Consider the following 143155-nt stretch of genomic DNA (forward strand, 5'->3'; position numbering starts at 1 on the left):
TGCTAGCTAGCCACAGCAAGATGTAGACACTAGGTACTGGCTCCTGAAGCATTTGGAAGACTGTCCTGCTACATCGAGGCCTGGGCACTTAGCAACTACTTCCTGCTGGAGGCTAGAAGGGGCAACTCTAGCCTGGATGCTACTGCTGTAGGACGTGGGCATCAGCTCCTGCTGGAGGCTGGAAAGGGAGGGAAATTGCCCTGGATGCTACTGCAACAAGACGTGGGCATTGTACACTGTCTCCTGCTAGAGGCCTGGAGGCAAAGCACAGCTCTTGTATGCCCAGCAGATAGCTCCTCAACAGGAAATGAGCAAAGTGCTGAAAATTAAACAAGCCCAGACTGAGTAATGTGTGCATATTAGATTAACTCTCCCGAGGGTCGCGACCTTGAGGAATGAATCCTGCCAGTTTGGGAAAATAATAAACCTGATTAATGATGAGCAATGCGCAGTATCTACAGCAAACATCTTCCCCTCTCCCTCTGCCCAAAAGGCTCCCGTTCAGAGTTGCAGGGCATGCTTGCGATGAAACATCTCTGTTATGGCAGAATAAAGCAGGGCCTAGGGAGGCTTTTGGAATCCCTCCGCACCTTTCAAAGCTACACTATTAACAAGGGTCTGCACAAGAATTATATCTGAATTTCCAGGTAACCCTCTCTCAGGCTAGGTCTACACTACCCGCCTGAATCGGCGGGTAGAAATCGATCTCTCGGGGATCGAATTATCGCGTCTCGTCGGGACGCGACAATCGATCCCCGAATCGACGCGCTTACTCCACCAGCGGAGGTAGGAGTAAGCGCTGTCGACGGGGAGCCGTGGAGGTCGATTTTGCCGCCGTCCTCACAGCGGGGTAAGTCGGCTCCGATACGTCGAATTCAGCTACGCTATTCGCGTAGCTGAATTTGCGTATCTTAAATCGACCCCCCCCCCGTAGTGAAGACCTGCCCTCAGTCTCTCTCTCTCTCACACACACACACACACACACAATGAGGTATCCCAGATGAAAATCACGTTAGGACAAACTCGCCCCTGGTGTAACTCCATTGAATCCAGTGGAGTGACATTATGGATTGGTTTGACCCCATCTTCCTAACCCAAAGACCCTGGGAAAATAGCCATCTAAAGGTATTTATGAAAACGCCAATGACTGCAAGCTCCGGCCACTAAAATAGTTGGAAGTGGCTATCAGGCAAGCGTCCACTTCAGCCAGCTCTGCTCCTGTACTCTGTGAAACTACCACGCACTTCCCATGACATCAGGGAAGTGAAGTCATGTCCAGGTAAACCGTGGGAATTGGGCTTTGTGCTTTATTCCTGCTCTCTTTAGGTTTCAGCTTTGCTGAAGGCTGGGGTACAGAGCTCAGTTATTTACAACGCTTGATATGCTAAAGTATTGTGGCCACAAATAATCTGCCGCATAGGGCTGGTGGGAGAGTCCTTTGCAAGCACTAATAGATGATATAATGGATAACAACAATGTCGTAGGGAAGCTTTAATGCAATGGTACATTTCTGTTGGTTAAATCTTTTTAAAACAGTTTAGACTGTGAAGTCATTACGAGTCCACACAGGATGCCAGAGTCCTACGGGGCGGGAAGGAGAGCTCTCCTGGCCACCCTTTCTCCAGGAAATATAGATCGGGATATTTTCAGGAGCCCTGCTATGGAGACGGTGTCAGGAGGTGCCCCACTGCTCACAACCCCGAGGTCAGCCACAGAGAAAGGGTGGTTGCTTAGAGAAATAGATGCCATTTGAAAGACTCTTTATAAGTGTCCATGACTTTATAGCCAGCCATGCCATCCCTCCATCCATCTCTCCCTCACCCACCAGCTGCCATGCCTTCATCCCGTTCCTCCATCCACTACTCACTTCTCCAACCACGCCACCCACCACTACTGCATCTTCTTCTTCTCCTTCCAAAACTCCCTCCCATCCCCCCACCCCATCCTTGTCTCTTCCACCTATTCATCTCTCCCCCCACTCCACGCCCCCTTCATCCTTCACCCCCATCCCTCTCTAGAGCATCCTCCCAGCCCCGCCTCTCCCCCATAGCATCACTTCCCAGGGGGGTTATCTTGCACAGTATCTATTTTTATTAACAGGTAATTTTTTAAACATTTTTTTGATTCTCATTATGAAAGATCTGCTCGAAATCTGAGTCATTTCAAACAGTTCTGAGCCTGCTTTTCACCTCCCCAGCCATGGCACAGACAGCTCCTGCAGCCCAGCCTCTTCCAAAGAGGATCACAAAACTAGACCCAGCTGTCCCCTCCCCCCCAACACCCATCCTCTTCTCCCAGCTAATACAGGGACCCTGGAGTTGCTTTTTCATTTCTTAGCCACCATTCCCCTCCCGGGTAGATTCTGGTGCCTACTACCTCTCCCTCAGTTACCCTCCCCTCCTCCTCCTCCTCCCCCCCCCCCCCCCGCGATTGGGCCCCCGGGGATGGTCCTGAACCCCAGGGCAAAAGGTGGCCCCGATGCAGAGGGGACTGGGGATAAAGAGGGCGGGGGGGGGGGGACCGAGAGGAGGCGCTGGGAAGCACAGGAGTCCGGGTGGGCGAGGGCGTACGGCTCCAGCGGGGCCCCGGGCAGGACACAGGCTGGATGGGGCGCAAGGAGGCAAAGCCCCGTAGCGGGACCGGGCGGGGACGAAGCTGTCTCTCCCCGGGAAGAGGCTGCAGGAGCCCCCGAGCGCGGGGCAGCGGCGGTGCATTGGAGCCGGGGACCCCGCCGGGGGGGCGGCGAGGCGCGGGGCGGGCGGGCGTGCGGGGGGCCGGGGCTAGCACAGCCGAGCCGCAGCGGCGGCCGGTCTCCTACCTGAGCAGCTCCCCGGGGCTCCGGGCTGGACAGCGGGCGGGAGCCGGGGCTTTTCCCGCAGACTCGGCGGCGCTCTCCTCTCACGCCGATCCAGCAGCGGCAGCAGCGGAGAGACCGTGTCCGGCAGCACCGGGGAGGAGCGGAGGGAACAGGGGGGGCCCCCGGTGGAGACCGGGGGAACTGCACGGGGCTGGGGGTGCAGTGCCGGGGATCACGGCCCGGGGGGGCAGAAGCTGGGGAGAGGGGAGCACGGGGTGGGGGTGCGGTACCGGGGGGAAGGGGAATGGCAGGGGGTGCAGTGCCGGGGGGCACGGGCTGGGGGAGGGGAGACGGTGGGTGGGGGGAATTGCAGGGGTGCACTACCCGGGTGGAAGGGGCATGGCAGGAGGGGCAGTACCCGGAGGGAAAGGAGCACAGCACGGGTGTGTGTGCAGTACCCGGGGGGAAGCAGTACCGGGAGGAGGAGGTACTGCCGGAGGTGGGGGAGCACGGGGGGTGCACTACCCGGGAGGAGGGGGCATGGCGGGGGGGGCAGTACCCGGGGGGAGGGGAACACTGCCGGGTGGGGGCAATACCGGGAGAAGGAGGGGACAGTACCCGGGGGGAGAGAAGCACAGCACGGGGGTGTGTGCAGTACCGGGAGAAGGTGGTACTGCCGGGGGGGGCAGTACCCGGGGGGAGGGGAGCACGGGGGGGTGCAGTACCGGGAGGAGGAAGGGACAGTACCCGGGGGGAGAGGAGCACAGCACGGGGATGTGTGCAGTACCCGGGAGGGGGGCAGTACCGGGAGGAGGTGGTACTGCCGGGGGGGCAGTACCCGGGGGGAGGGGAGCACGGGGGGGGGGTGCAGTACCGGGAGGAGGAGGGGACAGTACCCGGGGGAAGGGGAGTACGGCGGGGGGCAGTACCTGGGGGGGACGGGGAGCACTGCCGGGGGGGGCAGTACCCGGGGGGAGGGGAACACTGCCGGGTGGGGGCAATACCGGGAGGAGGAGGGGACAGTACCCGGGGGGAGAGGAGCACAGCACGGGGGTGTGTGCAGTACCCGGGGGGGGGGGCAGTACCGGGAGGAGGTGGTACTGCCGGGGGGGCAGTACCCGGGTGGAGGGGAGCACGGGGGGGGTGCAGTACCGGGAGGAGGAGGGGACAGTACCCGGGGGGAGGGGAGTACGGCGGGGGGGCAGTACCTGGGGGGGGACGGGGAGCACTGCCGGGGGGGGCAGTACCCGGGGGCAGGGGAGCACTGCCGGGGGGGGGGGGGGGCGGCAGGAGTCACTGGAGAGGGGCGCTGGGGCCCCCTGCTGGAGCCAGGGGGAAAGGAGGGGATGAAGCCGAGGGGAGAGAGGAGCGGAGCGGAAGGGTCCCGGCCCCTAGCTCGGAAAGTGGAGCGGAGGCTGCGTCCCAAAGAGAAGCGAAGTGCGGCAGCCGGCTAGTGCCCCAGACAGCAGGGGCGAGCAGTGGCCCCCCGGCGGAAGGATGCGCGGGGGCCCGGGATGGTTCTCTAGGGATGTTGCCTTAGGGAAATGGCCACTGTCTCAATTTGCAAAAATGACCAGTGGTTTGGGAGGCCGGCTTGAGAGCGCTGGGAGGGGCAGGCACCCCCGCCAATCAGCACCCCCTGCACAGGTGTCTGGAGCGGGCCAGCCCCAATTAGTAACTGCTGTGAACCCCCCGGGCTAGCATATTGCAAAGGATCGGGGATTTCTTGACTGGACACTGTTTCCTTCCACGCTGCTGGCGAAGGGGGAGGGAGCTTTGGACACGATGGGGTTAAATGCCTTTGCTCACAGCTACCACAATCTTAACCTTCAAGGTTAACATCTCCCCCTTCCCCGGCCCACAGTGCTAGGAAGCCATGGGGCATTTCCACCCAAGGCAAAAACAATTCCTGCACCTATTGCATGTCAGATCAGATAGGAGGGGGCAGAACTGGGCCCTTCTCTTACTGTAAAACAACAACAAATACTTTGCATTAGCCCAGAGGGCTGTTGGAACACTGCTGTAAGCAGCAGGCCTAGGGCGCATTGCTGTCCAATACTGTAGTTTTGGTTTATGGGGTTTTTGAATGGCAAGAAAGATAAAGCGTTTACACCTTCAATTAACTTGACTTGTGCATTAACAGCAATGAGCTGCTATTTCAGACAAACTCATCTTTCCCTCCTGCTGGGAAGAAACAGCATTGAGAGAGAAGAGAAAAGGGAACAGCTTCACTGGGGGGGGGGGGGGGGGGGGGGGAATGCTTCTGCCACAGAGACAAGGGAACAGCTTCACTGGGGGGGAAAATGTCTCTGCCACAGAGACGAATTGCTCATAAGACCCACAGGTAAGAGCCCCCGGCTGCTTTGAACTCATCCCCTTCACACATGATTTCTCTTAGGACAATAGCTACAAGTCACTTACTCCTTGAATCATCCGTGAGCCTTTACAAGAATGGGCCAGCCCAATCATTTATTATTCTGTGTGTGTGAAAGCATTTCCCTAGGTCTGGGCTGCACTTGCTTTTCGATTATGTCTATGGCCCCCAAGCTCCTAGACTCGTGGCTGCCTGGGCTTCAACAGTGATGAAAGTGGGGGATTGCACCTCAGTTTGAATACAGGGGGGGACGGTGGCAGGATGGTACTGGGCAGAAAAGAAAATGAGTCTGGGTAAAAGGAGAGGCTGGATAATTTTGTGACCAATAACCGCTTCTGCACTTAAACAGGCTAAAACAGGGAAGAATCACCATGGCGTGCTTCAAGGCATAAGCTGGCCCTTGCAGGGGACAGGAGGGAATCCCTCTGTATGCTCATTGTAGGCCAGATCCGGATGAGTGCGGAGTTCCTGCCACCTATCTTGGCATTTTCTGTCTGTGGAGTGGTTTGCTTTGCAACCTGGGTGGTCTCTGACTGTTGTTCTTTTGTACTGAATACGATACAGTCTCTGCCTGGTGGAAAGTCCTTCAAGATGTTCTAGTGAGCTTCAGCCTTGTGGGTAGGGTTGTAAAAAGATGTCTACAGAGCTGGAAAGCTAACCCAAGGTCTTGACTTCAGAAACTTTCAGGGTCAAATTCCCAGCAGGTGTAAATGAGCATAGCTCCAGTGAAATCAATTAAGCTCTTTCACCTTACAGCAGCTGAGGATCTTTTCTTTAGCATTTAACAGAAGGGAGGTGGAGAGAGACCATTCCCCAGAAAGAAACATCAGAAAGACAAGTTCACAGTGGCAAACGCCCTCAAAATCCAGGAAGCAGAGGTGCTAACGCCCAAGAACTTGGCAAGGTGGGAAACTGAAACACAGGAATGCTGATATGAGCTTCTTGTTCTCCTATTTCCCCCCCAAAGTGCTCTAGCTCAACTGGCAGGAGCCTAGAGGTTGGCTTAGAACTAGGCTAGCTCATTGCCTTAGTTCTCACTTCTGGAGGTCAGATTGTTTCTGGGATCATTCAGTAGGGAAATTATTGGTAATAGGTGCTACCATCATATATTTACCGAGACCAGAAGTGGGGTTGGGGGCCTATTGCCAGTGGTGCTATATAAAGACAGCTGCCTGAGAGAAAGGTGAGCACATAGTTCCTGATTGAGGACACTGTCTATGGCCTGGTCCACCATGAAAAGTTTGATCTGCATAGCTAGAGCAGTTAAGGGTGTGAAAAACCTTCCCCTGACTGATGTCACTATACCAACAAACCCCTTCCCCCACCCTGCTGTAGACGCAGCAATGTTGATGGAGATGTTTTCTGGGCTTCTATCCCGTGTGGTTCAGAGAGAAGGTGTTCCTACACAGGCAGAGAAACCCCGGGCACCAGCATACACACAGCCTAGTGACAGCAGTATAGTCTCTGCAGTGTAGACAAGGCCTATGTTTAAGGTCACCAATCACTGTGCTCAAAAGCACCTACATTGTATGCACAGCCGTGACAGAGCTTGTGGGCTGTAGCATAGATACACTGACGGAAGGGGGGTTCTAGTGGCACGTACCTGAGAGCTGGTAGCAAGGTCAGTGACAGAATTCTTTTGTTGACTTAGCAATATCTGTACGGCATCTCTCAGGAGTGTGAATTTTTCACAACCCTGAGGAACGTAGCTAGTTCAACCTATGTTTTAGGTGTAGACCAAGCCTCGCAATCCCCCTTCAAGAGAGGTTATGAAGATACTGACTGAGGCCTATAAAGGCACAGAAAGAAAATCAGACAAATGCACGGAATGATCAGAATAGGGGACCAAAAGTGATGCTCATAGGAATAGCCCTACTGTACCAGACCAGTGCTCAATCTAGTGTAGTACCTGTCTCTGAGAGTAGCCAGCAGCAGTTACTTCAGGGAAAGGTGCAAAAAAACCTGCAGAGGCAGTTATGGGATAATTACTCCAATTTATAACTGACACTGAAATTTGCAAAACAGTTTGGCCCATCTAATAGTCTATCATCCATTAAACCCAACATCCTAGCCAAATTTCCCCCATCAATAATAACAGTGTTCATCTAGGTGTCTATTATATAGCTAAACAAATTACTCCTGCACTTTCAATAGCACAGAGGGTATTCTTCTCTTATCTTAACCGGGCATGTAGTTGAGCTCTGCACTCTGTAAACAGCTGCTACACTTAACTCCAGCGGTGGCTACATTTCAGTGGCAGAATAAATAAACTCACTGCATAGGAGTTAGTTAAATCTGTAAAGTGTTGTGAAATCCTTCAGGATGAAAGATATTACAGAAGCCAAGATACCTCATCTAACTGAAATATAGAGGCAAAAAAAAAAATCTGGTGTGTGTGTGTGTGTGTGTGTGTGTGTGTGTGTGTGTGTGTGTGTGTGTGTGTGACTTTTCCTTGTTAATGTTCAAAATGATTTTTTTGCCAATATGAGAACATGTCCAAATTATATAATTTTAGAGACAGGCTGAGTATTGAAAGGACAGCTCTAGTGTAGTTAGCACATAATGGTAGTTGCAAAAAACAAACAAAACCACCATACCCCCCCACCTAATTCTATATTTCCAACCAGAGACAGCTCCAATGAATTAATCAGACCAATTGTGTAAATAAGGAACATTTGTGAAAAATAAACTGGGTTGCTTTTATTTGAAAAAGTAAAAAAATCTGTTCTAATGTAAAAGGGGAGTACAGTCCAAAGCAACCCCAGTCTCACAAGCACTTACACACGCAGGTCATGTTATTCATGTGAGTAGCTCCATTGAAGACACAAGGACAGATTCTCGGCTGGTGTAGCCTCACTGAAATAAATGGAGCTCTGATGATTTACAGCAGCTGGGGATCTAGCTCCGTGAGACTACTCACACAGGTAAAATTAAACAGATGAGCATTGGCAGAATACACGTCTATAAGTAGGAAGAAAAAACAAAGCACTAACTAACCCTTGTAGACATCACTCATGCAACTACTTTTTATGAGGGGTTTTCTGAAGTGAATAGCTGTGTGCCAGGTCCTTTGCTGGTAAGCTGTTTGGGGAAGGAACTGTCTTTTCATTGCGTACAGAGCCTTGCACAATAGGGTTTAAAATCACCAGTAGGCTCTATCTTTATCCAAATAAAAACAGAGCCATCATTCCAGAGTGACAGCTTTCAGCCACTACTGCCTTGGACTACATTTAAATCATGGCCTACACCAAAACGACTCCATCTCCCCTTATCAGTTCCTGCATCGCTCCTCTTCTTCATTATGGGCCTACTGGCCAGAACTGTAGAGCAGCTGCCCCTCCTCCTGGCATTTCCTAACCTTTGAATGATTAACTTTGCAATCATGACAAAGATTTTTTTTTCCTCCCTTGGAACACAGCTCTGTTCTCTGACTCACACAAATTCATTCCTTGAATAGATGAACTTTTGCTACAACCAAGTCAAAATCCTACTCTTCCTTCATAGCCCCCCTGCCCCCAAGCTCTGATTTTTACCTTTCAAACCATGCATTGCCTGAACTCTCTCTTTTTACCTTCATTTTTATTCCAGTTTCTCCAAGAGGCCCTCACTGAGATTGGAGCTGCAGTGTAGGAGGTGCTGATTATACCACAGTGAGATTGTTTGTATGCAAACTAGCTTATAATATCAATAGACAAGTCAAGGGTAGGAGAATGGAAAGATTGCAACCCCCATATTTCAGATTGTGAACAGAGGCACAGAGACATTAACTGGCAAAGAGCCATTAAGCCCAGATCCTCAAAGCAAGCCAGGGACCCAGCTTGCACTGATTTCAAGTGGGAGTTAGGTGCCCAAATACCACTGTGGATCTGGGCTTACATAACATGCCCAGGGTCACCTAGGGAGTCTTGTGCAGAGCCAGGAATTGAACTCAGATCTCTAAAGGCCTAGTACAATACTGTAACCATAGGAGGGTGTTTTTTTTTGTTTTTTTGTTTTTTTTTAACACAAGAATAATAAAAACACCACATTGCTGTTTGCAAAGTGTTGTCCTTGATTCAGATCTGTCAGATTCTGTATTGTTCTGGTGTTCATTCCCTTGTAATTACAGCTATCAAAAGATGTTTTCTTCTGTAAGTTTCATTCATGTGCCAAAGAAAAATTAAAAGTAGTCATTAAAGAAAAACACTCCTCTTTGAAATGTGGTGAAAGCACAAGAATTAAGACTTTAAAATGAGAAAACACTCCAGCAACAGGACACACCCTGCATGAAGAATGAAATTTACTGCAGAGAGCCAAGCTGCAGTGTGGTTGAATAGAGCAGAGACTAGCTGGAAAGTCAGAACACCCAGGTTCTAGGCCCAGTTATGCCACATGACTTTGGTAAAAGCATTTCTGCTCTCTGTGCCCCCTCTGACCCTTTTACAGTCTAAATAGACAAGACAAGACAAATTTGTTGAACCCAAGCTCATCTCTTGCTATATTTGTACAATGCTAGCACAATAGGGCCCTCCAAGCAGTACTGTAGTATAAACACTAAATATCTGCTCAACAGAGTAACTGGACACCAAAGCTGTGACTGTACAAGAACACGATGCAGACTGAAGTCAGTAGATTTCAATTGGATCTGGCTGAAATGGGCAGAATTTTCCTTTCCCTGAAATACAAAGAATTTTAAACCCCTTTGAATTGAATGAAGCCGGAGAAGTGAAGAATCCAAACGAAGCAGCAGCTGCAAAAAAGCTGAAAGAAACTGGGTGGAATTTAGGAGCCAAAGTTCAAATCCAGAATTGTTCCTGAAAGGAAAGGGAGGGGTGCGTTGTTTCAACACAATCAAACAGCCATACGGCTAAGCTAGCAGCCTAAGCAGAAGGATGGCTTTCAGGAACTCATATTCTAGTCCCACATTGAACTATGATTCACTCTGGGACCACAGGCAAATTGCTTTGGTCTTACTTTTTGAAAAGTATCCACTAATATAAAAGGCCCTGATTTGTGGCCACCTTTTTGGGCTGATTTTCAGAGATGTGGAGCACCTGCATCTTGGTGCTTCGCAGTGGAAGCGTAAGTACATCAACTCCATGAAAAATCAGGCCTAAAGTATCTCAGAGTTGGGTCCTTACCCAGTGAGATGCCCCAAATCCATGGATGCTTTTGAAAATTTATCCTCTCTGCCTCTGAGGATCCTCACCTGTGAGATATCAGATAGTATTCCAAATCCCCATGAGATGGGTACATAAGTTTGATAAAGTGCTTCAAAAAGGAAAATATTCTAGACACAGGGCCAGATCCTCAGCTGATATAAAACTCAGCAGAGTCCACGGACATCAGTAGAAACACATTGATTGACAGCAGCTGTGGATCTGGCCCAGGTTAAAAACACACTATTATTTCAGTAAGGCCAACCCCCAATGTTCCACAATCATACACCCCTGCCAAAAAAAAAAAAAAAAGACTGGCTTAAAACTAATGAGATTTTTGTTTTATATATTTGCTTCCTCCCCCACCTTTTTATTCCAGTTTCGGAGCCTTTAGGGTGCTCTTGGGTCACATTTTCAAGCTTTTTTCTGTAAGCACAAGGACTACACATGCACTAAAGAAAAAAAAAGCTGAGTTTCTTACATTCACACAACTCTAACAGCTGAGGCTTTAAGAAAACCACCAAATATCGCAACAGTTGGCAATTTATTACTATGGAACCTGACCAGACACACAATCCTCGAGCATCTTCCTTTGAAGGAGGCCAAAGCTGAAAACATTTCAACTACCCGTTCAGCTATGGCAAGGGAGAGGGGGCTGCTGAAGTACCAGGTCCCCTGGAATAACTCTGGTTCTCGGTGTACAGAATTACATACAAAAGCATACAAGTATCAATATCTGTACGTAAAAGATGGGGCAAGGGCACCCATCGCTGAACAGGCAGTTTGATCAACACAGGAACCTGGCTGTAAATCAGAAGACACCAGGATACATGGTGAAAAGGTAGCAAAGCCCTCTGTTGTTCAGTACCATCTAATTAGACTTCAGAGCTGGACAGGCCGGGGGAGGTGCGCAGATACGATTTCAAAGCAAAATGAAAAAGAAAAAAGAAAAAAAACCACAGGAGGAGTGTTTAATCCCATCGTCCTCATAAGGGTCGCACTGAGGACAGATGGAAGTCCCTAAGTACGCCTTCGAAATGGCTAAAAGGCAATATTCCAAAGGGGAGGAGGCGATTGGAGAATACAGAGCTTTCCTTCTCATGTTAATTTAAGACACTGAGAGTTGTTTCAGGCTATGAAGCAGAATCGGTATTGAAATTTCAGTGGGAGGAGGCCAAAAAACCCCACACTGGTTAATATCCTAGTATAACAATAACTTCCCATAGTCTGAATTATTGCAAAACCTCCAGAGAGCAGATAGAAATGTAGATTTACTCTCCCATCCATGGAGCTCCATTTAATGCCATTTATTCAGCAGCTCTGAGTAAATATCAACAAGAAAGTTAAAACACTGATGAGGGGAAATGCTTCATGCTAAATAAGCCACAGACATCTGGAGACAAACCAGTTCAAGGAAGCAGTGGAGAGATTCAGGGTGTTTTATTCCACTGAAAGCCCAGCTGATGACTTGCAGCTGTAAGATAGCAGCTGGGGGAGTGGGCAACCAATAAAGGCTCTCACATTGGAGAAATACTGAGGGAGGCATGTTTCACAGTTTATTGCTTTTTCACAGCACAATTTAAAAACTATGCACATAGTCATGCCAGGAAGGACAGGGATGGTGCAGGACACACAGTTTCCAAAATTGCTTGCAAAGAGGAGGCCAAGGGGGACAGTGGGGTTGAAAACTTATTTGCCAAGCTCTCAGCCCCGACAGGGACTTACAGGCCACCCCAGGATCATTTGGATGGGGCTAGTGGTAGCCGAGGCTCTCACTGCTCCATCTACCCTCTCTCTCAGAAATCCCCTTAAATTTTCCAGTCTATGGCACATGTCTCCAGGGGGCCTAGTCTCTGTTCTCCAGTTGCCACAGTCACTGTGGTTCCCTCTTCGTGGCAGTTTATGGGCTGTGCTGGCAACAGGCCAGGAGTCTGAGAGCTGCCTATAAGGGGGACCCAAACATTTTTTGCCTGTACTTCAAGATTTCTTGATAAAAATTGATGGAAGTTCATCAGCAATGAAAACCTGCCACGCAGCTGATCAGCATTAAGCTCACCCTGTGGTTACAGAGAGAGACAGAGACAGATCAGCCATGGGTCCACATTGTAAGATACTGTAGCTCTCTTTGATCCTCAGCCTGCACTAAGAACTCCCCTGCTAACAAGCTACTGCAGCCTGAACCCCGCCCTGGATGGCTTCAGCCTTCGTTAAATTTCCCCCCCAATCTTCCCTATGCACAGGCAAAGAGACTTCTTCAGCTGCATGCACTGACCTGGCCCTTAAAATCCCTCCTGGCCTGCAGGGTATATTCTATTGAATAGCAAAGTTTGTCTTTTCAAAGAATCCCCCTCCTGTATAGCAGGGCAGGAGAAATCTTTAAAGGGCCATTGCTGTAGTACATTACCAAAGAGTCCAGAGGCAAACGATCAACACAAAAGGCACATGGCTCCCCAGCACTTTCCAGTGGGGACGAGGATTTTCCTCTCTCTCTCTCTTTAAAATCAAATGCATTTGGAAAGTTTTGAAGCCTGAGATTACCAACATCAAAATGCAGACACACACTGGATAACCCTCTCCAACCCCTCCCACTTCACTTGGGCAGTTACTGCCTGTAAATATTTGATCATGCCTAAACTGGAGATATGAGAGCTTCCTACTTCTGTGGGACATGTTCTCACTGGCTGAGCCTGTTTCTCTGATGATGCATTCACTCACAATAATCAGACCAGCTGGCTGGATCACATGCCAGAGACTAGACAGCTTTCATTTTAGTCCAACCTTCATAAATATTTGAGGAAAAATAACTGCATCCACTAGCTGATAAAAGGAAAAGGTCATCTAGAGACAGGCTGGGTGGGGGGGGAAGGAGGGGGAATGCACAGGCCTTCCAACCCCATGAAAGATCTTCACTGGAACAAGATAGCATTTAAATCTTGCCCTTGCTCTTTGGAAAGCAGCACTAGCCTGCTTGCCAGTTTACTGAGAACAAGGCAATACTTAGGATGCAAAGAAAGGTAGGGGAAAAAAACCCAAGAAGTGAAGGATAATTTTAATGCCCCATGCAAAGAGCTGGGAGTGGAGCACATTGCACTTCTATAGCAGAGAATCTCAAAGCCATTTGCAAACTTGAGATGGCAAGTTTGAGACACGGACAGTCTTTTTGTTGTGTCTGTACAGCATCAAGCCCACTGGTCCATGACTGAGGTTCCGAGGCATCACTGTTAGGTACAAATAAAATATTACCAAAGCCCCAACATCCCCATCGGGTAGGATACATCACTGTAACGCTACAAATAGAGCGCAAGAGAATTTATGCAGACTTGTCCAAAGTGTAACAAATCTGTGTTGGACTTTTGGAGTCCTGGCTCCCACTTCCCTACTCCAATAACCATGGCAGCCAGCCAGCAGGGCGAGGAGTCCCAGAGAGACTTGATCCTGCAGCCGAAAAAGCCCTGGAAGAGACAGCACCTTCTGATTTTTACAGTCCTCCTCCTCCCCCTAGCTGGGCTCAAGGGCACTGGCTGCTGGAGAAGTCACAGAGCAGCACTTGATTGGTTTATTTTGAATAAATTTATTTACAATGGTGCAGCATAGCGAATAGATAAAATAACATTTAAATAGGCAAAACACAAACAGCATCATTAGAAAGCACAACAGAGCTCATTTGTAATAAAGCAATTCTCAAGGAGCGGTAGAGATATATTGCAGAAGGGGAGAAACAGGACTCCCAAAGTTTGGGGAAAAAATACCAGAGACTCTGCTTTTCCAGATTCGTTATCTGGATCGGTGCCACGTCAAATGCCAGGGAAGCCAAAAGGTGGGGTGAGGGACAGCACTAAATAATGGGAATATATGTAGATGACTCTCTGCAGGTAACACAGTAAAATACAGGCCCAGGGACAATAATCTTAACAAGACGTTCACTATTAATCTCCAAGTACCCTCAATAGCAAGTTCAAATTTTGCTTCCCCTTCAAATTTCTATTTGATCTTGAGGAGGGGAAAAACTACTGCTGAATAACAATGAAAAAAAAATTCCGAGCTAAAAACACTCCCACACACAGAAATACAGTCTTCTGTAATGTGGCTTCCGCCACAGGAACGTCACTGTAGGTCTTCAGGGTTTGTCTACACTCCAATCCAATGAGGGATTAGAGCCCGGGGGGATATACCCACGCTAGCGCAGCTAAAAACAGCCATGTGGATGCAGGGGCATGAGGTTCAGTGCAGGTCACCAATACAAGTACATGATTATATAGCCCATGTTGAAGCATACGCAGCTATTTTTATCCATGCTAGCACAGGTCAAACTTGCCCTGCTATGTCCACCCGAGCTGCAATCAGCACCTTGGACTGCAGTGCTGACGTACCCTATGTCCCCTAACTTGTGAAGAATTAAGGACAATCAAACAGCAAGAGAAAACTTCAAACTCACGGGGAAGAGTCTAGGGAGGAAAACAAAGCAAAGGCTGGAGGGGAAAAATAAATGGCTCTCTTGTCACCCTAGGTTATTTCTACACCTCAGCTAGGAGCATGCCTCCCAGCCCGGGCAGACGGATTCATGCTAGTGCGCCTTGAGCCAACGTGCTAAAAAAATAGCAACGTGGACAGTACGGCTTGGTCAGGAGTTCAGGCTCTCAAGCCCACGCGATCGCCTGGCTCCGAGCTTGGGTGGCTAGCTCGAATCTCCACTGGAGCTGCACTACCATCCACACCGCTATTTTTAGCATGTTCGCTCGGGCCCCATTTGTGGGAGTCTGTCTACCCAGGAACACAACAGCTCTTGGTGTTGTTAGAGCTCCATTTTAAAAAGACCTCTGAACAAGAAGTCTGACTTCTTCCATGATGGGCTAAGTTTAAAAAAAGCAAAGATTCAACAGATGCTGAGTCACTTTGGGGGAAGCAAACAAGCAATAACGTACGGCCTAATGGAGTTTTATAGCCACCTGAGAAACCGTTTGACAGACACTTTGTATAAAGCTTCAGCCTTTCAGCACAACAGCTGAAGTGCTCATACGTATGTGCATAAGGGGGGGGGGGGAATAGTCCAAAAAAGCCTTTGATAATGAATATACTGCCAGATTCCTTAACTACCGCACCTTGTTAAAACGCCTCTCGCGGTCAGAATATTTTATGCCGAAACATTTAGATTTTGCTTAAAAAAAAATAAGAACGTTTTAAAATAAAACCCCAAAGCATTTAATTGCACTGGGGAATGCTTCTGGCTGGACTTACACATCCTGCTGTGGTGCTAGAAACATAAGGGCAACCTCATTGTGTGTTAAATGCATGAGTATCGGACAGTGTAACTGACTAGAAATAGGAAGTGAAACAGACTGGTCTAACTTCACTGTCAAAGCAGAACAAATGAACCAGAAAGTCCATGTGTCTGAAGTGTTATGAAGTTGCTATTTGTGACACAGGGAAGGAAATGGTGAAAAACAAGAACTTTCCAGTCAAGTAATACAATGGGGCTGCACTCGTATCCAAAATTCAGTGTGAAGGCTAAACTTCCACCGCAAGTATCTTGTGCCCATTCACTCCCGCAAACACAACTGATGATGATCACTGGCACCTTATAGATGTGAGTAGCAATACTAATAGATCACTTAGCATTGGGAACCTCCTGCATTATAATTCAGCGGTTCACAGATTGAGGTGCAGCGTTCTCATTTTTGTGTCTGAAAGTCCAATTGTTTGACTTCCACGACAAAGAATTCTGGCTTTGGGCTGAGCAAGACCACCACCATGTAGGGATATTCCTGGCCTTAACGCTGAAGAAAGCAAATGGAAGGGGGATGGCACCAAGGGTAGCCCTTTCTAGGGTAGCCAGGACAGTGTTACTTGCGTAGGAGAGAGTGGTTAATTTCCTATGTCAAATGCTTCCCTTTGCCTGGGCATCACTTTACTACTTCTGCTCCATTAGACCATAAGGGCAAGCGTGTGGACTTTGTATTGAGGCTGCCACACTCAGCCCACAGGAGCGAACAACCACAGACAAAGTTGCTTCTTATCAAACTGTCTGTACTGAGCCATCTTGATTATCACTTCAAAAGTTTTTTTTTCTCTTACTTAATTGGCCTCTCAGAGTTGGTAAGACAACTCCCACCTGTTCATGCTCTCTGTATGTGTGTGTATATATATCTCCTCAATATATGTTTCACTCTATATGCATCCGAAGAAGTGGGTTGTAGCCCACGAAAGCTTATGCTCTAATAAATTTGTTAGTCTCTAAGGTGCCACAAGTACTCCTGTTCTTTTTGCGGATACAGACTAACACGGCTGCTACTCTGAAACCAGACAAAGGACGGACAAGCACAAAAACATTAAATACACTTCCCGATCATGCGGTAACCAACATTGGGTGGGAGGGGTGCCACGACAGGTTTTAGGAAAAGCCTGAGCATTGCATAGACACTGCAAACAGTATTCAAAAAAAAAATCACTAGCATCTAGTACGTATTTAGAAAATGTTTCAGGGGAATCATAGAAAAGAAAGGAAAGACCTGTTAGATTATCTCGTCCATCCCCACCTGATACAGGATTGTTCTCAATGTCATCTCCATTGCTTTATCAAGACACATTGAGAAGAATGTTATACTCACTCCATTAAAGCTTCAGGCAATTTTAAAGGCTCCGAGATGGGAATTCACTGGAACGAACAGAAATATTTCACTTAACAGCAAGTTGGTGTTTAAGTCTTATCAGGAATTGTGTGGGGTACAGACACCCAGTCATAAAAGGCATACAAATGCAGAGTGGGGTCGGAATATCCGTCACTATCAGCAGGGGGTACTTGTATGGGGTCAGGGATTATGGGGCACTAAGCATCAAGTGAGAAAGGAGTGTTAAGGGTTAGGAAATGCCGAGAACAAAAAAAATGTGTTGCTAGTAAAAAGCTGTAGGGCATTCATACCAAACTGCGATTATCTAAAAGCAAAGTCGGACACAAGCAAAAAATCCCAATCTAACCGTATGCTCTGAAAAGGGGGAGAGAATCAATTGATCTTACTGGCATTGTGTAACATTTACAAAGTGAGGAGTGTGCTACACATACCAGAGACAGGTAATTGAGAACAGAAAAGTTTGCACCTTCATGTACACTACACCCTGTTTCTGTGATATCTGAATCTCTTACAAATTCTAAAAGTTATAGGGTCTGATTCAAAGCCCATGGGAATCAATGGAAAGATTCCTATACACTTCCAAAAGGGTTGGATCAGGCCCACGTTAATAAAGGATCTTTGACCACAGACATCAGGAGAAAACATGAAGTACACTGATGGCAGATGATGAGAAAAGATCTACTGGGAGAGAGATTTTGGTATCTGGAAATATTACTCACACTATATTGTTTACAAGTTTAGGGTGAAGGTGAGATAAAGGAGTCAGGTGAACGCACTGAACACGAGAAAGTAATTCACTTTTCTATGGAATTCACACTTATTTCTATGGAACCAGCAAGGGACACTTCCCACATGGAGCAGACATGCTGGCAACTCAGTGGGAGAGAAGGACTCTGTGTCTGGAACTAGAGAGCCAGGTCAGACTTTTTAGCATGACTAGGCTTTGAAAGCATTCTCTCTTACCAGAACAGTGGCATACCCGTCTCCAGATGACAAGGATGCACACCACGTCTAGGCGTAGGTTAGTTGGAGCAGGATGTCTAAACTGTCATGGATACCAACAGGGGGCTCTGCAGGGAAGAGCTACTAATCAGTAAGAACAATAGTGTTAACTGTGAGAAAGAATCCACTCCCCAAGCAATTGCATCAATGAACTCTGATAGGTTATTTGTACCAAATAAAAGCTTCCACTCTCCATCAAGTTTTCTCTTTGGAACAGTTTGTACTGCCAAGCACCAGGCAATAAAAAAACAAAACAAAAAGCAGCCAGTGATGGACTTGGTTCCTTTAAGCTTATTTAATGATATTTGAATGCTTAAATTTTCTATTTCCCAGCTCCTGAAAACAGAAATACTTTTAAAAATGACCAATATTTAATTCCAGAAACATACAACCTTATCCGCTAAGTCATAAAAGAGCTATTTTACAAACATACATCTGGATAATTAGAACAATAGAGTCTTTTCTTAGACATTCAAACATGATCAGTAAAAATACAAGATTATTAATAAAGCTATTTTTGTATTTTTTTTAAAGAATATTTCCAGATTTGTTTTCCTTCTTCTCTTTAAAGTAAATCTCTGTTAAGAGTACATGATTGTATGGTGTACAAAGAAAATAAAAATATTCTAGTAGGAAGAGAGTTCCAAAAGACCATTCAAAATAAAAACAGTGTGTTGGCTGTAGTATCCCTTTTGCAGTACATCTGCTTGTCAGTTGGCACCTGGAAAAGAAAAGGGATTTCTTGGGGGAGCCCAGGGGGCAAAGGAAATACCAATTACCATCAGCACTGAGACTCTAATCAAGGATCACCTACACAGGTAACTGAGACACCTTTTCTAGCCAAAGGGACACAGTTTCTATAACAGTCAGTGAGTATCTACGTTTTATAGAGGATGTGTTTCTATCGCAAACACCGGAACTAGGCAGAGGCTTGTGGTGTAAAAGCTGACCAGGGCATCTAGGCTACTCAGGCCATTGGGTTTTCACACCTGATCCTCCTTTCTGATCCTGCCCCTTGGATGTTAATCTCCTCTCTCTACAGAGAAAGCAAGACAGAGAAACCTGAGCAAATGTGGCCTAAATAGTATTGCCATCTGCATCACTCCCTTTTTTGTGGGACAAGACACTCGGTCTGTTCCAAACCCACACAACCCAATTCTTTCTAGCCCTACGAACTAGATCCCATAACACCAGATGAACACACTTCTCAGAAGGGACTGCAGGGTGCATTGTAGCAATCTTTCCTCACTCTCAAGATGAGAAACGCTGGGTCATCTTTTTATTTAGAAAGACACAATCATATCAGAGAACACCGTGCCCCGCTGTCCAATCTGAACAAGGGAACATACAATCACAGGCCAGGTCATCTCGCGCTTGACTGGAAACTGGAATTTACAGAAGGGATAACCCATGGCTATCGAAGCAAATAAAAATGAGAAAAAACTGAAGAGTGCATTTGAACGTCAGCCCCCCCACCCCACTTCAAAATGAACCATGCCTGGGATCTGTGATACAGTAGATGTGCTAGGGAGTGAAATGGAATCCCAGTGATTTCAGGTCACGGGGCTGGGGAAATGAAGGATCCCTTATCCCTCACCAAGGAATAATGCCCTTAACATGAGATTGATCAATATGGAAAAACAAGTAGGACCAAGCACAACACAGCACGTCATTTCACTTCCCATAAAGCTGGGTCTCTGTAGTGTACCTTGCTTTGCTAGCTCAAGAAGATCCCCATTATCTTTTCTATGCCACTCCTACCAGCCAAATCATCCCACAGATTCATGTGTCACCCCCACTACCACAGCTGAGAATGGGACAGTCAACATTTCCCCTTATACATCTGGAGAGGTTGCAGAGACAATATCCCATCCCACTTCCCGCTGGACTAAAGGCTATGGCTAAATTAACATTTTAGGGGAACTCTCCCACCCCTGCAGCCCCAGTAGTGGTAACCTGAGTGCAAGTCTAGATGACACACTAAGGTCAATCTCTATCTTCACTAGCCCTTCCACCACCGCCACCTCTGGTGGAACTGCACTGACGCTAATAGAGTGGTGCGGGATTTCCCCCCAAATGCTAGCGCACATAAGGCAGAGGAGTCAGACAAGCCAGGACATGGAACTGCAGACCATTCCCCACTAGGCCATCATTACACACTCATCTCTCCGCTACTTATGCAGCATGCTTCTCACCACGAACGTTAGGCTTCCTGCACCGAGTAAGGAGGCTGGAGACCTCAGGAGCCACAATGGCAAAGAGCTTGGCCATGATGCTCTCCTAGACCCCATCATCTTCACTGGGCTTTGAACCTGTGTTTGGACAACGGGTCTGAACTGTGTTTATTAAACGCAGCTCAAAGTAGGGAGGGATCTACGCTCAAACACAGCTTGGACAGCTCTGGAAACGGGTTATAAAGGCTAGTGCGGCAGGGCTATAGCAACTGCTCCAATTCATGCAGCGGGAAAATCAGCTCTTCCATCCATCCCTGTAAGAGAGACGCACCATGCTGATAAAGAGAAGAGGCTAAGGGGGAAGAAACAGTAGCTATAAAATGAAAAGGGCATCCAAAACTAAGCTTGGCCATGGACCAAGAGATCTTTGTGGCAGGATTGGGTAAAAGGGAGACTCCACACAGCGTCAGGCACCATTTGTTACAACAGTTTAATTTCTGGGTTTGTTAGAGCAAGTCTAGATGTTTAAAACTAATAGAACCATATGGCTGGGGCTGGGTGCAGAGGTCCTGCTTGTCTGACACTGGAAGCTCTTAACGGATGCTGATCGTATGTTCATACAGGCGTAACCCAGGAGCCCCTAGCTTGGCACCAGTGAGATGCCACTGCCAGTCTAGAAGGTAACATTTGGGCTTGTGTTGGGAACGTGGGGATCCTGCTGGGGAAGTGTTCCATGCACTTGGCTTCGACAAGAGAATCCTCCCTGCTCTCCAATGGTCCCAACTTGTAAAGTGGATCCAAAATCATCTCTGTTCAACCTATAACAACTGGGATAAGCTCTTTTTTTAAGGAAAAGGACAAGAACCGGCTTTTGCGTCACAGGAGTGGAAAAGCAATTTTGATCCTCTCATTAGTGACAGGGAAAATGGAGCCGGGAGAACGACCTTTCCACTGACTAAAGATATTCTCTGCACATCATGGTCCATGCAGTAATGCACACTTTTTTGTAATGGTTCTAAGAGGGGAAGAGGATTTACTGGTTTGGCACGTTATTCAGTTCCGTGGTAAAAGAGTCTAAAAAATCTTGGGTACCTGGTGCAGAAAGAATGTGTCACACACACTTTAAATTAGCAGTTTGTGATTCCAGAAATTTGAGAGACTAAGAATGTCCTGAACCAACTGTCCCATAGCCGGTAGTGCCCATCCTAGTACCAATTTCAGAGCAGGCACTATCAATAACCCGTCTGGAGTGTCCAGAGCTAGTTCTGTTATGAGCTTGCATTTTGCAGGGTCAGTCTGGAATGAAGTCCAACAGAAAACTGTTGGAACTGGCCTATGGGAAGTGCTAGAGAACTGGGTCTGGTTCCAGCAGTTCTGCCTTCTCTGCAATGCACCTATCTGAGAGCACTTTGGTACAATCAGTGCAAAAAACCCCCAAAACAACCCCCCTCCCCCCCAATAAAAATAAACACCCCTCACCCCCCATGAAACTCAGCAAGACATACCTCCAGGTACTAACATTTACTGGCCCTATAATCAGCAGTACCTGTGGCTAACTCAAATGGCAGCCAACGTTCATTCAGTAGTGATTTAGTGAGACCCCCCCACCTGCCCCACATTTCTGGGTTTGCATTTTTTCCTGCTTGATCCGGTGAACGGTTACACAAGTGCTGGAGCTCCAAACATTGTTGATCGCTTTAAATAGGAGACAATTATCAAGGCCAACAAAGTCAAGAAAAAAAAAATTAAACCCAGCTTTCTCCTCTCCCTGTCAGAGACCAAGTCAATGAAGGGGACCGTCAAGGGGAAAAATGGTTTGCTAATTTCAAGTGCCTGGCTATTTAGTGCATGGAGAATTCTCATTGCACATGAGCTACACAGAACAGGCAATCGCTCCAAATGGAGCCAGTTCACAGGCTGTTGAATGTAGCCCGTTCCCACCAAAGGTCATAAGAACACCTTTGCAAATAACTCTGTGTGTGGCAGTTGGGTTGCCAGCAGGGAGCATGGAGTCCAATCCAGTGAAATCAAGACACAAAATACACCCCTCCCTTCTCAGATCTGAACTTTGCTTCTGGAGCAGCGGGATCTAGAGTGCACTAGATTCCAAGGGCTAGAACTGTCACTACCCAATTAAAACAAAAGCAAATAAAAAAAAATTAAAATGTGCTTTTGATACATGGAATGAAGTCAAATAAATACATTGATTTTTTAAATGTCTAAATACATTTTTATATCCTACACCCAAAGCTCTGTACATTTGGTTTGGTTTTTTGTTGTTGTTCTGAATCAAACACAAAATTTCCGGTAGCAAGAGGAGGAGGAGAGAATGGAAGAGATTCCCTCACTGACAAACTAGTGCAGATGCCCCACAGGGAAAGCACCCCATCCCCACTCTGCTAGAGCATGGTTAGCACTTGGATGGTCCACAGACAGAACGCTCTCATCTCAGAGTCCGCATGGAAGCTAGTAGGCGCTGATGCTCTCATCCAATTTTCAGCCACTTCCAGAAAATGTGACTAACTTTTGTCTGAAAAGGAAAGAGATGGTAGGGGAAAAACAGGCCACAAGAGAAGTGAGCATCATGAACCCTACAAAACACACAGCCAATTCAGACAGCACTGTTTGTGGGGATAACTGTGTGCCACAGTTGACTTGGAGAACACACCTACAGGCATCACAGGAATCTGCTCAAACCAAATTTAAAAGGAGTTGTGATGGCTGCTTTACACCGTGTCAATGGTATACATGGTGCTTTACACACAAAAGTAAGAGGGGCCTAACCCAGAAGATCTTACAATCTAACTCATAAGAACGGCCACACTGGGTCAGACCAAAGGTCCATCTAGCCCAGTATCCTGTCTTCTGACAGTGGCCAATGTCAGGTGCCCCAGAGAGAATGAACAGAACAGGAAATCATCAAGTGATCCATCCCATTGCCCATTCACAGCTTCTGGCAAACAGAGGCTAGGGACACCATCCTGGCCAACAGCCATAACTCATCTGACTTCAGTCCCTAAACTGATCCGAACCCCTTTGAAAGACAAGCTGAACACCTTATTCATGGGCTTGCAGTGGGGAAAAGGAAAGTGGAGGAGAGATGCCTCCAACTTCACACATCCTCAGAGAAGGCAATACATGATCAGCAGACTTACGATGTTGTGGAACCAGCAGCTTTCAAAAGGCTGAAGCCATAATGACATCTCTCAAGGCTTTTGTTTGAAAGATTAATAACTGGCTTTGTTCATTGTCCTTGGTGCCAGAGTTCAATGATATTTTAACATACGTTACCATTTAGAAAGAAGCACCGGGAGAAGGGACGATGTGTTGTTCACATACCTGAATGCTCATCTGTGGGGGCTGAGCCAGCCAGCCTTTGGCGAAGCAGAGTGGTGTAATTTTCCTCAACTTCCTGAAAGACAAAACCCATGTGGCCCTTTATTTCTGTTCCTAATGAACCTCCAGAGAGCTCTTCTCTTAGAATAGGAAACGTTTTAGTGGAGCTGACTGGATTGTAATTACACGTTACTAAACACATTCCATCGTCAGCTCTCAAACCATCACTAGCACCGGTGAGAAGTTCCTCCATCAGGGAAAGTCTGTACAATTGTTTATTTCTTTTGGATCTTGGTTACATTAGAACTAAGCAAGAAAGTCCCCTGTTGCCACAACGAGCTGGCAGGTCTCTCAGCAAACAGTACTCCAGGCCCCATTTCTTTGGAATAACCCTCAAGATGGGACAGAGAATCCCCAGAATGCAAGGAAAGTGACTTGGAAATTAGTGGGTTTGAAATACTTACTATTGGCCCAATGGGGATTTTGACTCTGTTTTTACATTAGTGTCAATAAGTGATAATTGGGTAAGTATTTCCAGGTCAGTTATTCATATTCCCCAGGCGGTGGGTCCACCTCTCCACTCCCAATTTTTGCAGCCTTATTCTAACACCCACTAAATTAAATTTCCACTTCTCATAACTTTGGAGAATGTCTGCATCTCCAAATTGTCTGCAGCTACATACATTTAACATCTGCCCATATTTATATAGAGTTCCTGGTTTCTCCTGTCCCTTCCCTGGAGATCGTCCAAGGATACATACACATACACACACACAGGTCTTATCACACAAGCACTTGTATTCACAACCCTGTACTTTTCCTGGTTTGCTTTCTTCCCCCAAGCTTGCTCCTTTTAAAAACAGTGAAGGTGAAATCTGAATAATTCAAATAAAAAAATGTGTTGTACCTTTAAGTGTTCAAGGTCAGCCTCTATCTTCTGAATGTACTGCATCATTTGGATACGTGACTCTACGGAGAGGTGGGGGCTCAGTGCATCGGAGCACAATTCGTCCACTGGCCCCCAGCGCGAGGCCATAAATTCCTCAGCAAACGGGGAGCTCCCTTCATCTGACTGGGCATCTCGTGGGGAAATCGGCTGCTGGTGTGCTGAGTCCAAAGAGGAGAGGCCGGCAGTGCACTGTAGAACTAGAGAGGACACGTCCTCATCTGTAGAGCTCTCCTGCACAGTTCCATATCCATCAAGGATCAAATAATTTCCTGTTAAGAGAACAGTTTTGTACTAGCACCGCCAGGTCAATAAAATCGCAAAGAGTCACTGAACTAGAGAGACAATTTAATTGGACATTAAAAAAAAGATAACTGATGAAAGCTTCATCTCTTGTCATGTTTTAAAACCGACTAGATAAAGCATCGGAGGATACCCTGCAGAGTCCACTCTGAACTGGTTTGGACTAGACTGGTTCTGAATGGGGAACACTAGAGGTGTATATAGGGTCTGCTGTTTGAGAACCACAGGATTAGATAACCAAATAGGGTTTTTCTACCTCTTGTTCTGCGTTTCTCTCATGAGAAGGTATCTTAAAAATATTCATGTGCATGCTACTAATTACTACAATGGAATCCATGCTAGCCATCAATAATACTGCTGGGCGTCTAAATGGAATTCACTATTCAGTTTCAGAGATTTTTTTGCTAGGTTACACTCAAATTTAGATTTCTAATAAAAGGTTCTATAAAATATGCAGTATTATTAATAGAAATAATGGGCCACCAATTTTCAAAAAAGGCTCCAGAGTTGACTGTGGCAATTACAAGCCAGTAAGCCTGACTTCAGCATCAGGCAAATTGGTTGAAACTATAGTAAAGAACGGAATAATCAGACACAGATGAACACAATTTGCTGGGGAAGAGTCAACACACCTTTTGTAAAGGGAAATCATGCTGCACCAATCTGAGTTTTTAAGGGGGTCAACAAACATTGATCCACTGGATATAGTGTGCTTGGACTTTCAGAAAGCCTTTGATAAGATCCCTCACCAAGGCTCTTAAGCAAAGTAAGGAGCCATGGGATTAGAGGGAAGGTTCTCTCATGGACAAGTAACTGGTCAAAAGATAGGAAACAAAGCAGTTTTCACAATAGTGAGAGGTAAATAGCAGAGTCCACCAAGGATCTATACTGGGACCTGTGCTTTTCAACATATTCATCAACGATTCAGAAAAAGGGGTAAACAGTGAGGTGGCAAAGTTTGCAGATGATACAAAATTATTCAAGATACTTAAGTCCAAGGCTGCCTGTGAAGAGTTATCAAGGGATCTCAAAGAACTGGGTGACTGGCCAACAAAATGGCAGATGAAATTCAACACAGATACACACAAAGTAATGCACACTAGGAAATCCCAACTATCCATACAAAATGAGAGAGTCTAAATTAGCTGTTACCACTCAAGAGATCATGGAGCCATTGTGGATACTTCTCTGAAAACATCTGCTCAATATGCATTAGCAGTCAAAAAAGCTAACAGTGTTAGGAACCATTAGGAAAGAGATAGATAACAAGACAGTAAATATCATAATGCCACTACATAAAAACCCATGGTACGCCCACACTTGAATACTGCATGCAATTCTGGTTGCCCCATCTCAAAGAAGATCTATTAGATTTGGAAAAGATACAGAGAAGGGCTACAAAAAATACTGGGGTATGGAACAGCTTCCATAGGAGAAGAGGTTTAAAAGCCTGGGATAGTTCAGCTTGGAAAAGACAACTGACGGGGGTATGATAGAGGTCTATAAAATCATGAATGGTGGGGAGAAAGTGAGTAAGGACATGTTATTTACCCCTTCACATAACACAAACCAAGGGCCAGTCACCCAATGAAATTCAGAAGCAGCAGTTTAAAAACACAAAAAACAAAAAGAAGTCCTTCACACAACACAGTCAACTTGTGGAACTCGTTGCCAGGGGATGTTGTTAAAAAGGTCAAAAATATAACTTGGTTCAAAAAAGAATCAGAAGTTCATGGAGGATAGGTCCATCAATGGCTATTAGCCAAGATGGTCAGGGATACAGGGATGCATGCTCCAGGTGTTCCTAAACATCTGGCTGCTAAAAGCTGGGACTGGACAACAGGAGATGGATCACTGGATAAAATTGCCCTGTTCTGTTCACTTCCTCTGAAGCATCTGGCTCTGGCTGCTGCTGGAAGCCAGGCTACTGGGCTAGATGGACCATTGGTTTGATCCAGTATGGCCAATGTTCTTAATTATTTTCACGATTTGCATGTGCCACTGGAATTTTGTCCTTAATTTCTCTGCAGTGTTGCAGCTATGCTAGTGCATGAAAACCAGAAGTATAAATTGATCAGAATGGGTAGATCTAGTTTCAAAGTCCCTGCTGAGTTAAGCAAAAAGTGAACAGTACAAGAAGTGAAAAATAAATTCGATTTTTGAAGATGTTGGTTCACTTAATAATTTAAAGTGCTTTCACAACACAGAAAAGAAGGGACTAGGATTTTCAATGTATGACTGGATGGCACCATTCAGCCAGTCAGAAACAAGCTCATCATACAAAATCCAATTGTTAAATGAAGTATATTTATGGATAAGGTATTCCAAGTCTGACAGCTACTCGCACTGCAACAGGCACATGACAAATTAACTGCACCTTCATTCATAAAGTGCAGCACCACTATTTCAGATGCCCAGCAGGATCCCAGGGCCATCCATCACAGAACCTGCAAAGCTCCAGGAAAGCATGTGCAGCTGCCATCTTGGACTACCATTCTAGTGAGACCCAAACGCACACAACCTCTCCTCAGGGCTAAAAAAGATCTGTTTCAAGGTGCCGCTCAGGAAACCATTACTTTATATATTGATATATAAACAAGAAAAGCTTTTAAGAGCTTCAGACCTGGCGACAGGGAGTTTGTGGAGACTATTACCAAGCAAAGCCAAACTGGAGAAAGTTCCTTTTTGAAGCTCGAGCAAGAAAAACCAAAACAGTGGCCGTAGAGTGACACGTCTCACACGACTGTAAAATCGCCCCTGCACAGTTATCCCCAGGGGTCACACATTTAAAGTGACAACCCTGTATATGTTGCATTGTTGAGACTCATTGTAGAGCACCAAACCATCATTCCTATGTTCTTTGGAAACAAAATGTTTTGTGTCTGTATTTTTTCGTATCAAGAGGAGACAGATAATGAGACATTCTAGTCCACTGATGATTTCTGTAGGTGATCCAGAAGGATCTCTGTATACATGTAATCATGCCTCATAGGTTATTTCTATACTACCAGGGGTGTCATCTGCAGCTTGGGTAGACGTTCCTGTGATAGCTTTAAGCTACCTCACTATAAACAGCGGTGAAGACACAGCGGCATGGGCTTCAGGCGAGAGCTGTACAAGGCAGCCTGACCCCCTGGGTACATACACACTTTGCTAGCCTACGCTGACACCCGCACCTTTGTGTCCTCACTGCTATTTGTAGAGTTTTAGCTAGATTTCAAATTACATCCCCAGTTGCCATGTAGAATGTAGCAGAGTCAGTACTTTGGGCGTACGGTGGAAAAACATTTCAGGAGGGATATATTCAAGAAGGTTATTTTATAAGTTTGGGTATGCAGTCAAGTCCTCGTGGCGTTCTGGAGAGAGACAGAGGGTTGATAATGGGAAACAAGGATATATTGACAGACTTGGGAGAGGAGTTATGCACCACCACTTGATGGGAGTCTAAAGTGGGAGACTGGGAGGATACAGCTTTGGAGAGGTCCTTGGTACATGGATGCTGTATGCAGACTGTAATGGAACGCTCTCCCTTTTGATACACCTGGGCTAGAGCCAGGAATTCTTAATTTCTTCAGCTGTAGCCTATGCTAAGCTATTAATTTAGCAGTACCTCAGTTTCTCTTTTAATCAGCCACCCTTCAGGGTGTTGAGGTAATAATTTAGTTCATGTCTGTACATCACTTTTAAAGTGTAGAGGACTAAGTATTTTGATACGTCCAAAGCCAAAAGGACTTCTAAAGACCAGAAGCGCTATGTTTAAAGTGTCTTGTACTGAGTCAGCAACAGAGATTCCACCAGGAAAGCATAATTGTGCTTCTTTTTAATCACATATTTCCTATTCATTTCTGGTCTCTGAACACAATCAAGTCTCTGGCATTTGAGCTGAACTGGCCATAACTCAATGTACTGTGTAAAGTGGGATAAGCTCACCTGAGATCCGTAAGTGCACCTCCTCATCCTCCTTCCTCTCCATTACTTCACCTTCCAATGGATTCTCATCACTGTGGGCGTCACGAGCATCGAAGAAGTGCTCTCCACTGTCATCAGCACCCACCCCTTCCAGCTCCGGGGTAGGGGTCTCCAGGTTCATGTTCACATGGTCCATTACTAAATTGTTACTAAACCTGGTGTCTCTAGACCCCAGCTGCACAGCATCCTGTGGAGCTGGAAACTCGGTTGAAGTCCGGAGGCCATAACAAGCTGCAGATTCACTAGTTCCTGTTCCGGGAGGCATCTGGTCTGTTCCAGGCTGCTGCATCTTGTCGTCAGAATGCTGTAGTCCATGCTGGATACCACTCTCTGCCTGGGCCCCCCGGGAAACGGTCCTATACCTGGGAAAACATCGCCAGTCTTCAAGGGTCCCCTTCTCAGACATGCCCAGCTGCTGCACCAACAACTGCTTCAGCAAGCCCACTGAAAGGAAAGAAAACAAGGAACATTCACTGAACTGTATAAGCCATCTCCGTTGTACACTCAATGAGATGGATGTTATGATGCCTCTTTCTGAAAGAGTTTACTCTATGACCAGCTCTCTCACTGTTACTGTTGCAAAGGCGGGGAGAGAGATACAAAGAAATGGTTGGAGCTCTGTTATACTACTTTGCGCCTTACATCACAGGATCTCAAATCATTTCACAAAGGTGAATAAGTACCATAGTATTATCCCCAATTTACTGATGGGGAAACTAAGGCACAGACTGGTTAGTAGCTTAGCTAAATCATCCATCAAGTCAGTGGCAGTCATGAGGAGAACCCAAATCGCCTGATTTCCAGTCCCAACTGCTACATAATGCCGGTAATGCTGAGCGCGCCACCCCCACTCCCAATCTGAGGTTAAAGGTGTATTGGGAATGTTCAAGTTATCAGAACATTAACATCACAGGCTGAAGCAAAGATCCTACTGCAGATTCAAGGGAAATTACCTTTCCATGGCATAACCTTCTAGTCTAAATGCTAGGATGCAAACTCTCCCTACAAGTTCATACAAACATTCAGAATCTCTAAATTATATGGGAGATTCTTATTTGGTCTTTGTCCTATGATGCTTTAGTTCTCACTCAAACTACTTAAACACCACTACTTAAGAACTAGCAGGTATAATGCAGTCCAAGTGCTTCATGTAGCTATAAGTGGACACTCGCATAACACCCACAGCGTGAGAAATGCTATCAGTTCCTAAAAGAAAGCAGCCACACAGTTGAATGGAAGGCACTTGCAGAAACATGAAGTGACCCATTACTATTGCTAGAGGGCGTCTCATTAAATCTTAGCAGTCAGGACAGACATTAGATCACTGATGTTATCTAATGCGCCATCCACCCCCCCCTAGAATGAGCTTCCATTAACAACAATCTAAGAGTCCAAGCACTAGAAATACTTGAAAGCACCCAGCCCTAGAACAATGCTTTGAATTCTGTAAAAATTTGATATAATATGGATCAAAAGACCCAGGATAAACCTGTTAGACTGAAGAGACCTGTGTAGAGGCAAAACTCAGTCAAATCACCTATATGCCTTGAGCTAAGAGGGCCAATAAAGAAGTGATATAGACCACTCCCAGTAGCACAGTTCAGTTTTATTTAGAGGCACCACATCCATCTCAGAGTTACCAAGGAAGCATGTTTATGTGTCACCTGAACATCAGTAAGGTAGCTGGGAGATCATACTTAGGAACATACAAATGACCATACTGGATCAGATCAGTTGTCCGTATTAGTCCTGGCTCTGATACAGGCCAATATCAGACTTCTCAGAGGAAGGTGCAAGATATCTCAAAGTGAGAAAATATGGAATAACCTGCTCAAAGGGGAAGTTCTTCCTAAATCCCTCAGCTAGAGGTTGGTTTACAGCCTAAGGCATAAGGTTCTAGATCACTTCCACACTCTTCTTTTCCCCCGAACCTTACTAATTTTAACTCTGTGTTCTTGTTATCCAAATATACAATCCCTTTCTGAATACTGCTGAAAAATGGTGGCGTAGATAATATCTTGTGGCAATGAGTCCCACTGGTTAACTGTATGTTTATAAATAAATAAATAAAATAAATAAATAAAACCCTTTGTGCCTGAAACAATAATACTTTGCATATCATGCATAAAGCACCCAAGTGTTACTCCATCTCCCCAAAGCACTTCATGGACAAGAATGAAGAACTCCTCATAAATCAGTATTATTATTCCAGTCTGATAGATGGGCACACAAAGGCAGAGGAGGACTTGCTCACAGAAAGAGCCAGCATCTGCAATATAACTGAAGCTCAGGAATTCTTGATTTCTAGCCCATTCTGCCTTGCAGCCCAGATGGGAACATAAGAGCTTCTACTACAAACAGACAGAAAATACTATTTTAGCCCATGGGATCAAATTGTCCACCTGAAAATTCCCAGATCCAAATCAAGACTCATCAGGGCCACTTCTGTCCATAGCATCATAGTTACTTACAGTTTCTTAATGCATCCAATGCCCACCGCTCTTCTGAGATCTGGAAAGGGACTGGTGGTCCGTAGCGCGCAGAAGATTCTTCTACCCGTTGATCTTTCTCAAAATGTGTTTCAGTCCCAAGAAGATCTTCTACCTCGGACTTCTCAGCCATGATTGCTGAAGGAGACTGAGTCTTCAGCATCAAGGGAGACTCAAGTCCCAAATCTTTATCTAGCCAACAGAAAAAGACAATCAAGTTAGATGTCCCACTACATATTCTGAACTACCCACAGGGTGAAAAACTAAACCACATGGCACTCTCTTTCACAAGGACAAATTTGAGGATGTGTATCTGTTGCATGGGCTATTATTTTTAAGTATCTGAACCTCTGCAGAATCTCCTTTCCCTGCAGTTTAAGGGTAGCTGGGAAAGACTAGCAGGTATACCTCAATAGACTGGGTTTCACTCTCTCACAGGGCTTCTAGTGAAGGCTTTTCTGAGCCAAGAAAAACAAAAACAAAAAACCATACACCAACTTTCACTGCAGCAGGAAGATCCCTATAATGTGAAAGACAAAGCCTATCACTCTTATACTGCGTCCAGCACGCTGACTTATGCTGTTACCTGGACTCTGCATACCGCTGGCAGGGATATCACGCTGTTCTTCTTTCAGCTTCTGCTGCTCCTCTTCCTCACACTCCTCGCTGCAGGAAGGGGAAAAAGGACCAAATTCTGTGAATCCCATGCATTTCTACCACTCTAAAAGCATCAACGCTTTGGTGATCCCGTTCAGGAATGGACAAAAGCCACTGGAAAACCAAAGCCGAAGGTGATTTTTACTTACTCGCCAGGTCCTGATTGTGGTAATGGAATCGGCCTTTTAGATGCCTCGACTTTTACTGTCCCTGCCATCCGAGCTATCAGGTCCTGCCATCTGCGAGAGGCCAAAAATGAGAGACACAAGACACTTGAAGCATAAAAGGATGCTATCTCATGTAAGGTTTTTTAACCCAGCTAATATAACTGTGGATAGTCTTAAAGGAGTAGACATTTTTTAAAAATCCTGCTACATTGTTTGCCTCAACATCTTGTGGCAGTGAGTTGAATTCCACAGGTTTCTGGTGAGGTCACCATAGTTAACAAGGCAGATGCTCCAGCCCTGAGAAATGAATGCAACAACCTCAGCAGAAACCATACAGATGCAGAAGTGGGAGATTCAATCCAACAACAACAAATGAAGCCAGAAGTAGAGCATTGTATGCAATGGCCTGAAGCGAACCTATTCTGCAGTGAATGGCGGGTGCCTGGGATTTTGTCATTTTACACAAAACATCAGAAAAGAGATTTTATTTTTTTCCATAAAGTTCTCAAGGTAACAAAATACACTAAAGTTTTGGGGAGGGATTCCTGCAGTCTGAATGTGGTTCTTTACTACAGGATTTCTATTGGAATGAAACCAGTTCTATGAATATAGCCCTAGAAGCGTGCTTCGTCTCCAGACTTTTTTTTTAAAACTGAAAAGGCATTGAACGCAGACATTCCTGAAAGGCAGCTCTAATTTCTGCACTTCAGATTGAATATTCCACTCAATGAACAAAAGCTTGGTGACACCAAAGAAGTCTTTGTTATCCTAATTGCACCTCACTTGAAGGAAGGGCCCACAAATTTCTTTGTCCACATTGAACATTTAAAATTTCTAATTAATGTTTTACCTTTAAAGGGAATTGCAGTGCTCGTTAAGAGATGCCAGACTGAATCCTGGGAATTGAAATTCTCTCTATTGCCAAAGAGCAAGTACAGCACGGACAGCAGCAGTGAAAACTACCTCTCTACACGCACCATTTATAAACTCGGTTCTGGATGATTTTCTCTAGGGGGCAGGGGTGAGTTCACCCCAGGGCTCAATCAATCCTCTGGCCTCTGTGCAGAGACAGCAGATAACAGTGGCCAGTTACTGCCAAAATTGCTGGTAGTTCACATGTTGCAACACCTGTCCACAATGAACTTGGGTGAGACCCACCAACTAATCTCACATAACGCAGGCCACTCAGCCATTGTATGGCAAGTTTTGCTTACTGGAGATATGGGGGGTCAGTTTCAAATCCCTAACATAGCGACAGAAGGCACATAATCTCATTACCAACCACTAAGAAGCCATCAAGTCTCCCAGGGCAGTATTTTCCTGAACTACAATGGTTACAAGACATAATATGGGGGTACCAGAATGTTACTGATGCAGCTAGTTTCAAACTTTCACGCATGCGAGCAGTTTGTATCACCACCTTTGTACCAAAGCTAGCAATCCTGGATTTTACCACTGACTATGCATTTTATATTGCTGATGTACATGGTACTGTGCAATATGTACAAAATAACATATAAACAAATCCACACCCTGAGGTGTTCACAGTCCAGAGGCAAAGCACTCCTATCAAACAGTTCAGACAGGGACTTGAATTCATAAATTATAGTGCTTTTGAGTTTTCTGCCACTCTGTAACATGTCCCAGAATCCTGAGAGTACCCAGGACAGATGTTAGGTTCTAGGACTCTGCATAGAGATGCAGGACTATGTCATTGATTCATCTGACAGTTAAACCACGTGGGTCTCATTAGCCCCAACTCACAAGGATTTTTAAAAAAAGAAGCACTTGTAAGGCAAGAGAAGGGCTAGGAGTGAGAGATGAGACATAACCGGGAAAATCTCTAGAAACAGCCTGAGCTGGCAAAGTGTTATCGTTCTTTTTAAGAATTAAGGAAAATTCCCAATGGGGCGACAGGTGAGAGTTTTGCACATTAGCTCTGTGTTTGAGCTGAGCTCAAGATAATTCACAAGCCCCTCTAGAGTGAAACTACTACTCAGATGTAAGATTTCTCTCTCCACCACAGCAGAGATAACTGAGCCCATCACTTACACAGTCTTTTCAGAAACAGTCTGTGCCACCAATTCATAAATCTGGGCACCGTTTTCTGACATGGAGATGACGAAGAAAGCTTTGTTATCTGGAGAGACACAAGAGGAGAGTAATTTAATCTGATGCCTCGTCCTGAACAATTGTATCTCAAGTTCACTGAAACCAGGCAGATACCCATACGTTTTTATTACCCAATAAGGTATACTGCAGGAAGATTCTGTGAAGTAAACCAGCAGGCAAACTGCATAAATACAAAGAAGTTTCATTCTTGAACACAAATGGGACTCTGGCTTCCAGGCCTGACAAAAAATAGTTATTGCTCCTCACACCTCTTTAAAGTCGGTTTATTTCCCCTCCCTCTTCCCGGGTCACCTGGCATTTCTAAAGCACTTTTCTTCTGGGGATCTCAGAGTACTTTACTTTACAAACATTAACTAGAGCTCACACCACCTCTGTAAAGATACTACCCCACTTTACAGAGGGGTAACCGATGTAGGCAGGTTAAACAGCTCATCCAAGGTAACACTGCAAATCAAAAGTGCAGCCGAGAATTAAATCCAGGAGTCGCGACTCCCAGTGTCCTGCTCCAACTCCTAGACAAAACTTCCTTCCTCAAATGGCCTTGCCTTTGCATTCAGCTTACTCCTAAGTTTTGCCCATTGGTTGCACTGACCTGTCGCCACCTGGCGAACCAGCACAGTGTTCAGCTTGATAACAGGACTGAATGTGTGTTTGCTGTCAGAAGTGGATGCCAGGATCTTACTGTGACACCTCAGCACCAGTTTATCATCTTGCTTTTGCAACAGCACTAGAATATCCTCCAAGAGTAGCGTGTAGAGATCTGTAAAGGGCAAAAACAAGCCTGGAATGGGTTAACGAGTCACTCCCTCACATCACACCTCATGGCACATAGGGGAAAAAAAAAGGCTGTATTTTCTATTATATATGCAGAGGCTTTGCCAGCCTAAGCAAAGCTTGCAAATCTCTCTCACCAGAACCACAGCAGAGGGCTACAGATGGGACTGGCTCATCTCCCAACAGACTGCGGGGCCCCAGCATGGTCCTAATGATACTCAGACACATTTCAGATTTGATAAGGATAACTGAATCCGCTTGAGGAGCAGACATGAAGTCAGACAGGCAGCGGTACAACTCATAATTGGGAATCACAGCTATGCCACATCTTTCCCCCCCCTTGGTCACAAACCCAAGTTTAAGTTGGCTGGTGGGATAAGGCTCACCAATAGTCTTGTCCCGATTAACTTTCCAGGTCAGAGGTCCTTCGTGAATCATCTTCTTCTTGGTTAAATCCAAATTCTGTCAATATGGGGGGAGAAGAAAAAAAAGTAGCTTTCATATGGGGTTCACTGCATGGGAACTTTGGAGGTCAAGGTAAAAGGCACTCCTGTCAGAAGACCAGTAGCTGAATTCAAAGACAGGTAAAATGAGATTTAGAATCTGTGGTATTTGTGTGAACCTAGAACCTGTGGGTTGTTTCACTCTTCAGCACTCACTGACCTCGTGCCATACGAAAGAAACTTCTGTTTTCCCTGTTGTGAAAGGATAGGATTCTCCCACCCTGTATCAAGCACAGGGGGATGTCAGGACTGTAAAGGGTGAGGGAATGGAAGCTTTATGTGTAGGCACTGGAACCAGGGAGCCAGAAGGCCATGCCTCCTCCTACTTTTTAACATGGGCGTAGTTTGAAGGGTCAGCATGCCCCCCTGAAACTGCAAGCCTCAAGCAGGCATGGAGCAGCGCCAGCTGGGGCTGCGCTTCACAGCGGGGGAGCTTATCACTGTTATCAGCTCTCCAGCCTCAAAATGCAGCCCCAGCCAGCGCTGCTCCACGCCTGCCTGAGGCTTGCAGTTTGGGGGGTGGGGGAGCACACCGCCCCATCCCCTAAACTATGCCCACGTTAAAGAGTGAGGTGCATGGCCTCCAGTGCCAGTGCCCCCCTCCCGTCCTGTACCCTTGGTGAATGTGATAACATGGGATCTCCTGCTTGTGGCAAGAGGGCGCTGGGAAGGTGAATGGTGTTCCCAGGGATAAGTGGGGCAGTGAAAGCTTCTGGGTAGTCTAGGTAAAGGACAATAGGGGAGAGGCTGTGGTCACTAGCAAATGCCAGGGTATTTGATGACTGGAGTTAGCCTCTAAGTAGTGGGTGGATGTATAGGATTTTTAGTAGAGGGGACAGTTTCTAAGTCTATATGGAAAGTTGGGTTGGATCCTGTGGCCTATGGTTTTGAAAATTAGATACAGCATGAAAGTAAAAACGTGAGACTTTCTGACACGCAAGTATCTTCAAGCTATAATGTTCTAATGAGGTTTTGTCTGGACGAGAGATTTGTGTGTACAGCCTTACACAACCTTAGACATTTTCGGGGGAGGATTTTCTTTTAAATGAAGTTCTGAGGCATCATCATAACAATGATTGTTTCCAGCAGTATTTTGGCAACAATTCATACAAATGTTTGGAATTTATATTTTACTTCGTTAATGGTACATTAAGAGTGCCTGCAGCACACTCTGAAGAATGAATTGTTTTGATGATCTGCTGGACTTTATAACTTCACTGAGTTATTCACTCATGTCAGGTCTCCTGACAGATCTGCAGGCAAGCTAGTAGAGGTAGTAATTGTCATTAGCCATTCCTTCCAAGTTTCAGAGTTTATATCAAGATGGCAGATTTTATATTTCCATGATTCCTTTATTTCTTAAAGAGTTTGCAAGCCTTTTTTAGTAGGCTGGCAGACCATACAAAAGAACTTTAGAGTGAACTCCATGAGCCTTGAAACAAAAATACCTCTTTGGATATTGTAACATGTTATAACTTCCACATGGTCACTAACACTGCAAGAAACAGTATATATTACTATGAAAAGATGAACGTTGAGTGTATATCCTGACAATTTTTTGTACATTTATACCAAAAGGTGCAGCCCTGTCATAGAATCATAGAATATCAGGGTTGGAAGGGACCTCAGGAGGTCATCTAGTCCAACCCCCTGCTCAAAGCAGGACCAATCCCCAGACAGGTTTTTGCCCCAAATGGCCCTCTCAAGGATTGAACTCAGAACCCTGGGTTTAGCAGGCCAATGCTCAAATCACTAAGCTATCCCTCCCTCCCTAAATATCTGTGCCCCTTCCCCCTAAACAAAACTATATCAGTTACAAGCTCCACTCTGAGACCTGCTGGAATTTAAACAGGACATGAAGCATAGCACTCTAGCACTGGATTTAGAAGCTCGGCTACCTATACCATTGGATCTTCAATGTGAATCAGGCATAGCTACAAGTTCCATTTGTGAAGCCAACAGAATTTCTAAGCTTTGGTTCTCCCAAAGGACTTCCTTCTTGTTCTGTCAGCAGTAGTCTGAAGTAGGAGATAATGTAGAGCTACCCCACCACGAGGTGTACATACTCTATTGGTTGTTTCAGAAGGGGATATAAATGCTGTGAACCAGTTCTCTCTCATGTGACATACAAGTGAAAAACCTAGTATTCCATAGCAGTTTTGTTCCATGACATTTACAAGTTCCACAGACACTCTCCGTTTTGCAAGATCAAGTTATTAAATTCATGGAGACCTTCCAAGAGCAACCGGAGGTTCAGGTTTTCATATCTAATAAATGTTCCACTTAACCTTTATATAAAATAAATTCACCTCTCACCAGAGACTCTTCATGAGAAGTTTCAAGTGGACTGAGTTTTTTTGACTTTACAATAAAGTTATAGCAGGAAGCGTCACCAGCTTAACTACAGGGGGTCACGATCATGGCTCAATAATCACTTCCGCTCCGTCACTCACCCTGATCTCATCCAGCATAGGGTACTCGGACTGCTTCAAGTAGGACAGGTCAAGGCGACGCTGATAATCTTCCAAACGCTGGAAGACATGTGATGAAGTCATGGTTATACTGGTTTGGGACAACTTGGAAGAGTCCAAGTACATGCAGGTGACTCCAACCACAGTGCTAGCGATTCTGGATTGTTTCTCTTCATCTCCCCATCATCCACCCTTGTCCAGCCTTCTGATTCCCTCCTCCTACCTGCTTATTCTCGGATTCTTTGACCGCCTGGTTCACATAGTTAAGGATCTGACGGCAGTGATCCGCTGCTTTCTTCACTTTCTCCTTCTCCTCAGGCCGTTCTACAACAGGGCAAAGAAATAAAGACGAGGTGAGCTCCAGGGGAGGGGTAAAAGGAGAATTAATTAAGAACATAACATAAGAATGGCCATCCTGGGTCAGACCAATGGACCATTTAGTCCAGTATCTAATGCAACACATCGGCCCCCAAAGATCAAAGAGGGGAGCTGGACTTTGTAAAACATTCAATTAGCTTCATCGCTTCACAGATTAATGATGGAAATAGCTTCACGTCAGAGAGATCTAGGTTTGGATCACACTGGACACAGGTCCATACCGATCAAACGGTAGAGGCGGCATTCTATAACCTTCCCCGCCCAAAACAGGGACAAAGACTTTCCAGAAAGTTTCTCCACTTCATCAATTCCTGCCCAAAGGGAATTCTGAGCTGTGAGAGAAGTTTGCTAGAATTCCATTCTAGTTCCCAGAGAGGTTGGTCAGGGCAGACTGAGGGTTGAGGGAAGAAACAGGAAAGATGCATTTTTTTCCCCCCATGTGCTGTCTAATGTTTAAAGAGACGGAGGAGCTGGCTCAGTGGTGAATGCATAACATCTGATAAAACTACTCATACTTTGAAACCAATGTGAAAAAGCAATAAATTGTTAACGGCAAGTAAACATGACTAAATAATTAGAGAGAGTAAAAGAAAAACTGCAGCTTCTAAGCTGCAGCCTTTTCTATAAAGGACAAACATAGGGAGGGGGAAAAAAATTCTGTGCAAACATGAAAGTAATACTATGGCTCAGGTCTCACTGCAGCCAGCATCGGTTATTAAACCTTTGTTAAGAAGGGTGCACGTGGGATTACCACCAAGCTTTTGTGCAGTTTTCAGGCCGAGCTGGGTGAAAAAATGGATTTTTCTGTTTGCTGACAATCAAAAAAAATTGTTCTGGGTCAAATCCAAAATGGAATTTTTTGGAAATTCTCTCTGAATCAGAGAAATGCAGGACTGGAAGGGACACTCACGGCATCCTCTAGTCCATCCCCCCATGCTGAGACAGGACCAAAGTAAACCTAGACCATCCCAACAGGTGTTTGTTTAACCTGTTCTTAAAAACCTCCAATGACGGGGATTCCACAACCTCCCTTGGAAGCCTGCTCCAGCCCTTAACTACCTTTACAGTTAAAGTTTTTCCTAATATCTAACTTGAATCTCCCTTGCTGTACACTCAGCTTACTTCTTGTCCTACCTTCAGTGGACACGGAGAACAACTGATCAGTGTCTTCTTTATAGAAGTCCTCAACATATTTGGTGACTACTATGAGGTCCCCCCGTCAGTCTTATTTTCTCAAGACTAAACATGCCCAGTTTTTAACCTTTCCTCATAAGTCAGGTTTTCTAAACCTTTTATCATTTTTGTTGCTCTTCCATGGACTTTTTCCAATTTGTCCATATCTTCCCTAAAGTGTGGTGCCCAGAACTGGACAGTACTCCAGCGGAGATCTCACCAGTACTGATTAGAGGAGGACAATTACCTCATGTGTCTTACATATGACACTCCTGCTAATATACTCCAGAATATTAGCCTTTTTTGTAACTGCATCACACTGGGGACTCATTCAATTGGTCATCTACTATAACCAAGATCCTTTTCAGCAGTACTACCACCTAGCCAGTTATTCCCCATTTTGTAGTGCTGCATTTGATTTTTCTTTCTTAGGTGAAGTAATTTCCATTTGTCTTTATTGAATTTCTCCTTGCAGATTTCAGATCTCTAATTTGTCAAGGTCTTTTTGAATTCTAATCCTGTTCTTCAAAGTGCTAGGAACCCCTCCCAGTTTGATGGCATCTGCAAATTTTATAGGCATACTCTCCACACCACTCATTAATGAAAATATTGACTAGTACTGGACCCAGGATGGGACCCCAGTAGATACACCCTCCAGTTAGACAGCGAAACACTGATAACGACTCTGAATAGTCATAGAATCATAGGAGATTAGGGTTGGAAGAGACCTCAGGAGGTCATCTAGTCCAACCCCCTTCTCAAAGCAGGACCAATCCCCAACTAAATCATCCCAGCCAGGGCTTTGTCAAGCTGGGCCTTAAAAACCTCTAAGGATGGAGATTCCGCCACCTCCTAGGTAACCCATTCCAGTGCTTCACCACACTCCTAGTGAAATAGTTTTTCCTAATATCCAATCTAGACCTCCCCCACTGCAACTTGAGACCATTGCTTCTTGTTCTAGTCTTTCAACCAGCTGTGCACCCACCTTGCAGTCATTTCATCTAGACCAAATTTCCCTAGTTTGCTTATGAAAATATCATGTGGGACTGGGTCAAAAGCCTTACTAAAATCAAGATACATCATATCTACAGTTTTGCCTCTATCCACTAGGCCAGCAACCCTGTCAAAAAGGCAATTGGGTTGGTTTGGCATGACTTGTTCTTCACAAATCCATCTTTCCAGGTATTAAAGTTAGGCTAACTCCCCGGGTCCTCTTTGTTCCTCTTTTAAAAAAGAAAGCTAATATATTTGCCCTTCTCCCGTTCTCTGGAACCTTACCCATCTCCATGAATTCTTCCAGAGAATTGCTACAGTTCCAAGATTGAGACAGCTAGTTCCGTAAGTATCCTTGGATGAGTTTCATCTGCCCAGCTAACTTGCAAAAATCTAATTAATCTAAATACTCTTTAACCTGTTCTTTCCCTATTTTGGCTTACATTCCTCCCTCTTGCTAATATTAGCTGGATTAAGTATCTGATAACAATTTACCTTTTTAGTGGAGACAAGAGAAAGCGGTATTAGAACACCTCAGTCAATTCTTGCTGTCGTCCCCTATTACCTCTCCTTCCCCACTAAGTGGACAACCTACATTTGCCTTCATTTTCTCCTGCTCATAATGTACTTACAGAATCTCATTTTATTGCCTTCTATGTTCCTTGCTAAGTGTAACTCATTTTGTTTCTTAGCCTTGCTGATTTTGTCCCTACATGTTTCTTCTATTCTTTTGTACTCATCCGTAGCAATTTGTCCGTTTTTCTACTTTTGTAGGATTCATTTTTGATTTTCAGGTCATTAAAGAGCTATTGATGGAGCCTTTTTGGCCTCTTACTAGTCTTCCTATCTTTCCTTCGCATGGGGATAGTTTGCTGTTGTGCCTTTAATCTTCTCTCTAAGAGATTCTCCCCGAATTCATTTTTTCCCTTAGATTTTCTTCCCCTGGGACCTGATCTACCAGTTCTTTGAGTTTGTTAGTCTGCTTTTTTGAAGTCCATTGTCCTTATTCTGCTGCTCTCCCTCCTTCCTTTCCTTACCATGATGCAATCTATCATTTCATGATTACTAGAACCCAAAGCGCCTTCAACCTTCAGATTCACAACCAATTCCTCTCTGTTAGTCAGAATCAAATTTAAAGTGGTCGTCCCTTGGTTACTCCCTCCACCTTCTGAAACAAAAAGTTGTCCCCAATACATTCCAAGAACTTCCAGATTAATTTTCCAACATCTGTGTAGTTCAAGTTCCCCATTACTACCAGATCTTGTGTTTTGGATATTTATATTTGTTCCAATTTGAAAAAATTCATTTAAATTTCAGGCATTTTGACAAAAGCAAAGAGGACAAGATTCACAAAACAGGGGAGGAGCAACTCCCTTATAACTAAGCATATCACTAGTGTCAGGCTACTCTCCTGGGATGTGGGAAACCTGGGTTCTGTCTGATGTGGAGAAGGGACCTGAACTTGGATCTCTCACATCCTAGTCGAGTCCCTTAGCCACTGGGCTATGGGATATTCTGTATGAGTCTCTCTTAATTCCTCCCACTGAAGATGTTCTATGTTGTATAAAAGAAAACAATTGTCATTGGAGCAGAGATTCAAACTGGATTCTCCCACATCCTGACTAGAGTGCTACAGTTATCACGCTAGAGAGTCCACTGCCCAAAACCAGAATGAAATTTTTCTAATCAAGCAGAAAGAAAAAGGTTGTGTTTCGACACGACCATTTTGGTCACATTTTTTGGTTTGGTCGTAACTAGTTTCGGGTCAATCAAAACTGCATTTTAGTGATGTACAGGTGAGCAAGGTTCTGCTGTGTGTATCAACGTTACTACAACCCTTTGAAGATTTAAAGGGTGATAAGAGTAGCAATATTAGATTCAAAGTCTATCAACATCCAATGCGAAGAGAGAACCTCTAACATTCACACTATTTCCAGAACCTAGGTATTAACATGACAAATATATTAAAAATGCTTAAGACAGAATGTTTAAGCTCGCAGGCATCAAACCTTTTTTGAACCTTATTTCCCAAGTGCATGCGCTTTTCTCATAGGGAGTGGATATTAGAAAAGGCATGAGAAAGGGTGGAGGACACATGCTGAGAACAGTCACTGACCCATGGCACTGAACGATCCATTATGCATACATTGTTAAGAGTCAGATTTGTTTGGCAAAACCGCCAAGATGCACGCACAAAGATAATGGCTCCCTCGTGGAAATGCTCTACCTGAGTACTTAGCGATATTATCCAGCAGAAGGGGGTACTTAGTCAGCCTCTGCATCTCAGTGGGAATGATATCTTTCAGCTGCAACCGGCGACACAGTGGATTGCTCTCAGCATCCTAAAATTGAACAGCGTAATAATGGCATTTGTCATTTTTATTAAGACTATAATTACCTGAACATGTACCATCTATTCATCATATAAATGTCTATTACTTCACATTTCCGGTAATTAAATACAAGACAAGAAATGCCTAGATTTATCACTCAGACTACACAGCCCAGTTTCATTTGCAATTACATATAAGAAAGGCTCATCACAAAAGCAGTGGCTTCCTTCCCTCATTACTTCACACAGGCTGGTACCATCCATAATCAATCTCAGTCACTGCCATATAGGGAAGACATCAGCTTAGTCTTTCACACTACGTAGACACTACATTTTTCAAAATTACATCAGTCTTTGTATTACCAGAGTTCCCATCCAGCGGTAAGGCAGATAATGCTCTCCTCTTCAGATGGCACACATGCTGAGATCCTTCCCAGTGGGATAGGTATACCACATGTCTCTTGTGTTCAGGGCGCACACCCAACTGTTTACTGGGCCCTGCTGTGCTACACAGAACCCCTGTTCCCAATCGGATATGTGCACAGTGTAACAGGTATGGGTATCTAAGTCCTGTAACTGAACATGCTTCTCTCTACCAGCACATTATCTTTAATCCTCAACATTAAAGGTTCACCTGTCCAGAAGTGATTAACAGAGACAATCTGGTGTTGGAAATAATCCCAATCCAACAGCAATGTTAGATATAATCCTGCTAATTGCATTAACCTTACTTACAGCCCCCGGTTATCCTTCACTAACCATCATCCCAACTTGGGACCAGTTCCAATTTTTGAGTGAAACTCACCTGCACAAAGGTTTGGAAGCGAGAGTCTTTCTTCTGCCGTGATTTGATCACTTCTAGAGCAAAAGGCTGGTTACTACAAAAGGTGGCAGTTGCGTGTTTCAGGTTCTCCTCGCCTGCTCCACTGAACTGTGCCAAGAAACCCAGGAAGCCAAATTTAGACAGAGACAAACTGGGCACGTGAGCTCTGGCACACGCTGGAATTGCTCTCAGAAAGCAAAAAGCTGCCCATACCCCCAAAATAGCCATGTTTACACCTCCTTGTCTCTAATGGATACAGACTGCCTTTAAGGCTTCTTCACCCCAACCTGCCGAGGAACCCTTTGCAGCTGAGAAGATCTCTGGTTAGGCCTGCTTTTACACAACCCACTTTTCACAATCACTGTCTTTCTATCAATACCAAAGGCAGAAAGTACTGCAAGGCACTGAGGTCACTGCTGACTCAGAAGAGGACACAATGCCATTGCTTTGTCCATCAAGCCATGGAGTCAAAATCAGCCTTGGTGTAAGCAGGTACAACTACACCGATTTAAATAATGAGGGATGAATTGGGCCTATTTTACTTTGCCATTGGCCTGTACATACAAGTCCAGGGTTGTCTGTGAAACCAGGTGGTTGGGCCATCCACTACAAGCTCCCGGGATTCAACATGTGATCTTATTGCCTGCCCCAAACTTCTGCAGTGAGATGGCAGGTTGAGTTGGGGGAAAAAAAGAAATTAAAAAAAAAATGAGCAGGGCTGAGGACTGCAAGAGACTGCGCTGCAAACCCCTGTATCTGCTCTCCTTGGCACTCACCCTTGCGACAGCCGAGGGGTATGTCTTCACTAGCAACATTAAAGCGCTGTCGCGGCAGTGCTCTAACGTGGCTGTGTAGTGGCAGCACCAGCGCTGGGACAGCGCTTTCCCAGCGCTGTAAAAAACCACCCCACGAGGGGAGTAACTCCCAGTGCTGGTGCCCGGTCTACACGGCCACGTTCCAGCGCTGAAACTTGCAGCGCTCAGGGGGTGTTTTTTCACACCCCGAGCGAGAAAGTTGCCGCGCTATAAAGTGGCAGTGTAGAAAAGGCCACAGAGTCCCTGAAAATGCCTACTACACTTGGAATGAATTCCTGTTTTGGGTTTGACCATTCAGCTGAAAAATCTCAAGGGACTGCATTGGCATGAAAAATGCCCAGCCTGCTGACATTCCAAGCCTTCCATCCACACACTTTAAAAGGTGACCTGCAAAGGAAAGGAACATGTGCGCAATTTTTTGCTTCTTTACAATATACAGAGGAGACCCAAAAGGTTTGGGGCTTCCCTCCATCTGAAATATGAGGCCTACGTTGCCTTCTTTTGGCTAGAGGAATGGAGATCTGGTGGGATGAACACATCACAAGAGACAAAGCTGAACAACTGTAAAGGGAAGGAGTTTTAGCCAAACTCGGAAACTCTACATTAAATAGGTTTCACAAGACAGCAACAGAAAGTCTGACCCTCGGGATACAAGCATTTTTTGAAGGACTCAAACACTCCCAATTCCTTCCACTTGGGTCTGAGGAAACTCCCACTCCAATTGTCTAGTAGTTTTATGAATCCTCCAGCAGAAACACAGGGAATACAATACTTTATATTCTCAATATTTCCAAGGTAAAAATATAAGTAATCCAACTACCCAGCAAAAGCCAATCATTTTCTCTCTCTCACACACACACACACACACACACACACACCCTCCTTTCTGTCCTTCACACATCATAAAGAAGCAAAAAAGGCAGACAAGTTTTCCCCTCTAAGGAGGTCACCTTTAAAGAAATGACTCACGTATTTATCTTTAACTGAATAAAAGCACTCTACTAGATAAAGCACTCCACAAAAACTCCATGTTGAGCTCCCTCCACCTTCTCACCATCCTGTGTCCCCACCTCCATATCAGCTCCACAGAAATTACAGATTTCAGATATTACGTTCTTGGTGGGTGCGAATTACACTGGTTTCCCTGGGGCTTTATTTACTATGGTTATTGGACTCTCACTTTCAGGAATATTTACGTTTCTGAACAGGGAGAAAAAGAAATTCATTTTACCCAGGTTAGCAAGTCTTCCCCAATCTGATCAATAACAGAGGTCTCATTCCGTTTACGGACAGCTTTCATCTGATCATTCAAACCAGCTGGAGGGGGAAAAAGGCAAAAGAAGGGATAATTAATATGATCTAAATTGGTCATTTATTTCAAAATGCAAACAAACCAAAAAGGAGACTGGATTTGCAATAATCACCTGGCAAATTAAAGTGAAACAACAGAAGTGCTAGATGGTAGGCTAATATTGATAAACAGGAATCATTAATAAGAATGAACAATAACCACCCACTCCAAGAATTTTTCCAACATTACTTTGTCTACTTCGCAAGGAGGAGAGGGTTAATGCTATTCTAATTTTAAAATGTGGGGAAACAGACACAGTAAGGTTACAGCGAGTGGCTTGCCCAAAATCACAGTGATACAGCTGGAATCCTAAATAACAGTCCCTTGCTCTAACCACTAGGAAACCCTGCCTTTCAGAAGCATCAGCATCCAAATACATATTGCTCCCTTTAGTAGCCCTCTGCCTATTATCCTCCTGGGCAGCACCTGTCTGGGTAGTTTTTTCACACGTGCCTATGAGTATTCATCTCACTATTGCTCTGTTTATGAAAGAGGGAGCGTACATCGCCTCAAGACAGCTTGGGGATGTGGATGAGAACAAGAGTGTATCTGGCACCTTGGCAACAGATATGCTTGCAAACCAAGTGTGAAATGATTGCGTGCGTGTAATTCAAGTGCTGTGTGTGGATGCTCACTATGTGCGGATATACTTATGCATACTTGCATCAGCAAGCATGTATATCTCAGATGTGTGCATCCATCACTGCTGTCGTGAGGCTAGCAGAGCTGAAAGGTGCCTCATCTGCCCTTACTGTGGAGCAGAAGGATATCCTCCAGGTTTGAAAAGATTTTGCGCAGGTCAGAGGGGGTCAGGATGCCTTCACGGAGTACACGCTGGTAGAAGACCTGATGCAGCACCTTCAGCGTGCGGACGTGAGCTCGCTCAGTGTAGAACAGCTCTGAAGAGGAAGAAGAGAAATACGGGATTATTACTCATTTAACGCAGGAACAGTGTGGATTCCAACATGGTCCATAGCGGGAAGCCAGAATCTGCCAGCAATTGAGTTACTTAATAAATTAAGCAGTTTAGAGAGCACGTATTAACTCTGGGGTCAGGAACCTGAATCTGCGAAAATCTCTCCCCTCATCTGTGCCCTCCTTGCTGGCCCAGATTCTGGTGTACTAAGAAATCAGAAACCATGCTCCGTTACCCTAGATACAGGAACGTGCAGGGAAGCAAACTTGTTACTGAATTAACCTATCAGCTCACTCAGTCACACACACAGCTCTGTAGACTTGTATGATTTGAGATCAAGGTGAAGTCTCCATGAGTGTGCTGGGATAGGAGCCATTCCCTTAGATCCTGCTTTTTCCAACAAGCAGTATGTAGTCCTCCCTGCCTCTTTACTCCTCCAAGCATGCTGTAAGCTGGTCCTTGTTTTGCCATCTAAAATTGCTTGCTCTACTTTGGGACTGAGCCAGTCTAGCATCTCTGCATGTTACCTACTGATATATCAACTCTATACCAGCAGTTTGCACCTGCTTGAAGTTTGAAGGTTCCAGGAGTTGGTGGGTCAGCAAAGAGAAACACGTGAACTCACCATTAATCACTTCCTGGCGTTTGATTTCGTGGGGTTTCAGCCCCAGCAGCACCTCTTGGCTCACCAGCTGCTGCCAGTTGGGAGGATCAGTCTCAGTGTCAAAATCAAACAGCTCATCCTCACTCTGAATATCCCCAAAGCCCACACTGTCCATCCTGAAGAGAGAGAACACGCCAGTCAGACGCCTTCTGATTCAAGCACCGACACAGGGAAGAAAATGGCAAAGTGGAGGCAGAGGGGGGGAGAAACAGTTGTAAAATGTTAAGAAATACTCAGGGAAGCTGCCAGAAGCCTTCTGGTTACAGATGCAGTTTGGTACTTAGCCCTTTTACAGAGACCTTTATCTAAGGCTTAGCGTTCACTCTTACAACACCCTCTGCATTGAGTATTATAATCCCCATTTTACGACATGGCTACACAGAGGTGAAGTCATTTGCTCAAGGTCACATAGTAAGACAGCAGAATGGGGGTGGGGGGAGGAAAATCATCTCTTCCCTCCATCTGCAGATACTACCACAAAGATTTAGGGCTTGTCTACATTGGCAAGTTTCTGCACAGAAAAGCAGCTTTTTGCGCTCAAACTGCAGATGCGTACATGCTGCCGAGCCACTTTGTGCACAGAAACTTCCCAGTTGCAGCGCTGCAAAAAAAACCCCACCTCGACGAGAGTCATAAGGCTATTTGTGCAGAGGCTCCAGCATTCTATGGCCAGTGTAGACACTTGGTTGCTTTCTGTGCTGTAATTTGGCCTCCAGAGCTGTCCCATAATGCCTCAAGAGACCGCTCTGCTCATTGTTTTTAACTTGGCTGCCTGGAGACATGCGCCACTCCCCTTTCAATGTGGAATGCTCATGCTGTTGAACACAGAGGCAGGTGGGCGTGGGCGTGCACGAGAGAGAAAGACGGGGGCTGATGTCGGGGTTTCCCCCTCCCCCTGCCTCAGGACTGGTTGCTTCCTGCCGCTGTCTGAACTTACAAGACAGCATGCTGACAAACTGTCCCCCAAAACACAGTCTCTCCCCCCCATACACCCACACCCTCCCTGTCACACACTTTCCCCCACACACTGCAGTTGAAAAGCAGCTGGCAATGTAGTAGGCAGGGCCGGCTTTAGCTTTTTTTACCGCCCTAAGCAAAAAAAAAAAAAAGGGGGGGTGGGGCTGGAATGTGCCGCCCCTTTCAATGGGTCGCCCCAGGGACATTCTTCCTCGTCTGGTGCCTGGAGCCGGCCCTGGTAGGAGGATGCCCATGGAACAATTGGATTGGGAAACCTGCATCATGTGACGCTGTGCTTGCCCCATGGGGCATTGCAAACCCTTCCCAAAGCACCTGGCGGCCAGTTGCGCAATGGAACACCTACCACAATGCACTGCTTTCTTTGCCGTTGCAAGAGCTGCTAATGTTGATGCGCTCCAGCATCACAAGGAGCGCAGTGTGGACAGGCAACAGCGTTTTAATGAAAGTGGTATAACTTGTGGCGCAGAAACTTGCCAGTGTAGACATACCCGTAGGAACAGAACCCAGTATTCTTGACTCCCAATCCAACCATTATAAGCAGTGGTAATAATAATTAGTGCTTTTCATCCAGACATCACACAGCGCTTCACAACGTGGGTATTAATAATCCCACTACCCAGTACTATTATCTAGGATGGTCATTGAAGCTATTTTGAACAGGGACAGATTACAAATATCACTGAGCTCTACTTTATAAGAGTGTGGCCTGGTGGACAGCACACTTGACTGTCACTCAGGAGACCTGGGTTCAAAGCCCAGGTCTGCCACTGGCCTGCTAAGTGCACCTGGTCAAGTCACATCATTTCTCCATACTTCAGTCTCCACCCTGTGGGAAATGGGGATAACTATGCTGACCTCCTTTGTCAAGTGCTACATCAGGTATTACCATAAAGTAAAGTAACGTCTTTAGTTCCAACTAGTTCACAGCCATACTCACTTTCGGAAAGGTTTTGGTGTTCCCAAGTCAGCTAATCTAAACAACAAAAACACAACACATTACAGGATTAACTTGAGTAATGGGATTTCATTCCATTCAGCGGAGCTCCAGAGTGAAATCTTAAGGACTGGTTTGTGTCTCTAGCCAAACTTGACATTCTAGCCCTGATGCTGAAGAGAGAGTCTTCTACTACAATTATAGTGGGAGGAAACTCAAGTATCTTGGGGGCAGTGTCTCTATTCTCCCCCCTTCTCCCCTCACCCCGCCCCAAATAATGTTCAAAATAGGCCATGCTGCCAATGTTGTTCTATAGACCCAATATAATTGCTACACCCTTCCCAGCTCCAAATAACCTGTGCCCATAAATACCTATCAAGTTCCCCTTCCTCCTCTTGCAGCTGGTCCAGCGGAGGGGATGGGAAATCAAAGATGGTGTTAGGTGTGCGGGGTGCGCCATCCATAGAGTCACTAGGAGGTGGAGCATCTCCAGACAGCTTGGGGCCTGAAAAGAGAACGGTCAAGGGTTTCCAGGAGAGATCAAAACACAAAACTAGCTTTCAGAGCTCTCTTGGAGGCTGAGGGGGGACAAAAATAAAATAAACACAACAATTCCTGATCTTCGAAAGAAAGAAGCCTTAACAGAGAAGCATTTAACATTGCATTCATCTATTTTTGCAGGGCTGGGTACTTGAGCACTGAAGTTGGGGCTATTTCTTCCTCAGGATGATCAAACAATACAGAATTTGGAAGCCACATTCAAGGACCCAGTGACCTAACTCAGCACAGATCACTGAACACGAAGAATCAGTGTCTAAGGGCCTCAATGTTAGTAACATGCTCTTACAATGGGATGGCAATTTGCACATCCTGTCCGCAATACAGCCTTTAACCCTCCCCACTCCAGCATCCTCTCACCTGTCTCGCTGTCCTTGCTTCCTTCCGGGGAGGTAAAGGGCCCCATAGCTAAAGGAGACATAGGATTGGCAGGAGGGCATGTCGTGTCTGTACCATCGCTGGAGGACCCACTCTGGCGCATCTTGACAGAGTCTGGCGGCTCTGGACTAACTGAAGAGGCCGTGGATAAGTGCTTTGGATGGCGCTGCTTCTGAATTTCCATGGCCCTGCCAACTGAACAGAGACAGACCAGACAGAGATTGCTGGAGGCCTTCCTGTCTCCAGAAACCCTCAGAGAGATTTCAACAAATAATTTCATTAGCTTGCTTTGTTTTTTAAAAATCACATCTCAAACCCAATGAGTCTCCAGTTAACGAATGGCTACTCAAGCTCTGATACGAGGATGTTGTTCAGAGGGTTTCTTTAGCCGACATCTAAAGTACTCTGTGCATTGTGGAGGTTACCTAAACAGATTTTAAGTCTCATTGGGATATAGGGTGACGATGGGTGCAGAGACCAACCGAATTTTCAGACAGACAATTAGTAAGCAGAACGCACATTCCACAGTCCAACATACTTGCACTGCTGTCATGGCGACTCGGTCTCCGTGGTGGTCCCAGGATACTGGGGAAGCCTCTCCTCTTCACTTTTTCCTCCCCTTCTTTCTCTTTCTTTATACTTTGCTGTGGTTAATCCGCAACCAAAGAAAAACCAAATGAGGAACTCATTTCTCCAGGAGTCAGTTATAGCTATATCTGCTACTACCTCAGAATCCTAGAAGTTCAAGATGGTCGAGACCCATTCACACCAGTTGGTCTATCCCTATCCCTCTTTGTCAGCGCAGGACAGTTCACAACAGTATTTCGATTTCCAGGAGAGAGGAGTGGGTTCTAAGGGTCATTTCCTTACCCAGAGCTTTTATAGGACTCGAAGTATGAGAAGAGGGTGACCAGGAGTCAGGCAGCCAAATGAGAGAGGAACAAAGCTAACGTGTCAAAACATAGGCTCTTAAATCCATCTTTAGACACCTGACACACTGGAGTGTGGAGCAGCCCCAGCTCCCACTGAAGTCAATGGAGGCTGCAGACACTCAGCACCACTGGAAGTCATGGCCACTTATATTTAGGCGCTTAAGTATGGAGTCTTACTTGAGGCACTCACGTTTGAGAAGGTTGGCCACAGACTCCGGATGTGCCGCTCTTACCTTTATCTTTGGCAGGAAACCAATACGTCCACGCTTCTGCTCCAGGCTCCGGGGCTCCTTGACTTTCACACCCAAATATTTCATGTAGGTGAGAATCACATACTGCATGGTTGAACTGCAAGACAAATGAAAGAGAGGGGGAAACTGGTAAAAACTGAGTTTGGCAAGCCTCTTAATTAAGAAGTTGGCATACAGAGATGAACAACTGATTTTCTAATTAAAATCCTTCTCTGGCATTGGGGCACCAATTCCTTTTGATGTGACAGTCACAAGAGACCAGAAAACACCTTGCCCATCATAGAACCTGTCCTCTTGCAAGTGCAAAATGTAGTCCCTGATACCTGCTGACTGATACATCCTCTGTAGCAGTGGTTCTCAACCAGGGGTACCTGTACCCCTGGGTGTACTTAGACATCTTCCAGGGGGTACATCAGCTCATCTAGATATTTGCCTAGTTTTACAACAGGCTACAGAAAAAGCTCTAGTGAAGTCAGTACAAACTAAAATTTCACACAGACAATGACTTGTTTGTATTATACACCAAAATGTAAGTACAATATTTATATTCCAATTGATCTATTTTATAAATATATGGTAAAAATGAGAATGTAAGCAATTTTTCAGTAATAGTGTGCTGTGATATTTTTGTATCTGTATGTCCGATTTTGAATGCAAGTAGTTTTTAAGTGAGGTGAAATTTGGAGGCAACGTAAGACAAATCAGACTCCTACAAGGCGTACCGTAGTCTGGAAAGGTTGAGAACCACTGCTCTGTAACATCTAGGCAATTATTCAGAAAATGTTTCCAGAAGTTCTAGAACAGTAAACATACTAGTAATACCACAATGCAGCTAAGTCTCAGCTGCAGTAAAACTTGCCCCGATACAGTAAGGCTCCATCCAGACTGATCTCCGACGGAGAGCACATCTAGAAAATGAAGTTTGCTGCTACAGCCAGCAGAGGGCTATCTTGTCCTGCTCAGCAAAAGTCAGACACGGAGCCAAGCGACAGCACTTAGGTGAGGTGATCTTAGTCCACATGCAAACTCCACAAAACTGGTACATTACCTCTTGTCCTCTTCCAGAGGCTGAGAAGTCATCCTGAAAATGAGAGAGACAGTTTAAAGAACACAAACCAATCCCAAGCAAAAACAATCCAGCACGACAGCACCTATTTGTATAGTGCCTCCTCCTTGAATCCTAACAAATCCCAGCCAAATTCCATAGGGAGAAGCCAGCAGCTCTTCTAAAAACCAAGTCTGAGGCTGCAAGTTTCTTTGAGCCAACTACAAAAAATTCTGGGTCTGACACTCGAGATGCCAAGAACGGAAGCCCTGGAGCTGCTATTTAATATGTATTCCAGGAATAAGCAAATCCACTACAGACTATCTGGGGATATTTGCTCTGGATTCATTCTCCGATGGCCTCCATTATACTGATGGGTAATCCAACAGCTGCCAGAAGCAAACTAGGGAGGAGGGGAAAGGTGATGACCCTGAATTGTTTTCAGTTCTCAACTCCTTTGCTTTGCTCTCATCAAGCCTTGAGTGGATAGAAGACAGTCTGCAGGTTACCCCCACATTCACACATGCTGCTACTTACAACACCTCCTCGATTTTGATAATTATCTGCTCCGCACACGCTCTCTCTCTCTCCAACGTGATCCGGTCACGGACACGTTCTGCATCCAGCTTGGTCAGTTCATTTTCGGCCAGCGTCAATCCCATGCTACGCTTCTGTCTAAATAAGGAGAGAAAATAACCCCATGAAATAACATACCTGGGTGATGTGAACAAGTGGCCTCCCAGCATTCAGAATGCTCGATAGTTCCAGTCCCACCTCTCCTACCAAAATGTTATGTGGCCTTGGGAAAGTCACTTCACCTCTGTGCATCATTGGCCCAAGCAGTAAAGCAGAGCCAATACCACTTCATGGAGCAAGGAGGCTTCACAAACTGCAAATACAGCTTCTGAGGTCAAGGGCGGCAGCCAGACTGCTCTCCAATAAGCTGTGCCCCACATAGGAAGAGGCGGAGACGGGCAAGAATGGCCAAGGAAGAGAGGAAGTCTGATCTGAGCACTGTGCGCTCAGTGTCTGTGCCAATACAGAGGGCAATTGAAGAGCCCAGGGCTGTCCTTCCAAGCAATCACAGATGACCATGCAATTGCTCTGACCACACACAGCAGAGGAGCAAGTGAGCTCCAAAATTCTAGAGTATCCCCACAGTGACTTGCTAACATGGAGGATTCATCTAGGCCAAAGATGAATTACCAAGTCCTGGAAGTTTGAACTTCCCTCCATATTAACAGAATGTTAACTCGGGGCAGGGCTGAAGTTTAGTGCTCAGTCCAAACTGCAGGAAAGAGTCTACATACCTGAAATCTTCCAGATGCCTCTGGACATCTGGATAGACTTTATCTTGCATAGTTTGGATATAATGGCGGTGCAATTCCTCTGGAATGAGTTCTGGCCTTCTTTTTTCTGCAGGTGAAGGGAGGAAGAAGAGGCGGGGTTTCGCTTTAGAACACTGTATTACAATAGTTACTCTGTATTAGGAGAAAGCCATCCACATAAGCTCTTCAGTCTATGTAGCAGTGACCTTTTACCTCCTGCTGTCTGCCACGTGAAAGTGCATTAAGCGCCAACAGCGTTAGCTATACCCAATATCACACTAAACAAATACAAGATGTAGGTGCCCACGCCTCCCATCTAGCCATATACCAGAGCGTATAGAATGTTCTTCCCAATCAAACACCAACACGACCACCTACCTGTCTCTCCATGTTTGACATGCAACACTGTCTAGGTGTCAAACACACACCTGAAGACATACCCACAGAGAGATTTCTTTAAGAGATCCGTTAGGACTGTCTCAAACAGTAGGATCTATGCCAACGGACACTCAGTATAAAAGGACCTTACCTAGATCTATAGATATTTCATCTGGAACTGGAACCTTCAGATTCTGAAAAAGGAAAGCAAATGTAAGAGTGAGACCATACGTGACAGGCTCTTCTCTCCCCATAGGCTCATCAAATCTGAGCACTTGCAGGAGTCACAAAGGCAATTCCCTCTGCTCAGAACGTATAGATTCTAAGGCCAGAAGGGACCATTGTGAACACCTAGTTTGAACTCCTGTATAACACAGGCCATAGAGTTTCCCCAAAATAATTCCTACAACTGATATTTTAGATAGCATTGCACTGTTACTAGGTGCATCATGGAAGTGGTTTCACCTTCCTCCAAGGTGTGGTACAGACCCCTGCTTCAGGCAGGATATCAGATGAGCCTGTCCATGGATCTTATCCATTATGGCAAAATAGAGGCTCCTCGTCTTTGTAAAACAGATGCTAATGTGAGAATTTTGTGTAACTGTCGCATCAATTTAAGCGGCAGAATCCAACTCTACAGCAACGGACGACTGCCCCAGGTTATCTCGGATGTCAAACTCATTCCACTTCCTATCAAAGAACATGCTGCTCGCAAATCGGGGGGTTTCCATAGTCCTGAGGTTGTGGCCAGCTTTATTCTCTTACATTCAGTGCTAAGATTTTAACAAGGAACTACAGTAGTTACAGGAGACAGATGGAAGAAGCGCCTCTGCCTGGGTACAGCTTTGGGGGGGATGGGGAGGAGGTGGTTAGAAAACCAGGACTAACTTGATTTTTTTTTTTTTTTTTTAAATTACATTTGAAAAATTTTACTTCCGTTTTCAGATTTCTGAGCATTGGTGGCAATGCTATGACCGCACAGTCAATTCAGCCATTGAGTCATTTCAGTTTACTCAACTATAAATAACGATCATACATTTTAAACTCGGCAGAAGTAAATCTCAACCTGATAGACCACAAACGATAAAGAATAGGGAAGCCATATATAATGTATAATGGCTGTGAGCAATAGATGAAACACTATGTAAACCCCCAGAAGTTTGAGGCACTGGAGAGAAGGCTGTATCAGCTTTAATCCATAGCAACATTTCTATAGTGCTTTTCATTGTGAAGCTCCAGTTACACACACACACACACACACACACACACAGCCAATGAAATGCAGCACCTGTAGGTTGGAAAGCACCAAATAACTGGAGTGCAGAATACTTTACAATATGTGCAGAGTGGGGACCAAGGGGAGTTCTGGCCTACTCTTATGAAACCGGTCATGTGATCTTTCAGGAAGAGACAGACAGTATTCTGGTATTTAAGACACCCACAGACAACAGCTTTTACCCCACAAAACAGAAGGCTAGGTCTACCCGGCCTGGATACAAATGAAGGTTCCACAGTGCCTATAGCACTTCTAAGAGCTCTCCAGCACATCAGAATGAGTAAGGTAAAATCAGTTCCTTCCGTGTGGTTGCAGGGGGAGACAAAAGGGCACACCTGTCTTGGAACCTACCGCAGCTCGGTCCAGGAAGAACTGGTTAAACTCAAGGAAGACACGACGAGTCTCTTTGGAGTTGGTCTGTTTGTACAAGTCCGTGTAAAGATAGCAAAGCTGGAGGAAAGAGAGAGAGTGAGAACTCTCCAAATTCTACCTGTGAATTTCCTCCCAAATGTTCAGAGGAGATAAGCCTCTCAAAACTCCAGTTACTGGCGAAGAACTTGTAACATGGCTGTGCTGAAGAGATGAATCAATACTTTTAGAGGCCATTTTATTTATCTGACATTTCCCTTCATTTATTCAAAAGCTCGACACACGCCTGAGAGGTGAACCCTCACACAAAGAGAGCTTCATTTTTCTCACTGCCAAAGCAGCTGCACTATCCGGGATTATGTTGCTTAAGAGAGAGGTGACTCCAGACCACTCAGGCCAACCCCATTAATCTAGCCCAGCAGAACCATTCCAGAGTGACATCTTACCAGCGTTGCTGGGTCAAACTGGGACACCACATGATGCAGGAACACAGCCAGGTGAGCCGGGCGAGATTTCAGTAGCTCGATGTTCTGGAAACAGCTGCATTGCCCATTAATCTGTAAAGACACAGACAGTCCACTTCAATTGCACACAAAGGCCTGTGAGAAACCTGGAAGGCTTCTTCCCAGTCGAATGGCTTCTCCTTTCTTTGGTAAGCAACAGAGCAGAACCAGCCTAACGCCACGACTCATGGACTGCCATTCTAGCCCTTCTGGAAGAGCTCAGCATCAGCCCGCTTCCTGGTCTTTTCCATACAGTTTAGGACTTGAAAACACTTTCACACAAGACATAATGGAACAGAATCAAGAGCAAATTACGATTAAAACCCTTCAGTACAAAGGTATTAGAAAAGATCACTGCTGAAGCAACACGGCAGCTTACAAAAAGCCAATTAAAGCTAGGCAATACAATAAAGCAGATTAATTTCTGGTGAGGTTAAAGTTATGGGGAAAACGACAGGATAACAAAGAATCACTGACTATTTTAGCGCAGACTCTGAAAGTGCCATTTGCCGTTAGTTAGGGCCAACAGTGACAATGAATCCTCTCTTTTCTCTCTCTCTCTTTTTTTTTTTTTTTTTTTTAAACTTTACTAGACAAGAACTGTCTGCTAACAATATGGCATGACGTGGTCATAACAGAGGCATAAGGAAAGTGTTTAGATGCAGCTGTGTCCCATCCCAAAGAAATGGCTTTGTGACAGAGAAGAGCGATACCCACCTGCTCCTGTTCAGTGTCAAAGTCGTCATCCTCTGCTCCGATGATCTGAGGTGCCATGCGGGAGGAGGGACTCCCAATACTGGATTGAGAATCCTGGGGTGTTGAGAGAGAAAAAAAATGCAGAAAGCGGTTAAGGTCTCAGGGAAGGTTTCTCTTTGGCAACCGCCTATAAGGAGATTATGACAGTTTCATTTTTAAACAGTCACTCTTTTGAAACTCAGTCTGGTCTTTAGACCAAACAGCCCGAGTTTAAACTGACCCAGGCCTTCTTTCTGATGCAGCGAATGGACAGGACCCCTGGTCCAAGGAGGGCCCCAATCCTAAGGGAAGGATTGGAAGGACTTTGGCCCACTGAGGCACCAGAAGAACAAAAGCCCTTGTTCTGAGCTGAAGCTGTGATGAACTTGTGACCACAGAAAACCCCTGGGGTGGAGTCTGAAGGACTTTTCACTGGTCAGAGCCCTTGGAGTCAGGGGATGATCTCTGGGAAGCTGATTAGCATGCATGTAGGTTCTTTTATTGTTTATAATTTTTCTGTAATGCATTTACCTTAAGAATAAATGTGCTTGCTTATAAAGTGCTATGTGGTATGTTAACTATGGCAATTATACGGTTTACTGTCTGTGAGGAGAAAAGACAAGCAGGCCAGCTTTGAGCTGGGGAGCTCGAAGTGTAAGCAGGGAGCTGTGCAGTCTGGAAATACCCCAGTCAGGAGGGAGAGTGGCGCAGGTCCCGTCCCCCCCATCCCCGTCCCCTCCCCCACGCAAGAGAGCTGTCAGCTGAGGAGCCTGGAGCCTACAGTGGGTGCCCTTGCTGGACCACAAGGGGGAAATGCAGGTTCCTGAATTGAGACATTAGGATCTTCCCCTTTTAAGATAAGAATGCTCAGAAAAGCCACAGTTAATAGGTTTCAAACCCACATTGAATGGCCTGTTTTTGTATTCTCTGAACGTCACCCATCAAAGTGAGAATGCCTCCAACGAGGCATGCTGTGAGGTGGTATATGCCTAGCAACTTCTTTCTGCAAATGGGGGCATTTGACTCGCAGCAGTTCCCAAACTATATCGGTTCATGTATCACCCTCTTAAACTGTTGCGAACTGAAGGAGCATCAAGCGGACATATCGCCAGTGGTGCATGCACCACAATTTGGGAACCAATTGAGAACTAACGGGTGAGAGGCATACCCTTTAGAATTCTTCCTCGGGAAAATTATTCATTCGAATAACCAATAACTACTGCAGACAAAAGTTTCTCTTTTCCCCATTCACAATGACATCCCTGAGGTCCCAGTCACACAGTGATTGAGTGTCCCAAGGCAAGAAAGCCTTCCTCCATTTAGGGTGGGGCTGAAGGAATACAGACATAGGTGACAGCTCCAGCCATTTGAGAGACAGCTGTTTTACAGCAGATTATATACTTCTGATCCTTTAATGGACCCCCTTTTAAGCTCCATAAATATTTATTTGGCCAATTGAAGTTTCCTGCACAATTCTTAATTGCATTTTATTTTCTAAGGCAAAAAGTCAATTTATGTTCCATTTAGACAACAGGGGGGAGGGGGGGGAGATTTTAATGGACTCATTACAGAAGCAGCAGCTATGGTCACACTGCTGCTTTTGGACTCACAGTATCTTGAATCTCACTCTTCTCTGGACTCTCTTCCAGGGAAATCCGTTCCTTCAGGCCACTCCGGGGACTCTGGGAAGAAAGGAAGGGCAATTCTGGTGAGTATCAGCAGGCTCAGAAAAATAAGAACTGTAGAGCAAGTTCTTGAGTAACAGACAAATTTTACATGGCTCACATTCAATGGATTGCTAAGTAGCTGCCAGAAATAGTCAAGAAAAGTTAAACCCTAAATAGACACCCATAGGCACACTATTTAAAACCAGTAACTTAATATGTTTCTAGGACACATGAAAGGAACTGAGTAAATTAAGCTAATAATATTGACAGAATTTCTTTCATTACAAAGGCTACTACCTCAAATGGTAATTTTGCCCTGCCTAGTCCCCTTAAAATGCAGTTCTCACTGATGTTATATTGCAGTGGTTTTCAACCTTTTTTCATTTGTGGACCTCAAACATTTCAAATGGAGGTGGGACCCATTTGCAGACTATTCCTAAGATTTCCAGATCCCCAGGGGTCTGTGCACCACAGGTTGAAAACCACTATTATATTGCATAAAAACGAGAGGGAGCAAACGGACAATCTTGATCTTTTTCTGGTCCCTGTTCCTTTAATTTCCAATTGCAAATTGAAGCCCCACCCAGCTCGACTCCTACATCATCGCTAATAATCAAGAAAAGGGAGAGGGGGCAGCTGAGATTCTTCAAGAATCAAACAATACGATTCCCACTCTTCCCTGATCCCCGCAAAATAAAAGGAAACCCATGCCACAGTTCCCTTAATGACAATGGCCTTCCACTTAATAGGTGAAGATTTTGAAGCCTGTGAAAACAGAAGGCGATAATGGAAACTCATTTGCTACCTTAACTATAATGGGTGTGACTACCGCTGGCTGTCATTAATAAAAACAGACCCCCTTCAAAGCCTTGCATTTCTTGGGCTCAGCTCCCCTGTAAGGGTGGGAGAGCCCCACGGCCCACCATTCCCCTCTATAAGTCAATTTTCAATTCTGCAAAGATTGTCTGTTTCAGGAGCTTTTGTCTAGAGTTTTTATAAAGTCTTCTTTCAACTTTACATTTCAGTGAGATTTTGTTCATATAAACCTAAAACCGGAAACTCAGACTACAACTACATGATTATTTTGCATGGCAGTTTTCTCTCAGGGATATCAAATTATTTACAAAACTATCAAACCTCACACAACCCACTAGGAGGTAAAAATCATCATATCCCCAATACACAGCTCAGAAAAATGACCCATAAGTTCTATAACAGCCCCAGTCCCAATTCCCCAGTACTAACCAAACAACGCATTAATTAAAGGTTAGGTGCTAAAACACTATAGCGATGGGGTCTTATTAGTACCTAGATAGTTAGCTGATGGATTAATAAAAGAAAAGACTAACTACTGGTTAATGACTGATGTGTATCTGGTAGGAGTGATGCTTTTCCTCACACTCCTGGCAACTTGCCCTGTGACTGTCTGAGTCATTCTAACCACATACGGAACATTAAGATGTTCTTCCAGATACTGTAGTTTGTCTCATTTCTGTAAGACACTGGCATTCATCTTTCTCAGCCTGGTAACAGGGAATGTGCCAGGAAAACCCAACCCTGAAAAACATGGTATTTTCCTTTCCCAGTGCCTCAGGGAAGACTAGCACTGCAAGCTTCCTCACAGCAGCGTCTTTGGTACATCCCTCAAAGCGCTGTCCTAGTACTGTGTGCATGAGAGAGCGAACATATGCATAACACATGGAGGACAGAGCTGTCAACCTAAAACCCATTATGAGAAAAACAAGCGCAAAGGGACAAAGGTGGAGCTTCGGAGCTACCCTATACTCACATCAGCAATGTCACTGTTCGGCTGGGAGCCGTCACCACTGCTGTAGTCTATTTTGCTCAGCCCATCCCCACTCTCAGCCTCTACTTCACTGATCTGCAGTGACTCCGTCACAGATCTGGAGGACAAAACTCCATCCTAAGAAAGAGAAAATGTATTAAGAGACTGCCCGAAGCAGGGCAATGAGGTGTTTAAGGAGTAGAACGCTTAGGATGATAAAGCCCTGGCTGGCATGATTTAGTTGGTCCTGCTTTGAGCAGGAGGTTGGACTAGATGACCTCCTGAGGTCTCTTCCAACCCTAATCTTCTACGATTTTATGACTCTATAATTAGCAGGTTCAAAATTTGACCTAATCCGCTTGATCTATAAAACTCCAAATTTTTTAAGTGGCGGTAGATGCTTTTCTAAGAAATAACATCAAGAGCACGGTGCTCATGAACAGCCTTACAACATGCAATGGGGAAAAATTTGCTTTTACTGGTCAACAGGCAATGGGGAAAAAATCCCTTCAGTAAAGACTTTCTATTTTAGAGCTTCAAGTAATTTATTCTGAACTATAAGGATATAAGAACATAACATAGGAACGGCCATACTGGGGTTCGACCAAAGGTCCATCTAGCCCAGTATCCTATCTTTCAACAGTGGCCAATGCCAGGTGCTTCAGAGGAAATGAACAGCACAGGGAATCATCAAGCAATCCATCCCATTGCCCATTCCCAGCTTCTGGCAAACAGAGGCTAGTGACACCATCCCTGATAATTCTGGTTAATAGCCATTGATGGACCTGTCCTCCATGAACTTCCCTAGTTCTTTTTTGAACCTGATTATAGTCCATAGGATAATTTTACAGATTTCATTTCACTTTTTACTTAAGATACAGAAATAAATTAGAGATCAAATCACTAACACACAATTAGATCTTATTGCTTTAAACACAGCCTCTCAATCTCCTAGGACACAGAGCAACGGTGCATTATAACTTCTGATTAAATACTATCATATCCACCATATACAGAACCTGTAAGTTATCAACTTCTGTGAGCCTAATTGCTAATAATAATTTAAAAAAAAAAAAAAAAAAAAAAAAAGTCACTTATGCCTGCATCTAGACAGCTCCTGAAAGTAGGCAGTGCAGGTCTGCTTGTGGAAATTGGCAAGAACATGGCAGGGAACACCCTGCTCCCACCCACATACAGCTTTCCCTACAGCACGTCCAGCTGGAGTTCACAGACAGGATTCTCAACACTCCCATTACCTGAGTAGAGCCGGTGGCTTTGGACAGCTGCTCTTGCAGCTGAGGGATGTGCTTCTTAGTTTCCTGTATCTCCTTAAGCAGGCGCGGGGTGGGCGCTCGGCTGTAATCTTCTTGCAAGGACTGAAAAGTTTAATGAGCATTTGGTGAGCTATCCCTGCAACACTGATGCCTAGAGCTGCAGTCACTGACTCATCTGCATATCAGTGACATGTCTATGAAATACTAATTACAAATGCCATTAAATGGCATTATTTGTACACCTGTTGCTGTTGCAACTGGGTGCTACAGCACCTATATTAATACAGAGCTCCTCCCTCTTCTCCCTGACCTAACTGTAAGAAAAAATTCCCCGTCATAGCCATATTCAGACAGACATTCACATAGTTGCTCAACTAAAGAGATGCACCTTCTACCATAGCCAGAGGTAAGCACATTTGGAGCTTAATCCTGAGAAGTGCTGCAAACCCACAACTCCTGTTTTCTTCCACAAGACTCTCAGATGCTCACATCTCTCAGGATTAGACCAGAGGGGATGAGATGCACATAGAAGCCTCCCGAAGAGAAGACATCCTCCACTCTTAAGCATTCAACTGTCAAGCATGAGCACCTTGACAGGTCTCTGCCTCTATCCCAGCACAACAGCAATCTCTTAGGCAGTCATGTTACAGACCACAAGGAAATTGATCAAGACAGTACTAATGAAAGATTCAAAAGCTGGTCTCTATTTTCAACTCTTCCCTCTGCAGACCCCACTCTCCAGTACCTGCAGCCGCTCCTGCTCTTTCTGCAGCATCTTTCTCAGAATCTCCACTTTCTGGTTGTGAACAATATTGTTCTCCTCCTGGGAAAAATGGAGAAATGTTAATGCACTTGGAAAGGAAAATATGGAGATGCTCCCTCACCCCCATCTTAAATATAGGGTCTCTACAAACCCTTCCAAATGGGTTCTTAAGTTTCCTCAGGTCGTTATCCTACACTGACTGTATCCACCCGCCTCTCTATCTGAACATAGTTGCCACAACTCTTTCTTAAAAGTGATTCACCCAAACCAGTTACTCATTTTCTTGTCCTTAAACGCCTGTTTCTCTTGCAGTTGGATGCTAATAAATGTTATGGAATGATGGCCATTGCTAGAGCCGGCCATTGTGCAAACATCCATCATGCAATTTTCTTAGCAAATCTCAAAGCGGACGGTAGTGCCCTCCTGCTATTCAAGCCCTGCTGTCTCAAATAGACATGATGCTTAGCTGAATGGTAGTTTTGCCATTGGCATGTGTCCACTATGAATACAAATTCCATTTGATCAAGAATGGAAAATAGGTCTCCAGAGACTGAACATTAGCATATTTTCCCATTGCACAACCAACCCTGCTCCAAAAGCCCATTTGAATCTTACCCCCATCAGCACCGGGCTAGTAATCCTCTCTGCATTTCCAGATGTGCCAGGCGAATGGGGAGATGTCATGATGGGAGACATATGCCCAAATGCTGCTGGATCCACTTCAGAATCAGCTAATGGAATCTGGGACGACCCTGGTGGGCGCCCCTGCACAGTGAGAGCTACATAGGAACCCGCTGTGCGGAGAAAGAACAATTCGCATTTCACATACATTTACATTGGACTAGTCATGGCCCTTTCTGTCCCCAAGAGACAAGCAGCAGACTATACTTCATCTGTTAATCTGTCCAATGGTGTTTATTCACACCAAAGAGCCTGAAAATGCTGTTAGCTTCGCTCGAGAGATTGTTTTTAAACTTCAGGTAGCCCAAAAATCTCAGTTAAGCAGTGACAAAATACTTTTTTTAGTCTGCTAGACAAATGTATGTTTAAGATACATGTCTGTAGTCAAAGAATTAACATGGGCTACATTGGGAAGAACTAGTAACATCCCTTTCCTGCATGAAGGAACCAGCCCAACTCCACTATCCCTTTATGACAATCTACAGGAGATACAGCTCGAATGACAACTATTAGTGACATACAAAGGCACTGACATTAGAGAGGCAAAACAAGGGGAGATGCAGGAGATCGGTAGTTGGGGGTAGGGTAATTTCAGCCATTGGACAATGGTAGAAAAGAGTAAAATTCCGTATCTGCTGAAGTATGGATTAAATCTTCCCCTGCCCTTCAAAGAGATTTCAAACTCCACTTCACTATCTCTACTTTGAACGTACTCAGCACTATCAGACAGGTGGAATAATGGTCAATAACAGAGCTAGACTCCCCTAGTAACTGCCTGATGGCTGAACTGGTAGTTTGACCTCTTAAACAGTCATCCCTTTAATGGTTTCAAGCAGTGCACTGAAAATAAGCAACAACCTGCATGGACTTACACTTGATCAGCTTCACCACATCCCCATGGTTTGAGTTCGTTACAAGAGTCCCATTCACCTGGGGGAGGATGGGGGTGGGGAGGGAAGAGAGGAAGAGCATTAAACTTTTTGGTCTCTGACCTTGGAGAAAGTGCTTCATCATGTCTCAACACAAACTCAGAGAGAGAAGCAACTAGACCCATGTTTGCTCTCACTTTCTTCATGCCCTTTAATGTACTAACAGGATACTCCCACCTTTGGATGCCACACTACAGAGAAAATCTGATAAGCCCTCCCTCTCAATATAAACATGTTAAAAATGCACCATTGGTTTGAAAGGAGAAATACGATGCTTCCCCTGTGCTGATGAATCTCATGCACAGGGAAGCAGAAGCCCAGTGCACCAGAGCAAATCTTGGTGAAGAAAATAGCAGGGAAGTACAGTAAAAATCTAGCCTTGGCTCATTTAACTCACTAGTTAATTCACTTGGGGTGAAATCCCAGCTGGATCAGAGTCAGTGGGAGTTTTGCCATTGACTTCAATGGAGGTAGGATTTTTTGCACTGGTTCCCTGGAGAATTTCACAGCCAATACCTAGGTTTCTTATTTGTTTGATACCAAAAGGGAGCATGGATTTAGGATACATGGGGAAATCAAAAAGTGCGTTCCAATTTACAGCTAAGTATCATTGGCTCTCCCTCTTGCCACATTTATTGGCCTTTCTATGTATGTGAAATTTGAACCATTTGAGGTACATAAGCTTGCAGGGGACATTCTGAAATGAGAGTAATCTCCATTAAAAAACTATCATCTGCCAACAGACATTACACAGTTACTGGCTAGCAGTGAAATAAGGAAATAGAGGATTTCTCAGATCTAGTATATAGTAGTAACTGCTATTAACTTTTGACAAATGCAGATGTTTTAATGGGGACCACTGAACTGCACATTTCTCTAATGCACGTGATCCATTTCACTGAAAACACTAAGCACCCTTACCTTGATGATTCGATCACCTGTCTGCACTCCAGCCCGCATGGCTGCTCCATCTAGAGAAGAAGAGAATTAGTCATTTACAATTGTATCTATTTCTGCTTCCAGTAATTTTCCATTTCAGTGACTAGAGAAACGTCATCCTCTTTCTAACCCTGTGCAAAAACCATCCTCTCATACTTGCCCTAACCCCCTCTCAACTCCCCCAGAACCCAGGTATCCACAGATTACAATCTCATGAGTCTCCAGATTCCAGGAGTTATGGTTTCACATTGCAGGTGACACATCATGATCACAATCCCACAACCTTATAAACACAGACCTCATTTATTTCCTGGCCTGCACAGGATATGAAACTGCTTCTGATTAGTTCAGACACTGGAGAGGGGAGGCCCCACGCAATCCAGCAATGCAATGCTACCCTTGTCCTCATGCATCTGATCATCCATCTGTGATGGCTACAGCTCCTTGCCCTGGAGGATTACTATTCGAATCTTCTCCCTTCCCCTCTCACATGCTCCCCTGCCCTAGACAGAAGCCCTGTGGACTGCTGTCTGCTAGCATATTTAGCAAGTTAGCTTACCTTCTTTGACTGACTGCACAAAGACTGGATTGTCTCCACTAACTGTCAGCCCAAATCCATTTTCATCCCGCTGGATGATAACGCAGCGCTGAACGAGACCTGCACAAGTAAGGTGGGGAAAGGGGAGAAGAGAGAGAGGGGAAAAAATACAAAACGACACAAGCTCGGCATCAGTCCAGAAGCTTATTCTGCTAGAACACCGCAAAGCACTGAATGAAACCTGTACTAGAAGACACAAATAGGGCATCAGTCCAGAAACATAAGTATGTCAAGACAGGTCAAGCTCACTGAATTGGTTACACGACACAGAGATATATAGCAGAGATGCAGACAGCTCTGGCACTTCAGACGAGACTGGAGGTAAAAGCGACCTTTAAGAAAAGCAACTATGAACATGAATCATTGTGCACAATCGCCTTCTCCCCACCCCAATAATTCTCTGTACACCACCTGTATCCGCGATAATGCTCTAGGCACCTGGCAAATATAAACAGTACCAAATATATTTACATATGACCAAATTAACACACAAAAAACACAGATTGCTGACTTTAGTTTGAGCTGATTTGATTTGTAAAAGTTTACAGCACAAACAAATCTTCATAGAAACGTAGGGCAGGAAGGAACCTTCAAGGGGTCATCTAATCCTTCCCCCCATGCTAAGGCAGGAGCAAGTAAACCTAGAGCAGTGGTTTTCAACCGGTGGTCCCGCAGACCCCTGAAGGTCTGCAGACTATATCTAAAATTTCCAAAGGGGTCTGCACTTCCATTCAACATTTGGGGGGGGTCTGCAAATGGAGAGTTTGAAAACCACTGACCTAAACCATCCCTGACAAGTGTTTGTCCAACATGTTCTAAAAAACCTGAAAACGATGGAGATTCCACAACTTCCCTTGGTAGCCTATTCCAGAACTTAACTATCCTTCTAATTAGAATGTTTTTTCTAATGTCTAACCTAAACCTCCCTTGATGCAGATTAAAAGCCCATTACCTCTTGTCCTACCTTCAGTGAACGCAGAAAACAATTGATCACCATCCTCTCTGTATCAGCCCTTAACATTTTTGAAAACTTATCAGGTTCCCCCCTTCAGTCTTCTTTTCTCAAGACTAAACATGCTCAGTTTTATTTTGTTTCCAACTTCTCCTCACAGGTCTGATTTTCTAAACCTTTTATCGTTTTTGTTGCTCTCCTCTGGACTCTCTCCAATTTGTCCACATCTTTCCTAAAGCCTGGCGCCTAGAATCGGACACAGTACTCCAGCTGAGGCCTCACCAGTGCCGAGCAGAGCGTGACGATTACCTCCCATGTCTTACATACAAGATGTCCCTTAATACACTCCAGAATAGTAGCCCTTTTTGCTAATAGTGGACTCATTCAATTTGTGATCCACTATAACCCCCAGATCCTTTTCAGCAGTACTACCACTCACACAGCCAGGTATTCCCCATTTTGTACGTGCACATTTGATTTTTCTCTCCTAAGTGAAGTACTTTGCACTTGTCTTTAGGTTACATCTTGCTGATTTCAGATCAATTCTCCAATTTGTCAAGGTCTTTATGAATTCTAATCCTGTTCTCCAAAGTGCTTGTAACCCCATTTGCACATGTTATGAAGATATACTCTCCACTCCATTGTCCGACTAATTGATAAAAATACTGAATAGTACCAGACCCAGATCTGACTCCTGCAGGACCCCATTAGATACCAATGGTTAGCTGTCAAACCGGTAGAGTGTAACTACTCTGTTAAGTATGGTGTGCATCCACTTTATAGTAATTTCATCTAGACTCCATCTCCCTACTTTGCTTACGAGAATGTAGGACTGTGTGAAAAGCCTTACTAAAAAGCAAGATATATCATGTCTACTGCTTCCCCCAATCCACTAGGCCAGCAACCCTGTCAAAGAAAGAATTAGGTTGGTTTGGCATGATTTGTTCTTGACAAATCCATGATGGCTACTCCTTATAACCTTATTATCCTCCATTTACAAACTGATTGTTTAATAATTCGTTCCAGCATCTTTCCAGGTATCAAAAGTTACGCTGACAGTCTATAATTCTCTAGGTTCTCTTTGTTCCCCTTTTTAAATATAGGCACTATGTTTGCCATTCTCCAGTCCTTTGGGTCCTCACGTATCCTCCTTGAGTTCTCACAGATAATTACTAACCGTTTTGACATTGCTTCACCTAGTTCCTTAGGTACCCTAGCATGAACTTCATCAGGTTGTGCCGACTTAAATACATCTAAGTAATCTAAATATCCTTTATCCTGTTCTTTCCCTGTTTCATGCCTCTCTGCAAACAAACTACCCTCCCTCTGGAGCTGAAGAATCCCATGGGATTATTCAACAGGGCAGAGACAGGGTAATAGCAGCAAAGACAAGAGCCATGTCTATTTTGGCCTGCCAGCACTCAGAAACTAGTAATATCCCATTTCCCACTGCATGGCAGAGTGATCCTGTAATCAAAGCACAGGGCCAAAAGCTAGGAAGTTCTAATCTCTGCTCTTCCTTCAATTTGCCGCAAGACCTAGGGCAAGTCACCTACTTTCGCTGTGCTTTAATTTATATCCCGTCTGCAGATTTAGAAATACAGCTGCAGAGATTAATTTGTTTACATTTGTACAGCATTTTGTGGAGGTAAAGTGTTATAGACGTCCAGTGTTCTCTTGGAAATGGAATCAAGAAGAACCAGATCCCTCTCACCTGTGAAAGTAGTAAGTGGCCCATTCAGTCCGAGTTCTCTGCTCCGGGTACCAAATCATGCTAATTGTGGCAAGGGTCTCTGATAAAGACACCTGTGCATTGAGAACCAAACTTGTTTTATATACTCCACTGAACAACTTTAGATTACTAAAGAGATGAGCTTCATCAAACTTGTGAGCTTGCAGTCAAAGGTTCCATATCCCTTATTCCATAGCCAATCCTCTGAGCTACCCACCACCCTTATAAGTGAATTTATAAATAATAAATAATAAACTAGCAGCTCTTTGCATTAGACTTCGTAGTCTTTGCGGTGGAAAGTGCGTTTCCCTGAATGTTCGTACAATGCATAGCACAATAGGGCCCTACTTTGATGGGGGGACTTTGGCACTTAGTGCAATACAAATAAATAGATCTTTAAAGCATTTTACACTCTACCAGCTAACAAAACAAAGGGCCATCCTTATTTCCAATCATTCATTCTACTTGCTCATTTACACAGCAACACCAGGCAAAACTCTTCTACAGGGAGCCAGTGGGGGAATAGGAGTTTCTTTTCCAGCATCATTCAGTGATCTACGTTGTGGATATTTCTTGTGGGGAGGGAAGAAGGGAAGGAATAACTAGGGCAATGAAAATATGATCCCAAAAGGAATTTTGTTTGAAAGGATGAGCGGCAGTAGGGTGTGAAGGAAACCTTGGACCTGATCCTGGTCTCTCTCAACTTCTACATCAGCATAGCTATACTAACTTCACTGGGAGTTAATCCTAATGTAAATGAGCAGTATAAATCAGAACACGCTCCACCCGGTGTTGTCTGTGGTGCTGGAACCACTGAAGCCTTCTACTCACATCATAATCATCTAGCAACAAATCCTTCCCTCCCACTGTAAAGCCAAAGCCCTTATGTTTTCCTTAGTGACAAGCAGCAAATTGATGGAATGGAACCAAGAAGGGGGAATGAGAAGCGGGGCTAAAGAGAAGCACTAAGCTTTACACCCCTCATTTACTTTAGTGAAAGAACATCCCTTTCTTTCCCTCACCTCCAATTTCTCTACGTGACCAATCTTCTCTAAGCCTCACTTCACAAGAATGATGCCCCAGGGCAGGGTGTAGGAGAGGGAACATGTGCTATTTCAAACAAACAGCTCTTTTTAAACTCTGCTGCCAGACCTTCAGATTTTATGAGTAAGACCTCAGGTAGTCTTTCTACTAGTAAGAACCTTCCTAGTTTAAAGGCACAGTATAGTCCTGCCAATGCATTGTCCCTTTATTTCCTGCATAGGTTGGTTTTATTTCTAAAATCAATAATACTGGAGATGGTTGTATTGAGGAGTTCTCACCAACTAAACCTGGTGCCAAATGCAGAGTAATATGTAAGGGAGTGTAATACGCTACCTGAGAGCTGCTTACTGATGTGTAATTTACATCCCAAGATAGTCTTCTTTGGATTTTATAGATACAGAACAAGCCAGCAGATGAATGGCAGAGGAGTCTAATTAGGACCACAGCGGTCAGAATTTATTAGTCACCATCTCCTCCCTACAACCATTCACAAAGGAATGTGCTCCTGATCCTTTCCCTAACCCCAAGTAGGGTTTGGCATGAACAGAACTCGAGTCTTCGCCTTGAGTACTGGATATCCCAGCTAGCTAACAAAGGTACCAATACCACATGTGCTGGGAACAAAGAACTGATTCCATGATCGTTCTTTATGGGATTTCTTGCATCTTCCTCTGAAAGACCTCATACTAGTCACTGTCAGAAAGGATCCTGGACTAGCCTTGTCTAACCCAGTATAGCAATTTCCATGCCTGTGCCAGGGAGGGGAACAAGAGCAAGTCTCAACTGCACTGTTTCACTCTGCTCTGGCAGGGAGAAAGAATAACCATGTAAAAGCTGGTCATTTGTTCACTTCTATTAACTAAAATACATTAACCTTAAACAGCTCAACTAGGGAGTTCTAAGAAAACACCGGTATTCTGTTCTTGACTCCTGTACCTCTGTTCTTATGAAACTGGGATCTCACCACAATATGTGATCTTGCATTGGATACTTAATCCAGTGGCATACAACTGATGATCTGGAGAACCGTGACTGATTGGAGTTATGAAAAACCACACCCAAGACGTGTTGCTGGTGGTTTTCAAGGAGCTGTTGCACTGTTGTGACTTAGCATCACAAATTCATGAAATATCATAATGGAAATGTTGTAATGAAATATTAGAGCAGCACACCTTGATTATGTGGAGTCTGTAGATTTAGTGCGACACAGAAAGAGCAACAAGTTAATTATCACTGACAAGTTAATAATGAAGTGGCAGCCTTCAGTCATCTCGCCCGCCTTTATAGAATTCATTCCAATCCTTGATGTTTTTATTTCCTTAGTATGAGTCCATGCTTGTCAAGGTGTCTCAAGACCTCACTTGGCTGGAAAGATGGAGGCTGCAGAGGACCAGGTTGTACTATAGATCAATAATTACACTTATCACCAAGAGAACACCTTGCATCCCTCAACAACCGACCTCATTCCTACTCTAAGCCAGCAGGGGCAAGAAGTGAAAATTAGTCTGCGCTGGGGAATGAAGAGGTGTCACCTCAACTGCAATTTCTGTATTTATTTCATATTATGCAGTTCCCAGTGGGGACTTCAGTTTTTTTTAAAAAAAGGACAAAATTAAGAAAAATCCTCTCATACCCATTACGGGATGGGAGTGGGGGGAGGGAGAAAAAACAAAAAAACCCACTAACCTATTGTGCTCTTGGCCTGAGGCCATATCATCTCAAGAAGATATTTTAGTTAAGCAGGTTTGAGCTTGGCCCATATTAGAAATGGAGAGTTCCAAGTAAAGCCTAGACACTAGCCATTCAGTACGTGGCACTTTTCCCTCCGATTCATTACCAGACCAATACTACAATGCTAAGAAGTGCTGTGATTCTGGAGGTGCGGTCTTTTGGACGACAGGAAGAGTCAAGGTCCTAGCTTTTCATGGTCACTGACATTTCATGGTACTTGTAAGCGTGTTTGACCTCTGACCGTTTGAACAATTAATTTTCCCTCCTACACATTATTATACATGTGAAAGACTGCAGGAACAGAACAGCTCTATTTCACCACCCAGGAACAGCGAGTCTGATCCATTAGAGAAACTCTAAAGTGTTTTGGGATGTTTAAGAGTGTACGGTTTTATAGAAGTGTTAGTTATTACTCGAGCTGGTTGGGAATTTTCTGTCTGACTAATTTACTGATGGAAAATGAAGGTGGGGAGGGGCCAGCAGCAAATCAATATTTTTCCAAATTTTGAATATTTCAGTTTTTGAACGGACCCAAAACGTTTCATTTTGAATCAGTTCTACATAACATTAAACTGTATTTGCCTATCAGCACATTGCTTTACAGGAGCTGTAATAGTCCTTCAGGAAGCCCAGTCCACAGGTAAGAATGGGAGTCTAAACTACCTCTTCCATAATGCAATGCAGATTTCCCTCACATTGAGTGGTGGTCATGGGAGTCACATGTCGCTGGGTGCATTATGGAACTTGACCCATAAGGGAAAACGGGGGCATCAGACTCCTGAGCTATAACTCCCATGATGCAATGCATCACAGTGGAAAAAATGCAGTTTTATATTGAACAGACTTGAAACAAAGTGTTTCAGGTAAGTTCAATAAACCAAAACCAACCATTTTGATCTCAGGAATGATGAAATGTTTTGTTTCAGTCAAAAATGGCAAAAAAGTCTGAATTTCCTTTCCACGCAAGATTTTGAAATGTCAACCTTTTGTCCCAATTTTGCAATGAAAACAAATGTTGGAATGTCCCACAGGACACAAATACTCCAAGATCAGAATTGTTCAGAGATTCTTCCATCAAATAGGAAACAGAAGTCATTCCTCCAACTCACATGGAAAGGTTAGTGCAATATATAATGTCTTGATAAGACTTGGTATCAATGGCACTGAACACCATTCACAATGTTAGCCTGGATATCCTTACTATATACAGGCCTGGAACTTTTAATCATTACAAATAGGATCATCTGCTTCCATGGAAACAGCACATTCAACCCCTGTGGCTGAGTACCCCATTACGCTCCAAGCCATTTCTGGCCATTGTAAGTGCAATGAGGAGGGGTTTCCAAGTGTCCTTTCAAGGCCTCAGTGGCTGGAAAGACAGTAGCTGTATCAAAGTCACAAAGGCTTTATGGCTCCCTACACTGGCTTCCTATAGAATCGAATCAAGTTTCAAGGTCTCCGTCCTTATCTTCAAAGCACTCCATGGCTTGGCCCCAGGATATCTGAAAAAATCTCAAGCTTTGGGACAGACCGTGGTCGACAATTACGCTCCCTTGGTACAACGGAACTCTCGATGATAAGAGTAAAGCTTGTCTGTGCAGGAGACAGAACTTTCTCCAGGGATGGTCTAGGACTGTGGAATGAACCTGTCCAGGGACCATCACAAATCTCATTAAATTTACACTCCTAGTGCAAGGTGCATTTCTTTGACCTTGCCTTCTCTAATGAAAACATAGCAACAGGTACAACTGTATAAATACTTTTTAAAAAGACACCACCAAAACAAGACACTCCACTGCACACCCTTCTCCCTCGGGGAGAGGATAAAAAAAACCAAACAAGACGTGACAGATGTGTAGTCACATGGCTTAATGCACAACTGGAAGGTGCTCAGATAGCCCGGTGACAAGCATTGCATAAAAACCTATAAAAAAAAATAGGAGGGACTAAAGTGAACAAAACAGGAAGAGTGAAGAAAGAAGAATCCTCTAGGGCTCCATCAGGCACATAAGGATAGAAACTCTATTTTCAAAAGAAAATTAAATGAAACAGCCTTCACATCCTAAGAGTGGGAATGAGAAAATTAATACTCAGTGGGTCTAGTCTGCCGTATGGAGCAATGACCTGCAAAAACGCCCATCTCATTAAATGTACAAGAAAAGATTTTGTGGAAGAAAAAAATTAAAGGATGTAAAGAGAATTCCTGTGATCACAAAAGCTATTTGCCACAAACTAACTGAAAAATTGGCTAAGCTAGCTGGCATGGAGCCCAAGATCCTGATTGGTAATTTTCTATCTAAAAGCAGTTTACATGACTAAAATTACACTCCATGAAAGACATAAGATGCGCCAAAAGATTCAGCTGCATTATAATGGCACTGAACAGTACTAGGATACAGTTCTCAGACCACACCGGGAATCTTTCACGACTTCACTGAATACACAGACAGGAGACGGGTAGTTGGATTTATGAAGCAGAAAGTCAAACATTTTAAGTTAGCTCTATCTCAATCAATTTCTAGTCATGAGAATGGTGTTGCCTGCCTAATTCCCCAACCCACTGAAAAGAGTTGCTCAAGGACTCTTGGCTTATTGCGACTTCAAATAAGAATTTCAAGAGTTACAAAGAACACACACATATATGAAAGACGCACCTCATTTTCCTGTTGCCACTCAAGAGATTGCTATTACTAAGTGCCCAATGGCAAGCCAGAGACTGCATTAACAAAAAAAATATTAGTTCAGTATTTCTGCTTGTAGGCTCTTAAAAAGTTTGATCCCATCCAAAGCAAACAGCAGGCTTCTCCACACGTATCACAGGGCTGGGGAAGGTAGAGAAAGAAGAGAGAAGGTAGGGTGAGGTCCAACACAGCAAAAGGCCACTGGAAAGGAAGGAGGACTGGAAACTGTTCGCCTAGCTCCTGGCCACAGACAGAACATCTGCAGGAAATTTTGGCGGAAGTAAAGGCTTAAGTCAGGAAGTCATCTTTCTCTATGAAGACATGAAAAGCCAGGACATTGTACAGAGTGAGCAAGTAGTATAAACACAGATACATTCCACTAGGCATACCAAACATTTCCTGTAATTAACAGGGAACAGTCTGACTATGTGATGGTTAAGCAGCTTTAGACAAAAGTTAGTTGAGGTTCAAGGTATTTGGATACGGCCAGCATGGCTGCCGGGTGACTAGCTAGCCAGCGTTCACTATGGAGAAGCCCTGGCTAGCTAGGAATTGGTAAAGGGTTCCACAGTATTAGTTTGTCAGCTGAAACATTCTAAAATGCTTATGTTTGGTCTTCAGGCAAGTAGTTTGCTTGTTCCTTCCTTCTGGAGATGGAAGATATGCATACAGCTACAGCAGGGCAGGGCAGGCCTGACCCAACATCAGCTTCCAGCTGCACCCAAACAGCCCATACTCTCTCAAGACCAGCTTCAGATCCCTAAGGAAGGTGGTGTAGCAATCTGGGGAATAAATTTGTCTCAAACTTATGAATTTTTTGTTTTGTGAAATATTTATGATTTTAACTTTCAGTGTGTATCAGAACCCCCTTTTTGGTAGCAGAAAGACTGTCTGGGAAGCTGAAACAGGGCCATCAACACTGGACAGTTCTATCCTGATGGGACACTAGGATTGCTACTGGTAGAGCCACTGACTTAGTGACCTCTGCCTGAAAGCAAATAGTGAGAGGTCAGAATATGGAAAATCCTCAGTGGAAGAACTGAAAAGGTGTCTCCGACTTCTTTTAAAGGGACTGGCTCCTTTGCTTAGAACGTATGTCAATTTCCAAAAACAAGAGACAGGGAGGATGGTGGCAGGAGGGGCATGCCTTTTCCCAAGGACTTTTGGGGTGGGAGTGAGGGATTGTATTCTGGCGTTTGTTTTGCCTAGATCTGTAACTCTCCTGCCAAGACTGAAGTAAGAGTGCATTGAAGAAATTCCTGGGCAAAGCCTGTGTTCCTTACTTTGCCTACCATATGCCCCCAAAAAGTTAAATTACAAATCGGAGCGGCCACAGGAGGGGAAACTCTGGGGGAGCATGCATAAGCAACTCTGAGGTTTGGAAAGTCTTGGCACTGCTCTTGGGACTAGGGCAATTGCACTGCAGAAAGCCAAGTGCCAAAGAAGGATTTCAGGTAGGAGTCTGCACCCAGAAGTATTCCCTAGAGGCTCAGAGCTAGAGACAGTGCTTTGCCCGGGCAACTCCAGCTCACTTGGACGCATGCAAGATCCAAAGGTTGGTCCACTTATCACAGTCGGGTGACTGTCCACTACACAGTCTCAGCTAGGTCGGTAACAGACTGATAGTCTACCATCCCTATAGGTCTCAGACTCATACCAGCTGTAAGCCCAGCTTACCTTTTGACTACCGATCTCTTTAGGAGTGCTAACAACACAGCAAGCCACAAGCATACTCTGCAGGTGGAGGGGAAGACACAGTCCAAAGAGAAGCACTCCTGAGGGAGACTAGAAGGGAAAGATGAGCAACCATGGACTATGTGGTAAATGGGCTTCCTTGAAAGATACTCTGTCATGGCACATCTCGGGGGTGAACTGGGAAATATAAGAAGGGGTGAGCTTTTCCTGGCAGAATCATGTGCTGATTTATATTGGCCTGAAGACCCAGAGAACACAAGGGTGCAGCAAGATGGGAGTTCAAGGGATGCGACCTTACCAGAATGAAGCAAATAGAGCGAATGTTTTCACCAAAATAAAATTAATGGGATCATTCTGAATATCTATCTAGATAGTTAAATCCCCTGCCAAACCCATGCAAGGGATTTATGAAGAACTGTTTCTCCATTTTATGAAACTGAAAAAGTGAAACTGCAAATCATTAAAAAAAAAATCCTGCTATCCTAGCCAGCTCAACCTTCATGGTTAAAACAAGATGCAGACAGTTCTGCATCAGCACCACATGCTGTAGAGTCCAGTCTGACTTAAGTGTGTTGATACACTGCCATGACTATTTGGTGGTAGAGAGATTCTCCAAACACAGCAGGTCCAGCAAGTTTTCCCAACTGGTAACAGAAGACAGGAGAATATAGAAGACAGGCTACACTTCCTACACATGGGTTATTATCCAGCGGTTACATGCTTGCACATCTAAACCACATTAAAAACCCAGCTTCCCTCTCCCTGCTGCAAAGCAAGCCATGCAAAGCAAGTAAAAGGCAAAGGCCTCGGGTGCACAGGCAGAAAGCATGGAGCAGACAGGAAAGATGCAAGGCTGGAGTGGCTGCTTTAGCTTACCATACGTCTCGGATCTACTCTCCTCCGAGCTAGACTTTGTCTTCTTGGAGGAGCTATCTGCACAAGAGCAGGAGAAAAGGAGAAAGAGAGAGAGATATAGAAAACATGGAGACCAAACATGAGAAAAAAAAAACTTCAAGGAAAAAACAGAATGATTTTCTATGATCAGGTTAAATCGTGCAAAACACAAATAGGGTATGAACAACACATAGGTGATAACACTTGGAATAAGTGTGAATAATGCAAGTGTGAACAACACGGGTAACCTCACACTGGGAGGGTCTATCACAGAAGCCAAAGTGGAATAAACCAAGTTCTCTCCTATGCCAGCAAGTGAATTGGAGAAGTTACTCTAGATAAGTCTTGGGGGCATACAGACCCCAGAGCAATCATCTTTACCATAAAACAGCTTGCATATATGAAAGTGCACAATGCTTGGAATCCATCTTTAGAAAGGCATGAGTGTTATGGAGGCTAGAATAAAGAGTTTATCTACCAGACTAGACCACAGATACGTTAATGGTAGGGCAGAGCAACAGCCCTTAAAAGCAAGAGAATGGGTACTGGGATTAAAAGGTCCCAGGATCATCTGCTTTGCTTTCCAGGCAGCCAAATTCTAAACCTGAAGTTCAAAATCCTGTGACCTTCTCCCACGCAACCCAAATCAAAATATTTTACTTTTACCTAACCCTAAAGAGAATTGAGATACTCATTAAATTCCCACCACCCCTGGAAAAGTGCACATTAGAAGCCCATTTTAAATGTATTTGTTCTGCACACTAGAAAGGAACCACGCAGCTAGTGGCAGAAACGTTACAACAACATGGTTTGCAAACAGTAGCTTGATCCACTCTGTGCAAGAATACTTCCTTCATATCCCAGTCTACAAACTTCAGATTCTATTCTGACCTGTTCCACAGACCCTAGGGAATAGCAGGACCAGAGTGCACAAACATGAGAAACACACTGCATGGGGCCAGCAGGCTTACATGCAAGAGCCTGTCAGACAGTTTTAAGAACACACAGCAGTCACTGGGTTAGTGGTTTAGGGGGAGAGGAAATAATCTTTGCATGCAGTCCAGTGCCCAAGACCGCATTAGACTCTGAAACTAACAAAGATGGTCCAGATTTCACAGAAGGGCATAGAAAGAGGAGGAAACAGAAAAAAAAATGGACACCACGTCCATCAAAATTAAGTTTTATTTAAAAAATTGAGTTCTTGAGAGTGCAGCTTCATCCTTAAGGATGCAGAGAAGGTTCAAAACCCACTGGGACTGGAAGTCAGTTGCTGCTGTGACCACACGACCTTTTACATATTCGCATTTCCTCCACCAAGTAAGACCAGCCACAAGCTAAAATATTTGCTTCCTGAACATTTGGGCTATTTATTTTATTTCTTAAAAACAACCCACAATTTAGGTCATTTACTGGGGTTACTAGTCTAGATTTATTTTTGCACAGATGAAAGCCACCTTGTGCAAGGTCATGCCAAATTCAGTCACCCACCTTTGCTGCAAAGTCTGGGTATAATACTGAAAAGGAAAAAAAACGGGGAAAAAAAAAAAAAAGAGCAGCTTTGCAATCAAATAGAGAACAGTAGCTCCTGAACATTACGGCTATTAGAGCTCATTTACTCCAACCCCCAAGAACTTTTACATCCTGCACTCTCATCTGGTAAGTTTTGAAACCTTTACCTGTCGGATCAAAGTCGTGTGCACTACTGCAGCGTTCAACCTTCTGTTTCTTGTCAGCTGGAGTCTCTCTGCTCAGAATGCTGCCATGCCTATGTCAAACAAAAGCAACTGATTTTGGATCACTTCACCATAGGACCATCGGTTATAGCTAAAACTTTACAAAGAAACTGCAAGTAGCCTCAGTTAAAAACAAACAAACAAACAAACGATACTGAGAAGACATGAAGCAACATTTAAGTTAACAGTCAAAGATAGACACCAAATTCTGAAGGGAAGAAGAAATTTTCTCTCCCTCAGATAAACAGTGCATTTAACCTTTTACCTTTCCAAGTGTTAAAAGCAATTAAGCTTATTGGTCGTGTAATAATTTGCCAAATTTCACTTTAAAAATGAAGCCAGTTTATAATTTACAAAGGGGCAAAAGAGCATCCAAAAATCATCAGTTCCCCCAACCCTGCCTTAAAACTTCATTTCAAAATGGAGACAAAGATTTAAAACAAAAAGCCTTCATGCAGCAAGAGTTTGTATATCAGGCTCGATCCTAGAGTCACATTCTAGGACCATCTCAAATCCCAGATAAGTTGAGTTGGTGTGCATAGCAAAAATGCTACAGAAACTGCAAATGGTAACACTAAACCAGGCACTATCAAGGTCACCAGCTATATTTTGAGCATTCAGTTCCACGGATTCCAAGGCCAGAAGGGACCACTGTCACCATCTAGTCTGACCTTCTGTATAACCACAGACCAATTTGTGCACTTCATTTACTTAAGTGAGCTATGGACACTGCTCCAAATATTTTTTTAAAGTAATTTTATAGTGCAAAAATGTCATCTTGAAGCTTGCAGTACAGTAGGCAACCAAAACCCCATTATCTTACCTTGTAGGTTTTTTGAGAGGAAACCTGAAAAAAAAAGAAAGTGTAGTGAAATAACTATGATATTAAGAAGCAAAATGTAACGTTAATAAAGACATTCTGCATGTCTGTAATGCCTTTCGTAAGACGATCCCCAAGTCCTTTACCTTGCTAATTGAACAACATAACTCCCTCTTTGAGCCTTCACTATGCTCATTTTACAGTTGGGTAAACTGAACAAAAGGAAGTTTAACATTTACCCAAAGTCTCACAGCTAGCCAATGGCAGATCTGGGGTTAGAACCCTTGAATCCAGTACCCCAGGCCCATTTTCTTATCAATAAACACCATACCTCCCAGAGCATCCTCTCTCATAAAAGGAGAGGAAAGGGTGGAAATCAGCAATTTAGACAATGAGGCAAAGCAATCAGGAGACCTAGAGATTCTGTTCCTAGCACACTGCCACTCAATTCCCACGTGTGACCTTTAGCATGTAACTTAACTTCTATGTGCCTCAGTTTCCATATCTGCAAAATGGTAATAATACTTCCTGAACTCTCAGCAGTTTTAGGAGGCTAAATTCAATACTGTTTGTCAAGTGCTCTTAGATTCGTGTCTGGAAAGCAGTACAGAAGTGAAAAGTAGTATAGTAAAATGGACATAGATCATTTAAGGTCACATTTTGTCCTAAATTATTTTTCCCCTATTGTTACTAGTAATGCTTAGGATTACAATAAATGAAAGATTAGAGGGAAATATTTTCCTCTTTTCCCCCCCCCATTTGTTTGCTTTGTGCATTTGACAGCACTTAACGTAGAGTCTGTTTTTCCTGTTTTGTCTGGGTTTTTCCACACAGCAACTGAAGAAAGGAAAAGACGACTAAATTAAAGAAGGAAAATGTAATCAAATAAAAACTGGAAGGCAACACTTAACTGATTTTGTTTTATCTACTAGATTTTAACTGGACCAAGTTCCTTTAATAAAATCTGCTCAGTCTCCCGCGGAAAGGTTGTGTGTTAGAAAAAAGGAAAGGCATTTTATTAAAGCAGGCCAGTCCTGAGACTAGCATTTCCAACCTCAGACTCAATAAGCAAGTTGAAGAACCCTGAGCCCATGAAACTGACTGACTGGGCCACATTCAGAATCAACCTCCTCTCCCAAATGGTTTTCTGGGCTAGCAAGGAGTCTCCCCACACAAGACAACTATTTACAAGCTGCTTCATGCTTAAAGTTTTCTGTTTCCTAAGGAAAAAAAGCAGTTGACCACCTGCTTTCTGCCCAGTACCAAATGCATCTCCTGTGGCCTAAACAGAAGTGGTGCCTTTACACACCTGTGACATCACCACAATTACTTTAAAATGGTAATTAAATTCAACCTGATCTTATCACTTACCTAATCCCTCTCTTCAGGTAAAAGGAACCCACATAAAAGGTGTACACACACAAAATGCCCACCACCTGTGCCAATCCTCTACTCAAGCACACTGCTATAAACAAATCCATCCCTTCCCACAAAAAGGTGACAGGAGAGGAAACAAACTGAAATTACAACTCTCCAAAAGGAGCACATTTTCCATTAAAAAGACATACATACACCAAGCCAAACACACTGGCTGTAAATACAGCAACAAATCCAAATAAGAGGCTGTGAAGATCTAAACACTGAGAATGCAATATTGGCTTCTCCTTCCCCAAAAAGTTCAGGAGATCCCTTGCTTAAAATTTAACCACTGTGTCCTAAATGCTTACCCAGCCCAACCTCTCCCCATTCTGCTCCACCTGGACAGTTCATCCTCCCACGGGTGTTTCAGGCAGCTAAATCTAACCTAGTCCTACAGATTCAGTGATAAACTGAGATGCAATAACAAAGGGTCTGACTCAACAGTAGAATGAGCGGACAGTGGATCTAGGGAAGAGCAGGAGGGGCAAACCATTAGCTTCCCAAAGCCTGATGCAATAATAATTTATCTTACAAGAACTTATAGTATCACAGGGTGTGTCACAAATATTTGAGTGGCATCTGATAGCTGAGGCACCCAAATTTACATTGTTATAATGTGTTTTGCAACACCTATTAAATAGAAACATTTATATGAAAACAGTTTTCCCTTACAGTGTTTCCAACTCAAAACGTTGTAACATCATACTAGTGCAGCCAGAAAGCAAAATAGATTACAAAGCAAAATAAAACTAGCTCTTTTACGGTTTTATTTTTTGCACTTCTCTATCCTCCGCCTAACAGCATAAATGAGGAAAGTAAATTGAGTTTTAGTAATGTAAAGTGCTATGCTACAATTTGTTTGTTTTCAAAAGAAGTCCATAAGCATGTATTCAGGGTTTTCCTATAATTAATTAGGCCCTGATTCAGCAAAGTTCTTAAGTACAAGCTTAACTTCAAGCACATTGAAGTCAGTGGAACAGCTGATGCACTTAAAAGTTAGGCATGTATTTAAACACCTTGCTGAATCAGGCAGGGTCCAAGCCTCAGAGCATTCCTATAGGACAAGCAATTATTATCCAGCGTTTACAATGGGCCTGCTCGTCCTGGCAGAATTGCTGCCAGAGAAGAAAGCAGATTGGTTTCTTTTCCGTGGGTTTCAGCACTAATCCTGGGGTCGCACGACCACAGTGTTTCTCACCTTTAGCCTCTGTCTTTCCCTCATGAAAACTCCACTCTCCAGAACAATGCCGCATGCGTCAAGGGGTGCACTGTTCCAGAAGGATTCTGGGATAGATTCCCGGAAGCTCCCCAGCCACTGGCTGCAAGCCAATTTCCTGAGTTTCTTTTTTCTCTCAAAAAGAGGGGGGGGGGGGAAGGGAGGGAAGCAGGGCAGGCAGCAGGTCATGATCACAGTGAAGGCTCTCACAAGCCTACGAGTATCCAGCAAACTCTAGAAATACAGGGAGAGACGAGGAGACCTCAAATTTCATTCCTCCAGTGTACAATCACTGCATTTCTGCCTTGAATTACTGAACTTTACTTCAGAAGCAGAAGTGTCTAGTCAAGCTAACAGACCAGGACTGCATAGGAACTTGGGTCTTTGTGTTAGAGCTGAACCAGAGATAAGCTCCCTTATATAGAACAACTCTGAACAAGCCCTGAAGTAGTTCCAGACCGCTGAATTACAGACCCACAGAAATTAAGGGATGGAAGAAATCTGCGGAGTTTAAGACATTCAGTAATCAGACTGGGGAGCATTCAGCACAGGCTAAGTTTCTACTTTTCCCACATGCTCCCACTGTGAATAACTCCTAGCATTTCTTGGTTTGCTGAAGATATCCTTCCATGCTTAAATACCAAATCACTTCTGTACTATGGTAATACGCACAGTATAAGAAATTAGACTGAGAAATGACGTATATTGAAAGTACATCAAAAGAGATTCCAGAATGACGCAGACAGAGCTGCCACGTGACGCAGTACGATTTGAAATATCTGATTTTCTTGCACTCTGAGGTACCTTCAAACATGCACCAGGAAGCATCAGAAAGATTTCTCTTTCAGGGAAATAGGGAGGAATGGTGCTTAACTGAGAGAAAAAGATAAAGCACTAAGTGATTAATATAACCTTATTTCTCTGCCAGATGCCCACCACAGTCTGCAGGTATTCAGCAAGTGTTCACATGCTTAACTCAATTTTTATTTGATGTTCACCCTTCATCCCACAAAAGCCAAAAAGTTGTTCAGAGGTAGTGCTGAAAGCTCACCTTGAACTCTCACCCCCTTGTACCCAAATAACACAGTAGATTGTGCATTTCACCTACCATTGCAAACCCACTGCAGGCTGAGATTCAACTCCAAATCTGACTGATAAAAAACCTTTGTGGACATTTTGTCTGAAGTGCCGTTGTGCATCAGCACATTTTCAAACTAGTCGTTCTGCACTCTCTATGCCTCCCAAATACCAGAAGTGATTAAGAACTATATCAAATTTCATTTTCAAGTAATTTAAAATCACTTGATTTATTTGACTTAATGTGTCAGACTATTAAAAGTATGCCTTTATCAGTCATAAGTATGTTAAGTAAAATAAGTTCAGTAATGAGCAATTTGAACAAAAATACACGACCTGCAATACTAGAGACTGAAAATTACACTGCTCTGAAGTATCTCCCTCACTTACACACACACACACACACACACACACTGCATTGGACCAGAGCCTAAAAAGCACCACCTAAGCCAAGAGGAAAAAATAATAGTTTTAAGATTGTGTGTGTCAAAACACACCAGGGCTAGGAAGGATTCCCAGCTTTCCAACAGTACAAAGCATTCCATTCTAGCCCTGAAGGTTGAAAATATATCAGGCCATAAATAGCACATTGTTCAGAGAACCATGTCGGGTTTTATTCCGGCTTGATTTCTAGCAAGGTTTTAGTACCTGCTTTCTCAAAAACTGATCAAAGAACAATATTTTGATTCAAACTTGGGCCCCAAACTTAGAAAAAACATATGTATTTGCATAACTTTAGCCTCATTTACTTCACTCGGCCTACTCACATGCTTAAAGTCAAGCTTGTGTGTAAGTTATTGCTTGCAGGATTGCAATCAAAATTATTACAGCTTGTGCTGGTGTGAGTAATTTATAACATGAAATTTGCTCAACAGGGATGAGCAAAAACTGCTTGCTTGACAGAAATAATCTTTAATTAGGAGAGGAATAGTAGCATTGTGCTTACTTAATAGTAGTCATTTAGAAAAAGAAGTTGCTTTTTGCAGAACCCTAAACAGGAAGGAGAGGGGGGAAAAAGAAATCAAAGCCATCTTACTTTTTCCATGAGAAAAAGTGCTGAAAGAGAAAAGGGAAGAAAAAAGAACAACTCCAAGAGTTGTTCTGCTCTAAAAAGAGGCTACTTAAAATGGCACCTTGTTACCCAATAGCAGGTTATCACTGGGTATTATTAGTCAATAATGGGATCTCTGTAGATATTTAGGAGTCGTATCTGCTGACTTTAGTAACAAAACAGTAAGTTTTTAGTGCTCTCTTTTCCATTTAGTTCTGCAGAGCAACTGCAGCTCAGAGATGGAGCTGGATTCTGTTCTGGCTCATGTATGCACCAGCAGATCTGATCATTAAGATTTAACAGCTAGACTAAATTTGACTCTCACACACCCATGCCAGACCACTGAACAGCCTGCACCATCTTTATTACTTGTTTATCTTCATCAGACACTTCAAATTTGACTCTCAGACCCCAGATCGAGAATACAGTGCTGGTGGTCAGAAAAAAGCTGTATTTTAACTTATAAACTGAGCACATCTGAACTGGAGTCTTTGAGCTACAACCAACATGGAAGACTGTGATGCCATTTCATAGTAATTTTTCAGAAACAAAAAGATTTAAAAACAAAACAAAGATTTGTGCTATTCTCACATTTTACACACTCTCTCTAAACTGAGGAAGGCATTTGTTTGTTGAATTTCAAAGCCCCGAGAAGACGAGGCTTACAGGATAGTGCCCACACGACCTGAACTACAGCAGCACCATTATGACCTTAACATACAGCTACAGGCAGTCCTCTGTCACAACAAAGTTGGGTGAACATGTTCTGTACAAGAGGGATGGCTGAGTAAGAGGAACTGATGAGATTGCAAATGACAGGCGGACAGAGAGAAATGCAGATGTGGCAAGTGGCCAGCTATTAGAAACCAAGAGAGAATGCAGAGAAAAATATGGCATTTCAATGCACTACCCACAAACCCCTGCTGTGACCATATCAGCTTATCTAGGTTACTTTCACTAGACACCGCTGACCCAGTGCAGAAACCATCTATGGCTTAGAATGTATCCATTTAAAGATCAGTTTCCTAGGTGCAGTGTCCCCTTTGCCACCATCACCAACAAAATGTTGTGCTCTGCTTAGAGATGTGGGAACCATGAAGTCATCTCCTGAACAAAATCTGACAGCCCTTCAGGACAAGGGGTTTCCAAATGCAGGCTGCAGAGAAGAAACTGAGCTAGAAAGGGTGGCCAAGTGGTACACATTGCTAGGACCCTTTGCAGCCATATAGAGCTCTGGTACACTATAAGCTTGCAGCCATATAGAGGTCTGGTACACTTGCGGTAAGGGGGAGGGAAACTGAACTGGGTGATCAAGAAAAACATCCATGTTATTTTAGTAGGAGTCCAGAGCAGCAGCCACAGCTGACAGAATGACTCATGGAAGAATTGCTCATGGCATTATTAGCTTTAGATTACTGACAGTTCTGTGAATGGATCTAATCTCCACCTTCAATGCAGGAACATAGGAAACTAACGACTGAAGAAGGCCGGAAAGCCGGTCTAGTTCAGTCCCCTAGTGCTGACCCCACACAATACTCTTCCCCCACATCCCATCAGCTCCAAAGGGAGTTTTGCCCAAGTAGAAAGCCAGTAAAGAGCTCAGGATTTGGCTCATAATATTTTTAGTTTTAGATTCCACTGTGTTTTGCTTTAATATGGTAACATTCCTGTGGGCTGCTGCAGCGATCTTTTCATGTTATGCCGCTGAGGGTAGTTTATACATTTTTAAGTTTCAAAAATAAGCACCTCACTATCACAGTGACAGGCAAACGATAAAAATCCCTCAATAGCTTTCCTGAAATGCCCATTAGGAGTAAAGTTAAAGAGACTCTACCAATGGATGCTAGTATTGTTTTGGCAGCAAAACTGGCAGGAATGAAATAAGCAAAATCAATCAAAAGTTAAAGGCAATAAATAAATATGCCTTCCTCAGAGCCTTGAAAGCTACATGACTGTCTCCGATGGATCATCAAAAAAGGAGAGATTCCCAAAAGGTGGGGACTCCCCATGGGAAAAGTCCCAACACCAGTACTAGCAAAAGCACCCTACCACTACAGGGAGGTAGAGTCTCTGGTAAGTAGGCGCAGAACATTTGGGATTTTCAAAAACAATGCTGCTGGCAACTTTGGAAAAGTGGTTAAACTGGCGCACGCTGGGGGTGGGAATGTTCATTGCTGTGCAGCAGTGCCACAGACCTTGGCAAGCTCTCTCTCTGCAGCTGCCAGGAGCTATGGGGTGGGGAGAAATAGAACAGGCAAAAAAGAAAAGAAAAGAAAAAAAAGCATGAAAGAACAGAAGGGAGGCATCAGTGCTCTTCAAGAACTTCATGTAAAAAGAAAACAATGCCTTGGTTTCCACACCAGGAGCTATATGAAAGATACTAACAATGCTGGTGGGATATCTTTTGCCAGCTTTGGGAAATAACAGTATAGATAGATGTATTCAGCTCTAGAAGAGGTGTCTAACACATGGAGAAGGAGAGAGGGGCTAGTGGAGGGGTGGGTGTCCAGAAAATACTGATAACTTATTGCAGTTTTGCAACTGTTCTTAGTCTCCTCTCTTTGGGCAGCTTTCCAAAGTGTGGGCTAATGTTTCTCAGAGCAGTATGGGTTAGGGGAGGGGAAGGGAAAAGCATCTCTAGTGAAGTTTCATCCACAGTTCAGCCATTCAGTACCACACCAGCCAAGTGCCTCAACTCTGTTCCATGACACAAGCGTTTGGATTTTTCCAAGAGCTGATGTCAGGGCTTTTCACGGAGAAAGAAGAGCATTTACAGGGCAGGCAAGGAAGGAGGGTTTCCCCAGCAGCTATTCTCAATGTGGCCTTTGTGCTGTTCTGCTGCTGAAGCCAGGACCCTGCGAGAGAGCTTTTAGTCACTGTAGAAATTCTGCTAATGGGAGGGGACATTTTAATCAGACAAACATTTTCAGCACCAAATACTGTTCCACGAGCGCCTGACTTCCAAGGTTTAGAAGCATCACAGTTCCCCCATCTACAGGACTTGAAGTTACAGTCCTTCACTAGCACAAGGACAACTATTGTCTAGTATCTGCACTATTGGGTAGGAACAGCTATACAGAACACAAACCATAACTACAAAATACAAGAGATAGTAATGTAACAAACTGCTCAGTTTTCCCTCATCCCTGAGGCTTTATAAATGAAGCCTGAAAACAAGAGATTCAAGCAACAGTGTCAGGTTCATCTAGGGGAAATGATACATCAGAGACCCACAGCAAAACTCCATTCTGAAATCATTCTGGAGCAGAGGCTCCCAAACTGTGGTCCATGGACTACCACCAGTCTGTGGAGCACATGCTGGGGTTAGGCAACGGGGTGACCAGTCACGGGTTACTGGCTCACCTTTTTTCCAGCTGAGAGAGAGACAGAGAACGAACAGATGGAAGGGGGTGACAAAATGAATTAAACACACATGATCAATTATTTTCAAAAAAGGACAACCACTTTCTTAAAATTACTTTACCTGAAAGAAATTGCTGTAGCCAAGACAGATGTTATGCCACTGTGAACTGGCGGGCAAGCATCCACAAGATTTGTCCATTTGCTGCAAGCATCCATTGCATTGCATATTGAACCAGTAAGATAAAAGGGCCCAGCCCTTCAAATCCAGGAGTAAAGACTGTGCTTTCTTAGGCAAAGATTCTCAGACCTACAGAATTCATATTCGCACTTGCCTCTTAACGCCAGAAGTCAATTCTATAGTATCTGGTTTGGTCCTATTAGAAAAGCTCTGAAAAAAGCCTTTTTCCATTTGCACTTCTTCTTGGCACCATGAGTTTCTGCTTGTGGGGAAAAGCCCAATTTACACCTCTCAGGAACACAACCAGTACCTTGTGTTGCATTTTTCTCCCTCCCGTATCCATTAATAAGAAATAATTTAAAAATTTCTACAACCACAGATGGCCCCACTGCACAAAGACCACAAAGCAACTAAGTTCCTTTAGACAACAGGGCCAGGCAGTCAAAATTAGCTACAGTTTAGAAAAGCAGGTTAATTACTGTTGAAATGAAATGTTTGCTTTGCCTGACAATAATTGCAATACAAAGCTGGCTCACAGGAAACACTCCTCTGCTACTCCCACACCAGCACCCAGCCTACACCTACCTACACACACACACACACACACACACGACACAGGAACAAAAACACTATGCCAGTCAGTTTTATTCTGCTAAACCAACCATTGGAAATTAACACGTTCAAATGCCATGGGATTTGCTTCTACCCAACACATGCACAAGGGCTTGGAGATCAGTCATGTTGCCCCAGTGTATCATGCAGCTTTCGTGTTGCATTAGAGAGACAGCCTAGTTTCCTTATTAATGCTGTATCTTATTTGTGGCTGTGGTAGACTAGCAACAAGTGAAGACAGCTTTTCAAACAGCAAAGACATGGGTTGGAAGGAGAAAACATGTCACATGTAATACCCCATATTTTGGAAGCCAAATTTTCTACACACAGTCTCCAAATATCAAATTTTGCTTTTGTGATTGTGTGCACAAAGGTAGAAGCAAGTCTGAAGCCCCTTTGAAAATCTGTCTCTGAATACACATCTCATTAGGTAGTCGGTAGAATATAATCTATATCTATATCTATATCTATATACACACACACACATACATACATACATACACACACACACATACCCCCCCCCATGGCAGAACAAAACCACACACAGACAGTACACTCGACAGACTCATTCATCAGATCTGTCCTATATGAAAGTTCTAGCCACCAGTGAGGAACTGAGTGTTACCCAAGAATGGGTACACTCAGAGCAGCAACTAACAGACCAGTCTTGTTTATGGTTGCCAACTTTCTGACTGCAGAAAACCAAACACCCTTGCCCTGTGTGCCCGACCCCGCCCCTTTTCCGAGGCCCCACCCCCATTCACTCTATTCCCCCCTCCCTCTGTCACTCGGTCTCCCCCACCCTCGCTCATTTACACCTGGCTGGGGCAGGGGGTTGGAGTGCGGGAGGGGTTGATAGCTCCGGCTCAGGGTACAGGCTCTGGGGTGGGGCTCAGGGCTGGGGCGCAGGCTCCGGGTGGTGCTTACCTCAGGTGGCTCCCAGAAGTGGCAACATGGTCCCTGCAGCCCACAGGTGTAGGCTCAGCCACGGGGGCGCTGCGCAGGAGTCTCACCCGCAGGCCACCGGGACATGTCGCTGCTTCCAGGAGCTGCACGGAGCCAGGGAGCCTGCCTTAGCCCCACCAACTGGACTTTTAGCAGCCCTGTCAGCAGTACTGACCAGAGCCACCAGGCCCCTTTTCAACCAGGTGTTCCGGTCCAAAACCGAAAGCCTGGCAACCCTAGCTTGCTCCCACTGAAATTCACGGGAGTTTTGCAATGAATTTCAATGGGAGCAGAATTATGCCCCTATGCACAGGGACTTTTCAGCTCAGAAAGCTCGCTGACATATGAGACTCAGCTCTATTTCCCCTATCCTATATCTAGACACTGATTATACACAAACACCATTTCCCAAGGTTGCCAAATTATAGTAATATTTATATATTTTCCATTTTCAAAGTGTGACTTTATCTTTGTATTTATTGTCTTTCAGATACTGGTTTTTATTTTTAGAAAACTTTATTTTAATAAGTTGTTTTCCCCCCTTGCGATTATAAATGCACATCTAACTTAACTACAGCTTAATGCAGACATTTGACTGGAACATTTCCTTTGGTTTGGGAACTTTGACAAAAATAGTGTAAAGTAGCTCAATGACACCTTAATTCATAGAGTCAAGTTTCAAGGCCAGAAGGGACCATTAGCTCATACTGTCTGACCTCCTGTGTGACAGACCACAGAATTTCCTCCAGTTACTCTTGTACTGAACACTACAGCCATGTTTGACAAAAGGCATCCAAGTCTGAATCTGAAGACATCAAATGATGGAGAATCCATCACTTCTCTTAGCAGTTTGTCCCAATAGTTAATGTAGGTTATTGGTCTAGTACCTCAATGCTGGCACATCAGAATTTTTGTGCCAGCCAACCTGGGACTGCCTCTTTTCAGCCAAAGGGCAACCAAAGTAAAATGCATCCTCCACCATGTCCAAGCCCCAATCATAGAATATCAAGGTTGGAAGGAACCTCAGAAGGTCATCTAGTCAGACCCCCTGCTCAAAGCAGGACCAATCCCCAGACAGATTTTTACCCCAGATCTCTAAGTGGCCCCCTCAAGGATTGAACTCACAACCCTGGGTTTAGCTGGCCAATGCAAACCACTGAGCTATTCCTCCCCCTTAACCCATTTGTCAAACCATGCTCATTTGCCTGTGCTGACTGGATGGCATGCACTTTTATGACCTTTGCAAGACTCCTAACATTTGCCTGCAGAAATAACTAATCTACACATAATGTGTCCAAAACTAGCCAAAGAGCTCCTCAGTGGCCTCATTTACACTAGGAAGAAACTGGACACATACTGCTCCACCAGCAGAATCTACAGCTTAGACAGTCTTGGGAATCATGACCACAGTGCTCTCTAACCTACAGTGTGGGTAGTAACACTTCAGTCCTATCTACAGCTTCCACTCTACTGGGTCCAAGTTACTGACAATTGTAGAAGGCTTCTGATACATCTTGATTTGCAGCCCATTCTACTACTGGTGAAATTGCATTGGTGGTGAGTTAATGCTACAAAGTTGGCTAGCATAGATGCAACCACTGAGGGAGACAGAATAAACGAGACTGTCATTTGTAGTCTCGTTTGAGATTACAAATGATAAATAAACGAGACTACACAACATTTGAGATATAAACCAAGAAAAAAAAAAAAAAGAATTTTTCAGAAGTGAATTACATCTTTTTTTTTTAATCCCGCTAACGTCTCATCCTATTTGCTTCAAGACTTTCCAGAAAAATTTCTACCCTGGTACAAGATCACATGAGACGTTTCAGACAGATTCTCTTAGCTCTGGCAAAGGGAAGTAAAGTAGGGTGTGGGGGGGGAACCACACCCCACCAAGCTTATGCTGGAAAACTAATTTCAATCTTAACTATAAAGACAATAGTGGCTCTCCCTGGTATCTTATATTTTTGTATAGCACCTACAAACCCAAAGGAACCAAAACAAATGCACATAATATGCAAACCTTCTATCTTCCACACCACTGATATGCAGCCTGAGCTAGAAGCCAAGAAGCAAATGACACACAGCATACTGCATGCGTGAAGAGTGCAATTTCTCCAGGTGTATTTAAGCAACGCTTTGCTCCCTCGTATTTCATATTCCCCTTCAATTTGTTCTTACAGAGACGTTTCAATGCTGAATCTATGACAAACTACTGTCAGAAACTAGATCAAACACAGGTTCTGGCTTCACTGCAGGATCAAGTCCAGTATCTTCGGTTGTGAGTTGGGAAGGGGGAAAATAGAGAAACCAGTCTAGTTCAATAATAAAGCCATGAGGTTATAGTAACATCCTTTCAGATGCTCAGAAAGCATGCGACAACAACGTATCAGCAGAGGTATAACCATTGTACTTCTAAGGACATTTTTATATGAATATTCCCTCCCCTCCACCCCGAATTCTCCTGTGAAGCCATCTTAAAAGAAAGCCTTATTCCTGAGAAATATACCAGCTGTCGAGAGGTGGGAGCAGTTACATTCCTCAAGTCTCGTGTCAGCAGGATGGAGATAATCAAACCATTTGAAAATCGCAGTGTCTGCTTCAAGTTTCAATTCAAGCTTGGCAGAATACATTAGTCCTCAGCACTTACTCCTTATTAAAGGCCCAGTGCAGTGGTAAGTACTCTCAACTCTCACTGACTTCAGTGAGAGAACAGAGCTTGCAACAACATTCAGAATCATGTCCCAATACTCCTCAGAGCTGCCGCTTCATGCCAGGGCCACCTAAAACATTGCCTTTCTAGGAAGTTCCTTTACTGGACAGAAGCGGAGTGCCTCTTTCATAGCATATTCCAACAAAGGAAACGCAGTGATGTGTTTTTCACACCATCTTCACCCTTCACATCTAATCCCAACATCCATACATTAATAGATATGCTCAAATGGATACAATGAAACTCCCAACGCCATCACAAAGCAAGACAGTAGTGTCTTCATACACATCATGGTGCTGACATTACACACTGAATAAATGGTAAAATTATTCAGATTAATGCTGTATGAATTCTGTACCAGCAGCACTGCCCTGAACAGAGACAGTCAGCTCAGCTCTCTTCCATTGCTGCTTTTGTTTTCAATAAAACCAGACCCAATTAGAAATACAAAAATGGAAATATTATAGGAAAATATTTAAAACATCATCATCATCTCTAAAATGGTTTTGCAAGCACTGAGTGGGAAGTAATTCACCACCGCTATCCAAAAGCATCAGATTATCAAATCTCATTTCTGGTAGATCACAAATGCTGGTAAGGAGGATGCTGCTAACATGCATAAAGGGTTGCAAGCAGTTCAGCATTGAGGACTGACAAGAGGGTAGTGCTGCCTACATTTTTTGCAAGACATCTTTTCTAGCTGTCAAAACCTTTGTTCTCAAGCAGGCATGCATTTTCAAAATTAGTATATTTAAATGGTAAATTAAAAACCAACACAAAAAAAGAGCAACTGCAGGATCACAACAAAGGGGAAAGGGTTATTTCATGCACAGTTAATTCTCATCAATATTACAGGAACATTCCTTTTCCCCCTGCCCCCGGCACTCAGACATGCTATTTTCTAGTCTCTCACCGTATTCATATAACAGAGAGAGGGAACAAAGGCTTCCAGACATTACCTGGATCACAGGACAAAACAGCAGACAAGGGAGATCTCGAAAGGCTCATTACCACAGAGTAGAACATCAGGCCCAACTCCTCTCCAAAGAGCATAAGCTACCCCTCGTTTTTGCCTTCTCTTTTTTTTAAATGCTCATCTGACATTCTTGGAAAGGCATTTGATTGTTTTACTGACCATCTGAGAGATGGGAATAAACTCCACCTCTTCTCCTCCCAACCATCATCAACAGAGACCCAACATTGCGCTACTAATGGACAGGCAGAGAACAGCATCCACGTACTTCTCTGGGAGAATGCATGCAGCAGGGCAGCAAAGGAGGAGAGCTGGGGTTTAAAACTCAGCATGTCCAAATATCCTGGGACCAAGAGGGATATATAAAAAAAAAAAAAAAAAGGAAGTGTCAGATCACTCTACTGAGCCTGGTAACTTAACAAATATGAAATGATGCACTTGTACAAGATGCCCAAATAGGGCTGCGGGGGTCTTGTCATCACACACAGCTCTGCCTTCCCCCCACATGCATATCACATGATTTATTGTGTTTACAGACATATTTAAAAGGCACCCACCCACAATGATACCTGAAAGCACAGAATTCTTCCTGGAAGAATGGACCTTCCCTATTGTTTTCAAGAGAAGGAGGGGAATAAAATAGTGTCTCTCTCTCTTTTCTGGAACGAGAGATCAGCAGGTCAACACAGAGGGCAGCAAGCTTGCTGTCCTTTTGGCTATATGACTGGCTCAGCCCTAGGGAAAGAAAGTAGCAGTGGGATGGAGGGGTTGTTTTCTTTTTCTGCCCCAATAACCTAATTAGGTTCCCGAGCAGCGCTAGCAGGATAGAAATTTCTTCACGCTACACTGTCTGTTTGTGTTTGATTAATGTAAATCTTCCCAGGGCTCTAACCATGCCACAGGCAATGTGATGGCCAGCGCTCCATTAACAAGCATCTATGCCACTGCAGACAGCAAGAGGAGAGAAGGAAAGGGAACACTCATTTAAAGCCTTTCCCTTGAAACCGTCTAACGTCACTAAAGAGGTTATGATCGTTTGCTCTGAATGCTGTTCCTAACTCAACTCCACATATTTCCCGTGTCACTGTGGTTGTCAAAAAGATGGAAATGGCTAGAAAAAGTGGTAAGCAACTACACACACACACACACAAATCAAAAGGCCCATTCACCACAACTTCAGTGCTCCTCAGCCCAGTTTGTGTCAATACCAAATTGCACTGACCAATTACAATCTGACAAAACCATGATCTCATCATGGCTACAGAAGGAATTAATGTAGGAGGCACAGAGCCAAAAGAATCCACTCCTACCTCTAAATCTTTCTGTTCCACAGCTCTAAATATGCAAAAAATTCCCACCCATACATTCCCAGGGAATGCATTTTCCATGCTTCTAGATTTTTTTCCTGTGGTTTTCATTATAATTTTCTAAAGATTAGTGGCTGTATTTAGCGTGGTCTTCAGCTCGGAGACACGTGTGTGTCTCTCATTTTTGAGAGAATTCACAAAAACAAAGGACTCCAGCTCTAACAAGAGGGAAAACACAAAAGGTGGCCAAATGCTCAGAAATTCACTGGCCAGCACCTCATTGCACACAATCCCAGTCTACCCTAGAGAGCAGAAATGAAACAGCCAGTAATGTTTCACCTGTGCTCTTCAAAACACAAAGTGTCCCAAGATATAATGAAATGAGAAAAAACAACAAAAACAAAAACTTTAAATCCCAAAGCAGAGCCTGCACATCTACTTTATTCATGCATCACGTGTGCCAGACAGCCACCCTTCCCTTCAGAACTGGAGCAGGGTGTCAAAAGACAGGCTATTTTTAACACTAATTGTTTGTTTTAAAGTCAAGAATTCCTAAATCTCCTCACTCCCCCCGCCACGCCCACTGACATTTGGACAAAATCTATGCAGTAATAGTAACACCACAATAAGAGCGAATTTACCAAAAATACTTTTTCTTAAAACATTGATCCTAATATTCAACATCTTTGACTTCACTAAAGAGTTATCCTGTGGAAACAGTCACAGCCCACAGTAGTAGAAGCAATGTGATCTAGCAGTTAGAGCCTAAAACAACAAGTCAGAACTCAAGATCTATTCCTGGATCTATTTCAGTCAGTGCAACTTTGACCAAATCATTTCACATCTGTGCACCTCTGTTTGCCTAGCTTTAAAATGGGGATATGTACGTCTGAGGGTTATTTGAGGTTCAAAATGTGTTTACAATCCTACAAAAAGTGCAACACTGGGAAGTATTATTACAACCTTGCAAAGCTCTACTTGCCCATTCACACAGGGGAAAATCTCTCTTTTTTTAAAAAAATCATTATGTAAACTATTTAATTTTACGTCATTAGTGTAAGGGTCAATAAGCAGATCTTATTCTAATCTATTATTACTATAACTCAGTGGTTACATTTTCAGGCCCCATAAATCAAAACGCCTGTGATGGTACCAGGACACAGGAAAATACTGAATTGTCTTTTCAGTCTGAACCATGAACCCTAAATGCTTCAAAACTACACATCGTAATCTGTAGTCCATCAAAACTGAAACCCCCCAAAATACCTCCTTATTTGAAAAAGTTAAATGAAGTTCAGTGGAAAGTGGCAAGTAGCACAAGCACCCAGGAAAGGGTCTATCATGGGAGGAGATAGAAGCTTCCAGGGGATTTGAGCACAGGATAAAGTGACAGCATCTTGGAGGGTTATTACAAGAGAGAGGAAGACACTGGTTTAAAGAGAGATGACACAGGCAATTCTTGAACTCAAAATACAACGTGCCCGATTCTCATTTACACGAAGGCTTATTTTACACTTCCAGAGCAGAGTAAAGAGCCTTAGCGTAAGTAAGACTCCGACCAAGTATGTTCAACACATTCTGAAATACTAGATTACCAGAACCACGTTGCTACCTAAAGCTACAATACACTGGACAATTTTTGGAACCTAGTTCCCATCCCATCTGAAACAGCCCAAATTTGACAACTTTCAGGACATGTGAGGTTCCCCTATATATTCACTGGGGGAAAAGGGCAAAATCGGAGATTTAATGGGAAAAGTCAGCATTATCCGGCTTGATTTTTATTGTGATCGGTTATATTCATTTTAGGGCTAGGGAGTAGCTGACAGCTTTACTTCTGGCTGACATTGGCAAGAATTAACCACAACTTTTGATTTATAACAATATATTAGCTTTCATCACAAGAAAAAGTGATTAAAAACTTTCGGGGGAATAAAAGGAGCCCAGAGTGTTCTTTTCATGTTTTATTGCTGCTTCGGGGGATTAAGGAAGATGCCAGGATAAGGTGTAAAATGAGGGGATCCAAGAATGAACGTTCATACACCCCTTGTCTTATCCAACAACCCTACTCCCCAATAGCTCCATCCACTGGTGCCCTCTGGGCCCAATTAAGCCTACCAATCATGCAAAAATCTGATTCAGCAGCCCATGATGCCATGGAGCAAAGAGGTTCAGTGCAGCTGGGTGATAAGAGAAATTAGCGATGGCTGTGATTTATTAGATCATTTAGTCCATGTCCGCAAACTCTGCAGGGTTGTTCTCTACAATCTAATGGTTTCTAGACCCCTGAGGAAGGGAGGGAAAGGAAAGAAAGAATCAATGAGGGAAAAGGGATGCTGCTCTCTTACAAATAAGGAACACTCCCCCCTAAACTCCAAAGTAGATGTTGCTTATAAGCCTTATAGGTTAGCCAAATTCTATTTTCCTTTTTTTTTTTTTTTAATCTTTCTGGCAGTTATTTATGTATTTCTAAAGAATGGGGTCAGTGGTATCTGTGGTTCAGTACCCATTTTCCATAGATCACCTCTCTCTTTGTATGTTATTCTACGTCCAATAACTTTCATATTGGCCTTTGTTTCTCCCGTCACAGCCTTTACTGATGAGACGCTTTCCTGCTCAGGCACACGAGACATGAACCCTGCAAACAACAAGCAGAACTCTGCCTGTTTTCCTAAGAAACAGCGTTAGCAGCTCTCTGCTGGTTAGGATGGGATATGGTAAATATTTATGCGGAATTCACAGACCTTTACCCCAATAAGGAGCCAAGCATGGGAAAAGAGCAGCTTCCCAGAGCTCCACACAGCAGATGTGGAGAGGTCCCCAAGGAATGGACTCCACATCTGAGCAAAAAGCTGCAGGGCAGCTACTGAGAGTTCCAGTTCTGATCACTCATGCCTCTAACTTGCCTTTTACAACTTTCTGCTGGATTTCTACCAATGTTACAGCACATAAGGCTTGAGTCTGCATGGTACTGAGTGTCTTCAGCTTCCATGCCACTAGAGAGGGCTCAGCACACATCCCAGAATCAGGCCAGTACTGAAGGAACATACAAGTTCAGTCACAGCTGTGTCCAGAGATTAAAAAGGACTTTGAAAAAATTGAGAGCATGCAGAAAATACCCCAAAATAATATTTGAAGACTTGCAGTGAGATACTTAAAGAGTTCAATCTGTTTAGTTGATCAAAAAGACAACTGAGAAGTGACTTGATTACATTGTACAAGGACCTTCATAGGGAGAAAATATTGGGTACAAGGGCTCTTTAATCTAGCCCAGAAAGACAGAACAAGAACCAATGGCTGGAAGCTGAAGCCAGACAAATTCAAGTTAGAAACAAGTCACTAATTTTTAACATTGTGGGAGATGAACCACAGGAACAAATTACCAAAGGAAGTGGTGGATTCACCATCTCTCAATGTCTTCAGATTGAGACTGGATGACTTTCTGGAAGATCTGCTTTAGCTAAACACAAGTTACATTTCAGTCAAAGACAAGTTATCGGGCTAAATATAGGGGTAACCGGATGAAATTTCATGGCTTCGGATATACAGGATGTCAGTGTAGATTATCTAATGGTCCGCTCTGGCCTTAAAAAAAAAAATAATAATAATAATAAAAAAAAAAATCAAAAAAAAAAAAAATCTATGAATCTATTGGGGCTGCCAACAACAGAACTCTATTTGGTAACAAGTCACCACCACTAGATAATTATCATGACCAGCTCGTTTAAAAAGAATGGAGAGAAGGTAACAGCACTAATTTGCTCAGTAGTGAGATACTGAACTAGGGCTGAAACAGAGTCATTTGATTTTAAAATGTTGTGTCTATTAGAAAATCTCCAGCTGAATAAATGATTAAGATTCCAAAATTGCCATAGTGACAATATTTTTGCAAAAGCCCATCTAACTCCCATATTCTCTACCACCACTTGGGACTGCAGCTTAAACTTGTATCATTAAAGCTCATTCAGAGCTTTAAAATGACACAAAGCTTGCAGGTTATCACAGCATGTGCTTGTAGAGATACCAGTATTCAAGTAGTCAGCAATTTCTTAAGAAATAAAAATTAAAGTTACAGATGTGGAAGACTGAAAAGTTCAAAGTGGCTGTGATGAAGAAAAACCTACAAGTAAATAGAATTGTTTAAAAATTTTGGAAGGATAGGAAATCATTTTTTTAAGTCTATAAAAAGCCTTAAGACTAGAATGTTATTGCATGGTAGTCTCATTAATGTATAAAACATTTACCTTTATGGCTCCATCTCCTTTAGTTATATCACATGTGATGTGAGAATTAGACACCTGTATTTCCTTATCACAGTAGGAATGGAATAAAATTTATAAGATCACAGATATTAATCCATGTCTTTGTTTTATTATATAATGCACTGTGGTTCCACTCAGGGTGAGAAAAGCTGGCCTATTAATAGCAATACTTGCATCAATGGCCAACAAATCAGTGTCATTTATATTGACTATTTGGGTGCAAGTGATTGACAATGGTAAATGGCCTCAAATAAAGCTGGTTTTACATACTTTAAAAAAGAAAATCAGTAACTTTAACACAGGCTGCAGTTTGATATACTATAAATGTCAGCTACAAAAAAAACTCTCTCTGCAGGATGCTAAGCAACTTCACATAGTCCACAAGACCAAGTCGATCTTTTTAACATACCTGAGAGCTCTTGTGCTTTTAAATATGAAGAGAGGGAATAATGACTCTACATTCAAAATGCTACTGATGAGTATCCTCAGTAAATATTAGAGACTGATTCCCACTCCTTTTTGTTCAATACCGTTGGGTTATCAGACAGTACAGAAGAGTTCTTGGTTCACTAAATTTTCATTATTTTTCCACACACGCAGTATTACATAAGATGCAATAGAGCTTTTAAACAAAAGAAGTCTGCATACTGCATTCAAAACTGTATTTTTCCATTACAAGACACATACAGTACAACCACCTTTTTCCCTGTGCCACTGCTGTTTCTAACTCATAGCCTTAGTTTTCCTTCAGATGTGTACTATGCCTTTGTCCCTCCCACCTCACAGCACTGCAACTAGTACTCCTCCAAAAAGATGGCTTCTGACCACAAAGACACAAATGCTGCCAGCATTGCAGCTATCATCCAACACACTTGTTCCATTACATTCGAGTCACTTCCTTCATGCCACTTGTAGAGCTGTGCACATTTTAAGCATAGAGTGTGAAATGTGGAGCTAATGTGTCCTCTGTGCCATGCCTTCCCCCTGCCCCAAAGAGGGTATCTATCACTTCCTTTAAGATAGCTGCACCCCACTGCAGCATCCCATAATCCACACTATGGAGAAAGCAAACATTTTGGGGCTCTAAAGCACTGCAGCTCTGCCACTTTTGCCATACTTTTCAATGACAGCAATAAATGCCTTGCTAAACAAACGAGTGACAGTCAAATATTCTATTTAGGGATTTGAAACTTGATGCATGACGTGGTACTTAAGTCAATCAGTCTGAGGAAGTTCAAGACAGAGGCCTCCTCCTAACAGAAACTTCTGCAAGTTTACAGTAGACAGTTTCTAGAGCGGGTCAGGTAGAAGCAGAACGTTAAGATGCTACTATTGAGCGCTTACATGGCCTTTCATCAAAGAACCTCAAACAATTTCTAAAAGGCAAGTTTCTAGTTCCACTTCACAGATTGGGAAACCGAGGTCCAGAAAGGGGAAGCAACTTGCCCAACATCATAGTGTAAGTTAGTGGCTAAAGTGGGAATAGACTCCAGATTCTCAGTCCAGTGCTATAATCACTCCCCACATTGTCTTAAATCAGTACTGTAATCTAGCAAGGACACTAGGAGAAGACCAGTGCTGTAGCCTATGGATACAGAAAATGAACTCTCAGAATGTTCAGACTGAGGGAGGAAAAACAAAAGGACGCCTCAGTTGTATGCTAGAGATGGGCAGTGGAGTATGGGGAAAGATGTAGAAGTCTCCAGGTTTCAGATACAGGAGAGGAATCTAGACAGTATTTAGGGTCTCAGTGTGGAATGAGGCCCCTCTAGGAGGGCTCCAGAGTGCCCAGGTGTTTCGGTGAGGGCCCAGCTTCACGATTCAACACATGAAACGGAGGAGCGTGCCTGTAGAAAACAATTCATCTCAAGTTACCAACGGCCAAAGAGGCAATGAGAGAAGAGCAGTCAGATGCAGGAGAAGTGCTACAAAACTAAAACAACTTCTCAAAGGAACTAAGTAAGAACCCAAAGGTCAGAGAAGTTGGAAACAGGGCTGGGTAGGGCGGGGGGGAAAAAGAGAAGAAAGCACATCTGAGCTGAGCGCTCACAAAAGGACCCTATTTATCATCATTCACCTCACCGAGTGATTCACCAGGCAAATCCACTAGCTCTACTCAGTAAAACCCACTTTCTGGGCTCCATCGAGACAAGCACACATCAGCCAAGTTAGGATTAGACTGGCAAGACTGTCTACAGAGCCAATCATTACAACACTGAGCTACAGCGGTCTCTTTCTTATGCATGGCTGTGTTAACTCTGAACAAAACCTACAGTGCTAAGACATTTCCTTTCATGTAGTGGAAACCTTGAAGCTGTGTCCATGTTGTGGCTGAAACTGTACTAACAATAACTGTGCTTAAAACTTACTACTAATAGATATTAAACAGAATCTGCTGATCTGAGGAAATTGGGGAAGTGCCCAAGAGTACTAGCCTCTAACCTCTCAAGTTATGAGTCACACAGCAGGCTGCTTTAGGGCACCTCTATGGGGATTTCCTAAGAACAACGATAATATCTTCAAGTTTTAGTACAAATAATGGAAGTTTATTAGTCCATGAAAAGAAGGGAGCTGAAAAATTATACAAAGTCCGTGACAAACCAACAGAAAACGCAAAGCTCCTAGAAGCACAAAGCAAAGGATTTCCCTCCCGCATGAGAGCTCTAACTCGATTGCAGCTTTCACTTGCCTGGGCTGGCTTCTGATGCAGGACCGTGGTATATGCAGGGCTCCATTTAAAAAAGTCACATTTCCTTCCTTGATCTTTTATCTTGACCAATTTCAAAGAGGTATTAAATATTTTAAAACCATCTAGTATGCAAAGTTCTGCTTACCCTGTTTTCCATGTTTGATAGTTTCCAGCAAGACTGCTACAAGGAAGACCAACCAGCTGTTCTAGGAATAGAAAATTAAACCAGATCAAGGATTGGTACTTGCTAAATTCAAGCTGAGACCACTGCTGAAGCAGCATGCTAAACTAAAGGAACTAGTGACCATTTTATAGATCGCTATCTCATGAAACAATCAGAGACAGAAATAAAACGCTGAAATGTCCAGTTACCCCAATGGTAACATCCCCTCATCCAGGGCAAGTTATCCAATAGCAGCAAAAATCTCATCAGAAATAAAGAGAGGATAGGAAGACAGACAGACAACAGCATGGTTTTAAGATCCAGAACCTCGCTACAGCACCAGCCAGCGTTAGAAGCTCTTCAGCAGACAAATACAAATGCTTTCAAAGCGAATAAACTTGTCCAAACACTAGTTATGGGCCAATGATCAGAAAGAAAAAAAATCTTGGATCCTTGTTCTCATAAGATTTTTAAAGGATTTTCTCAACCTATTATGAAATCTCTCCTATCTCAGTCTCCACCCCATAGTATAAATCAATACAGGAGAACTGCAGAGGCAACAGAATTTTGACTCCATAAGCAAGAGTAAGTATTTTCCCTACTGTCATTACAATCTACCGCTTAGGTCACTAAAGCGTAGAGTCACACTTCCAACTTCAGAATGCAGCGAGATCGACACCCAAAGGCAGCAATATCTGTATTCGTACTCCCAGTCGCTGAAAACGCAGAGATCCATCCCCCAGGGCACTAGTGGCCGCATTCACCTGCTTACCCCCAGGATGTGACAAGAACCAAACACCAGTACTGACATTTCGAGTTCCTATATTGTCTGGAGACACTGGGATCAGGCGATCGATGCCCAAGAACTAATTTAATTGTTTTGTCACTTCTGATGCTGCAATGATTACAATTTTTTTCTGTACTGACAATTCCCTCTTTGTCCCAAGCCAATAAATAGTCTTTTCCAGGGCTCTCCAGTCCCCCCTGCCACAGCAGTGGGAAAGTTTAACATGTCTCTAGCACAAAAATGATGCCATGGCAAGCAGTCAGGGGAAAAGCGGGGGGGGGGGGCGAGGTGTTAGGGCTTGTCTACATGGGGAAATTTACTGGCATATTTTACTATGCTACCTCTATAATTATACTGGTATATACACCTGTGTGGACAAGCTTATTACAGGAAAAACAGAGAGTGTACACAAGGAGTTATACCAGTATAATTATACTAGTAAATTTCCCTGTGTAGACAAGCCCCTAGTTTAATAATTCCTGATAGATGATTCATCTGTATTTTTAATCTTTGCTCACTAGCAGAGAATTGCATTCCCCCCTCCCCTTTGCAAGTTTTTCCTATTTTAAGCTTGGGAGGAGCTGTCGTCAAACCTCAATCACTGAGCCAAGTTTAGACCAGTAACTGAGATCATCTGTCAGCTAGTATTTGATAATTAAATTTATATCATTAACTATAAGATATTATCTGTATACTTCAATGTTAACTTTAGATTTCAGAGTAGCAGCCGTGTTAGTCTGTATCCGCAAAAATAACAGGAGTACTTGTGGCACCTTAGAGACTAACAAATTTATTAGAGCATAAGCTTTCGTGGGCTACAACCCACGTGCATCCGAAGAAGTGGGTTGTAGCCCACGAAAGCTTATGCTCTAATAAATTTGTTAGTCTCTAAGGTGCCACAAGTACTCCTGTTAACTTTAGATTTGTGATTGCATCCTGTGTCATGCCAGGACACAAACCCAGCTTATCTGCTGAAATGCTCTCAAGGACACTGGCTAGTGCTCCTATGGTCATAGGTCTCAGACACCTGTATTTGCCAGAAGTCGCAACTCTCCAAACACTATATGGCTGCATTATTCAAATGCCAGCAATTAAACCTCTAATTCCCACTGTGCCCCGGTGCCAAACGTACACATTATACAACCAGGGGAAGTTGCTCACAATCAAACCTCTTCAAAGGATGAAGAACGTTGTGTTCCACAGTAATGTGCAAACAGCTGAACACATTCTTCATAGGTTATTGAGACAATCCAGATTTCCACATACAGGATATCAAACACAGGTCAGAAAAATCAGCCACTAATGTATTGACAAGGAAGAAAGGAAACATTTATTTTAATTAATTTATGAATAGCCTGCATTAGGGCAATTTCCCTACTGTATTTCCTGCTCAGACTTCTGAAATAGTCTGATTAAATTATTTATTCTAACGGCAGTATGGAAGTTGGAGCCACTTGGTTATTAAGTAAAAGTGCTTTAATCTAAAGCAAGTATCTCCAAACCTAATGGAAGAGACGGGAGAGGGGAGGGCAGCCTTAGAAGATGAAATTATTTTGCCAGTGGGAGTTTGTTACTGCACATTATCATTCCTCTGAACTGAGCTGACTGTCATCGAGAAACAGATCCTGGGGCCGTGGTGGTGGCTGGAGTCCTCGTCACTGGAAGAGGACAGCCCCCAGATTTATGTTATTGCTGTCCCAGATTCACATAGCCACTGCGACTCTGCACACACAGCTGGGGAAAGGACAGAGACCAGGGGAGAATGAAGGAGAATGACGACATACCTCCAAATGGTTACTACGGAATTTAAAGAAATCCACAGAACACACTGCTACCACTGTAGGCCCTAGGTATTTGAGCAAGCCCTTCATATCTACAGACATCTGTACAGAGTTTATCACTGCATTATCTAACCTCTTCGTCTATCTACCTCCAAGGCAAACTGAGATTGACCAAATGGTTTCTGCTCTCCATTCCAAAGTCCTGCTTCGATCAATTTAGGGATAGGGACTTCCATAGATGAGGTCCCTGAATACAGAACGCCTTGTCTGAAGATGTCCACCAGAGTTCCGCTGTGGCTCTCTTCAGCGCTCATTGCAAGACTTCACTGTACCTCTGTTACTATATTTACTTCCTTAATTGCCTGTTCCTTCGCGATTATTTCCCTCCTTGCCCACTTGATAGATGGTTGTATTGGGGTTGACCTCAATTTTGATTTAAAATTATGCTTTTGTTTAAAAAAAATACAAAAACAACAACAACAAAAAACCCACACGCCACACAGTGTTCCAGAAGAGAGCTTTAAAATAAAAAAGCCCAACTTGTTACTGGAAAATGTTTCCACCGTCCACCAGAAGCTTCAGCAGAGAGAGAGAGAGAGAGAGAGGCTGGAGTTTTAAGTCAGTGGGGGTGATCCTCTGCAGTTCCTCTACAACTGATCCAGAGACTCCTAATGTTTAATATCTCAGGAAGCACAGGGTAGATCTGAAGGAGTGGTTTCCTCATAACACAAACAGCGATAGGTGGAGCAGGAACTTAAAAGTGCTTCACAAGCACTGTGACGTTCTTGGCAGTGGAATAAATAAGCAGCCTTGACAAAAACAGCCTCCCAGCAGCCGTGGAGCAATTAATGACAAAAATGGGATTCCTTTCAACTGGCTGAATTCCAGACAACAAGATCACTGAGAATTGAGAATTGCCTGCACCACAGACCTGTTGCGAGGTTATTTCCACCACCACCACCCCCAGCTTAACTGCCTGCTTCTGCTTCAGCAATGACCTAGGAACACTGCAACACTGCCGGGAGAAGCAGATAGGAAGAGTCTTTCTGAAGGAGGCGGACTGTCAAAATAAACACTAATCAGAACACTAACTATTCCCCCTTCTCTTGGCACCTGCCAGCCAGTATTACTACAACCCACAATTGCAAGAGTAGTTGTAGCCAATTGCAAAGCGCATTTCAGACTCCCAGGGAGGAAGTGTTTAGTGCTTAGAACAGAAGGACTGGGAGTCAGGACTCCTGGCTTCTATTCCATGCCCCAGTCGGTTTCTTGCTATAAAATGGGATTGATTGCCTTGTGTAAACAGCCCTAGATAAAAATCTAAGTATTATTAATATACCTTCACTGAGCCCAAAACCCGATGATAAAGTCTACTGGAAAAAGAGAGACAGAGCTAAAGATGTGTCATATAACATGCATGGCTGCAACAACATTGGTGAATGGCTAAAACAAACAATCTTACCATTTACAAATGATCACGCTGATTTTTAAATTCAACCTTCCATATTTTGAAGGACAGAGTGGCATGCTTGCTTTCTCAAGTCAGAAGTTAAGGAAGTTACTGGGTGAACCAACCACTAACAGTGGGCTGACATCTTCCTGAAAATCCAACGTATAGATTTAATCCACCTGAGCAAAGAACTTACACAACTACACGCATTTCTATCACATCATTCAGAGGAGCTCAAAGCACTCGACATTATGCTTAACGCTACTGTGGGGTACAAGCTTATCCCCATTTTGAAATGGAGTACTGAGGAACCGAAAGGTGAAGCAGCCTTCATCACACAGCAAATCCAGGTTAGAACTAGGAACAGAAACTAGGTATTGTGGCTCCTATCCCCATGTCCTAACTACTACAGGAATGCTGCCTCCCACTACAAAGAGGTCTGAAGCTCAGTGGTAAAGGAGAAGCCTCCGACAGTGTTGTTAACTTCATCAAGTCTCTGTGCACTTTGACACCTTCATTGCAGCATGGAGTGACAGAATTAAAGAAAACCTAATTATAAATAGCTAAGACTATAAAAGGCTCTTTCAGCAGCATCCCAAGGGCACCTTATTCCACCAGCCAACAAAAATGGAAACGAAATGATAGTACACATACTACCAACAATCTCTAAGATCAGATCATCACCCACAAGAACCACTTCCGTTGCAGAAACCACAGCGACTACACAAGGCAAACCACAACCTATCATTCCTGTGTTTCTCAGCAGATTGCAGGGGCAGATCACCAATGTGAGAGTTACAGATCACCATTACAGGATTTCTATCATTCTTATCTTTGGGATACAGAATGCTCTGATTCTCACAGATGAGCTCTCTCATTGTCCTGTTGACCTTAATGAATTCACATCACACTGGTTCCTCCATACACCTCCTTCAGTTTCCAGTGAAACATATCCTTCCCTCACCACTTTTCTTCCAGAAAGCAGCCATTAAGGCCCCCCATCTACACAGAAAAATTCCTGGTAACATGGCTGTCCAGCCTGGAGCAGAAGGGGAGATGGGGGAAAGAATGGCTGAAAATGTTTTGAGTTAATCAACAATTCAGCCCTGGTATAAATGGGTGTAAATCCTAAAGAAGCCATTGGTGAATTTGGTCTCTGGAGTCAACAAAAATTTCCAGCAAGTTTTCCCCTGTCTACACAGGCCAGCCAGAACCATGCTACCAAAAGGACTGACCTTGAAAACCAATGTACGACACAGGAAAGTATTTAATATCAACAATGCCCAAGTGTCCCCGTGCACTAGTGCATCCGTTTAAGCCAGGGCAAATGGAAAAACAAAAACACAACCACTGCCAGAAGGGACTGACGGTTCTCAACACCACCATACAGCCCCTCTGGGCATGAATATCTACCCCCACATTTCAAACAGGCATCTATACACTTCCATGGTGTTGCTGAAAAGCACAGCTGAATGTTATGAACCTGAAAGGAATGTCATGCTCCAGCAAATTCTCTTACCTTAGATCAATGGTTCTCACCCTTTTTAGTTAGAGCCTGCTGTTGGGAATGGCATAAGAGCAGCCTCTCCTATATCCTATGGTTGCCTCCTGTTCAAGTTTTCTCTCACTCATTTTCTATCGGTTTTCATTATCTTTTTCTTGTTCTTCTTTTGCTCTTTAATTTTTTTTTTTTTTTTTGCTAACTCTTCTCCTTTCCCCATCTCTGGTAGCCTCAATTTCCTTCCCCCTTCATCAGAAGGTTATGTGGTGCTGGGCATGGGATAGGACATCTATTGGTGCCTCTGCACTGCAGGAGTGCAGAGAAAAGACACTTGGTCTGAGCCTTCATCCCAGAACATGCAGGAGCAGTTGCCAACCAGCTACATTAGGGAGCACAATCACAGCAGGAAGAGAAGACTTGAAAGCAGCCACCTGACACTTGATATGGACCAGCAGGTTGCAGCATATGCATGCAGGTAGGTGCGCTGCCGGATTGAAGATCCTGCACCTTACCTTGCACTGTGCCCCTCCCGAATGAGTCTAGTGCTCCCTCAGTGAGATCCGGCCACCTCCCTCCAGGCTGGGAAACACTGCCTTAGGTCAGTTCATGCCTTCCAACCTCCTGCCAGCTACTATGGAATTGTTCAAAATTCCATGAAAGCATACTTAACTCCTCATAGGCTACAGGCTTCTGTCTCTCTACACTGGGAAGTCACCCAAGTGCTCTGGCATGCGACTGCCTGCAATATCACGAACCAGGACTCAGCGCCTACAGACGAACTTGAGATCAGTTTCATAGATAAACAGGAACTTTGTTAGCTGGACTGGTGCACACAGCTTTAAAGAGAAACATTACTTAGATAAGAAGAGTCAAATTTCCCCCATCTATTTCTTAAAGTCTGAAGCACACACTTGAAGAGCTCAGAAGCTGATTGAACCAACTCAAATGTCCAGCCCCAGCAAAACTACACCTTGTTCATGTGGGTATAAGCAGGCTAGACACTCCATTGTCCTGGGATTCTCCCTTTGGCAGCTAGCACAAATCCTGCAGCCTCATTATCTGCACCAAGGCAGGCCTTTTTTAATTCACACCTCAGACTTCATGCCACATCTTCTACATTGCCAGTGAGTTCAGACCATAAATGCCATAATTTTGCTGAGTTGTTTAAACAAATGGGAGATGCACTTTGAGACGTGCTGATTTGTAGAGGCCTGTTGCAATCCATAGGTTCACACAGTGGACACTGTTTCTGACAGACACAGCAACACTTCAGCCATAATCAGCAGGACACTTGACAACACATAACTAACAAACACAATAATGACCCTGATTGATGAGATTACCCAGAACTAGATTAGAACTTGAACTGTCGCTAATGTGTGGGAGCCCACCTGCAATAAATCAATGCCTTTTCCAGCTTGGGACAACACTGGTCATTCGCGGTCTCAATTTTGGAGAGTGACTGACTTAATTCAGTCTAATTTACACTGAAGAACCCAAAAGTTAAAGGATCCAAAAGCAAAGCTCAAAATAGCTCAGTGGACAAATTCTAAGAGTTTGCCAACAAATAAAAGCAGCAACATCATGTACATAGGGTCAAACATTGCTAGATGAGCTGCACAGATATGCAAGACGACCAGGTTCCTGCCAAATGGGCTTACAGACCAAACAGACAAAAATACAGACAGGGAAAGGGTGGGGAAAAGGGATGCAGCATAAAAGGAAGGGACAGAAGTGGGGATGTTTGGCGCACATTTTCTTTACTCCACAGTTTGTGTTGAATACCATTTGTTTTGGTTTTACTATTTATAATTGTGTTTACATTTAAATGTAAACGGAGGACAATGCCTTTTCCTGCCATGCTTGTTTTAAAAATATACATGGTTTTATTTTATTTTATTGTTTAACACAAACACAAAATTAAAAAACAAAACAAACAAACAAACAGTCTCTTCCTGCCTTTTTCTTTATTTGCTCTTCTGTTCTAAGCCTGTTGCTTCATTTCTATAGTTCTTGGTGGCCTGTTTTGCATTCTATGCCTTCCCCCTTTTCATTGTTTATTACATCTCTATATGCTTTATACCCCTTTCTTGTTTTACTTATAAAAAGCCTTGCATCCCTTCCCTCTCCTCCTCATTGTCAGGCCGCTATTTTTATGCGGAGACAATATCTGCATTCAGTCTTCGGAATAATTAAGGGCCTTAGTTTTGTTAAAGTGAGATTTTAAATTTGATATATGTTTTTAAAGCCTAATGGTTATTTCCAGGGCTGGATTGTAGAGTGACAATACATGCAGAATTGCCGTCCTGGCTCGAAAAAAGGGTTTGTCTCTCTGAATTCTTATTGGCCCCTCTTACATACATAAACCCAGACCTTGCAAAATAGATAATGGGAGGGGGGTGTTCTTTGGCCTGCTCTACATGTAAGAGTTAGGTCAACATAACAACAGTGCTCAGGGGCGTGAAATATTCATACCCCAGTGCACCGTAGCTAGGCCGACCTAAGCCCTGGTGCAGATGCAGCTTCCATCAACCTAGCTACCATTTTTGTGGAAGGTGGAATCCCTACAGTGACATAAAAACTCCCTCCTCTGTCACAGTAGTTAGCGTCTACACTAGGACGCTACAGTCATATTGTAGACATGTCTACACTACGGCTGTATTACATGGCCTTAACTGGGAGTAAAGCTTCTGAATTTTTAGCAATACTAATGGGAGGCTGCTACAAGAAACTCACTGATTATGAGAAAATGATCAGCGTAACAAACGTAAGTTACATATCACCATGCAATATGTCAACTGCATTATGTTCCCAAATCTAGAAGCACAAGGAGGATATACCAGTATAATCCTTATTGATAAGAATTTGGTGCTGGTGAAAGGTAACGACTTGACAGCCCTGGAGACTGAAGACTTCTTTTTATGCACAGAGCACCAACACCATCTGCAGCAGAAGTCCAAACTTATGCTTGAAACAGCCCGGCCAATATATTTCCCCTCTAAACCGAGAGCCACACCTTAAGGTACGAGTGGGGAAATCAGTCCCTATTACCAAGGTAAACCATGGCCTTGCTCCTGATGCTATTAGTAGAGTGCCTGGTTAGTGTCAACTGTGCTGATGGTTTCAGGGGGTTGGTTTTTTGCGACGTGGACACCTGTCATAGCTCCAACGATGCTACTACGAACATTGTGGATAGCAGTGAAACTGTCCAGACTCATGTCAAATCCACTCTGATTCTGCTTGGGAATGCTATGAGCAGCTGCAGAAACAGACACCAAAGCTCCTCACTGAATAGGAAGACCCATAAAAAGAAGGCTGAAGTGAGGGTAGAGTTGTGAACCCCTCATCCTGAAGCATTCAGAAGACTAGGACACAGATGGGCATGAAGCCATCAGCCCTTAGGAAACTCCAGCTAGTAAAGAATTCTGCAGCACACCTCCCTAGCAGCTTAAGCTATTGCAAGCACATCAAACCTGCTCATCAGTTTCTCCACTGGCTTCCGACAGAATATGGAGTCAAGTTCAAGGTCTAGTTCTTACCTTCAAGATGCTCAATGGCTTGAGCCCAGCATAACTAAAAGACTGCGTAAAGCTCTGGAATGAAGATCATGGTCAACATCTCCACTCCACAGGCACAATGGCACTTTATACCACATGGGTAAAGTTCATCTGTGCAGGAGACAGAGCTTTCTCGGGGGCTGGTCTGACATTGTAGAATGAAATCCCACAGGAGTTGAGGACTCTTACAAACCTCACCACCTTCTGCTCCAAGTGCAAGGCACACTCCTTCTTCCTGCCTTCTCTAACACAGTCAGAAGAGAGCGGACATTTAAAAAAAAAAAAAAACACCTTACCAAAACAAAACACTCCACTGCACATACAATTCTCCCCTGGGGAGAGGATAAGAGAGAGAGAGAGAGAGAGAGAGAGAAAATCAACCATACATGATAGGTCATGTCATCTAATGCACTGCTGGAAGGCGCTCAAATACTATAGTGATAAGAGCAGCATAAGAATCTTTTTAGACTAGATGAGATAGGGGTGGAAAAGTGAAAGAGTTCCTCTGTCTTCCAGAGGCCATGGGGAGTTTCAAATTTATTCCACACTATTAGCCAGAGCCCCCTAGCAGGGTCCAAGGACTTCACCTGGCAGGAATCACAGCAGCCGGGTATGGGGCTGGGCTTCTCTGGACATTAACGATAGCTCTATCATCCTTCAAGTCTTTTGTTTCTACCTCTGGCTAAGAGGGGTCTGGTCAGTGTTCCAGGCCCTGATTCCTGCAGACCTGGGCTGGATGCAAAGAGATCTAGAAGGGGAAAGATTTACATCACATCGCAGTTCCAGAGCCATTCAGACCTCCCTAAGCAGCATTCATTTATGTCACAATAGGAGTTACTCACAGAGAGAATTATATATCTTTGGCTAACACACTGCATGCTATTCCTGCCTCCAGCCAAATAATCACAATAGATGTTCCCAGCTCTATTAAAACTAGAAAATCAAGCTCGCCTCACTTTCAGTCTCTGTAGCAAAAGACATTGTGGTTCCTGTCTATCCCCTAACCAACAGCACACATCGCGACTGGCACCCTATCCTGACAGCTTCAATAAAAGTACAGAATACAATAAGTAAGCACAGAGACTATCACCTCATACTCAAAATGAAATGGCGACAATACTGGACAGCACAAGAAAGCTTGCACCGATGCCTGCATGCAACTGGCCACCCTATAACTAAGAAGGAAGGCTTCAATGACATCTATCTTGTGTGAGTACTAGATTTAAGGGAGAAAGTTGAAAAAAAATAAACGAAATGAACACTGCGCAAATTGTAAGTGTAGCTAGCTATTCAGTAACACTGTTGCAGAGAAGGCCCTGAATTTCAGAGAGAGAAAGAGGAGGAGGGGTTATTTTGCCACCATTTGGCTAAAAATAGATGTCCCAACTACCAAGGGGACATTTAAACACTCAGAGAGGGGAAGCACATCTAAGCTGATTAGAAACAATTAAGGTTTACTTTACTATCAAGTGATGAGAAAAATCAACAATTAAAAGCTTCACAAGGATAATTATGTGTAAATTCTACCCCCTCCCTGCCTTATTTTACAATTATGGTAGCACAGGCTATGGCACTATTATAAATAAAACCTATTTGACAGCAATCGCATAGGAACACGGACACACTTCTTACAAAATATCTACATTCTTTACAGTACTTGAGCCACCACACACACACAAACCTGCACAGTCCATGTAACCATGCAATCTCCTTGCTCCAATATGGCTGGAGCGGCTGCAGGAAGAAAAATGTAGGAACTGGGTTACAAAAAAGGAAAAACGACTACATCCAAACGTTTCTGCAGCATTATAAGAAGCTACAACAAGGTTCTGATATCATTAAGTGACCAATCACAGCCTGCAAGTTGCTGAGTTTCAACCCAGTCCCAGCAGTCCCTGCTAAGAATAAAACCCTTATCTTGCTCAGCCATGTGTCGCCTGCCACAAACGGCAAGAGAGCTACGCCCAAAGCCAGCCTGTTTGATTTTAGCTTGAGTCAGAGGGACTCTGAAGAGCCTGCAACCCTGAGAGAAACAACAGAAGGAAGAAACCCAAACACACACACACCAAAGTCTAAAGCCAGCGTAACCATCTAATCTTAGCCTAGGACTGACCTGGCAGTTGGAAACACTAACAGAACATCACCAAGCCAAAACCATTCAGTACCAGAAAAACTGTGACAACTAGGCAAGGAATTGAACAAACAGTGAAAGTCTGGAAGCAATAAAAGAGCTAAATATGCACAGCCTGGTTAAGAGATAATTAAGTGAAGGGTGCATGATCATTTCCAAGGATGAAGGGTGCGAACACCAAGGATGAAGGGAAATTGTTTCATATAGTCCAACGGGTGGCAGGATTCAATCACGAAGAGAGAAAATCTAGGCTGTTTAATAGTCTCCCAAAAGAGGAAGGGGAGGGAAGCCTCGTTTGGTGTATTTAAGCTTCTGAATCCTTCCCATGCCATGAGAGGTCATTTAGGGCACAAACAAGGTGCCATTATCCCTATCTATCTTGGCACACCCTTTGCATGTCCTCTAGGTCAGTGGTTTTCAAACTGTGGGTCGTGACCCAGTACTGGGTTGTGGAATGTAAGGCACTGGGTCACGGCGGCTCTGGTCAGCACCGCCGACCGGGCCGTTAGAAGTCCCATCAGCTGTGCTGTCTGGCTACGGCAGGCTAGTCCCTACCTGTTCCAACACCACGCTGCGCCCCGTAAGTGGCCAGCAGCAGGTTTGGCTGCTGGTCACTTCCGGGGCTCAGTGTGGTCTGCAGTGCCAGGACAGGCAGGAAGGCTGCCTTAGCACCCATGCTGCGCTGCTGACCAGGAGCCACTTGAGGTAAGCCCACGCTCCAATCTCCTGTTCCAGCCCTAAGCCCCCCCAAACCCAGAGACCCTTCCTGCATCCCAAACCCCTCATCCCCAGCCCCACCCGAGCCTGTACCCCCAGCCCAGAGCCCTGACCCCCTCCTGCACCCCAAACCTCTTCCCCAGCCCTGAGCCCCCCCAAACCCAGAGCCCCCTCTCAGAGCCTGAACCCCTCATTCCCAGCCCCACCCCACAGCCCTTCCCCTCACACCCCAACCCTCTGCCCCAGCCCTGACCCCCTCCCACACCCCAAACCCCTCATCCCCAGCTCCGTTGGGTCATGGGCATCAAACAATTTTCTTCAACTGGGTCGCCAGGAAAAAAAAAAAAGTTTGAAAACCACTGCTCTAAGTCATTAAAACCCCCAAATTCTCTCTCCAAGTATTGTTTGACACAAGGATTCTTTCAGTTGCCCCCTTCTCCAGTAGTCCAACAGCACAGATGCTCTGGCTTCATTCTTAACATGTCCCAGATATTTCCATCTTCTTTTCAGGATAGCTTTGAAGATAAGGAGTTAACTCGCTGACCAGTCTCAGGATTTGTTATAAATTCATTTAACTCAACACCTAGTGTTTTCTTGAGACATTTATACACTGGGGGGAAATATGCTAGAAAATGTCCTGTAGGAAACACTCCTACTTTGGTGGGTTAGAACAGATGCAAAACACCTCTGATTAAACAGAGCTGGGCTGATGGCCTGATGCATTTTGAGAGAGACCGACATCTCAAACTGGGCCAACACAAATTGGCTGCACTGCATACCTGAGCAGACCCAGATGCAGTTGCAGGAATATCTGGAATCCTCCGAGTGTCTTAAACAGAAGGAGCTATGGGACAAAGAGAAAAAGGAGAGGGCTGGCTGGTTTTTGCGATTTGGCCTGTTGTCACTGGAGCAGCACTAAAACTGACTATTCCTATCTTTGGCCTAACTTGTAAACTAGTGCCAGAAATGAGATCAACAGCAAGAGCTGTGAGCACGACAGCCAGTGTAACCCTGCACAAAAAGAATGTCAATCAGATATCACAAATAAAGTTCAAGGTGGTCACTGCTAAATCAGTTGGGGGCGGGGGGGTGAAGGAGATTATGCATATGGACAGTAGATCTTTTCCCTAATAGGTATTTAAGAAGCGATCAGTATGCAAAAGGCCCATAAACACAAACTGAGAAGGATGTTGGCTCATAATGCCCTCCCTGCTATGTTCATGTTTCTATTTGGCACACGTGTGGATGTCTGAACTTTTAAAAAGGCACTCCATGAAAGAGTGAAAAAGCCAGGCTAATAAACATCACTGGCAACCAGAGAGACTTAAACCTGGAATATGCTTTTATATTCTGTAGGCCTAGTGACCTGCACTTAGGCTGCACCTGCTTTGTATTCCCACAATTAGTAGCAAGACATAAAAAGGGAATATAAATTTCTTTACCCTAATGGGACAGAGCCTTTCACTGCTAGGTTGCCAGGACAGGGGTGGCCAAAAAGACCACCATTTGAGGGTGTTTGGTGCCACACATGAATGAATGCATGCGTGGTCTCATTCCAATTCCTAGTGAGCGGATATCCAGATCACGAGAACACACCGTCACATTTGGCACTTTGTCAACTGTCTCAGCCAAGGAACAAATGGGCCATGAAGACTGAATTACCCTCTCGCCATTAGATCAAGGGTTCCTCCGGGTCAGAGGTGAGGCAGAGTGGCAAGGCGAAGGACAAGCCTCCCCAACCTGCCATCGCCCATGCTGTACTCGGTCATGATAGAAAGCTTTAGTCTCCAGGGCTGTCAAGCCAGCCCCTTTTCCCAGCATTCATATTTTTATTCGAAGCTTTTAATTGAATACTGCACACGAACATGCCTGGGACATGACAAAGCAGCAGGAAGTGGAAGTGCTTATGTTTTTGTACTGGCCGTTCTAATGCAGTGATGGAAAATATTTTTTGTTTTATTAACAACCAAATCCCCTACCTTCATGTATCCCCTTCACGTTCAGCAATTGAATTTCTTTTTTGGTGTGAAGAGCCTATTGTCCCTACAGAGGTGCTGGAACAATTTTTTTTTTTTTTTTTTTAAATAGTGGGGGTGCTGAGAGCCATTGAACCGAACTGTATATGGTGGAAACCCTAGATCCAGTACCTAGTTATCCCTATGATGTCTTTTAAGTTGTTTTAGGGAACGCATTTCTTTTAAATATATATGACAGAACTCTCCTTGCTGTGTATGAAAATGGTACGTTACAGCACTCATACAAATATGCAATTCAGTGTTAATGCACATGCTCTGTAAAAGAAAAACAAGTCAGCATTCACAGTATAGCGGTTACAGTCCCACCTATCACACTAGAAAAAAATGAATATTGCAAAAGCTCAATATTCTGAAAACAAACATGATAAACAGAACATAGTGGACCTGATTCTTGTTTACACCAAGGCCCGTTTATGCTACTCAGGCAGTTTAACACCCATTAAGGCCCCTTTACACTCCCAGAATAGTGTAAAAAGGCTTAATGTACATGAGAATCAGGCTCAGTGTCTCTTCTGCCCACCTTTGGAATCTACAAGGCTACTCTCAGATACTGGAAACTGAATCATGCTCCTGTCTCAGCTGCTTCAAAACTGATGTACAGATCACATGAGGCCCAACTGGTCCAAACCGCAGACAGTTCTGCTATCATTTTATGTCATCGCTTCCAAACACACACACCTATGCACTAAAATAAATTATCTTGTCTGAAAACCTCAGAGAAGACATTTTTCCTGGTTGCCTAGAAATGGAAATACAACTTAAATGCTCTCCTTCCTTCACATCATGCTACTGTCTCAAACGCATATGGAAAGTTTGTGTGGAATTATCCGATGGTTCTTATACCATCCAAATCTCTCCTAACAGAGAGCAACATTCCAGCCCCGCCCCTGAAGAACCCAATAAAGATGAAAAGGCACAAAAACTGCCAGAATGTAAAATGATGTTTTACACAGAAGCCAAGAGAATGAAGAAGTCACCTGAAGGAGACAATTGGAAAACACCACTATGATACAGTAGACACCTGGGCAGACATACCTGTTGATCAGGTATGGATCCTGTCTTCACCTGAAGTGACCTTTCCCTGAAAGGCTGTAACTTGCTGACCCGATAAAGAATAGATATAGATATATACATACACCTAATACACAAAATGTTTGTAGCCTAAATTACATCCCCTTGCCAGGAAGCCCCAACCCTTAATTTTACCTGACTGTCTTGGGTACTTTGACCCTCTAGCTATGAGGCTGAAAGAGGATCCCTTAATTCCTACAGATATGGATTAGCGGTTTTAAATGTTGGGTTAATTTCAATTGCTCAGGAATATTTACTGATTCCAAAATCAATTTACTCCCACTTTCCTGATCCTGTCAACCCCTCCCAACCTTTCATGCTGTCACTAAACCCAAAAAGAAGGCAACCAACTTTGGAGCAGGGAAACGGGTTTTTTGTTTAATAAAATCCTGTTTCATACTAACCTGTCCGTGATTGTGGACTGTGTGCCACTCATTGGAGCCCTGGGCAAGGAGTCGTCTTTTTATCCAATTTGCATTTTACTATTCTCGCAGGGATCTCCCCACATATGTTGCCCCCCACACATAAAGCAGTGTTTGAGATCCAGCCTTGCTCCAGAAGAGACATGCACAGAAGGCAAATTCAGTTCAAAAACACCTTCGCTCAGTCAATCAGAATATCCAGATCAAAGGGACTCTTAAAAAAAAAAAAAAATCCAACAACACACACAAGTTCTCCCAGGGGCAAAAATTTCCCAAAAGGAAGAGAAAAATCTTCAAACGTGATAAATCCTCAGAGGGTCCAAACCTTTAAATGCCGGGGAAAGGGTGGTTATGGGGAGATCCTGATTTGAGCCTAAGAGACGCCTTTGTTAACTGGGCCCTACAAGGGTATCTGTTCCTCTATTTACCTTCCCTGGGGTGACAGGGCTCCACTCCCAAACCACCAGGGTGGGTAATCCTATGGATTATGGGGGGTACCTATACACACCCTGACCTATGGGGAAGCCTACACAGCCCCCTTATGGGATTATAGGGGGTGCCCCGCGACCGGTCACTCTCGGGGTGCCCCCTCCGGACGTCGGGGTCCCTTATCTGGGGGTGCCGGGGTGCGGCTCACAGCCCCCCCGCGCCCGCGGCTCCCTCTCCTCCTGGGGGCGCAGAGCGGGGCCCATGTCCCCCCCGAGCAGCGGCTGCCGGTGTCCCCCTAGACCCCGCGGTGCCGGCGGCTCTCAGGGCTCCATCTCCTCCAGCCGGGCTGGGCTCCGCTTCCCCTGCGGGGCGGGGGGGTCCCCGGGTCAGGTCCGCTCGCCGGGATCTCGGGCCCCGCTTCCAGCGGGGTCCCCCCGCCGCTCCCCGGGGTCCGGGCCCGGTTCGGTAGCGCGGCCCACTTGGGTCTCTCCGTCCAGTCCCTGGATCCTGGCCCGGTTCGGTGTCCGGTCCCAGCGGGGTCTGTCCCCGCGGCCTGGAGGAGCGGGGTCTCCGGCCGCTCCGTGCGGCCCCGGCCCGGTTCGGCGGCTCTGCTCCCGCTCCCAGCTCGGGGCCGCCGCCTCGGCCGGCCCGGTTCGGTGCTCTCGCCGGCCGGGGGGCTCGGGCCGCTCTCGGGAGCCCGGTCCTGGCTGCTCCGGTTCCGCCCGGCTCGTCCCTGGCCCGCTTCGGCTCTCGGGGATCCCGGCCCGGCTCAGAGCCCGGCGGGTGTCGCGGGGGAGCCGGTCCGGTTCCGATCCCCCGCCCCGGGCTGCGGCGGCTTTTTTGTGTCTCTCTTACTTCTGGGAGCCGCGTCACCCTCCCCCCCCCGCGCGGATCCCTGCGCCGATCTCCTCACCGCCCTGCCCGGCGCCTCCGCCGGGAGCTGGGCAGGCAAAGGAGTCCCTAGCTACACACAGCCCGAGAGAGAGAGGCGAGGGGAACCCCTCCCAGCACACGACCGGGAATGCCCCCCAGTACCTTAGACACACTGCATTGGATGCCAAGCTCCCCCACCCAGCATACTGGAGAGGCGGGACACGGGAGCCCCCAGTGCACAGTACTGAAGGGGGCTGAAAGAACCTTCCCCATCCCTAAAGCTGGGTAGAAAAGGGACCCCTCCCCAAGGCAGTGCGGATAGGGAAACCCACGACCACCCCAGTGCACTGAAGAGAAGTAATCCCTCCACCCCAATGCAATGCAATAAAGCAAGGGTAGTCAAAGGTGCACATTTCGTGGTCAAGGTATAGTCCAGGTCAAGACTCCAGAGAAAATAATAATAATAAAAACCTAATAATGATAATAAGTAAATAAAAGATGTCAGGGTCCATTCAAAAGCATCTGGCGGTCCTGATTTGGCCCATGGTCCACCTATCAACTACCCCTGGAGTAAAGGCATCCCCGCCCCTGAATGCACTCCCAATGAAACGATGGGCAACTGAGGCATAGCATCTAAGACCAGAAGGTACCACTAGCACTGAATGCACTGAGGAGAGGGGATCCCCCCCTCAATCATATGCAGATATGGATCCCCCACATCCCAAATGCCCTGAAGCAAAGGGATTTCCCCCACCCCAATGCAATGTAGAGCCAGAAACTCTCCACACCCCTCCGGAATGCACTGAAGAGATGAGATTCCCTCCCCTCTCCCCCCCCCCCCCATGCACTGAAGAGCTGGGATCTTCCCATCCTAATTCACTGCAGAGATAGCCGCCCCACCATATCCCTAATAAAGGCAAAAAGATTGACTCCATGGTGATTTTTTTTGGGGGGGGGGGGGAAATCGGTGCCTAGGAAACTCTTTCCCCTCCCACTGATGGGCAAAGTTTTCAGACATAAAATAGATGCCTAAAGTTAGGCTCTCAATCTCCATATTTAATGTTGCTCCCATTGAACTGAGTTGGAGTTGCGAGCACCTCTGAAGAATCAGGCCCCAAGGTGTCTCCGGGGGTGGGGAGTGCCCAAAACTGGAGACACCCTGAATCAATTACCCCCATTGGAAATTGCAGCCTTGATGGCTTCCCAGCCAGTGAATGGATTTTCTGTCCTATTCTAAGAGCTAAGTATTAATAGCTATTTCCTTCCAGTGAGCTGCATTACCATTTGCTAAAAATATTTCTCTTGCCGCCTTCAAAGCTCTCCCTTAAGCTACACTTCGTCAAACTATCCCTCCTTTCCCCATTTCTATCCACCCACACCCTCCCTTTTCTGTACAGCTACCCTATGCTTTGTTTTGTCATGTCTTACGCAGCTCATTGGCTCTTTGGGGCAGGGAGGGTCTATTGCTGTAGCCGATGCTCTGTAAAGTGTGAAATTGTGGCAGTGGAGAACCATTGTGTGATAAGTAAATACATAAGCTAAAATAAGAGGGTACCCACAGTACCAAAGTAGGAATGGGAATAATAGGATGCTGTAATTACCAGAGCTTTTTGTGGCTTCACATCACAGCGCTAATGCCCCTCATCTGGGTATATCACATTTAATCAATTCTCTGCCCTTGCAGGGGCTTTGGTTGCACCTTGAGCCCTCCTCTTCTCTGCAGATGACACCTAATAGTTTTGTTGCCTGAGCGGTGTAATACTTTAGGCTAATTCTGGTTTGGGGGCTTGCTGGGGGGGTGCAGGGGGTGGTAGTGGCCTGTGATAAACAGGAGGGAAAACTGGATGAGCTCTAGTGGTACCGTCTGGTCTTGGATGCTTGGCTTTCTGATTGTTTCACTGGGAGTTATTCCTGTGGGTGGGGAGAAAACCTACTACTGCCCATAGACCAGAAGGGCGCTGTGCACCCTCGTCCCCTACTAAATATTCCAGTTAAGGGCCTCACCCGGCTCCCATTGACATCAAAGGGCACAGGATCAAGCCATAAATTAACCCTAATGCCCATTCTCACAATTAAACTTTCAGGGACGTGGCTCTCCCTCGCTTGTTTCCCAAACAATCCCCCTCTCTTCAGTCCCTAAAACTACAGCTTCCCTGACATCTTTTTATGGTCCCCCCAGCATTTATAGAATATAGTAGGCTTGGGGAGAGGTTTAAAATTTGCGCATCAGTTTGCCCACCTGGTCCTGTTTGTGTCTAAACTCTATTGTCAATGTCTGGTAGCACAGACTGTACAGGCAGCACACCATAAATAATAACAATAAACCCAGCAGCTGAGTTCTGTATTATCTAACCCTACATACCCACCACTCCTCCTCATCCCCACCCCTATTGGTACCAAGCGTCCACCCAAGTGCCATGTTATTAAGTGCCAAAGATTATTACCCCTATACTACAAGTTCATGAAATTCCATTACCATGTGTCATATTGCCAAGGATTCAAGCTATTACCATGTTACCAAGTGGCAAGAGTTCATGCAATATGCCATGGGTGCATGGCACTGCTCCCTTAGCAAAGTTTGGTGGCAGCACCTAGTCTCCCAAACTCAAGATCGTAGCAGCAATACTTCAGTATCAGGAGTGCCTATCAGTCTTTTCTTACCAAATGCCACAGGATTGATGTACACACCGCTTTTGCCAAGCATCAAACACTCATGGCGAGGCCAAAGCGACTCAGGACACTGGCCTGTTACCAGATCACTAGGGATACAGCCCAGTGCCCTGCAATAAATAAGCTACGTTTTACCTTGTGGTATAACGTTTTTCACCAGGGATCTGGTTAGCGTGAGCCAAGAGACCATATTAGTGTCTAATTAACTTCTTCTTTCAAAACGATTCCTTGCAAGAGGGGAAGTGGGGAATGAAACCATTCTCTAGATGATGCATGACATTTGCATAGGCACGGAGAAGATCTATATTTTCCTTGTGATTTCCTTTCAGCTGACGATGCTGATGTCATGATCTTAGAGAAGGTGGGGTTCTGGGAAACCCCGTGCTTTATGTCAGGGCTGGTAATTGCATATTAGGCGGTGTTGTCCTTTTATTTTATTTCTTTAACGTATTTTATTGTGCATGACAAAATAATCACATTACAATAACAATTAGCAAGAGGAAGACATCACCAGCATCATAGCCAAGCTCAGGGGGCCATAGCCTCCTTGCAGATCAATCCATACCTGGATCAATCACTCACTAGGTCTTTAAGTTGGTCTGGCTGGATTTTCATTTTTGGCCCATCATTGGCGATCTTATCATGCCATCAAAGCTTTTGGCAACCACAGTTGCTGGCCGGGTAGCAGCATTCCTGCTGAACATGCTTCATAATTTGCTTGTGTTCCATCTTAATATGTCTGTAACAAGAAAGTGTATACACAAATACAGTAAGGATTATTACAGCCTCAGCTGGAATAAATCTGCATAGCTCCATCGAAATCAATGAAGCTAAATGGATTTACACCTGCTGAGGGCTTGCCTGTTTAAAAGAATCATTCTACAAACATCCCCCCACGATAAAGAAGAAGTACAAATTTCCATGTAAGACACTGTTCTCTCCTAATGGTTCACATAGACATTTTAATTTTTAATTCAACAATTAAGAAGGGAAACACCTAATCAAAACAAGCCCTTATGCAAGTACTGTTTATCATTTTAGCAAATGTTGATTTTGTTAGGAACCAATGGTGCGTGCCTTCAAATGTAACATTTATTAATTTAATACCTGTGTTTATTTACGAGGTTTCTGCTGCTTGAGCAGTTTAACAATGTGAAATCCAGCAGATAAAATCAATAAGCAATTACACTGTGCACTACCAATTAAAATAGATTTTTTTGGGGCTATAAAAACCTCACTTACCCTGCAATTTACAGTTAGTACCTTCATAGAAACATAGATTAGAAACAGAAAAGGGCTATTAAGTTATCTAATCCATTTCTCCAGGGCAATACAAGGTTGTTCTCTATAGCATATTCTCCAGCGTCCAGACCAGAAGTAAATGTGTCAAAGAACTGGGAACTTCTTTCATTGAAGGATATGTGTCCCATGGACCAGAACTCCTCAGCTGGTGTTGCAGTAAAGCATGGTATAAGAAGGACAACTCCTCTGAGGCCTCTTATATTGGACTCCTGGAAATACAAAATGGTTACGCAATGTTTATTTCTGGAAAGAAAAGAAAGAGATCCAATCTACCTTACTACTATAGCTCACACTAGGAACCTGTTGCCATCTGCTGGAACATCCCAGCATCACAATTCCCACCTGAAAACCTCCCATCTGGCCAGGGGACCCATTTTAAAAGGAGATCCACACTTTTGCAATGAGTCTTTTAATCAAACTTCAGATTATGGAGTTTATGGGAAACCTAGTCAGTGCAGTTCACTGACACTCTAGGGTTCAGCTCTGAATTCACTGGGCCAGACCCTCAGCTGATGTAAATTGTCATGATTCCATTGACTTCAACTGAGCAAAAGCAATGTACATAAGTTGAGGATCTGGTCCATTGTGGTTTGTTTGGTGTGCCTGTGTATATTGTGACTTTTAAGCCTGAAAGATGCCAACTGCCCCTACACACAATAATCCAAACCAACCACAAGAGCAACTTTGGGAGAATTATTTGAGCTGGATCTGCTTACATGAGTAGTGAATCTGGATCAGTAAGTTAGAAACTTTTTTTGGAGGTGGTAAAAAAGTCAAAAAATAATATTTTGCAAAGTTTTTCCCCAAAAAATCAAATTTGGACAAAAATTTCATTTTTTAAAGTTTTTTTTTTAATAATAGCTCTATAGCTAATTGGGGGGAAAACAGGAAAAATGTGCAAAACTCTATTTTTATGTGCTGTCAAAATTTTAATTTTGAAGAATTATTTCTCCCTAACATTTCAGATGTTGAAAATTTTTGACCAGTTGTAGTTTCCTTATTTTTGGTAGCCAGTATATGCCCCTGTCAATTTGGCTGAGGTATTTATAACATTTCTGGCCATTTCCTTTCCATAGTTCATTGTAGAATATAAACAAACATCTCTTTCTTTTGTAGGTCTGTTTGGTTGTTTTCATTTGTATTATTCTCAAAAATATTAAGAAAGCGTTAAATTAAAAAAAAAATCAGCATAAGGAAGCATTTCAAGCTTTAACCTTGGCCTTAGTATAAACAGAGCAAGAAGTTTAATTAAAGAGATTCTGTTTATGAGGAATCTACGTCCTCACATTCTGTACATTTTTAACAGAGAGAACAATTAACCATGAAAACAATTTACCTACAGATATGATGGTTTCTCCATCACTTGCAGGATTTAATTCAAGACCGGGTATCTTTCTAAAATATGGTCTAACTCATACAGAAGTTATTGCCTTCAAGGAGAAATCATGGGTGAGGTTCCTTTGGCCTGTAATTACTGGAGATCAGACTACATGATCATTTGGTCCCTTCGGCCTTAAACTCTTTTAATCCTAATTCCATTTAGGGTAGAAGCATGTGTGAGATTTTGAGAGGAGAGAGGTTTACCCCTACCATCCCCAGTAATCTGTGGGATTAAGGCCTCTCTCTCAACCTCAGCTGCCGTTAGGTGATGGATTTAGAATCGGTGATAAAAAACACTGATATTTTACATTTAAATTACACCTTTTATTGCAAACTATACACTGCACCAGTTAAGTGCAGCAGTCTCTGGCCGGTGACAGCTCTTTGGGACCCTCCACAACAGGGTGTGAAGGGGAAATTCTGCCTCTGGACACCAGCGGAAACACCTAATGTTACACAATGTGCCTTAAGCTTTTAACACTTAAGACCAACAGAGAGGACCTTGGTTTCTAAGGCCTCATCCTTGACTTTTTAACAGTCTCATGTAAGAGTCTCCCACACACTGACCTTAAGTTGTCAAGGAAGGATGAAAGGCTGAGGCAATGCTGCTAGCATTTCAACCTGCTATGCCATGAAGTTTAGGTAACACAGACTGGATGCTTAGATAGACCGTCCCCAGCATTCTCTCTGGCTACAGAAGTGCACCCAAAGGGAACATAGCATGAGGATCTGAAACAGAGCAGCTAGACAGTCAAGTTAATCCATTTGTTTCAACTTGCAGACAGATCTATCAGCAGCTCTTCAGCTATTTTCACTTTGCAATGCAAGAATCCATCGTAGCTGAATCATCTGCTGCCAAGCCAACTGCTCCCCACAAATCACAATGCTGGGTCTTACTAACCCACTGATTATGTTTAAAAACATGGACAGCAGTCCCCTGACTGTAAGTGGAAGCTCTCACCACAGCCTGGCTTTGTGGCATAGAGCAGTAAGCACTGCCTTTCGCTGGCTCCAAAATGCAATTGATTATATTAATTTTCCACGCAGCTAGCTAGTTGCCCCCCTGTTGGGAGTAGGTTAAGGCTGGTTTTGCTCTCACACTTAGCACAGCTTAAATCTTCCTGCCTTATTGATTTCGGTAACTGTCTGAGCTTCGATTAAATCGAGCTCACCTGTGCATTATCTAATCTGCTCTGAGCTAGAGCTTGGTTCAGTATTCTTTGATCCCAGGGAACTTACTTGGGGTTATATCCTTCTGAGCCAGTTGGGAATTTACTTTGAACTCGGCCTTTTGCTGAGATTTACCTTCTGAGACAGCTTTAAGCTGTCTCCGATACTATGGCCAGAAGCAAGACAACCATGTATCTAATGAACCTAACTATCGAGCCATCCACAACTCAAAAGGGGAGATTCTACAGTCAGACATTTGGCTGTTGCTTTTATCCTCATGTTGACCTGGACAGGATCTGTTTTAGAAGCTGATACGATGCCTGATCGGTCACTATTAAAAGCCATTTTGATGCAATCAGGAATTTGGGGAAGGGGATGGGTGGAAGTGCTGTTGTGCATATATCTATGTAACTGTGATTTTTTTTGTATGCTGCACCTTTAAAGAGCCAATGGCTCTGCTGTCAGCAGCAAGCTATTCTGCATTCATTTCAGCACACACTGCTAGAAGAGACATACACAGGAGTGGTCTATGCTTCAACACTTTATCAGCAGACTATGTTAGTTAGGAGTGTGATTTTTTCAATCATATGACGATGGTGGAAAAAGCCATAGTGTAGATGCTGTTGTGGTGGTCTAAATGTGACTTATAATAGTATTGCTTATTATAGGTCCCAAACTAAAATAAACTATACTGGTTTACACATTTTTATATGGATATAGCTGTGTCTACACTAGAAGGGTTTTGCTGCTTTAACTACACTGCCATAATTAAAGCAGCAAAACATTTTAAGTCTCCACAAGTCTCCACACACTGTGCTTTCTGTCATGGAGCCGTTCTTTTTGTTGTCTTCTAAGGGCTCGTGTACATGGGGACACTCAGGAAAATTAACCCGAATTAACTTTTAAAGTGGATTAGTTAAACCACATTAAATCCTTATGTGAACACAATGATTCAGAATTAAAGTGGCCTTCATTCGATTTTAATTTCCAAACTTTCCCGAGTGTCCCTGTATAGACAAGCCCTGAAATCAGCATGCTTCTGACTAGAAGTGTAAGTTGGCTTGTGTTGTTGTTGCAGAGCTGGAAAATAATACTATCTCCAATCATGTACAAGGACAGTCAGATGTGCTGGAGGGGTTGAAACCTTTTGACAGGAGTCTCAATTAAAGATAACACTATACTTGTTAGGAAAGTTATCCCAAAAGCTATACCTTGAGATATTGGGAATGGCATAAAAACTGACAATTTCTCCACTTCTGAATTAATTCTGAATAAAAAATTCCTTTCCTTCAGGGGGGCTGAGAGCCATTGAACCAAACTGTAAACCCTGTATATGATGGAAACCACTTCAAGCCAGGGGGTGCAGGAGCACCCTCAGCACCCCTAATTCCAGCATTTATACTCTCCTTTTAATTAAAGCATTTTATAGTCATCTTAGTTAAAGACCTTCTAATAAGCAACTTGAGCAGGTCTGTATTTAAGGCCCAATTCTGTTCCCACCAAATCAACTGCAAAACTCGGATTGTAGTGTGACGGGAGCAAAGTCAGGCTCATGTTCATCAAAAGCAAACCACTCCTAAAATGGGAAGAGGATTAGGCCCATAAAAAGCTAATTCCTTCTATGCTAATTCACTAGAACACATGCACACTATGGTTTGGAAGGAGAAAAGTGCCGATATATTGGGATAATCAAAAGAGTCCCTCCTTGCCCAGAAATTGCTCATGCGACTCAAGGCCGATGCAGACAATTTCTCTCTCTGCAATTTGATTTCTTTGGAAATGGCAGCAGACTTTGCAATTTTATTTCCAGCCAAGCTACACAAAGTCTGGAAGGATCAGAAATGCATTCAGGACTTTCATGAGGCTTAAAACATTCTCTCATCTTTCAAATCCAAGAAACAGACCTGCTGACAGTGCTGGTATTAAGTCTAGACTCTAACGTCTTAAAACATTCAGCTTTTTCATCAGTGCCTGGGCCATTGTTGCAAGGGAATAAAGCCCTGAATATTATAAAATACCAGCCTCTTAAAACATAAATATGGGGATCAGTTACAGGAGTATGGCAGAGGATTGAAAGGGAAGGTTATATATATGTATGCTAGGGCCAACAGTGGTCATTTGAGGGGGGGGGGGGGAAGGCTTTTTAAGGAGAATGGAGAGGTATAAAATGAGATGGGTTTCAGCAGCATTGGCGAACCCAGTGTGATCCATGAACCCCTAAATGTCAACTGGGAAAGGGGGTACAAGAATATCCGGATTCTGGTATATACATTCTGGTTTACCAAAGAGCATCAGGTGAGGTCTTAAATGAAAGCCAGGGTCACACTGATTGTTAATATCATTGTGAAATGTATGTACAGATACCAGGTCAGGAGTTACATATGTCTACTGAAAATGTGCTTTAAAGTCTGCATCAAGGCAGAGTTGGCAAACAGGTTTTCTGCCAGATAAAAGATGATTTTTGACCAGTCTCTCTGTCAGCAGGTAAACTAAGCATTTTAAGCCAACATGATGGCAAATTATTTACATGTGAAATCAACGGGGCGGGGGGGGGGAAGGGGGGGAGATATTAAATCAACAGGGAGGCAGCACACTGGAGAATGAGCCACAGGGAGGTTAGCCTGTTGAGTTTAGTCTCTAGAAAGCATGTTAGTTTTGTTTTATATGTAACTGTTTCCTTCCATTATCCATACACACTCTCTCGAATAGTTGATAATAAACTTGTTGTTTTCACTATAAATATATCTAAGTGCTGTGATGTTAAGTCAGGGGCTGATCCTGAGCTGAATCACACAAAGCGGGATGCACCCTGTTCCCTTGGTGGAGACAAGCAGACGTAGTGTTTCTGTGGGTGTTCAGTGGGTAAGAGGCTGGACACCTCAGTTCCAAAGGGGCGCAGGGACTGGGGTACACTAATCGTTAGCCTGCATGGCACAGTAAGGGCTGGCCTAGCCCAGAGGTGAGTGCATGGGTAGCTGACAGGCTGGTGGCGTCAGGGAGCTGATACCCAGTTAAGCACAAGCAAGTTTTTCTCATGCTGGAGACGGCGGCGGGTAAGGTTACAAGGTGACTCTCAATCCTGGGTACCCTGAAAACTGTCACACCCACCGCTTGCTTGCATGTTTCCTCCCTAGCTCAGGGTTAGATTCTGCTCTGTGCCTCTTAAGAGGTGCCACACAGACAATAAAGCCCGGGTGTACGTCATCACGCCATCTTTGCACCCTCCAGATTCTGGGCCGCTGAGGGGGCTGCAGTGGCCCCCAGCATAACTTAGAACAGCTCAAGGAGTTGAGGAGTGCTCAAACACACAGCAGCTTCCTCAGGGCTGTCTACGGGCCGTGCAGCAGGCTGCCCAGAATTCACACAGTGCTGAACGCTACGAGTACGCTCTCCCTCCCATCCCCGAGGCTGGGACTTGCAAGGGTCAAGGCAGCATAGGGCTGCTTGCCTTGGATCTACGCCGGTGCTGTGCCAGGGGAATTTGCTCCCAGTTGGGGCTCTTCCACAGCGCTACACTGCTGGGGCAGCGTGGGGGCCAGAATCCCCCCCTCTATATGCTGCCGTGGAAAACCTCCCGAGTGGGCCCAGATACCTGTAGATGGCGTCATTCATTCTGACCAGCTTTGGGACCTTTATTCTCTTCCTGAGATGAACCATTCTCACTCATTGTTTTCTCTCCACAACACTCCTGTGACTCCTTTTACAGATGGAGACACTGAAAGACATGGAGGTAAAGAGACTTGCTCACAGTCCCTTAATGAGACGCTGGCAGAGGCAGGATTGCACGTCCAAATACTTTATCCATTGATTGGTGGGTATGGATCCCAAATGCTTTACCCATCCAGCTCAGCCAGTGGTTCTCAACCAGGTGTCCGAGGCCCCTGGGGGGCCACGAGCAGGTTTCAGAGGGGCCGCCAAGCAGGGCCAGCATTAGACTCGCTGGGGCCCAGGGTAGAAAGCCAAAGTCTCCCCATAAGGGGTTGAAACCTGCGCCCTGAGCCCCACCACCCGGGACTAAAGCCAAAGCCTGAGCAATATAGTTTCACGGAGGCCCCGTGGCATGAAGCTCCAGGCAATTGCCCTACTTGCTATCCCCTAATGCTGGCCCTGGCTTTTACATGCAGAAAAACAGTTGTTGTGGCACAGCTGGGCCAGGGAATTTTTATAGCATGTTGAGAAGGCCTCAGAAAGAAAAATGTTGAGAACCCCTGATCTAGGCCATGCTGACTCATCTGGCAGCCAGTATTTCACCTTCAAAAGAAGAAACTGCATTAAAGAGAGAGAGAGACTCGGTTCCTTGTATAGTTAAAGTGTCTTTATTTTATAAAATGTAATAGAAAGCTTCTACACCATCCACCGGTGGAACATTAATAATTATTACACAGTAATTCAAACACAAGTTAGTATTTCACACTAGTCCCACACATCTGTTCCAGACACCATGGGTTAGCCCTTCTACTCAGTGTAATTTAGGACATTCTCTCTCACCATGTGCTTCACTCAGATGGCAAGATATCTTCCCTCTCCCTGGGTCCATGATTCTGCACTTGTGCCCACTGCAGGCACTACAAGGCCTTTGCTAGAAGCATTCTTGCCGTCTCTTTTCTGCAAAGCCACTGTCAATTACTCTTTTTGTCTTCGGGCACCCCTGAATAACATTCTAAACAGTCCTGATACTCATCAGAGGCTCTGCAACAAGTCCCCTTTCTACTCTCGGAAGCACAAATAAAGGAACTCCTTGGCCATTACAGCTCATATTTTTCTAAGCGCACACCGGCTCGTGCAAAGTGCCTATCTAATTTGCACGTGCTACTACTTCCACTGCACGCACCACCATGGCTACTCGACCATTTGTGCATGTAACGGCATCAACTTTGAATGCAACTGCACACCAAACTTCTCTGAAGATCTAGGTCTCAATCCAAACCATCAGCTCTGCGCATGGAACCATTCCTGGCCGGCAATTAGAACATACCAGGCTCAGCTTTCTTCTAAGCCTACTTGAGACTCCAACCTTCAAGCCTTCCCTGCACAAACCCTTTATTGACTGATGAGAGTTCCACACAAAAAGATTTTCAGGTTCAGGCCCACTGCAGGAGGTGGTTGAGACTCCAGACGTACTCCTGTAGTCCCCACGTGGGCAAACAACCCCACCACCCTCGCTTTAATCAAACAGGAACTTTACCTGAGAAGAGATTGCAGGACTGGTCCCTAAATATATTTCCAGTTCACAGTAGCAACTGGTACCTCTCAGAATCCTGCCTGTAAACACTGTTCAAAAGCATCACATCCCTCTGGGGTTTTGTGATTTGAGTAAGCCAGGGACTGAGAAGTGCTATGTTTGAGTTAGAAAGTTTAGTCCCAGTTATAGTTCATAGTTTATATACCATGGGGGAAAGTTCTCAAATCACAGCAGTAACACTCTACATTTATACAGCACTGCTCACCAGAGACCTGAAAGCACTCACCATAGGTGGGTAAAGTGCTTTACTGTTGATAAGCCTCAAGACACCCCTGTGAGGTAGGTCAATATTATACCCATTTCATAGATGGGTAAACTGAAGCAAAGAAGTCACATGACACACAGGTCAGTGGCAGGGCCAGGAATAGAACCCAGGAGTCCTGATTACCACTTACCTGTGCTAACCACCTACCTCCCTTCAAGAGTGAACATTTGTATCACTGCACCGAGCAAAACAGGTGGAGTTTCCCTTTGAGGGCTGGCCTGCCCTTCTGTCAGCTCTGTTCACCTGAAGCTGGCATGTGGCAATTCGCTTGTCAGTTCTTTGGTTGCAACAGGTGACGTCTACAGGAGAACTGAAATATGAACTGTAGATTCGGGCATGGCGGAATCCACACGTAAAAGGGCCAGGATCAAAACCAAATTGTGCTTAAGAGACTGCAGCGAGATAAACACAACAGCATCTGAAAACTGGAACACAGTTTCCCCAACACAGCAGAATCTGTGCACGGGGCCAGTGTCGGCAACACAGCTTTCCTATGTACAGGTCAGCCGGCTATCACAAAGGCAACACTGGGCCAGATTCTGGTTTCAGATACACTGGTTTAAATCCACAGTGGAAATGCATTGCCTTTACACTAGGTTAACCAAGGTCAGGATCTGGTTGTTACTCTGCGAGCTGCCAGTCCCATCCTACTTGAGGATTTAGTTTTTAAATGAATTTACTGCTGGTGAGAAATGTTGGTTTGACCAGCCTTAACTATGTAATTTATCCACAAGTTAGAGCACACTAAGCAGCAAAGCAAGCTTCCTCTGTGCTATCCCCTGTCCCTGGACAGATGGGAAGCATCGCAAAGGGGAATTCAGTCTCCATGGGCAGATCAGCCCACCTCCGGAGACAGCCAGCAAGTGGGGCGGTTATAGCCCCTTGCTGATGTGGCTTTTTGTGATGGGAGCAGTTAGACACCTGACTACTGGAGAGGGAACCGAGAACGACATTGTGGGTATCGTTTTTAACGATCAGGGGTGGGAAGGAGTGAGCTGGGGGGAAAAGCCATTGTAAGCTCTTCGCGTCAGAGACTGCCTCATTGTGTGTGTTTGTACAGCACCTAGTACACCGAGGCCTCGATTCTGGGCGCTACTGTAACAGAAATAACAGAAATAAATAAATTAATAAAGAATTACAAGCAACGAGAAGAAAAATAATACTGACTCAACTGCTATCTAACCTGCACTTGCATTCTGGCTCAATCGCCAAGCTTCTCTCTTCCAAAGGAAATGCCGAGATAATAATAAATATCTACCACATTTTGCATATACAGACCCCCTTTTATCCAAGAATCTGAAAGTGCTTCACAGAGGTGTGGATCAGCCTCATTATCCCCACTTTACAGATGGGGAAATTGAGGCACAAAGAGAGCTAAGCGACTCACCTTGCGAGTTGGTGGTGGAGCCAGGAATCCTGACTCCTAGTTTCCCCACGCCAACCACTAGACCACACCTCTTCTGAGCAGGAAATCAGAGTCACATTAGGTGCCTGCACTGTGCAGTACATTGAACACTGAGACCTAGTGCTTGATCTTATCTCCTTCAAGATTATATCAGTGCTGAAGGAGTCAGCCACTAACACTGCTATTTACACCTGGGCTGATGTACTGGCAACTGCTTTAATTGTAAATTAAGCCCTTTCCCCACTCACGCAGTTTGCTATATGTCTACATACATACAGCACACCTCTAATCCAGTCTCTTCCAGGTAACACTCCCCAGACTCAATGCATTGATGGTGTAACCCCACTGACTTCAAAAGCGTTACACCAGGGATGCACTTGGCTCAGTTCTCTCTAATGTTAAATGGCTCATCTCCCAAGAATGACCTTCCTGTCCAGGGGCTCGATCCCCTTCTTGCAAGATCGTGAACTTGGAGTCCGCAGGGTTAATGACTCTTCAGATGGCCATTTGTTTCCGAGTACAGCTCCTCGTTCCTCCGGCTCCTCCAAGCATGGTACTTCTTCATGCTTTTCCTCCTAGCGAAGCGGCAAATGCTGACCATGAAAACCCAGGAGACCGCGTACATAATCACCCCCCCCACCTTAATGAACCACCTGGGCTTGGGCGACACAAGCTCGCAGTACATGAGCCAGGCCCCGACCCCGATCCGCACGCCCGTGAAGAGGGCCACGAAGAAGAAATCCACCACGTCCCCCGTGAAGCTGTGGTAGAGCCCCATCTCCCGCAGGAACCAGCGGGCCTGCAGCAGCGGATTGGTGATCTCGCTGCCAAAGATGACGGCGTTGACTTCGGCAGCCGACTCACCCAGGGCCAGAGACACCGTGATTCCCAAGATGCTCACCATGTGATGGGCCAACATCAGAGCACCCTCCGCCTGGAAGTATACGCACCAGCCCAGGTCGAAGAGGAAGTAGCCCAAGCTCAGGCACAGCCCGTGCACCTGGAGGGTTGTGTTCGGGGACCCTGGAAAGGAAAGACACCAGCTGGTACATTAAAGTGAGGAGACGCCAGGCAGGCAGGGTCTGCAGAAGGGGCAAGGTGTTCTCTTCCAGCAATGGCCGCTTTGCCTGGCACTGAGCAAGGGAAAGCTGAGGAAGTCACAATAACGACCTCTATGCTTGCAAAACACCTCCCATCCCAAAGGAGCCCAGAGAACATTAAAGAAACACGCCCCCTCGCCCCCGCCCCACTCCATGAATCACTTCCCTACCAAATGTAGCAAGGCCTCCTGTGGAGGGCAGAACTCGGATGCACGCTGGCACAGAATACTGCAGGGAGCGGGGAGGAAAATCCTCCCTGTAAGGGACAGCTCTCCTCCACCATGGGGAGCTATGACATTCACAGCAGACAGGACCGCAGCTTTTAAGAGCCGGGCCACCCTGCCAGGATTCAAACCTGTGGTTCCAGAGGGTCATAGGCCTGACTCCTCGCAGCACTAAAGCCTCTTTACACCAGTTAGGTTGGCAGAAAGGGGTTGCAGGGCAGAGGCAAGCCCCCCCCCACACCCTGGGAATATCTCCAGTGCAGGGACCTCGTATGACCAGCATTGAGCTAGCAGCTCCCCCTCCACAGGAGTGCCAGGTACGGGGCTGTTCTGGCGTGGACGGGCAGGGGCAGAGGGGTTGGGAACAGGAGGTGGGATTCTTATGTCCCCATTATTCTGCATCCCTGCAAAAATGCCACGGGGGCCTTTGAAGAAAGAGCACAAGTTAAGGCAGCCCTCTCACAGATGCACCAGCCTGTACTGGCCCCTGGCAGCCTCTGAACAGGGGAGGCAGAAACTGCGCCCCAGTCTGTCCCTGCACCGGTGCATGAAGCTGCCCCTGCGTATTTGGAAACTGATGCCTATAACTCTAGGCCATCCCCTCTGCCGTAGTCACACTGCTTATAAGTGCTTACCAGACAGCTACTAGCCAGAGGCTGATAGGCGAGATGAAGGTGGAACCACAACAGCTATGTTCAGAGCCCTTTCCCCTGCAAATCACTACCTGAAATCCTCTATGTCTGAAATGGGGAAGGAAGTCCTGGGATTCCTACTAGGGCATACCAGCTGTGGGTTCAGAGATTTGATACACTAGAAGCCCCCCTCAGGCAGCTGGAATCTAGCAGGACCTTCCTTCTCTCTCTTCCCATGTTAGGGAGGAGTTCAGTACTTTCTCTCTCACCACGATCAATCAGCCAATGTTTATTTGTGTCCTCCTCCTTTGTGAATAGCTCCGGAGCCTCCTCTACCACTACTCAGAACTTTTCCAAGTAGCAGAGTGAAATTAACAAGAGGTTGTTAAGTTTCACTGCAGCTGCTCATAACCTTGTGGGGAGGAGTGTCAAGAATTCTGTCCATTTCACACTGCTGTTGCCTAGGCAAAGCTATGAACAGCAACAGAGGCACTTGGGCTGTCTATCTGCACTCAGGAAGGCAGCACTGCATTGGGTCACATTTGGAAGGCTGTCTTTGCAACCACAGAAGATTTTTTTTTTTTAATGGAGGCTTATATTCTTCAGAAGAATATGAAATAATCCCCCTCCCTGTACAAACAAATCAGGGTCAGTTTCCTGCTCACTAGCAGGTTTCTCATATTCCTCACATACTTGGTGAGTGGCAGCTTTAGTGCAATAATATTACTTTGCCCTCACACCCATTTCATAAGCCGTGTACACCAGTTACATGCTGAACTTGCCCCAGAGGCTTCCATGGGATTAGCACCTACTTACTTCAGTCTGCTTTTGGTGCATAAATGAGAGATCCCAGCCTTGAGGAGTTTAAAATCCCCAGCAAAATGCACAGATACAGTGCAAACAAAGGAGCAGGGAGAGTTAGCCATAGCCAATCTGATGGCAGGGCAGGGGAGAGAAGTGGGTTTGAATGAAGCCATTCCAGAGGGAGCAGGCTGCAAAGAGACTCAGAGTGAGACCAGAAGAAGGTGACAAAGGGAGCACTAACAACACTAATTAGATTCCCCCCTTCCTGGCACCAATTACATTTGACTGGAGATGGAGCCCAAGAAGGAAACAGCCAGCAAGATCCACTGAGGAAGATGGGTGGGCTCCTGTTGCTCAGAAGACACCACTCTCTGCCATGACTCATGAGATCAGTAGCCTGAGGGCAAAACCCCCATAACACACCTGGGTGAGTCAAAGGCCAGGGGCCATCGATAAAACCAATGTAAGCAGAGAGGCAGGTGGCGAGGACACCGTGGGTCAGAGTGACCAGCCGGCAGCTCCACTCATAACTCCTGTGCTTATACCGATGGCAGAACCAGGTGTAGAGAGACAGCCAGGAGATCAGACTGCAGGTCACCCGGAGGGGCATAGAGGCCATCATCCTAGGACAGGGCAGGGAGACAGAGAAAGATTAGTTAATCTAGTCACATGCAAAGTCAATTGGCTCCATCACATCATTTCCAGACTTACCACTAAGTTGCTCTGACGACTCCTCTGTATAAATTAGTATTTTCTGCTGCTTGTTATAACAAATTATTTTGAAGGCACCTGCTGCCATAGCACCCGAGCATGCAGCAAATCCTATTAGAGCTGCCACCTTCTCTCCTCCCCTGCCTCAGACAGAGCCATTTTACTCGGGTAAGGCACCATCGCAGGCAATGGGATAGAATACAATAAGTAGCAGCCTCACCAGCTCTCAAATTGCTTCCCATAAGAGGGTCAGCATCATAATCTCCATTTTTCAGATGGGGATCCTGAGCTACAGAGTGGTGATGTGAATTACCCCAGGTCACACTGTGACGCATCGGCAAGGTTTGGAATGTAAGGTCTCTTGCCTCCCAATTCTGGAACAGGCTACCATCTACTGCCAGGGAACCCTCCGTGACTCTGTTAGGAGGAAGCCTGTCTGAAAGAAGTGTGTCCTGCAGAGAACCCCGAAGGTGATGAGAATTAGACCCACTAGGAGTGAATTCCAGTGGCTGGCCCAATATTGAGAAAGCAGCCCATGGGGAGTGCCAGCTGAAGCAACCTCACCAGTCTTACCTGTTGTGGGGAGGTGTGTTGTGAGAGATGCTCTTCTAGGCCACTAGATCCTAGCCCAGTTGGGTCCTTAAAGACCAGGACTTGGAAATGGACCCATTATCAGACTGGCAGCCAGAGTAGAGTGCAGAGCACGGGTGGGATGTGTTCTCAGCCATCTACTCTACCTAGCTGGCAGGCTGCTGCATTCTGAAAAAGTTTTAAGACTGAGCTCTAAGTACGAGAGTCATCCCTGGGCCTCAACTCTTCTTCTCCTCCCGTGCCTTCTGCGTCTGAAAGGTCTGCCCGTCGCATCACCTGCCCTGCTTTGTAACATTGCTCATGGAGGGCAGCATCTCAATTCCACCTCTGCCGGAACAAGAGAAATATTTTGCACTCCTACAGGACTTGCCACCCGAGGAGTGCTGCCTGTCACAAACATTAAGCAGGCCTTCCAACACCTCAGCGAGTGAGCGTTACAATACCCATTTCCAGATGTGTACACAGGATACAAAGACATGGGCAAGAATTTCACCTGACCCCTATAATCTCCTTCCACTTTGACTATTGGACCACCTTTCCCTTTTGAGTCCTAGTTCTCCACATGCCAGCACACCCCCTTTTCTCACATACGTAAAGAAGTCTGACCACATCACCCCACTTCTGACAACCGGTTCCCCCTTCATCTCAGGGCACAGTTCAAAATTGCTCATCTATTTGAAAACCCTCTACCAGATCTTCTCTGCTACTCACCTCGGTTCAGCTAGCACCCGGCCTCTTCTGTCTCTTCAGCACTGCTGGCATGAGCTCCTGCCATCTGGAGCAGCCTCCCAGGATCGCTTCGCCAATTCTCTATCTAGCTTCAAATCTCATCTAAAGATACCCGTGTTTTCCTTTGCCCTCTTTGACTGCTGTGGGTTTTTCCCTCCCTCTGATATTTAATGGTAATTTTGCAAAACTAAAGCATTTCCTGGATACTTTGTGTGAAAGATGCTCAACAAAACAAAGCTGCCTTTTAAAACATTATAATTACAGATTTTTCTTTAAACACACACACTCCACATGCGTAACTTCATAGGTACCAACATGCTGTTTAAGCCTCTCCTTTCGTGGTGTAGAAAGTAAGCTCTGTTTTAAGAGCAGCTTACAATTATTGTGCACTGCCATAGCTGGTGGTGGTCATATAAGGCAGCACTTGAACGGCGAACAATCTGTGTGATCCTACCCCCAGCCCAGTTATCCCTCCTTATTTGTATTACAATAGCTCTGAGGGGCCACAGTCAGGTGCTGTACAGACAAGAATACAGTCTCTCCCCCAGAGAATATACAATCTAAGTGCATGACAGAAAGCAACAGGTGGATGAGAGATAAACAGCATGGAGCAGAAAGTAAGTAATAATAATACATACTTGTCTAGTATAACTCTTATCAGTAGATCTCAAAGTTTAACATAAGAAGGAAACATCTCAACTCACCCCTGCTTACCCATCCTGCTCACTGCACCCAAAAACCTCTCACATTGGTTCTTCCTGTGACCCTGAACCCACAATCCTTTGCAACCCCCAAAGCATTGAGAGGATAATATGGATATAAGGAATAGCCAACATGGATTTGTCAAGAACAAATCATGACAAACCAACCTAACTTCTCTCTTTGACAGAGTTACTGGTCAAGTAGACGGCAGAAAGCTGCAGACGAGATATATCTGGATTTTACTTAGGGGGTTGACAAAGTGCCACATGAAATTCTCATTAGCAAACTAGGGAAATGTGCTCTAAATGAAACTACTGTCAGGTGAGCACACAACTTGTTGAAAGACCATACTCAAAAAGTAGATCAACTGTTTGCTGTCAAACTGGGGGAAGGAACCAAAGGGGGACTCAACAGGGGTCAGAATTAGGTCCAGTACTGTTCAATATTTTCATTAATGCCTTAAATAACAGAGTGGAGAGTACACTTACAAAATTTACAGATGACAGCAAGCTGGGATTTCTCCCATTGACAATCCAGGCCTAAGTGACTTAGAATCATAGAAGATTAGGGTTGGAAGGGACCTCAGGAGGTCATCTAGTCCAACCCCCTGCTCAAAGCAGGACCAACACCCAACTAAATCATCCTTGATTTGGCCAAAGTGTCACAGAGATTGCGTGGAGGAGTCAGGAATTGACACTGGATCTCCTGAATCCCAGGCCAGTACTGTAACCAGAAGAAAGTCCTTCCTCTTCAGGACAAAATATATCATACCAGGGCTCCATCTCCCTACTGCTGCTCTCCCGCCTCACCACAACATCCTCCAATTTACTTTACATTCAGTCTAAACTCAAAATGTTAGAGGGTGAAGGAGAGTTCACAGTTTTTGTCTCTCCATCTGTTATAGCAGGAGCTAGGGTGACCAGATGTCCTGATTTTATAGGGACAGTACCGATTTTGGAGGCTTTGTCTTATATAGGCACCTATTACCCCCCACCCCGTCCCGATTTTTCACACTTGCTATCTGGTCACCCTAGCAGGAGCAAATGTCTGATCCAAAGTCTTGGGAATAAATGGGTGCTCCTGTTTCTTTTGAATGGGGCAGGTAGCTAGCACTCCGAGATATTGCTGAGGGAAAGGGGGTAGAGAGCTGGGATTAGTGGGGGCCGAAAAAACTCTAGTGGCACAAGGCAGGACTTGTCCATCTAGTTTGAGTCTGAATCTTAGCTCAGAGACCAGGGCTCATGCTTTCCCTACATGACATGGAAAACAGCAGAGGGGGCAAGAGAGGAATGAGACAAAATCGCACAGAAAGTTGAGGAAGGAATCTTCAGGGCATGAATCGCCTTTGGGGCCAGCCCAGAGCCTATGTAAAGACCAGCACTGAATAGAGCGAAATAAATGTCATTCCCAGAGGCAGCCTGCCACGCGGGAAGCTGGCCAATACCATTCGGATCGTCCTAGCACCAGGCTGAGCCAGAGGATGCAGCCAAAATAATACATCGGGCAGGGAACACAGCACAGGCAGGCGGCACCTGATGAGCCTCTGAATAAGCAGGACATTGAAATAACATCCCGACCCGCTGAGCTAGGAGAGAGTTTAGGAGCAGCTGATCACTGTATCCTGCGTGGTGCAAGGGGGAGCAGAGCTGGATCTCCTTTCTCTCTCCACCCCGGGGGGCTCCCCAGTCTCAAAAGGAAGCAGCTCCCAATGGCGAGGGTCTCTTCCCCTATCCTGTACTAACCAGAGCTGAGAGAGATGGGCAGCTCCTTATTGCCACCCTGAGCCCGAGCAGGATGAACTAGTGTGCGCCTCCCTTGGTCCGGAGAGATGGGGACCCCCGTGCGCCCCCTTGAGCCGGAGAGCTGGGGACCCCCGTGCGCCCCCTTGAGCCGGAGAGCTGGGGACCCCCGTGCGCCCCCTTTAGTCTAGAGGGATGGGGGCCCCATGCACCCCCTTGGTCCGGAGAGATGGGGACCCCCGTGCACCCCCTTTAGTCGAGAGGGATGGGGCCCCCATGCACCCCTTGGTCCGGAGAGATGGGGCCCCCGTGCACCCCCTTGGTCCGGAGAGATGGGGCCCCCGTGCACCCCCTTGGTCCGGAGAGATGGGGACCCCCGTGCACCCCTTGGTCCGGAGAGATGGGGCCCCCGTGCGCTCCCTTTAGTCTAGAGGGATGGGGACCCCCGTGCGCCCCCTTTAGTCTAGAGGGATGGGGCCCCCCGTGCGTCCCTGGGTAGCTGAGTTCCATGCGCCCTTGTCCCGGGGCTGCCCGTGCGCCCCAGCTGGTCCGGAGAGTTGGGGAGTCCCGGGCGCGCCTGGCTAAGTTACCTGGCGAGAGCTCCAGGCCTCAGCCGGGATCCTGCTCAGTTCCTCCGCCCCTGTAAGCAAAGCGTTTCTCGGTAACAGGAACCACAGAGCGCCGCGCAGGAGGCTCCGGCAGCCGGCTGCTGACAGAGAGGATCTCGGTTTAGGGTCGCCTGCTGGTGGGGAGGACGGACGGCAGCACGGGGCCAGCTGAGCAGACAGTGGTGGGGAAAGAGAACAAACTCCCTCCAGACCCCTATGTACAGGGGGGGATTTATTTATTTTTTGGCGAGGGAGGGGCAAGAAACACAACCACCCCTCATCTGCCCTTGCCCGCAGTCTCTCCCAGCGCACAGGAGAAGAGGCTGTGACTTATATTGGCATGATGTATATTACAGTTCTAGCACCCCAAAGACACCCCCTCTCCGAATCAGGGCCTTGTTGTACTAGGCCGTGGAGGAAGCCATCCCCAGGCACAAAAGGAGGCAGGGAAAGAGAATTACTTAACCCACTCCACTCTATGTGCAGATCCACAGCGTGGGGAAGGAGGGACCACTAACTCCCACCTATATGCAATACACTGACCTAGTGAATGGCTGCATTACTGTCTCACCGGTGGGGGAACTCTGCATCAGCTCAGATAGCTGATGTTTGCCAGAAGCTGGGAATGGGCGACAGGGGATGGATCACTTGATAATTACCTGTTCTGCTCATTCCCTCTGGGGCACCTGGCATTGGCCACTGTCGGTAGACAGGATACTGGGCTAGATGGACTTTTGGTCTGACCCAGTATGGCTGTTCTTATAGCAACGACCTCAGCTGTTAGTAGGGACGGTGCTAGTTCAATCCCAACAAAACAATATACAGCCACCGGTCCTTACACAACGATTGAGGCCAGAGGGGAAAGAGAGCCATACACCCTAACCCCAACGTCACGTGCCCAGATCTGGGGCAGCTGAGCATAACCCCCTTTCTCACCCTTCCTTCCCACAGAGATCCAGGCAGCACAGCACAAAGATCCATCCAGTGATTATAAAACCTAGAGTTTTGCTTTGACTGGAAGCTCTTGGGGCTGGGACTCCTTTTCTCCTTGATGTGTGAACAGCACCTAGCCCCACAGGGTGTGTCGACACGGTCCGTGGGATCCCGCACCACAGACTCAGTGTTTCCAAGCCCCCATCTATACTGCATCGTAAACCTAGGCTTACAGCTGCTAGATCTGGAACTCACAGCCTTGCAAACAGGCCCCTACTGCACTAGGCAGATCTGCTGCTGTAGTTCTGCAGCTTTAACTGCATCCACACTGCAAAATAATAGGGCTTGGACCTACATATGTAGACTATCAGGGTTGGAAGGGACCTCAAGAGGTCATTTAGTCCAACCCCCAGCACAAAGCAGGACCAATCCCCAATTTTTTTTATTCCCCCCTCCCAGATTAAATTTACAACCCTGGCTTTAGCAGGCCAATGCTCAAACCACTGAGCTATCCCTCCCCCCACACAGCAGGACTCGGGGTCTGATGACTTCCCCACCTCCTTACTCAACCTGGGTCCTGTGGGCTTGCTGACCTGAGTCAGCCTGATTTGTGTGTGGAGAAAGGACGACTTGGGTTCAAACCTGAATCAGAGCCCAGACTTGGTGTGCAGTGTACACAGACCCATAGAGCCCTGAGCGGGGAGGGGAAGGGGCAGTAGATGATCCTACAATACATGTAAGTTATTATAATGTAGATCATCTGCCTCTTCAGGGGATACAACCATGAAGGTTGCTGTACTAAAGGGTCTCCTTTGTATTAGGTTGTGAAAATGGTGAACATTGCAATTTTTTTTTTTAAACCACGCTGAAGAACCCACAACATCACTGCACCCACAAACTCCTCCTCAGGGTAGGGTGTATGTTTCATGAAGGAGAGCGAGATGAAAGCGGTCCCCCCACATCTGCCACAAGAGAGAAACATTTATCAAGCTTTACCTAATGATACATGTAAGGCTGGCCAGGTGTGGTTTGTGCTGTAGAGCATGGCTCAGTTCCCATCTGCACTGTGCCGTGCATTATGTATCACTCAAACTTGGCTTTCTGGTAGATCAGGTATAGGCTCCTGTTACTTCAAGCAGCTCGTAGTTTAGGGGTGAGGAAACTAAACCTCCCCTGCAAGGGAACCAACTTACTTTTCCCATACAGCTTTTTCCTACATGCTTGAGCCTTTGCTGCCGTAGGCAAGGCCAGTACAGACCCTAGGCTCAAATCCTGTTTGAGAAACTATAACAAAACTAGCAGAATCAAGACATTTGATCTGCTGCTACCAGTACCATGGGTTGCAAGAATCAGTGTTGACAGCCACAGCCTAGGAAGTCTCAGTGCATTGCTTTGGAGGACTCAAGGAGGAAGACAACAGCACTATGACTGGCGGTAATACAGCAGTGTTAAGGGCCCAACTGAGATCAAGGCCCCCTATCAGCCCCGGTGCTGCAGATAGAATCTTACGAGACAGGACAGACACAGGACATTTTATACCTACGCAGGGGAGAATTCAATTTTTGATTTTTTAAAAATAATTTCAACAGATGTTTATTTTTAAGCATGAATTTACATTTTCACAGTTGTACAAAGTTATGATTAAGTTTTTTATGTTTATCAAATGTTCACAGTTGCAGGAAATTAGGAGGAATATTTTAATAGATGATGAGATTCAACAAGTGAACGCTTTATAACAGGTAAAACACAAATGGTCAATATCCCATCAAAACATACAAAGTAAACATCCTTAAATTAAGCTCTGAAAAGTTCTCAAGCAGCATTTCTCTTACTTTGCCTATCTATAAATTGATTATTATGGATGGAAATGTCAGCTTTGGTGTAGTCAGTGAAATTGAAATTTACCAATAAAAATCTAGTTCTTCCAAGCCTAATTATACTCATTTTATAGATGGGGAAACTCAGGCACAGAGAACAAGTAACTTGCCCAGTGTCCCATGGGAAGTGTGTGGCAGAGCCAGAAATTGAACCCAGATCTCTAGAGTCCCAGGACAGTCATTTCATCAGTAGACTGTCCTTCAACCTACATTTTAAACTTTTTTCATAATACCAGTTAGCATGAGGGTTGTAACATGCACAGTAATAGAACACTAGATTTGTTAGCCTGCATGACTTATAAATCTCAAAGATACTTCTTGTCAAACAGTGAGAAATGTTTATGGGTTGGCCCCCCTCAAATTACAAGCCGAGTTAGTTGAAGATTTCTGGGCACTTCCTTTTGATAAAGAGCCTGTAGTTTTATCTGCCACGTATCCCATTGTTCTGGGGACCCGCTTGTTTTTATTAAGGATCAAATCACTCAAAACAATAGCACATTTAATAGTTTTGAAATCACTATCAGATCCATCAGTAATTGCTAGTTCGGGAAAGGGATGGTGTATTACGAGACTTCACCATCTTCTTACACCTGCAAGAGAATATGGAGAACTATAAAGGGCTGCTAGCACGAGGACATTGGGACACAAAGGCCTCTCACATAGTCTCTCTTTTTAATGTTAATTGAGTGTCCCTTCCAAAGCATTTTACCAGGTTTTCCTAAAAAACAGCCACCTCTGGGTTGGAAGTCAGCAGTGGACCACAGGGCACAGTCAGAAGAAGAAGGGAATTTTAGAAGACCTCTGCTTTAGGCAAAGAGCCATATGACCTTTCCTGCCCAGCAAGAACCTCAGTTTAAAGGTCTCATCTAAGACTCCCCCCAAAACCTATACACACACTGCATAGTACTTGCTCTAAGAACCGTATTGGCCCTGCTGAGGAACGAGTCTAGGTGTCCCAAAGCTGATTGTAAGAGGACTACCTCCTCTGTCCTTTGGGTGACCAAAAACAGGCTGGATGCTTCCTAGTTTTATAACCACCTGTTTTGTCCCCTCCACCCGTTCATCACTACAGCAACATACAAGTGGACACTTTAGACCACTCTCTGGAGCGTGAGACACAAACGTCTCCTTGCTTGAGATCCTGTATCCCTTGGACCCGCCCAACTTTTCCTCTTGCACTTCCTTCTTCTCCTTTAGCTCTTCCCAGTTGATGGTTCTGATTAGCTCATCGGCCTCCTGCCTAATTAAGCCATTGAGCACCCATCTTCCAATCAAGTCCACACCCGGGGGGGGGGAGGGAGGGGAAATAGCAAATACCATAGTGGTCAGAGTGCTAGCGCTTGGCTCCTAGTCCTCTCTCACACAGAGGCTTTGGCCATTAAGCCATACCCTACAGACCTGGACCCAAAGCGGTTCCGGAGTACAGCAGCTAGAAGGTCAAGGCAATGCATTTGCTT

The 143155-nt window shown here is 44.7% G+C and overlaps 2 protein-coding genes across 3 annotated transcripts; both read right to left on the reverse strand.

Moving 5' to 3' along the window:
- Positions 1–22267: 22267 nt before the first annotated feature.
- ARHGEF12 (Rho guanine nucleotide exchange factor 12) lies at positions 22268–111713 on the reverse strand. Its single transcript, XM_065417314.1, has 42 exons — positions 111617–111713; positions 100842–100902; positions 78892–78915; positions 78012–78100; positions 76318–76374; positions 65568–65666; positions 64991–65040; positions 64013–64070; positions 63075–63253; positions 62442–62519; positions 61679–61798; positions 60426–60560; positions 58580–58651; positions 56952–57044; positions 56178–56288; positions 55714–55812; positions 54238–54280; positions 53691–53796; positions 52918–53055; positions 52384–52416; positions 51318–51432; positions 50691–50796; positions 50135–50347; positions 49589–49721; positions 49220–49255; positions 47266–47420; positions 46477–46623; positions 45605–45690; positions 43541–43666; positions 42631–42745; positions 38083–38183; positions 37842–37919; positions 35272–35347; positions 34704–34871; positions 34031–34118; positions 31961–32050; positions 31741–31820; positions 31137–31346; positions 28627–29109; positions 24355–24665; positions 23451–23523; positions 22268–22641 (listed from the first exon to the last, which is right to left on the reverse strand). The coding sequence occupies exons 1-42, from the start codon at positions 111627–111629 to the stop codon at positions 22631–22633; spliced, it is 4659 nt and encodes a 1552-aa protein (XP_065273386.1). The 5' UTR covers positions 111630–111713; the 3' UTR covers positions 22268–22630.
- A 19819-nt stretch (positions 111714–131532) lies between these two features.
- On the reverse strand, positions 131533–134430 carry TLCD5 (TLC domain containing 5). 2 transcript variants are annotated; one of them, XM_065417304.1, is made up of 3 exons: positions 134232–134430; positions 131999–132071; positions 131533–131641 (listed from the first exon to the last, which is right to left on the reverse strand). In XM_065417304.1, exons 1-3 carry the CDS (start codon positions 134428–134430, stop codon positions 131533–131535), a joined length of 381 nt encoding a protein of 126 aa, XP_065273376.1. The 2 variants fall into 2 exon arrangements, with proteins under 2 accessions (XP_065273376.1, XP_065273375.1); XM_065417303.1 differs by having other exon boundaries at positions 131533–132071.
- Between the last annotated feature and the right edge of the window lie 8725 nt (positions 134431–143155).

The sequence above is a fragment of the Emys orbicularis genome, chromosome 15 (assembly GCF_028017835.1).
Source record: "Emys orbicularis isolate rEmyOrb1 chromosome 15, rEmyOrb1.hap1, whole genome shotgun sequence".
In the NCBI taxonomy this organism is placed as follows: Eukaryota; Metazoa; Chordata; order Testudines; family Emydidae; genus Emys; species Emys orbicularis.

Coding starts and splice junctions, on each gene's coding strand:
- ARHGEF12 (XM_065417314.1), bottom strand. Junction 65,667..76,317: donor GAGTAGATCCGAGACGTATG/GTAAGCTAAAGC, acceptor TTACTTGTGCAG/GTCTCGTTCAGCGCTGCGTT. Junction 50,348..50,690: donor TCGCCATGACAGCAGTGCAA/GTATGTTGGACT, acceptor GTCTCTGTTCAG/TTGGCAGGGCCATGGAAATT.
- TLCD5 (XM_065417303.1), bottom strand. CDS start 134,430: ATGATGGCCTCTATGCCCCTCCGGGTGACCTGCAGTCTGATCTCCTGG. Junction 132,072..134,231: donor CTGGCCTTTGACTCACCCAG/GTGTGTTATGGG, acceptor TTTCCTTTCCAG/GGTCCCCGAACACAACCCTC.